The following is a 120602-nucleotide window of genomic DNA, read 5'->3' on the forward strand; positions in this document are numbered from 1 at the left end:
AGAGAGGGGTGATTATGGGCACGGAAAATGCATTCATTCCTTTTACAAGGCTGGTGGCTGACAGCCGTGGTTCTGCCGGTCGCTCCCATGGAAATGTTGTATTTTACGGGGCGAGCGCTGAGGCTGTAAGAAGGCCGCTGGGGCATGTTTGCCTAAATTTTAAGAAAAGGTGGGAAAATTGTCTCCTCTCAGATGAAAGGCCCTACTCCATGTCCGGGTGGGACGCGGCGGTCTCAACCCACCACAGCCCCCAGCTCCAGGACACGCGTGTCACTCCCCAGCTCAGCCAGGCCGCCCAGGCAGACCCAGCCCGGGGCCCAGAGCCCCCCCGGGGGTGCGTGGCTCGGAGACGAAGACAGAAGACTGGTCGGGGCTGGGGCCTTGCACTTGGCTGAGCCACAAGTGCTCCCCGAGCACAGAATCAGGAGGAAGCCCTGAGCACTGCAGGGGGAGTAGGGAGAGAACCAAAAAAATAAACCACAAGAATGTTTCGACCAACAGTTCCCAAAGTGGGTGTTATAGGGCGCCACCAACGGGGGGGGTATGGAGGGTGGGGGAGAAGGAAGGTCTTCTGGAACAATCCAGGGTGCTAGGGGACAGGGAAGGCCTTCTGGAACAATCTAAGGTGCTGGGGGAGAGGGAAGGCCTTCTGGAACAATCTAAGGGGGTGGGGGAGAGGAAAGGCCTTCTGGAACAATCTAAGGGGCTGGGGGAGAGGGAAGGCCTTCTGGAACAATCTAAGGGGCTGGGGGAGAGGGAAGGCCTTCTGGAACAATCTAAGGGGCTGGGGGAGAGGGAAGGCCTTCTGGAACAATCTAAGGGGCTGGGGGAGAGGGAAGGCCTTCTGGAACAATCTAAGGGGCTGGGGGAAAGGGAAGGCCTTCTGGAACAATCTAAGGGGCTGGGGGAGAGGGAAGGCCTTCTGGAACAATCTAAGGGGCTGGGGGAGAGGGAAGGCCTTCTGGAACAATCTAAGGGGCTGGGGGAAAGGGAAGGCCTTCTGGAACAATCCAGGGGTGGCACTAGCCTCAGGTGCAATCAGTACACCTGACTGGGGGAAGGGCACTTGCTGTTTGCTCCATCTGAAAAGGCAGATTGCTAATGGGGGGGCAGAGCACCCCCCATTCGCTTTCTGGAAAGGAGGGAGTAGGTCAAATAAATCTGGAGCCCTCCTGTATAGACCCTATGCAACGAAACATTTTCAGAACCCCGAGTGTAACCCTGTGGGCACTGCTGATGGAAGGTGAGAACACTGGCATTCCCGATCCTGCTTAACTGAGGCTGGGACTTAAAGGAAGCGAATTACAGGAGGCTGGAGAACTCGGCCCTCATGCAGGGGGAGCACCCCCGTCTCTCCTGCTGCTCGGGAGGGGACGGGAGCCAGGGGACTCCCACAAGCGGTCAGGGTGGGACAGGAGCCAGGGGACTCCCACAAGCGGTCAGGGTGGGACAGGAGCCAGGGGACACTCACAAGCGGTCAGGGTGGGGCGGGACCAGGGGACTCCCACAAGGGGTCAGGGTGGGGCGGGATCAGGGGACACCCACAAGGGGTCAGGGTGGGGCGGGAGCCAGGGGACACTCTCAAGCAGTCAGGGTGGGGCTGGACCAGGGGACACGCGCGAGGCTCTCGCCACGGACCCACCCTGTCGGCCCTTCTGGTGTTGGTTGTTCCAAACTCGTGGAAATTGCCTTTGCGAGAGTGAATCTAAAGTCTCCCACAGCGAGGGGGAGCCCCCAGGCCGCCTTCTCACACGGCTCCTCACCCCAGTGGCCCGGGTTCGAATCCCAGCTCTGCCCCTTCCCGGCTGTGAGACTCTACGCAAGTCCCTTTTCCTCTCTGCGCCTTCTCCTCATCTGTCCTGTGGAAGCGACGATCGAGAAGATTTAGTCACCAAAACATGTACGATCAGGAGCCGCATCTCCGACGCCGTGAGGGCCAGCGGAGTCTGACCAGCAGAGTTTTCCATTCCCAGCCGCGCCTGAAGACGGTCTCCCCCCCCTACTGAGCTCACGGCTCGCCGGCTGGCTGCGCTCCTTCCACTCCACACACACCCGGGGACCCTGACGCTGTCCCACCACCTCGGATGGACCCGTCTGTCCCCTTGACTTCTCCATGGAGACTATTTCCGACCTGCCTCTCCGCCAAGCCTCTGACTCATCCTCAGCCACTTTGCATCACTAGGAAAAGAACCAGCACCCCCTCACCCTCCTCTGTCTACGTCCAGACACACACACACACACACACACACACACACACACACACACACACACACACACACACACGTCTCCCCCTCCTCCCTGCCCTGGTGGGAAAGGTCCCACTGTTTCGCTCTCTAAGACTCGTTCCTGGTGGGGGCTCCCAGTACGGTTTGGCAGGTTGTGCACTGAACAAGGGCGCCTCACCGAGGTGCCGGTAGGAACAGAAATGAACCTATCTTTGCCTATAAGTCCATGAGATGCCAGGACACGGACGCCTCTTCTAAATCATCCACCCCAGGGGCCACTTTTTTTTTCAAATTGGGACAAAAAGTGTCGTCTAGGCAAGTAGGAAGCCGATGAGGAGAAGGACTCTGGGCTCAGAGCCTCGGCAGCCCTGAGCATTCAGCTCCTCTCTCACCTCCTCTACCCTCCTCCCCTTCTGTCCCAGGTGCCAATGGAGGATGGCGTTAAGAAAAACTGCACACCTGAGTCAAGAAGGGGGGCGGGAGGGCTGGAGCGATAGCACAGCGGGGAGGGCGTTTGCCTTGCAGACGGTCGATCTGGGTTCGATTCCCAGCATCCCATATGGTCCCCTGAGCACCTCGAGGAGTAATTCCTGAGTACAGAGCCAGGAGTGGCAACCCCTGTGCATCGCCAGGTGTGACCCAAAAAACAAAAAAAAAAAAAAAAAAAGAGAAGAAGGGGGGCGGGGAGGGGAGGTGCAGTGGGCAGAGTTCAGGTCTTGTCTGCCATCTCTTCCAAGTGGGTGGAAGATTCATTCCTGGACTCTGTAGGACCGGGGTCCTGGGGCCGAAGAGACAGTACAGTGGAACGGGAGGGCTTCTGCCTCACACTCGGCGACCCAGGTTCAATCCCCAGCCCCGAGGGTGGTCTCCGGATCCCTCAGGAGTGGTCCCTGAGGCGGAGTCAGGAGTAAGCCCGGAGCACTGCTGGGTGTGGCCCCCCAAACAAAACCGAACAAGGCTAAATCCTTGTTGGAGCTAGAGACAGCCTCGGGCTTTGCACGGCAGCTTGCAGGGATGAAGGCACCTGCTCTGCATGCAGCCAGCCAGGGCTGGACCTCAGGTGCCATCTCTGGCTCCCCGAGCACTGCCAGGAGTGACCCTGAGTGCAGAGTCAGCAGGAAGCCCTGAGGGCAGCCGGTAAAGACCTAGTATCTAGAATAAGCTTTTAAAAATAAACTCACCTCGGTCTTTAGGCACAGGAGCAGAAAAGGATTGTGTTGTTGTTTGGAGTGGCCATGTATGGCAGTGCTCAGAGCTGACTCCTGGCTCTGGGCTCAGGGACCAGGCAGGGGACCTCATGCAATGCCAAGGACCAACCCGGGTCAGCCTCATAAGGCAAAGAGCCTTACCTCCTGGATTCTCTCTCTAGCCCCAAAAAAGAAACTTTTTTACTCCATCTCACGCATTTTCGTCAGAAGGACATGACTACAGGATGCCAGGGATGGGACCCGGGTTGGCCAGGTGCCGGGCAAGTGCCCATCCACTGTTTCCCCTGAAGCTGCTTCTGGTTCTTGGTCTCTAAACTCTTGAGTCATCCTCCTGCCTTCGTCTCCTCAGAATATCAGCACTCCCCGTGCCCATGCTAGCCAGCTGACCGTTTCCAAATGTGTTTACGAAAAGGCAGAACTCCCTGTTTTAACATCTATTCATGGGACTTCAAAATCAAGTCACACTAAATATGAGCTGGAGCAATAGCGCAGTGGGTAGGACATTTGCCTTGCACATGGCCGACCCCGGTTCAATTCCTCCACCCCTCTCAGAGAACCCCACAAGCTACCAAGAGTATCTTGCCCGCACGGCAGAGCCTGGCAAGCTACCCGTGGTGTATTCGATATGCCAAAGACAGAAACAACAAGTCACAATGGAGATGTTACTGGTGCCCGCTTGAGCAAATCAATGAGCAATGGGATGACAGTAACGGTGATTTTTTTAAATGAACTTAGGGCCAGAGACATAGCACAGCAGGTAAGACTCTGCCCCTGCAGGTGGCTGACCTGGGGTTCGATCTCTGGCACAGCACACAGTCCCCTGAGACTGCCAGGAGTAATCCCTGAGCACAGAACCAGGAGTATGCCCGGAGCATAGGTAGGTGTGGCCCCAAAACAAAATAAATCATTTTTCTTCACTTTTTTAATTAGAAATAAATATAGGGCAGGGAAGAGAGTAAAGAAGACTCGGTGCTTGCTTTGCATGTGGCTGATCCCAGATCAATCCCGAGCCTGGTATAGGGCATATGGTCCCCTGAGCACTGCTGGGTATGCCCCCAAATAAATTAATTAAAATAAACTTAAGGGGCTGAAGCAATAGCACAGCAGGGAGGGCGTTTGCCTTGCACGCGGCTGACCCGGGTTCGAATCCCAGCATCCCATATGGTCCCCTGAGCACCACCGGGAGTAATTCCTGAGTGCAGAGCCAGGAGTAACCCCTGTGCATTGCCGGGTGTGACCCAAAAAGCAAATAAATAAATAAGTAAATAAATAAAATAATAATAATAAACTTAATCTTCTGTTCTTATAGAAAAGAATATAAAATGTAACTGAAGTAATAGAGTGCAGTTTCTGATCATAATGAAATGAAATTAAAAATCATTACAATTATAGATACTGAAGTTTTTTGTACATTTAGAAACAAAAATAAGTAATTTTTTTTTTTTTGCTGAGTGAACAGGAATCACCCCTGGCCAAGTTCCAGGGACCATATGGGGTGACAGGGATTGAACCCAGGTCTGCTGTGTGCAAGGCAAAAGCCCTACCCACTGCACAACCACCAGGGCCTCCAGAGGAATGATTTCAAAATATTTTCATGTGGGGACTGGAGAACTGGCTGCACATACAGGAGCCCCGGATTCCAGCCCCACGGTCACTTGGTCCCCCAAGCACTGCTAGCAGTGACCCCCAAACATAAGGCCAAAAGTAGCTCCTGAGCACTGCCAGGTAGAGGCCCCACAAAGCAAGAACAGAATTTCATATAATTACTGAAAACACACAACATCACATTTTGTGGGCTTCCGCTAAGGCAGTGCTCAGGGGAAACTCTGCTAGTTAAATATGCATATGTCATCAAATAAAACAGCTGTAAGACAAAAAACTCAAGAAACTGAAAATAGAAGAATAGACCAACCCAGAAGATCTCAGAAATGGGCTGGGATGTTGGTAGTGGCGGTGTGTTCTGGTAGAGGTTTTTTTTGCTTGTTTTGGTCTCGGGAACACTTCTACCCGTGCTTGGGGGCGACTCTCTGCTCTGTGCTCTGGGACAGCTCCCTAACAGTGCTCAGGGGAGCGTGTGGTACTGGGGATGAAACTCAGGCCTCTAACATACAAAACATGCATGCAGGCCCTTGTACTATCTCCCCAGTTGGGTTTTTTTTTTTTTGAAAGCAGAAACTATAAAAATAAGAAAAAAATAAGTAACAGAAGAAAATTCACAGTTAAAATCTGATTTTTAGTAAAAATCAAATTAAATACCTAGCTGGACCATGAAAATAAGAGAAATAACACATTTTTTTTTCAAGTGTAGAAGCTCCACTTTATTCTCCCTTGGACGATCCAGAACTAGGTACATCCCTGCCTGCACCCCAGTGCCTGCAGGGAGGAGGTGACAGGGTCCTTTCACAGGCTGGTGTCGGGGGTCACCAGACACCCGTCATGCTCAGCCTCAGGGACCCCCCCCCAACTGCCCGGTCATCTCCCTGGTAGTTGGCAGGAGTTGGCTCTGTTAATTAATAAATAAATGAGAGAAATAATACAAATGACCATTGTCAGGAATAAAAGAGAAGACAGCTTTCCAAATCCTGCAGGTATTAAAATAATAATAAGGTAATATAATAGATACATTCCTGGTAAAAATTATTTAGATAACCCAGATAAACTAGACAAATTCCTTGTAAAATGCAACTCATAAAAATGATATAAAATGAAATTAAAAATCTAAATAACCAAATCTAATAAGAAACTGAATCCATTATATAAAAATCTTTGCAAACAACCATACCAGAAAAACCTACACACACACACACACACACACACACACAATTTTCACATGGTTTCACACATTTTTATTGAGGAATTAACTCTTATCTAACAAAAACCCAGAGACCAACGCAAATCCTAAAGACAACAAAAAATAAATAAAACAAATAAAAACCAAATATTTTCATAGCACTACCTTTCTTTCATGATATTTCACTTTTGTTCCGCTTTGGGAGGGGCCCTTCCTGGGCAGCCTGGCTGGTAGTGAGGTCATGCAGCGTCCGGGATCGAACCCCGAGCCCTCTGCATGTCTTCCAGCACTTGGAACTATTTCCGAGCCCTCTTTCATACATCACATACACGCAAACCTTCACAAAAAAATTAGTCAACAGAAACCAATGAATATAAACAGCAAAATGCTTCATAACCAAATCTGGTCTATGCCAAGAATTTTGCTTTAACTTATAAAAAGTTAGTGTAATAAACTATATTAAGAGACCATAAAAATATAATGAGGGGCTGGAGAGATAGCACAGCAGGTAGGGCGTTTGCCTTGCATGTGGCCTACCCGGGTTTGATTCCCAGCATCCTATATGGTCCCCCGAGCACCGTCAGGAGTAATTCCTGAGTGCATGAGAGGGAAGTAACCCCTGTGCATCGCCGGGTGTGACCCAAAAAGGAAAAAAAGAAATACGCATAGTTTAGAGATGTCCAAAGCAACCTTGAACCAGGATCTCACCATTCTACAAGGAAGTGATCATTGATGTAAAGAGAGGGTTCGGCAGGGTGATAACATTTCACCGAAACTCTTCAGTGCCGCCCTTGAGAACATCATGCGATGACTGGAATGGGAAAGAATGGGAGTGAAGATAGATGGTCGGCAATTACACCACCTCCGCTTTGCTGATGACATCGTTCTCATAACACCAAACATTAACCAAGTGGCACAAATGCTGGCCGACTTCGACCACAAGTGTGGAAAGGTCGGATTGCAGCTGAATCTCAACAAGACGATGTTCATGAAAACCGAACTGGTCCCTGAAGCTCCATTTGCTCTCAATGGAATAAACATCTCCGAATGCAGCAGCTATGTGTACCTGGGTCGGGAAATCAACATGAGGAACGACTTGGGCCAGAACTGCGCAGGAGGAAGAGAGCAGCATGGAATGCATTCAAGAGCGTCGAAGAAGTGGTTAAGAGAACGAAGAACCTCAGACTCCGGGCACATCTTTTAGATTCCACCGTTCTTCCTGTACTAACATATGCCTCAGAGACCTGGGCCCTACGCAAGCAGGATGAGAATGCTATTAGGGTATCCCAAAGAGGAAACGAAAGAGCTATGCTGGGAATATAATGTCTCACTTAAGTGAGAGAAGGAATCCGGAGTGCTGACCTCCGTCCACGGTCAAAAATCAGGGATGCTGTCTCATTTGCCAAGGCATCAAAAATCAGATGGGCCGGTCATGTAATGTGATTCAGAGACGACCGCTGGACTAGAGCTATTACCGACTAGATTCCACGGGACGTCAGAAGACCTCGTGGCCGCCCACCAACTAGATGGTCAGATTTCTTCATCAAATCCCTGAATGAACGACTTGAGGCTCTTCCTGTTCCTGGAGCAAGCAGATATCATTGGGCTGCACTAGCTCGGAACAGGGACAAATGGAGACATTACTGGCGCCCGCTCGAGCAAATCGAAGATCAACGGGACTACAAGTGATACAAGTGAACCTTGAATGGGGACTAGTTTGGACGCAATGGACCCAGGGACTGGGCCAGATGGTCCCGGGTCCGGCGCGGTCCCCCTGGCCGCGACCCGGTGATTAATACACGCGTGCGCACATACACACACGAGGGTTAGCGCGGCCGGACCTCAGGACCAGGACTCGGGGCATCCCGGCCCAGCGGATGGGACGCCCGTAGAGCACATCACGGCACTCTGGGGACACCTGGGTTTGGATGAAGATGAAACGGAAGACCTTGGTTCACCCAGCCAGAGGTCCAAACCCAGGATGGAAAATGGGCCGCCAGACCCTCCTCACCGCCCCCCCCTTGGCACAGGTGCCGCAGCCAAGCGCCCTAGCTGGCCTCACCGTGCAGAGGGCGGCGCAGTGCCTCCGCCGTGCCCACGCGGCCTGGCCTGGGCACCTTCCTGCCACCCTGCACCTAAGCCCAGGGGCAGGTGCAGGTCAGGCCGCGTCCCACCCTCCACGTGCACCTCCGGGCCACAAGCCCCCCTGCTCGCTCCTCAGCCCCGGGCTGCCCAGCCCACCGGTCCCGCCCCAGGTGCGCCCACTCAGCCTCCGGCAGCTGCCAGGGCACCTACCACCTCTCTCCTGCCACCGCACAGGGCGCCTGCCCGCCCGTGTGCCGGACCACCTGGGCCCGGTGCCACCAGAACCCAGCCCGCAGACCCCGAGGGAGAGCTGAGGGGAAGGGAGGAGCTAGCTGATGGAAGGGAGGAGCCAGATGATGGAGGGAGGAGCCACCTGATGGGAGGGAGGAGCCTGCTAATAGGGAGGGAGGAGCCTGCTGATGGAGGGAGGAGCCTGCTGATGGGAGGGAGGAGCCAGATGATGGAGGGAGGAGCCAGCTGATGGGAGGGAGGAGTCAGGTGATGGAAGGGAGGAGCCAGCTGATAGAAGGGAGGAGCCTGCTAATAGGGAGGAGCCTGCTGATGGAGAGGGAGAAGCTAGCTGATGGGAGGGAGGAGCCTACTGATAGGGAGGAACTTGCGGTGGGGAGGGAGGAGCCTGCTGATGGGAAGGAGGAGCCTGCTGATCGGGAGGGAGGAACCTGCTGATGGGGAGGGAGGAACTTGCTGATGGGGAGGGAGGAGTCAGCTGATGGGAGGGAAGAGGAGCAGCAGGGTGGAGTAGGGCTAGTTGGGAGGACTTCTCTAGGGAAGAGCGGGTGAGGGGGAGCTGGTTACGGAGAGTCAGGCCGAGAAGGGGCAGCTGGGGAGGGCCACAGCGGGGCGGGTCTAGTAGGGAGCAAGCGCGCACATCTGGACACGGTGCCCCGGACCTGCCTGGTGGCCACACGCGGGGCTAGGACCTGGTAGCCGGGCAAAGGCACTGCGGTCGGGAGGAGACCCCGAACCCGGCTCTGCGGGCTGGGCCTGCCGGGTTCTGCCGAGCGGACCCTGCCCCCTGGCTTCCTGGGCGCCCGGAGGGGCCTCCCCGAGTCCCCTTGGCTGATGGCAGCCCCCAAGCGGGGTCCCCTCGAGGCCAGGGGAATCCCAGCAGCCGTGACACGGATTCCCGGTGGCAGGACTCCTGTTCCACCACCACCGCTGCCTGCCCCAAGCCACCGGAAGGGCTTAATTATTTCCCTTTGGAATTTGAAATTTTCTCTCTACACAGAAAGACATTAATTTTTTAAAATGAAGAGGAAGAGCAAGTATGAAAATCTCAGAATTGGAAAAATACAGTAATATAGTACATATGTATGACAAATGGCCATTATTTAGGCTGTGTTGTTGAAAATTCCTAAGACTCACGTCATCTTTTTACTTTGAGGGAGAAGGGGGCCCCCCCAGCTGTGCCCCGGGCTTTCTCCTGGCAGGGCTCCGGGCACCGCACCCGGCTCCGGGAACCCAGCCCGGTCAAGCACCCGCAAAGCCAGCGCCCTTGCCCGCTGCACTCTCGCTCCAGCCCCTCGGTAATTGGTTTTTAATGGAGAAAGATCTTAATAAGCAGTTGACAGCAGAGAAATATGAATGGCCCACCTGCCCACGAAGAAATGGTGGCCATCCTTCATCCTCGGAGAAAGCGAATGAAAATCACAGGGAGCTTCCTCCACACATTTCCCCGGATGCGAATGCCACCTGCCAAGACGGACACTGGACGGTTGTCAAGAAGGTGAAAGACAGGGGCTGGAGTGATAGCCCAGCGGGTAGGGCGTTTGCCTTGCATGCGGCCAACCTGGGTTCGATTCCCAGCATCCCATATGGTCCCCTGAGCACCGCCAGGGGTGATTCCTGAGTGCAGAGCCAGGAGTGACCCCTGTGCATAGCCAGGTATGACGCAAAAAGCAAAAAAAAAAAAAAAAAAGGGGTCGCTCCTGGCGTTGCATTCAGGAATTACCCCTGGCGGTGCTCAGGGGACCCTATGGGATGCTGGGAATCAAACCCGAACCCAGGTTCGCCTCAAGCAAGGCAAACGCCCTACCCACTGTGCTATTGTTCCAGCCCCACCTCTTCTTTGATTTTGATCCCCTGGAAGCACAAGGCTCTCCTGCCCTGCACACACCCGGACCAGGGAGGAAGCTGCTGTCTTCAGTTGGAGGGTGAGGGCAGGTTCCTCACGGCGTTCAGGCCTGTGGGGCTACCTTCTCAGCGCCAGCTTTCTGGCCAGAAGACGAGCCCGAGAGGCTGAGAGACAGAAGAGAGACAAAAGAACGTGCGGCCCGGGGCTGGAGCCACAGCACAGCGGGTCGGGGGCTTGCCTTGCATGCGGCCGACCTGGGTTCGATCCCTGCCATCCCATAGGGTCCCCTGAGCACTGCCAGGAGTCCTTCCTGAGTGCAGAGCCAGGAGTAAACCCCTGAGCACCGCCAGGTGTGACCCAAAAATAAACCCCAAAAAAGGGGGGTGGGGAAAGAAAGGCCAGAGGGACCAAGTCTGTTGGGTTGTTGTTGGGTTTTGGGGGTTTTGTTTTTGTTTTTGTTTGCTTTTTGGGTCACACCCAGGACCCAGGAATGCACAGGGGTTACTCCTGGCTCTGCACTCAGGAATGACTCCTGGCGGTGCTCGGGGGACCCTATGGGATGCTGGGAATCGAACCCGACTCAGCTGCGTGCAAGGCAAACGCCCTCCCCGCTGTGCTATCGCTCCAGCCCTCCCAGAGGGACCAAGTCTGGACAATGGTTCCCATTGTCCTGCGTGGCTGGCCCTGTCCGCCTCTCACTGTGTGGCCTGGGCCTCACAGGACACAGGCCCTCGGCCTTGCAGAGAGACCTGGGGGTTCTAGAGCTTGTGTACATACCCAGGGCCCTGGCCACCCAGGCGCTGGCTTTCCAGAAAGTTCCCAGCTTCTGAAGACACTTGCCTTGTTATGCTGCTGTGGCTGCAAATCCCCAGCACCACACGCCCGCCTGAGCACAGAGCCAGGTGTGGCCTCCCCTCTCCTCCCCTCACCCCTCCACCCAAAGGCAAAAGAAACTTCGGGAAGATCCCAACCTGGAAGTTGCCTACAGAACCCCGGCCTACTCTTTCTTCGATAACTTCCACATTTACATATAAATTGCTACCTATTAGCTCTGCCCTCCTTTATCTTAACTCCAAGTCCTAATGAGCTGGAAAAAACGGTCTTGTGCTGAGAAATAATGAAACTTCCAGGCGGAGGGAGGGGGGAGGCTATGCGGCTCTTTTCCTCCCTGTGGCGTGAGGGGGAGCAGAAGAGGGAAGTGAGGGGGGGACGATGCGGGTGCCCCTTGCCATGGGACTCACGCCGAGGGCGTCTCAAAGGAAGGAGGGGGACGCTCTGGCGGCTGCAGGAAACAGGGTGGAAAATCAAGCATGAAAGGATGTGAAATCCACGACTCACTTTGCGGAGAGCGAGGCATAATTCCATTTGTCCTGCTGGGGGTCCACGTCGCAAATTTCTCATCCAGAAGCTAAAGAATAAAGATGAGCCAGGAGCGCCATCTGGGGTGACATCTGTCACCTCTGCTGCACGGAGGCAGAGATCTCTGCAGAGCTGGAGAGGAGGAGAGACATTGTAATGTCTTCTCCTGGGGTTGGAGCGAGAGCACTGTGGGTGGGGCACTTGCCTTGCAGGGAGATGACCCGGGTTCGATCCCGGGCAGCCCACATGGTCCTCCGAACCCACCGACTGATCTCTGAGTGAAGAGACAGGAGGAGCCCTGAACATCATCAGGTGTGGCCCAAAACTCAAAAAAAAAAAAAGAAAAAAAGGAAAGGAAAGAAGGAATTAATAGGGCTGGAGCAATAGCACAGCGGGTAGGGCGCTTGCCTTGCACGCGGCCGACCCAGGCTGACCCAGGCTGACCCAGGCTGACCCAGGTTCGAATCCCAGCATCCCATATGGTCCCCTGAGCACCGCCAGGGGTAATTCCTGAGTGTAGAACCAGGAGTAACCCCTGTGCATTGCTGGGTGTGACCCAAAAAGCAAAAAAAAAAAAAAGAAGGAATTAATAAAAGTAAAGTTCCTCCACTATCTCACACACACACACACACACACACACACCTCAAATTGATATTCTCTTTTACTTTTTTTTTTTTTTTTTGCGTCACACCCGGTGATGCACAGGGGTTACTCCTGGCTCTGCACTCAGGAATTACCCCTGGCGGTGCTTGGGGGACCATATGGGATGCTGGGAATCAAACCCGGGTCGGCCGAATGCAAAGCAAACGCCCTCCCGGCTGTGCTATCGCTCCAGACCCTCAAATTGATATTCTCTTTTAAAGATTTAACTGTGGAGCCCTGGAGATAGGACACTCACTTGCCTTGCATGTGGCCGACCTGGGTTCAATTCCCGGCATCACATAGGCTACCTGGAGTATTGCCAGGAGTGATCCCTGAGCAGAGAGCTAGAAACCTCGAGCACTGTCAGGAGTGGCCCCCAAACCAAAAAGAAAACAGAACTAAGATTAAAGAAACTAAACCCTGCCTACCTAACTGGCAGACTTCAAATTCAACCCAGTCCTGTTGAATTTGGGTTCATTTACTCTGTCCTTACAAATGTGCCCGTAGTTAAAAAGCAGAGGTTCTTAAATGAGATCTGTGAACATTTAGGGGGGACGTGGGTGGAAAAAGAAAAGAATAAATCTGTATTTCTTTCTACTGTAACCGAAACCTACCTCAGATCCTGAGCTGGGTAAGTAATGAGTCAGAGCCTCTGACGTTGTCACAGTAGGAATCACACATATTGGGGCTGGAGCGATAGCACAGCGGGGAGGGCGTTTACCTTGCCCGCAGCCGACCCAGGTTCCATTCCCAGCGTCCCATATGGTCCCCTGAGCACTGCCAGGAGTAATTCCTGAGCGCAAAACCAGGAGTAACCCCTGAGCATCGCCAGGTGTGACCCAAAAAGAAAAAAATAAAAAAATAAAACAACAGAAATCACACATATTTTCTGGGCCCAGGAGATAGTATGTTTTTTCATGTCATGTTCGAATCTTTGCTGGTATCTCCAAATATCATTTATGCTCACCACTACCTGCCACATCATTTTGCATTTAATGTGTTTTAAAGAAACACTGTGGTAGCTGGGGGGGCCCTGGATTGGGGGCCGGGGGAAGGGGTCTCTACTATACAGCCTTTGTGATTTCTCCTGTGTAAATACCTTTGCCATTGCCAATTTCAAAGACAGTGTATTTAACAATGGATGTGCAAATTTCCTGAAATTTTAGTATTCCAGTCTTGGAAGCTGGGACAAGATGACTGGATACAACACTGGCACAAGATGAGAGTTGGGGGGTTGGAGGGATAGCACAGTGGGTAGGGCATTTGCCTTGCATGTGGTCAACCCAGGTTCGATTCCCAGCATCCCATAGGGTCCCCTGAGCACCGCCAGGAGTAATTCCTGAGTGCAGAGCCAGGAGTAACCCCTGTGCATCGCCGGGTGTGACCCAAAAAGCAAAAAAAAAAAAAAAAAAAATGGGAGTTGGGTTGGGTTGGGCTTTGGGGGCAGAGGAGTTGGGTCACCGCAACAGTGGTCAGGGATTACTGCTGGCTCTGTGCTCAGGGATCACCCTTGGCCGTGTTGAGAAGACACATGTAGTCCCAGCTGCACATAAGGCAAGTGCCCTAACCACTCTACTATCCATCAGACTCAGGAGGGAGAAGCCTGCTGGGAGTAGGAACCCAGGAGCTAGTTAGGGTTAGGGTAGGGCTGGGGTTAGCATTCAAGTAAGGGGGCTGGAGCGATAGCACAGCGGGGAGGGCGTTTGCCTTGCAAGTGGCCAACCCGGGTTCGAGCCAGGAGTAAGCCCTGTGCATCGCCGGGTGTGACCCAAAAAGAAAAAAAAAAAGCATTCAAGTAAGGGTCAGGTTTTGAGATAGGTTTAGGTTTTAGACTTGGCTATATTCAAAGTTTAAAAATCAGTGTTATGTGTAGGGTGATTTAGGCTAATTTTAGGCTAATTGGTAGGCGTTTAGGTTAGGGTAAGGTTAGGGCAAGGTTCTACGGGAGGGTCAGGGTTAGTGCTGGGTTTGAGGTTAGGGTTAGGCACTCCGGGGAATATACCCCCGAGATGCAAAGACATACAGTAGGAATTCTGTCTGCACGTGTACGCTCACTGCAGCACCGTTTATAACAACCAGGTTATGTGGAAAACTGGAAAACACGGAGTGCCCGAGAGCAGACGACCAGCTGAGGAAACTCCGGTACAGCTACACCAAAGAACCTCCACAGGTTCCCGTCCTTGTCTCGGCACCTGAAGGTCAGGTCTGTCCTGCCTCCCCTTCGCCTCTTCTCAGTGGAAATAGGGGCCAGAGGACACACCAAGTGCTTTCCCTCCTGAGAAGGGGCGCGGTTATCGGGGGGCTGGGGGCCCGCATCTCCGGCCAGGCCTCCCCGCACTCCTGCAATCGCTGCACCCTGGGTGGAACCAGAGTTGGCAGGCAGCTCTCCTGGCCACTAATTCTCTACCTGAAACCTGGGGGCAAACAATGGTGGTCCGGACTCACTGCCAGCCAGGCCCTGAATGCCAAACAGGAAGCAAGCCTCCCTCAGCCCCTTTACGGAGCAGGGGTGAGGGGTGGGGGGGGGAGCTGCTGCCACCCCTCCCCCACCCCCCCACTCCCGGGTCCAGGAGCATCCAGAGAAGCATGGAGAGAGTAGAGAACAAGGAAGAGATCCCTCAAATAGTCGCCAGGGAGGCAGGGGAGGGTGGGAAAGGGGGGGTATACAGGGGACATTGATGGTGGGGAATGTGCACAGGTGGAGGGATGGGTGTTTGATCATCGTGTGACTGAAACTGAAACATGAAAGCTTGTAACTGCATCTCACGGGGAATTCAATAAAAGAAAAGCAAAAAGAGAGAAAGAAAGAAAGAAAGAAAGAAAGAAAGAAAGAAAGAAAGAAAGAAAGAAAGAAAGAAAGAAAGAAAGAAAGAAAGAAAGAAAGAAAGAAAGAAAGAAAGAAAAAGTTAAAAAAAAAAAAAAAAAAGGAAGAGCTCCCTCAGTTCAGAGGGACGGGGGTCCTGGCTAAACTCAACTGACCTTAGAAATGTGAAATTGGGGCTGGTGCGATACCACAGCAGGTAAGGTGTTTGCCTTGCATGCGGCCGACCTGGGTTCGATTCCCAGCATCCCATATGGTCCCCTGAGCATCGCCAAGAGTAATTCCTGAGGGCAGAGCCAGGAGTAACCCCTGTGCATTGCCAGGTGTGACCCAAAAAGCAAAAAAAATAGAATAAAGAAAAAAATAGAAACGTAAAACCTTGATTTCAACCCCCAGTGCCCTAGCATGGCCCTGGGAGTTCTGTCTGAGGCACTGGGCAGGGGTGTGGCTCAGCAGGGAGCCCGGGCTGTGTGCATGTGAGGCTCTGGGCTCGGTCCCTGTACCACACAAATATGCAAGTCATAAAGTAGTAAGTTGCCGGGGCAGGGGTGTAGGGAAACTGGGGTCATTGGTGGTGGGAGATGGACACTGGTGGAGGGATGGATGTTGGGTCATTGTATGACCGAAACCTGACGGTGAAAAGCTTTGTAACTGTGTGTCCCACGGTGACTCAATTGAAAAAAAAAAAATAAAATTAGCAGATCGCAAGTCCTGCTCTCCTGGAAGGGAACATAACATGACCATAACCATGCCACCAGGTTGTTTCCCTCAGGGCGCCCCAGAGTGGGGGTGGGTGAGAGCCCTCCCTGCCCCAAGGGACCCAGCCCCGGCAGACAAAAACCCCCAGAACTCAACTGTCCCCACGCTCACGGCCGCTCTCTGCACGCTCGGGCTGAGCTCACCCACGAATGAACCGATTCCTGGACTGCGACACTTCATACCACTTATCCGACCCGTACTGCGAGTACCGTACCACGTTTGATGGGGTTGAAAGTAGTAGGCAACCAATCTTAGGCAGAGGGTCGCTGTCACTGTCATCCCGTTGCTCATCGATTTGTTCAAGTGGGTACCAATAACGTCTCTCATTGTGAGACTTACTGTTACTGTTTTTAGCATATCCAATATGCCACGGGTAGCTTGCCAGGCTCTGCTGTGCGGGCGGGATACTCTCTGTGGGCGGGATACTCTCGGTAGCTTGCCGGGCTCTCCAAGAGGGTTGGAGGAACCGAACCAGGGTTGGCCCCGTGCAAGGCAAACGCCCTACCCGCTAGGTTATCACTCCAGTCCTGGTCCCTATTACTCTGGATGGCCTGGACCTTACAAAATAAATAAATTAATTTGTGGAAGTCGATGTGGAGGTCTCATTCTGTTCAGCAGGGAGAACCCTTCGTGGGGCTGAGAAGGGGACGCAGCCGAATGAACAGACGCAGAGCCCGGAGGAGGGAGAAAAGGCGTTTATTCTATGGCAGTTACAGTATTTATACCTCCCTGCTGGGAGGAGGTGGTATAGTATGCACGCCGGGACCCCCAATAGAAATGCAGGGTGTGGCATGGGCGTTAGCTAGTGATAAACAAATGCTGATAGGATAAAATCAGTAAGATTAGGAGTGGCAACTTTTGCTAGGTGTGGCATGGGCATTAGCTAGTGATAAACAAATAGTGACAGGATAAGATCAGTAAGGTAAAATGGCTCCCTACATTAATTAAAATTTTTAAATTTTATTATTTTTATTTTTTTTAATTTAATAGTTTATTTTTAATTAGTGAGTCAACGTGAGGGTACAGTTACAGATTTATACATTTTTGTGCTCATGTTTCTCCCTTACAAAGTTTGATAACCCATCCATTCACCAGTGCCCATTCTCTACCAAAAGTAAACCCAACATCCCTCCCCCCCCTCCCCAGTCCTAATTTTTGTTTTTAAATAGAGTAGTGATCACCTGGTTGAACAGACTCACCACCCGCATCACCGCCCTCTGCCTGTGGCAGAAAGCGCACTCCTCTCCAAGGACCCTTCGACGGTCCTGTGGGAGACAGCGCCCCCTTCAGGACTAAGGTTTCAGCTGCCGTGGTTGGGCAGATGAGGAAGAAGGCCAGGGAGAGGGCAGGTTGACCCCGTCTCTAGGAACACATCGATGGTCCTGCTTTCGTTGTGTTTTGAGAAGTATTTTTATTGGTGTATAATTTACATAAAGCAAAAAAAAACATTCTCCCGTTTTTCAGTGCTGCGTTCTGTTCCGATCACTGTGTACATTTCTGTGGATGCCACCATAGTCAGGACACAGTGCGTGTCCATCGCTCTGCAAAGACTGTCCCTGCCGTCATTTCTCGTTTCCAATCACCAGCCATGACAACCAAATCTTCCTGTTCCTGGAGCTCTGCAGTTCTGGAGCATCCGATGAATGGGCCCCTGCGAGGTATCTCCCCAGGGCCAGGCTCCTTCCGCTGCTGCCTCCTTTGTCGCACGCTGCTCCTTTGGGCTGCTGGCAACCCTCCCTTGGAGGATACACCACCTGTGGCTGCCCCGGGGCACAGGACTGTGGGGCTATTTCCGGTGTGTGGCTCTCGGCTGCAGCCGCGGTCAATATTCATGTGCAACTGTTTCCTGGTTCGTGCAAAGTTTTTCCTTTTTTTTTTTTTTTTTTGCTTTTTGGGTCACACCCAGCGATGCTCAGGGGTTACTCCTGGCTCTGCACTCAGGAATTACTCCTGGCAGTGCTTGGGGGACCATATGGGATGCCGGGGATCGAACCCAGGTCGGCCGCGTGCAAGGCAAACGCCCTACCCGCTGTGCTATCGCTCCGGCCCCCCTTCCAACTTTTAATGACTGGCCAGTACCTGAACACAGGCTTCCTCCCAGCAAAACAACCCACCGGGAGCAGAAACGTTAAGACCGTCTTGCTCAGGCACGTTCGTAAGCCTTAAGCCTTACTGCTGGGTTTGTCCCCCCCCCCCAATTTTTTTTTCAGTTTAAAAAAAAATACCAGTATAGGGCTGGATCGATAACACAGCAGGTAGGGTGTTTGCCTTGCACATGGCTGACCTAGGTTCGATCCCTGGCATCCCATAGAGTCCCCCAGGCAGCCCCAGGAGTAATTCCTGAGTGCAGAGCCAGGAGTAACCCCTGATCATCGCCGGGTGTGACCCAAAAAGCAACATATACCATTATAGACCAGAGAGTTATGAGTCAGGGGTCAGGGCACTTGCCTTGACTGCAGTCAACCCCAGCTCTAGCCCGGACACCACATGGTCCCCTGGGCATCAGCCTAGTGACTGCTGGGTGTGGCCCAACTCGCCCCACCCCTACCCCACCCCATATACTATGAGTTAATGAGTCTGAGGTGGAACCTGTGATTCTATATTTCAAATAAACTCCCAGAGAGACCATGGCAGAACCAGCACATTAAAAATGCTCCAGGCCGGGGCTGGAGTGATAGCACGGAGGATAGGGCATTTGCCTTGTACGCAGCCAACCCGGGTTCAATTCCCAGGATCCCATATGGTCCCCTGAGCACCAGCAGTAATTCCTGAGTGCATGAGCCAGGAGTGACCCCTTTGCAACGTTGGGTGTGACCCAAAAAGAAGAAAAAAAAGAAACTCTTCATGAGAAACAGATGGGGCAGGGGTGGGGGTGACAGGGCCTTGAGCAGCCTCAGGACCAAACCAGGACCAGTAAGGAGGTAATAAGCCATGGAAGGTGGCCAGACTTCACTTTCCACAGGAATTTCTCACGGTCTGTGAAGGGTCTTTGCTGCCTGGCCAGGCAGTGGCCTCTCCATCAAGGGAGGTGTTCAGGGAAGGGCAGGGAAACCTCTGCAGGGGCGCGTTGTGAGTGCTTGATAATGAGGAGGTTTAAATTCAGGGACTCAGGAGGATTCTCTCCCTGAGCTGGGGCTGCAAGGAGGCTTTGGGTGCCAATTTCTCTACCCCTGTAGCCTCACAAAGGACCACTAGAGGGCGGCAGAGTCACACTTTACATGCCAGGAGCTCCCAGAAAACCCAACAAATGCAAAAAAAGAGAAAAAATATGGAAGTGCTGATTCAGACAAACTGACACTGATGGGGAAATCAAGTCGTCACCCAGAGGGCCCCAAGTCAAGATAGATAGAAATATTGATGACACAGATTCTTCCCTGGAGCGGGGGAGGGGGCCATGGATAACAGGGGAAATCTGGAAATAAGGCGGAAGGGAATGAGGTGGGATCTCTGCCTCTATAGAATAAACACTGCAATACTATTCTAGATTGTGACACTCAAATTTTAAAATTGTGTTTTTTATTATGCATTATTTTTATATTTGTATTATATTTTATAAAAAAGTGTTATTTATTATTTTTTAAATTACATTTCTAAATTTTAATTAGAAAATTTAAATTCCACTGTAGTACAGCATATAAGACAGCACACCAAAAAAAAATCATACAGGGGGCTGGAGTGATAGCACAGTGGGGAGGGCGTTTGCCTTGCACGCGGCGGACCCGGGTTCAATTCCCAGCATCCCATATGGTCCCCTGCGCACCGCCAGGAGTAATTCCTGAGTGCAGAGCCAGGAGTAACCCCTGTGCATCGCCAGGTGTGACCCAAAAAGCAAAAAAAAAAAAAAAAAAATCATACAGATCGGGGGCCAGGGAGGGAGTCCACTGGGAAAGGCACTGGCCTTGCACGTGGCCATCCGTGTCCAGTCCCCCGTGTCTCAGCACCACCAGCAGTGGTCCCTGAGTTCAGAGGAAGCTCTGAGCCCCACCGGTGTGCCCCAAAGCAAAACAAAGAAATCGTAACTAACAAATATGGACTCGAGGGACAGTACTGGGGTCTGGGAGCTGGCCTTGCATGCAGCCAAATCCTGATCCTCAGCACTGCCTATGGTTCCCAGGGTACAGGCAGGAGTAACCCTCAAGCACGGAATCAGGAGGAAGCCCTGAGCACAGTCAGGAGTAGCCTCCCCCCCAAAAAAAAATAAATAAATAAAAGCATAGGAGCTGGAGAAATAGTACATCGGGTATCGGGTAGGACATTTGGATCCCCGGCATCCCATATGGTCCCCCCAGCACCGCCAGGAGTAATTCCTGAGCACAGAACCAGAAGTAACCCCTGAACATCATTGAGTGTGGCCCAAAAAGAAAAAAAAAGACAAAAACAAAGCATATTGTAGCTTGTCAGGGGCGAGAGCACAGGGATTAAAATAGCCGGCACTAAGTGAAATGAGTCAGAAAGAGAGGGACAGACGCAGAATGGCTGCACTCATTTGTGGAATATAAAAATATCATAATATGGGACTAGCACCCAAGGACCATAGAGACAGGGCCAAAAATATTGCTCCATAACTGGAAGCCTGCCTCATGAGCTGGGGGAGAAGGCAGTTGAGAAGGGATCACTAAGTCAATGATGGTTGGAGGGATCGCTCGGGATGGGAGATATGTGCTGAAAGTAGACAAAGGGCCAAACACGATGGCCTCTCAGTATCTGTGTTGCAAACCATGATGCCCAAAAGTAGAGAGAAAGTGGGAAATTGTCTGCCATAAAGCAGGGAGAGGGGTAGGATGGGGAGGGGAGATACTGGGGATATTGGTGGTGAAAAATGTACACTAGTGGAGGGACAGGGTGTTTGATCATTGTATGGCTGAAACTCAAACATGAAAGCAGCTTTGTAACTGTATCTAATGGTGATTCAATAAAAATAAATAAATAAAAATAAATACATATAAAATACCCAGCACTATCTATGGGTCGTTTCTGAGCCCAAATATAGCCCCTGAGCTCTGTTGGGTGTGATTCAATGACCCACCCCACCAAAAAGTAACTGAACTAAAATAAAAATACAGTGGAGAGACGCTCAACAGCAAAAGGGAAGAAACTTGAAAAATCCAATCAGAGAGCCTGGAAGTAAGTGGTGGAAACCATTCTAAGACCAAGAGTTAAAGACTTGGCGCTGTATCAGACAGTGTCAAAACACACAGCAATTTCAAATTCCAAGAAAAGGAGGGGCTGGAGCAATAGCACACCGGGTAGGGCATTTGCCTTGCACGTGGCCCACCCGGGTTCGATTCCCAGCATCCCATATGGTCCCCTGAGCACTGCCAGGAGTAATTCCTGAGTGCATGAGCCAGGAGTAACCCCTGAGCATCGCCGAGTGTGACCCCAAAAAAAAAAGAAAAGGAGAGAACGGAGTGGAACCTTCTTCTTTCCATCCTTCCCTCCTTCCTTTTTCTTTTCTGGTGCCAGGGACTGAACCCACGGCATCACGTCTGAAAAGCATAACTCAGCTCTCCTGCTGAGCTACATCCACTAAAAACAAAAATCTGCTCTTGTCTTGTGGCCACACCTGGCAGTGGTTAGGGCATACGCCTGGCTGTGCATGCGGGGGTCACTCCTGGCAGTGCTGGGGGGACCATCTGGGAACCCAGGTCAGTCTCCTACAAGGGAAGCACCCTAACCGCTGTGTCACCTCTCCCGCCCCAGGGAATAGAACTCCCATTCGAAGAAAGAATAACCAAGAAGTTCCACAAAGTGAAAAAGGACTTAGACAGCCCAGTCCAGGAAGCTCAAAGAGAGGTCAAGGGGCTGGAGCAATAGTACAGCAGGTAGGGTGTTGGCCTTGCACGCGGCCGACCCGGGTTCAATTCCCAGCATCCCATATGGTCCTCTGAGCACCGCCAGAGGTGATTCCTGAGTGCAGAGCCAGAAGTAACCCCTGTGCATCACCAGGTGTGACCCATAAAGAAAAAAAGAGAGAGAGAGAGAGAGAGAGAGAGACGCCAAGCTAAAGTATAATAAACCTGAACAGACGAATCCCAAGACACATTATAATGAAGACACCAAAACCCACAGCTGGAGCAGGGCTCCTCACCACCCAGCCACGGACTGAGGCTTATCCGAGGTGTGGAGAGGCTGAAAACCAGTGTTTGTTTTTGTTTTTCTCTTTTTGGGTCACACCCAGCAATGCACAGGGGTTACTCCTGGCTCTGCACTCAGGAATCACCCCTGGCGGTGCTCAGGGGACCATATGGGATGCTGGGATTTGAACCCAGGTCGGCTGCATGCAAGGCAAATGCCCTACCCGCTGTGCTATCGCTCCAGCCCCTGAAAACCAGTGTTTGACCCTTGGTTTGAACTGAGGTTTGTGGGCTGCTGTGCACGACCAGAGCCCACAAGAATGCTTGGCATTCTCCAATCGTCAAAGCGGCAAGAGAAAAGCAAATTGATTTGTCTAAGAGAAGAGTGTTGGCAGACACTCTATGGACCAAAAGGAGGTGGCAAATGCATACAAAACACTGAGTGGAAAAAAATGCTCCAAGAATCCTCTCCCCAGCTAGATTTGAAGGAGGAGTAAAGGAATTTTTATACAAACAGCCAAAGAAATTTTTTGGCACTAAACTTATCCTTCCAAGATTTTTTTTTAATTTTTGGGTCACACCTGGCAGAGCTCAGGGGTTACTCCTGGCTCTGTACTCAGGAATCACTCGTGGCAGTGCTCGGGGCACCATATGGGATGCTGGGAATCGAACCTGGGTCACCCATGTGCAAGGCAAACACCCTGCCCACTGTACCATCTCTCTGGCCCCCTCAATATTTTTTTTTTTTTTGCTTTTTGGGTCACACCCAGCGATGCTCAGGGGTTACTCCTTGCTCTGCACTCAGGAATTACGCCTGACAGTGCTTGGGGGACCATATGGGATGCCGGGGATCGAACCCGGGTCAGCCGCGTGCAAGGCAAACACCCTACCCGCTGTGCTATCACTCTGGCCCCCCTCAAGATTTTCTTAAGGCGCTGGAGAAACTGCCACAGGTAGGATGCTTGCCTTTCAGACGGCTAACCCGGGTTCAATCCCTGGCATTCCATTTGGTCCCAAGCCACACCAGGATCAATACCTGGTGCACAGAAGCAGGGTGAAGCCCTGAGCACCACTGGGTGTGGTCCGAAAAAATACAAGAGTGGGAACTCTCCCCGCTTGGTTCTGTGCCCAGGATCTTTCCTGGCAGGCTCGGGGAAGCTTTGCGGTGCCCAGGATCAAACTCGAGTCAGCCACATGCAAGACCAGTGCCCTACCTGCTGCACCACGGCTCCGCCCTGCCAAGAGCTTTTGATGTGTGAGTTGTGAGAGTGTTTGGGTGGCCACCACACCTGATGGTGCCGGCTGGGGGACGGAACCTTCTAGCAGCGCAGGAGTCAAATCTAGGGCAAAGACTTGTCTCCAGACCTTTGTTTTGTTGGCAGGGAGAATTGATTGGAGAGATGGCGTGGGCTGGGGGCGGGGGAGCTGCGGGGAGTTGGGGTGCCATGGAGCACGGGGCAGCTTAGCCGTCAGCACAGGTGCCACTGCAGGGACAGCAGCACCTGGCAGGGGGGCGGGGGGTGCCATGCGTACACACCCCTCCACTTGCTTGTCAAATCCATCTCTTCGCTGTGCAGGCTGGGACAAAGGCTCATTCGCTTATTTTATTTTATTTTATTTTATTTTATTTTTTGGCTTTTTTTTTAATTTTTTTGGCTTTTTGGGTCACACCCGGCGATGCACAGGGGTTACTCCTGGCTCTGCACTCAGGAGTCACCCCTGGCGGTGCTCAGGGGACCATATGGGATGCTGGGAATTAAACCCGGGTCAGCCGCGTGCAAGGCAAACGCCCTACCCACTGTGCTATTGCTCCAGCCCCTATTTTTTGGCTTTTTGTGTCACACCCGGCGATGCTCAGTTATTCCTGGCTCTGGCTCGGAGCTCTGGAATCACTCCTGGCGGTGCTCGGGGGACCCTATGGGATGCTGGGGATCGAACCTGGATTGGCTGCATGTCAGGCAAATGCCCTGCCAGCTGTACAACCGCTCCAGCCCCAGTTTTTGTTTTCTGGTATTTTTTTTATTTTTTTATTGTTTGGGGGCCACACCCAGTAATGCTCAGGGATCACTCCTGGCTCTTACCCAGGAATCACTCCTGGCGGTGCTCAGGAAACCGTGTGGGATGCTGGAGATCAAGCCCACATCAGCTATCCTGCTGGGCTGTCCCCAGACCCTGCTCCTTGGGCCTCGGTCCTTGGCCCCAGCACTGTCTCTCTCTGGGGGCTCTTTCCTCTTCCTCTTCAACACTCCTGGGTTTGAATTTCTGACTCCTGGGGTGGGGGGCGTCATAGAGTCTTCCCCCCAAAGATGCCACAGCTTAATCCTCAGAACCTGGGAAGGTTTTTAATTTATCTGGCAAAAAAAAAAAAAAAAACACCTAACTTTGCACACGTGATAGGGAAATAATCCTGGATTACCCAGCAGGAATCTAGAATTACAAGGGTGCTTAGGTGAGGGGCAGGAGACAGCCTCAGAGACGAGGGAGGAGCGGGTCAGAGTGAGGCGGTGGCCTGGCCAATGTCCCCAGGGCAGCCAGAGAAGCCAGCCCTTCCCCCACACACCCCGACAGTCTACCGCAGGAGGCCCCTGGGCGCGCGCTGGCTTTGAACCTGGCGAGCGAGAAGCAACGAAACGGGGGTGGTTTTTCACCGCCCGTGCAGAGTAACAATCAGAGTCCCACGGCAGGTCCCTCCAGAGTTTCTCTGGATCCCTTTCTACATCGACTTTTTTTTTTCCTTTTTGGGTCACACCCGGCGATGCACAAGGGTCACTCCTGGCTCATGCACTCAGGAATTATTCCTGGTGGTGCTCAGGGGACCATATGGGATGCTGGAATTGAACCCGGGTCAGCCGCAGAAAAAGCAAACGCCCTACCCGCTGTGCTATCACTCCAATCCCTACATCGACTTTTGAAGGTCTCACCTACTGTACAGCAAACTTACAAACTTAAGGGGCATTTTTTTTTCCACCCTTGACACTAACGTTTTTATTTGGGAGCCGAAGTCAGCAGGGAGGGCATTTGCCCTGCACATGACTGACCTGGGTTCAAGCCCTGGCATCCCATAGGGTTCCCTGAGCACCACCACAACTAATTCCTGAGTGCAGAGCCAGGAGTAATCCCTGAGCATTGCCGGGTGTGACCCCTCCAAAAGAATTATTTTTCTTTGTTCATAGTGCTCTTTATTTATGGGTGGTTTGTTTTTGCAGTGTCAAGGATGGAATTGAGGTCACATGCATGAAAAACGTGCTTTGCCACTGAGCTTATATCCCTGGCCCTATTTCCAAGGTTCTTCAAGCAAGCATTTCCCCCCGGCATGCTCTTGGACAATGGCGGGCCAAACTGCTGGACTTAGAAGAAAACAAATTGTAGGTTTATAATTAGTCACAAGCTAATCACAGGCTCATATTCACGTGCTCTCGGCACTTTGCTCTGATAATACCGACTATTTACTTATTTATTTATTAGTGAATCTGCGCAGTAACAGCAAGTCTCATAATGGAGATGTTACTGGTGCCCGCTCGAGCAAATTGATGAGCAACGGGACAAAAGTGCTATCAGTGAATCACCGTGAGGTGCAGTTACAGACTTACAAACTTTCATGCTTGCGTTTCAGTCATATGCTGATCGAGTGTCCATCCCTCCACCAGTGCCCATTTTCCACCACCAATGGTCCCCGCATCCCTCCCACTGCCCCCACCCCGCCTCTGTGCGGGGCATTCCCTTTTGCTCCCTCTCTCCTCTCCTTTTGGGTGTTGTGGTTTGCAATAGAGGCACTGAGTGGCCACTGTGTTTGATGTCTAGTCTCCATTGGCACGTGTCTCCCAACCCAAACGGGTCCTCCAGACACCCTGTACTTGAATACCGACACCCCTCTCTTCAGGGGCCTGAGAGCTCACCCCCGCCTCTCTGGCTGAGAGCTCTGGTTAGTCCTCAGAACACTGACCCCCGCGCCCCCCATGCTAATTCTTTTTTTTTTCTTTTTGGGTCACACCCCGCGATGCTCAGGGCTTACTCCTGGCTCTGCACTCAGGATTTACTCCTGGCGGTGCTGGGGGACTGGATGGGATCCTGGGAACTGAACCTGGGTCGGCCGCGTGCAAGGCAAACGCCCTCCCCGCTGTGCTATCGCTCCAGCCCAGACGCTAATTCTGAGCATCACCCGTCTCCTTGTGTCTGAAGCAACACGTAGGGGCCACCCTCCCTTGGGAGATTTGTCAACACAGGAAGATGCTTTTGGTCACAAGTAGAGGGGGAGGGGGAAGTGCTCCTGGCACCTGCAGGTAGATGCCAGCTGCCAACCCTCCCTCAGCACAGGAGACCACAAAGAATAATCTCCCCCCCCCAAACATCAGTAGCAGTGCTGAGGCTCAGGGACCCTGTGAAGATGGATTTTGTGCCGATCTTTTCATTTTTTTTCTTTATTGTATTGAATCACTGTGAGATACACACTTACAAACTGTTCCTGATTGGGTTTCAGTTATACAATGTTCAAAACACCCATCCTTTCACCAGTGCGCATTTCCCAACACCCATGTCCCCAGTGTCCTGATGAGGCCAGCCCACGCGCCTCTGCGTGCCTCTATGGCAGGCACTTTCCCTCCCTCCCTCCCTCCTTCCCTCCCTCCCTCTCTGCCTCCTTCCCTCCCTCTCTCTCCCTCCCTCTCGCCCTCTCCCTCCCTCTCTCCCTCCTTCCCTCCCTCCCTCTCTGCCTCCCTCCCTCCCTCCCTCTCTCTCCCTCCCTCTCTCACTCTCCCTCCCTCTCTCCCTCCTTCCCTCCTCCCTCTCCCTCACTCTCTCCCTCTCTCCGTCCTTCCTCCCCTCCCTTTCTCACTCCTTCTCTCCCTCCCTCCCTCCCTCCCTCCCTCCTTTCCCCCTCTCTCCTTTTGGGCACCACGGTTACAGTACAGATACTGAAAGGCTATCATAGCCCTGCCTTTGCCTACTTTAAGCACTCAGTTCCCGTCCAGAGTGATCTTTCTAACTACTAAGGGTGGCCTGAATACAGAGGGCCCGGAATGACAATAATAGCTTTAATCTTTTTTTTCCTGTTGGTTTTTGTTTGGGCTTGGGGGGCCCACACGGGCAGTGCTTGGGTTCTCGTGGCTCTGTGCTCAGGGATCACTGCTGGTGGTGCCTGGAGGCCCGTAAGATGTGCCAGGGACCAAACTTGGTCCAGCCGCCTGCAAGGCAAGTGCCCTGCCCGTTGTACTGTCCCTCCGGCCACTGTGGGGAGGCTTTTAAGTGAGGCTCTGGAACGTGGCACCATGTCAGCAAGATCGCAGTTGGGAGGGATTTTTAAATTTTGAATTCTCTCTGTCTCGGTCATCTGATTCAAGTTTCTTTTAAACTCTACCCTTGACTCTGTTCCATTTTTTTTGTTTGTTTGTTTGGTTGGTTGGTTGTTGGTTTTGGTGCTACACCCAGCGATGCTCACTGCTCGCTCTGCACTCAGGAATTACTCCTGGCAGTGCTCGGGGACAAACAGGATGCCGGGGAACCAAATCCAGGTGTGCCTCGTGCGAGGCAAACTCCTTCCCCTCTCCGGCCCTGACAGTTCCATTTCTGGTTTCACCATTATCTTAGGTCTTGAGGTCACACCCAGGGTCAGCTGGCGGTTCCTTGGTGGAGCCTGGGCAGGTGTCAGGACTGGAACCCGGGGCCTCCCTGGGCAAGCACAAGCTCCAGCCATGCCAGCCATGTCCTCGTTCCCCTGACCACGTCTGGATCCCGTTCCTAGCATGGCCCTTGCCACATGGACTCCACATTCGCCCAACAACACTCGTGGGTCATCCCGTGGTCTCCAGACCGACCCAGGATGACAGCTCAGGGCTGGAGAGACGGTCCAGAGGCGAATGCCCACCTTGCACACAGCCAGCCCTGGTTTAGTTCCTGCAGCACAGGGTCCCTGAAGCACCTCCAGGAGTGACCTCTGAGCATCACAGGGTGTGACCTTAATCTCACCATCCCCGTCCCCCCCACTCCCCCCCGCCGCTGGCAACCATGAAAACCAACAAAATGACAGCAGTTAAAAATAATAAATCCGGGGGCTGGAGCGATAGCACAGCGGGTAGGGCATTTGCCTTGCACGCAGCCAACCCGGGTTCGATTCCCAGCATTCCATATAGTCCCCGGGGCACTTGGGGGAGCAGGTGGGCAGGCCCAGTAACATCTCATTTTGTCCTTTCCCTGAGGTCTTAGAAGTCCATCTGGACTTGGCCCTCCCAACGATGTCGCACTGGGGGCTCTTCAGGGTCAGGGGAATGAGATCCAGCTTGTTACTGGATTTTGCATATGAATATACCATGGGAAGCTTGCAGGACTGTCCCATGTGGGCAGGAAACTCTCAGAAGCTTGCCAGTTTCTCTCAAAGGGAGAAACTCCCAAAGGGAGAAACTCCCAAAGTGGCCGCGCGCTTCTGAGAGCTTGCTTTTAAGTCTCTCTCTGGATGTTGGCCGTTGATGGGATTACACACACCTGGGTTCCTCTGCTGGTACCTTCATGCATGAGGCCTGTCCGAACGTGTAGAGAGGAGTCTCCAGCATGGCTGTAGCTAGGTTCCGGTGGTCTTCGGCCGTCGGGAGCTCTGCTTGGGTTGGGGAGGGAAGCTGGAGCCCATCCCCTCTGAGGGGCCCCAGGGAAGACAGCCAGGCGTGCGGGCAAGAGACTCTCTGCCAAGGAGTAATTCCTGAGTGCAGAGCCAGGAGTAACCCCTGAGCATCGCCGGGTGTGACCCAAAAAGCAATAATAATAATAATAATAATAATAATAATAATAATAATAATAAAATTCGTCAGAATCCAGTTTACAAATCCATTTCCCATCATGTGTGCTTGGGAAATTCTCTCAGTTTCCAGCTGACTGAACAACTACGAGACTGAACGTGCTGCAAACTCTCCTTGACAGTCCGGGTGATTCTAGCAGCAAAGTTACTAACTCAGTTCCACCCCGGTGTCCACCAGCGGAGGCATGGGGAGTGATCCGGGCCCACAGCAGAAGAGACCGTTCCTCTAAGGGATCGAGCGCCAGAGGATGGGGCAGGAGCGACAGGACATCGGGGAGGGTGTTTGCCTCCCATCACCCCAGGCTCCCTGAGTGTAAAGCCAGGTGTGACCCCTGACTGGCACACAGTGTGTGGCCCCCATGAAAAAAGCAAAAAATCTTCACCCAGATGCCCAGTGCTCACGTCACTGGTGCCATTGGAGATGGTGCCTACCCTCTTTCGGAGCCGGTGGTATTTTTCTTTTTTTTTTTTTTTTTGCTTTTTGGGTCACACCTGGCGATGCACAGGGGTCACTCCTGGCTCTTCACTCAGGAATTACCCCTGGCAGTGCTCAGGGGACCATATGGGATGCTGGGATTAGAACCCGGGTCGGCCGCGTGCAAGGCAAATGCCCTACCCGCTGTGCTATCACTCCAGCCCCGCCGGTGGTATTTTTTGTTCTCGGTGTCATTCGGAGGGGCCCGGGGAGAGAGCGCAACGGGGAGAGCGTGCTTTCCAGGCAGGAGGTTCGGGTTCGACCCTGGCACTGCATGGTCCCAAGCACTGAGCCCGGGGTAAGCCCTGAGCGCTGCTGTGTGTAGCCCCCCGAAACCAAACCTTCGGGCTCAGGGGAAAGAGATGAGAGGGGGCAGGGACTGTGCCAGCCCATTTTTCTTTGGGGGCAAAGTATGAGGCAAAAAGCAGCAACACCGGGGCTGGAGCCATAGCACAGCGGGTAGGGCATTTGCCTTGCATGCAGCCGACCTAGGTTCGATCCCCGGCATCCCATATGGTCCCCTGAGCACCACCAGGGGTAATTCCTGAGTGCAGAGCCAGGAGGAACCCCTGAGCATCGCCGGGTGTGGCCCCAAAAGGAAAAAAAAAAAGCAGTAGCACCTCCCTGCCGTGTCACCTGCACTGAGGACCCAGCAGCCCCTTCAGGTAACGCCGCGTAGGTGTCTCCCGGGTTCTTCTCTCGACAAGAGTGAACTGGGGGCGACTCTAGAACACTGATAGAGTCCATGGTGGAAGCGTTACTGAGTTCTCCTTTCCCCAACTACTGCACTCAGCAAGGCTTTCTGCTCCCAGGGTGGGGGGCGAGTCTCACACGGGGGAGATCTCACTCCCGGGATTGAGCCTCACACCCGGACGCCGAGCCATGCCCCTGGCCCCCCAACAAGTATTGTGTGGTTCGCTTTCAGGTTTGGGGTCACACCTAACCGTGCTCGGGGCTGAGTCCTGGCTCGGCATTCAGGGACCACCACTCCTGGCAGGGTTTGGGGGGCCATCGGCGGTACTGGGGATCAAACAGGGGTTGGCTACAGGCAGGGCCAGAGCCCCGCGGGCTGTATGATTGCCTCTGATGCCCCACAAATTACTCTGTCGTGGGTCTACTGAGGAGGGTGAGGGATACTAGGGCAGTCAGGGACCGTGCCGGGCATACAGGCCCGGCTCTATCCCACAGGGCTCCGGAAGCGTCTCTGAGCATGGCTCTGGAGGGCCCCCTGCCCCCAGCGCTGCCAAGGTGGCCGGCAGACGACGCCCAGTGTCCCAGGGCAACCTCGGGCCCTTGCACTGAGACACCAGCTCCGTTCCAGCTCCAGTGTCCCACACGCGCCACAAGCCACCTGGCACCCCTGCGGTCTGGTTCCTGGCACCGCAACTAAAGGGGTGTGACAGCTGGTGAGATGTGCGAAACTATGGCCAGGAAGTGTGACCGGGCAAGCACGCAGGTGAGTCCGCCAGCCTGCTCATCCGCCCGCCGGGCCAGGAGGACAACGAGGAAGCTTCCCCGGGAGCTGGGACGTCTGAGCCCCCCATTCAGGCCTCCCAGGCGGGAGAGACAGGACAGTGGGTGGGGCGCCTGCTTGGCGTGTGGCCTGATCTGGTTTGATTCTGGCACCTGTGGCCCCCAGGAGTGACCCCTGAGCACCGCCAGGTGTGGCCCAAAACAAAAGTGAAAAAAAAAAACCACAATAGATATTTATTTTTAACATGCACAGAGTACCACAGTGGAGTGTGGGGGAGGGCTGCCACCTAGGCGAGGGGAGGGAGGGGGAATTTGTTAAAAGTAAATAAATGAGGGGCTGGAGCAATAGTACAACGGATATTTGCCTTGCACGCGGCCGACCCGGGTTCGATTCCCAGCATCCCAAATGGTCCCCTGAGCACCGCCAGGGGTAATTCCTGAGTGCAGAGCCAGGAGTCAGCCCTGAGCATAGTCGGGTGTGACCCAAAAAGCAAAAAAAAAAAAAAAAAAGTAAATAAATGAAAATAAGTAAGGCCTCTGCCATCAGATGCCAGTAGGAACACACACACACACACACACACACACACACACACACACACACACACACACACACACACACACACACACACACACACACACACACACACACACACACACACACACACACACACACACACACACACACACACACACACACACACACACACACACACACACACACCCCTCTCACACTAACAGGCATCCAGACTTAGCTGCCCTCCTCCGGAAGGCCACACTCTCTCTCAACCAGAAACTGAAAATGATCAAAGTCACCAGCTGAAGACCAGGAATAGACTAAACTACCTGCACAGCCAGTACTAACTGGGGCACCCCAGCCCTCCGGGCCAGCTGCCCCGCTCTCACAACCCACACCTGGCCAGGCTCCTCTCCTGCACAGGGGTACTAAGTTCAATCATCATGCCGTGGGGCCACAGGCCGTGGCCCTCTCGCCTTCTGCTTTCCACGGAAATTTCTCTCCACATGCATTATTCGGTTCCCCAACTTTATTTTTATTTATTTATTTATTTATTTTGCTTTTTGGGTCACACCCGGCTCTGCACTCAGGAATTACACCTGGCGGTGCTCGGTCGGTTCCCCAGCTTTAGATGGCATCTCCAGTAGTACACCCTAAAGATGTTTATTTGGGGGAGGGGGGCAGATAGTACAAAGAGTGTTCGTTGCCTACATTGCACCGGGTAGGTCCGGGTCCGATCGCTGGCACCCCCATATGGTCCCCTAAGTCCTGGCAGGAGAGATCCCTGGCCTCAGAGCCAGGAGTAAACCCCTGCGCATGGCAGCGAGTGGTTTCCCATCCCGAGGGGGGAAAAAAAAAAAGAGAAATATGGGTGCGAGTGTGAGAGTGTGTGTGGCGGTGGGGGACGAAGGGGTATACTGTGTATACTGTTACGGGGTGCCTTCCAAGCAAACGGAGTGCGTGGGGGGGAGCCGGGAGAGAAGTGTAAGGCACTGGGGCCGCCCCGTGCCAGTGGAGAACTCCCCACGTGGCGGGAGCAGAAGCCCTGTTTCAGAGCAAGGCGGCCGGGTTTCCCAACTTCCCGGGGCCAGAGGCGTCGGCCGGGTGAGCCCCGCCCTGAGCGTGGGATGTCACGCAGCGGATGTCCCCAAGCCACAGGTGCCTCCGGCTGCCAGGCTCGGACCCGAGGAGGGAGCCGGGACCCTGCAGAGAGCTGCTAGGAGCTGAGGGCTGGGAGGGAGAGGAAGAGACAGACCACGTGGGCCAGGACAAACCAGCCAGGCAGCAGGGTTGGCAACACCGTCCCAGCCGCGTCGCTCCAACCAGGGATTCCGCTCCCCGGGAAAAGAAAAAAAAAAGAAAAAGAAGAAGAAAAATCGCTCAAGCCTGCCCGCGTGCACCTCCGCACCAAACTGAGAGGCTTTCGGCGGGGGTTGGCCGGCTCCCTCCGGGCGGCCAATCAGACGCCAGCAAGTCCTAGCATGGCAGCCCGAAGCACCAATGAGAGGCAGGAATGAGTCTTGCCCGCCTCCTCCTCCTCCTCCTCCTCCCCCCACCCCCGCCGCAGGCCGCCTTCGGCGCGGGCTGCGAGTGTCACGCCGCGGCGCCGCGTCCCCCCGCGGACCCTGAGGGGAACGCCGGTCGGCGCGGCCACGTTTCCCGGGGTGGGCGGGGCGAGCCGGCGGCCTCGCGGGCGGCGGGCGCGGCGACGCGCTGACGTCACGCGCCGACGTCACGCGCCGGCCCCGCCCCGCGCCGCCCGCCCTTATAGCGCGGCTCTGGCGCGCGCGCACCATTGTGTGGCTGGACTCGGCCGCCGCGGCGCAGAGAGGCGCGCGTCCGGGCTCTCTCGGTCCCCGCACCCGCGCCGCCGCCCCTGCCTTGCGGTCCGCCGTCCGCCCCGCCGCCTCGGGGCCCGCCGCCCGCCACGGCCATGCCGCGCGTCTACATCGGGCGCCTCAGCTACAACGTCCGGGAGAAGGACATCCAGCGGTTTTTCAGCGGCTACGGCCGCCTCCTCGAGATAGACCTGAAAAACGGGTGAGTGGGGCTCGGGCGCCCGCGGCCCGGCCGCCGGCCGCGCCCGCGCCCGCGCCGAGGCCCCGGGAACCGCCAAGGCCGCGGCGCCGCGTGGCAGGGCCTCAAGATGGCGGCGGCGCGGGCGCGCGGGGGCGCGCGCGGGGGGAGAGGCGGCGGCGGGGCCGCGCGCGCGCGGCCGCGGCCTAACGACGCCCCGCCCGGGCCCGGGCCTCGCGCCGCCCCGCCCCGCCTCCCCCTCCCCCCCCTCCCCGACCCCCAGGTACGGCTTCGTGGAGTTCGAGGACTCCCGCGACGCCGACGACGCCGTTTACGAGCTGAACGGCAAGGAGCTGTGCGGCGAGCGCGTGATCGTGGAGCACGCCCGGGGCCCGCGCCGCGACCGCGACGGCTACAGCTACGGAAGCCGCAGTGAGTCGCACCGCCCCGCGCGCGCGCTCCGCGGGCCTGGGCACCTGGCGGGGGCGGGCGCAGGCCTAGGCGGGCGGCGGGCCGGGGGTGGGGCGGGCGCGCCTCCCGGCCCCGGCGGGCGCGGCGGGCCGGGGGCTCGCTTGCACCCGGGCTCCGGCCCGGGCCCCGCCCGCCGCGCGCCCGTCCGGGGCCGCCGGGGCGCGGGGCAGCGGGTCGCGGGGTGGAGACTGGGGGGAGCGGGCGGGGGGCTTTTGTGCTGAGCCGGGAGGGGGGTGGCTGTCTGCAGGGCCCCTGTCAGCACTGCCGCGGCCTCTGCCCGCGGAGGGAGGCAGGGGCGGCTCGACCCCCCTCGCCGACCTGTCAGTGCGCTAGCCGGGACGGGGGAGTCGAGCGTAGGGGGCGGGGGCGGCGGCGGGGAGAGGGGCGCGGGGGAGGCGGGCTTTAGCGTGCGTCCTACTGGCAGGGGCCGCAGGGGGCTAGGTCGGGGGAGCGGTCGCAACGCGGTGCCGCACGCGGCCGTAGGTCAGCTTCATGCTGCAGTTTGGGCTTAGCCGGGGGCATGTTCGGGGGCGGGGGGGGGGGGGGATTGGCTGATGTTTAATGTTTGATGTTGAAATTGTTGCATGTTGAATTCAAACTTTTTAACAAGTCCTTGATGTTTCAATTTGAAAGTGACCAATGGGGCTGAGGCTGTGTCCACTGAGGCTAAGATGACTGCCTTTCCTGATTGGCCTTGGCTTTTCCATACATTGTGTGACCCTTGCCCTATGACCCTTTGGCTGACCTTACCGGAAGCCATGACGACAGCAGCCTTTTGCCATTAGACGCAGGGTGATGGTGAGGATTCCAAGGGTTAGACAAAACTGGTTAATCTGAACTAGGTGACTGTTACCTTGCGTGTTTTGTGGCCAAACCACCACCAAAAACCTCACACTGTGATGTAAGTACTTAGTGTAACTAGTAACCATTTTTGTAAAAATGTAGAAATGCATGTAATCAGTTAAGTTTTATATTTTACAATGTTCTGTAAAATAAAACTTAGCGAGGTAAATTGAATAAAGGAGCAGTCACTCTCTCTAACAGATTGTAGGAGGAGTTTAGTTGGATTTAGTGTGTTTGACTTGCCCTTAATTTAATTTATGGCAAATCACAACTACTGTATCGGAGGTTTAGTGATATAATAGCAAAGTCCTACTCCAGTATATGAAAGTTGATATGTTTGTACTAACTTTCAAGAACATTTTGCAGCCGCATCAGTACAAGGCATCTGATTGTGTCCTTCGTGTGATAAAGGTGGTGGAGGTGGATACAGCAGTCGGAGAACCTCTGGCAGAGACAAATATGGACCACCTGTTCGTACAGAATTCAGGCTTATTGTTGAAAATCTTTCTAGTCGCTGCAGTTGGCAGGATTTAAAGGTGGGTGCCTCGAGTCAAGACTAATGTTAAAGTAGGATCTTGTCTAACTTGTTTATTTCTGAGGATTGCTGTAAGGCGTGTAGGTCTTTTTCTCCAGCCTGTGGGTCTTATATGCGGCTTTCATTCTTTCAGGATTTCATGAGACAAGCAGGTGAAGTAACTTATGCGGATGCTCATAAAGAGCGCACAAATGAAGGTGTGATTGAGTTTCGCTCCTACTCTGACATGAAACGTGCTTTGGATAAACTGGATGGTACAGAAATAAATGGGAGAAATATAAGGCTCATTGAAGATAAACCACGAACGAGCCATAGGCGGTCTTACTCTGGCAGCAGATCAAGGTAACTTGAGATAGGCCCAAGAACAAAGGAAAGTAAAAGCATATTTAAAATTTATAGAATTGTCACTTCATGCTTGGTTGTGCATCATGGGATTCTTTTATAAATATTTTGGTGGATTTTTTTTATGAACAGTTAACTTTCATTTTCTGTAAATGGCACCAATGTGATACATCGAGATTAAGATTTTGTTGTGTTTTCTTGTTGAAGGTCACGTTCTAGGAGAAGGTCACGAAGTAGGAGTCGTAGGAGCAGCCGCAGTAGATCTCGAAGTATCTCAAAAAGTCGCTCCAGGTAAAGACAGTACTGTTGGTTTTTGTTTTGTTTTCACTTTGTCTTATGACAGGGTTTGGGAGGGGGAATGAAACAACAACTGGCTTTTCTTGTCCAGATCCAGGTCTCGGAGCAAAGGTCGATCTCGTTCTCGATCAAAAGGCAGGAAATCTAGATCAAAGAGCAAATCTAAGCCCAAGTCTGATCGGGGCTCCCGCTCGCGCTCTCGAAGCAGATCTAAGGAATATGAGAAATCTCGGAGCAGGTCTCGTTCCCGATCTCGTTCCCCCAAAGAAAATGGTAAAGGTGATATAAAATCAAAATCTAGATCGAGGAGCCATTCAAATTCACCCATACCTGTTCCTCCCTCAAAAGCTCGTTCTGTGTCCCCTCCACCAAAAAGAGCTTCAAGATCCCGTTCTAGGTCTCGTTCAAAGTCAAGGTCACGGTCCAGATCGAGTTCCAGAGATTAATCCAGAACTATTACGTTCTTTGCACACTATTATGGAACACTTTCCTATTTGCTTAGGCAGTTACTCTTCCATATTTCTACTTGGCCTCCTCTTTAGGAGGAATCTCCTAAACGGAGGCACACAGAAATTTGATTTGTGGCCAAATTTGATGAAAAAGATGAGGTTCTAAAGAAATGGTGGCATGAAGTCAAAGACCCTCTCCCTTCTTTGTAGAATTAAGATAACTTTGATTTTATAGCTTTTGAGCTGAAATAACTTTTGTAAAGATTAAGCTCATTTAGATTTTTTTTAAGTATTTCAGCAGGATCTGCTGCAGGGGTTTTGTTGTTGTTTTATTTGTTTGCTTACTTTAAATTAACCGTTCCAAGCTTTGAATACTTAAGGCTTTAGAGGGAGAACCCAATTTTCAATTATGTTAGCTTTTTGTAAAGCTTGAGTTATGTAATATTTCAATAAAAGTTTGCTACCAAGATGATTGCCTTACTGAATAGGTCACTATTAAATTTCTTTATTGATAACCCGCTATGGGGGGAGGATGTAAACTCTACCTAAGTGTAAAGGCAAGCCTCAGACCAGCAATAAATTATTCAATTTGGATAACATTTTATGCTGTTAATCAAATTTGCCAAAGTCATTATATACCCCCTTTTAAGAGTTAAAAAATAAAAGTTTTTTTGTAGTTGGTCTCTCATATAAGTTTGTGTAAGACAACAAAACATTGAAATCAAGAAATGGCTAATACTTGGAATACTCATTTAGTCTGGTGATTTGACTTCCCGGGAGTAGTTGCTGATAGTTTGTTAGTGTCTTGTCAAAAGGAAAGCAGCCTCTTGACCAAAACCTAGCATATTCCTGTTTACAGTGGAAAACAGTTGCATTTTCTCTAAGAAATGCATTTATTTCCACAGACACTTAAACAATAAATTGTTGGTTAAATTCCACCCAGCAATTAGTCCCCTTTGCTTTTAATGGGATTATGTGGAATTGGTGAGCTGTTCCCTTCTAAACAGTGTGCGGTTGATCTGATAAATCTAAATGATAGGCCAGGCCCTAAAACGTCTGTACTTTGGTGAATGAAGATAACTACCATGAGACAACACTGCAAATTTGTTGGGGTTAAGGGTACCCAGTTTGTCCATACACAGACATAATTGAAATTCCACCTTTAGATCGCTTTGGCTCCACTACTACAGTTTTGTGTAGAAGCACTCTTTAAACATGCGTAGTGAAGGTATGGGTGATTCGGTTCAGTTTTAACATGTGAGATAACAGGCAGCTCGGTTGTGCTCAGGCAGGTGGTGACACCACCCGTGAGCATAATGTAGAGTTGGTGTGTAGGCTTGGACCATTCTGAAGGCACACGTGGTAAATCTAGGCTAAGGGATGTAACCCAAAGGTAAATATGTATTTCGTGCGTGGAATGTCCTGTGTTTCCTTCCTGGCACAAAAATAAGGCTATGTGAGGGGTGGGGGAGACATCTAGGTGTCAAAAGTCAGTAGTTGAGAGTATTTGATAAGTAAAACAATTCTTGGACTTTTATATAATCTGTTAAGACAACACTGGCCGGAAAGATTGCTGCTTCTCCCCTACCCCGCTGTTTGAGGAGGGGGTAAGGGGTGGCAGCACACCGTGTCTGCACGGAGGGCCCTGCTGTTCCAGGCCTTGAGTCTGGGCCTACTGAGCTGATCTTCCTAGCTTGATAAGTTGTTTTTAGTTACATGTTGGTATGATTTTTTTTTTTCCCCACTAAGAGATAGGCATGTGAACTCCAGCACACTGTTTGCCTATTTGAAAGAATTGAAGCTTATATGAGGCCAAACTTGCTGCCTTTCAGAATTTGATGTTTAAGGGCAAGTTAAAGAATTGGCACTGACCCAAGACTTTTCAAAAGAGAAAAGGGAAGTACTAAAATTTGGCTTTCTAAAAGTATGTATAGTTGTCCAAAGGGACCCGGGACCCTCAGCACCTGGAAATGCTCAGGTTCATCCACTTGGTGTGGCTGCCTCATAGTGGGTAAATGCCTGCCCCAACTTAGATCCAACTTAATAAAGCCTGTCTGTTCATCTCTGTGTGCCCCGCACTGTATATAGACCAGTAGACTTTGGCCTTGAGAACCATGAGTGGTAGTTCTCACTGACCTGCTAGTCAAGTACAGACATTCCAGCATACCACACGCTCATCTTTGACAGGATGGAATATTAAGCACATTGACATGGTGTGTGAGTGGAGTCACATCCAAGTTTGAACCACCAGTCATACATGCTAGCATCAAGTAAGCAGAGTAAAAGTGCTCACATCCTCCCTTTCTTTGGTGGTGTTTCTGACAATGCCATTGTGCCTTTATGGCCAGTTTGAATCCTAACTGCTCCTGTGACTTCCCGTTGCAAATCTTTCCTTTTACCACCTTTGAAATTTTTCCTCAATACACTCTGTTAACCTCACTTTATGCTTTATCTCAATAAAATGCTTACTGAGGGAAAGATCTGTCTTGAATTTATTGTGTATTCCCTTAGTGGCAAATTATTGGCAAGTATTTAAGTTTTTGGGCCACGCACTAATGGGCTCGGGATCAAGTTTGGATGGACTGCTTGTGAGACTGCCTGCTGGGCTATCTGGTCCTCAGCAAGCAAGTCCTGATGAGAGTATGAGAACAGGTCTGGTTTTGTTCTCTGACATCAGAGTAATAGATGGTTAATCTTTCGTGTCCTTCATGTTCCTTAAAATGGGAAGGGAAACTCACTGGGAGACCAGGAGACTGTACAGGGATTAGGGTACGTACCTGGCATGTGTTTGAACCACCATGCTTAATTGGCCAGTCACTCATGGAAACACCCCCCCCCCAAAAAAAAAAATCCTCATGGGTTGTGAAGATTCAAGTCACATGAACATATAATCTAGTATGAAGGGTAAATACCAAAAGTTGTATCAAAGTTTGCCCTTTGTAACTTTGTGATTTGGGCATTTTTTGCAATTTCCCACATAATCTACAGAGCTTTACCAAAAGCTTATCATAGTTTACTAAGTTTGGATTTGGAACACTTAGCTCCCAAGTAATTTTTGGGAGTTTGGGCCACACCAGCTGTGCTTAGGGCTTGCTCTTGGTTCTGCATTCAGGGACCAAACATCAATTGTATGCAAGCCCTCCCCCACTACCCAGTTTCTAGTCCTACAAGATTTGGGGTGAACCAGTAACACTGGGTAGGGTTCTTGGTTTGCCCACAACTGGCATCCCACGTGGTCCCTGGGCACCACTAGGTGTGACCCAAAAAAGATTGGGGGGTAAGTAAAGCAAGTGTATTTGAGAAATAAAGGGAGGGAAAGAGTGAGATAGTCGTCCAAGATCATTTTTATGGATGTGTGTTAATAAACGGGGCCAGGAAGAACAGGAAGGTGCTCGCCTTGCGTTTTGCCATTGCACATGAGTGATTCCTGAGAACACAACTAAAATAAACAAGCTACTACTTCACGTTCTGTAGTGAAAAGGAAGAAAATCGGTTGACAAAGTCTGAAAGAACGAGTAAACACTAGTTCAGTTGTTACTTGAACTTCTTTTGGGGCCATAACTAGTGGTGTTCAGGGGCCCGTATAGGACTGCACAAATATTCACGCAACAGGATGCCAGGATCAAATCCAGTTCGTGGGGAAAAGCGAGTGCTCTATCTGCTCTGCTCGCTCTACAGCCCCTCCCAGTAGAACTCAAGGAAAAGCGCAGAAACAACTCAAAAAGCAGAGTACATCCTGCCATGTGTGGAGTCCCAAGTTAGATTCCTGGTACCATATGACCTTGACAGCACCAGTGGGTACAGCCCTGGTGGCCCTTGGTTATTTTTAAAGTCCATTTCCCGGGTACAAGATCTTATTAAGAGAATTAAGGTGCTGCAGTACAATTACTAGAACCTAGAAGTTAGCATTGGTAGCATACTGTTCTGTTGATATTAAAGCCTACATACATATGTGGGGTGTTTGTGTATTCATGGCTGGGTTGCTGGGTGGTTTTCCTCTCAGTATATTTGTTGAAAGTCTTCAGAGTTCCTCAGTCAATTTTTCTGATTTTTCTGATTGCATTCTTGGGATACTGTGTCCCGTCAGTCCTTTGCTTTGTCAATAGAAAGGTCTAGAGAGCCAGAGAGATACAGTACAGATGCTTAACCTTGCATGCCGCCGGGTCCCTGAGCACTGTCAGGTATGGCCCACACTCCTGCCCTACCCCAGTGACTCCAAATAAGTCACTAGACCTGGAGCAGTAGCCGCCATTGTGACCCTGATACCATTAACATTATCTAGGAACCCGAATGCAGTCCCCTCAGTGCCTCACCCCAGACTCCTGAAACAAGGCCGAGCTCAGCCGCAGTTTGATAAGCCCTGATGATTCCAGTGTGTGATAAAAGGAGAGCTTGGAGCCATAGGTAAGGTGCTTCCCTTGCAGAAGGCTGACCTGCATTTGTATAGGACATCCCATATGGTCCCCTGAACTCCCTCCCCCCAGGAGTGAGTCCCAAGTACAGAGCCAGGAGTAACCCCTTCGCATCATTGGGTGTGGCCCCAAGACCAAAACAACCCCCAAGACCCATTCTAGGAATTGTTTTGATTATTTTCTTCTCAGCCAAGACTACTTGAGTGTATTATGTTTGCTTGTTTTGGCAGGCATATTGTCATGAACCCTGATTTTATACATTTAATCCTAGGATTTATTGATATGAGCTTAATGTCTTGGGGAAGTTGCCCCCTGAGTTCTCCAAACGAAGCTTCCCTGCAACCCTATCTCCATTCAGCAGTTTTGAATTCTTCACCATCTAGTTGTCTTCCTGTATCAAGTCTCATGAGTGTCCCTCTTACAGTGGGGTCCACTAATAGACACACCCCGGGGCTGCGCTCCTGTTCAGAGCACAGCAGTAGGATGTGGGCTCCCCGCGGTGAGCCGTGCTTCCATTGAATTTTGGGCTACTTCTACAAAACAGTGAAGGAGGTGCTATTTCAGTACCCCTACAGAATATCTTGTGCACCCGTGGGGGGTGTCAGTTGGTGGGTCCTCATGCCCTGGGTCAGAGCTGACAGGAGTCAAGGAGTCCTACCCTCCGTGGGATTCTAAAGTGCACCACTATAAAGTGGACCGGAGCTATAGTATAGTGGGCAGGGCATTTGCCTTGCACACACCAACCCGGATTCGATTTCCGGCATCCCATATGGTCCCCCAAGCACTGCCAGGAGTAATTCCTGAGTGTGAAGCTAGGAGTAAGCAGCCTCTGAGCATTGCCGGGTGTGACCCAGAATGCAAAAAATAAAATGGAGTGCACCTCAGCATTAAAATTGGAATGAGCAAATACAGTCCTGGATTACGTCTTTGATGCCATTGCTATAGCTGACATTGCATACAGGCGCAGTGGAACTGAAGCCCAATATGACTGCGGCTGTGATCGTAGTAGGATGCTCTGCGTTTATAGTTTGCAGGGTTTCCTCAAGAGTGCGACACTAGGGGGCTGGAGTGATAGCACAGTGGGTAGGGCGTTTGCCTTGCATGCAGCCGACCCGGGTTTGAATCCCAGCATCCCATATGGTCCCCTGAGCACCGCCAGGAGTAATTCCTGAGTGCAGAGCCAGGAGTAACCCCTGTGCATCGCCGGGTGTGACCCAAAAAGCAAAAAGAAGAAAAAAAAATGTGACAATTGTCATTTGTAGCGTTTAAATAAACATGTACTTGACTACTTGACTTCACAGGAATGGGTCAAATCTACCTGTAGTTGCCATTCCCATTGCCATTCCCATTCCACCTCAAGCACAGAGGACTCCCTGTCCCTTGCTTTTAAGCAGAGGAATTTTATCAACTGTTAACCAAGCTTGGTAGGTTAGATACTGCCCCTCTAGCCCCAGTGATTTCCACTGGAATTCCTGTGGCTTACACTGCGGCTCTGTAGTTTATGTGGTAAAGTGACTCTGTAGATGTCATTAAACTCAGGTCTGAAAATAGAGGATTTTACTGGATGTCTGTCTCGTGTCATCACAAAGGTCCGGAAAGAGGGGCTTGGGGGCCCAAGCAGTAAGACAGCCAGTAACATGCTTGTCTTGCATGTGGCTGACCCAAGTTCGACATCCCATATAGTCCCCCAAGCCCACCAGGAGTGATCCCTGAACACAGCCAAGAGTAAGCCCTGAGAGGCTGGAGCAATAGCACAGTGAGTGGGGTGTTTGCCTTGCACACAGCCAACCCGGGTTCGAGTCCCAGTATCCCATATTGTCCCCTGAGCACCACCAGTGGTGATTCCTGAGTGCAGAGGCAGGAGTAACCTCTGTGCATCGTCGAGTGTTACCCAAAAAGAAAAAAAAAAAAAGCCCTGAGCATAGTCAGGCGTGGCCACAAAACAAAAAATCCTGTGGGCCAGATAGCATAGCAGACTGAAGCGCTGGCTTTGCATGCTGGAGGCCCGGGTTCAGTCTCCAGCGAGCTAGGAGAAGCCCCTGAGCTCTTCCGAGGTGTGATCAAAACAAGAACCAAGAGAAAATCAAGGTGAAAATGGAAGCAGAGTCAGACCAGAAGTTGTCACCCTGTAGATGAACAGGGTCACACTGCCAGGGAACGATTTTCTTCTAGAACCTCTGAAGGGATTCAGTCTCACTCACACCGTTATTTAGTCCAGTGTAACCCGTTTTGGACTTCTTGTCTCCAGAAATGTAAGAAAATAAACTTCTGTTTTAAGCCACCACATTCATAGTCGTTTATTGCTTTATGGGAAACTGATGTAGCATGCCTGGGACTGAAGTGCAGGTGCATGCTTGGCAGGCCAGAGCCCTGAGTTTGATCACTACCACCACCACCAGAAGCAGCTCCTGTGTACCACTGGTGTGGCCCAATAAAGCAAAAAAAGTACCTGCACCTTTGGGGTTTGTCTTGTGCATCTTTTGTATCGCAGTATCTCTGTATTCCATTGCTCATCGATTTGCTCAGGCAGGCACCAGTAACGTCTCCATCATGAGACTTGTTGTTACTGTTTTTGGCATATTGAATACGCCACAGGTAGCTTGCCAGGCTCTGCTATGCGGGCAGGATACTCTCGGTAGATTGCTGGGCTCTCCGAGAGGGGCAGAGGAATCGAACCCGGGTTGGCCAAATGCCAGGCAAACGCCCTACCCGCTGTGCTATCGCTCCAGCCCATCTCTTGTATATCATGGCCAATTTGCCAGCCACGGGGTGAAAGAGCCTGTTGAGTCCTCCAGCTTGAAGCAGCCCAGTCGAAACCAACCGACCAGCAGCTGTCTGAAGAAAACGAGGTGTGCAGCCCAGCGTTGGGGTTGGCTGTGACAGCCCCTTGATACGGGCTCCCAGGCCACCCGCAACCATCTGTGGTGAAGGTTATGCAGCAGTGAACATCATGAAACAGGTGGGATTACAATGTCACCCTCGGGCCAGCGAGTACCGCAGACAGGGTTCTTACCTTGCATGCTGCCGACCCGGTTCAGTTCTCAGCACCCCGTATGGTCCCCCCCCCACCGAGCCTGCCAGGAGTGATCCCTGAGCACTGCCCGGGTATGGCCCCGAACCGAAACACACTCACCAATGTCACAGTATTGGTTTGTGGTTCCGAGATCAAACCCAGCAGCTCTCATGTGAGGCATAGCCTTGGTTCTGAACCAAGTCCCCGACCAGGGTCTGGGACTCTGCAGCCCAGGTGTTGCACTTACTGAGACAATGGAGTGGATACTCCGGACCTCTGAGCTGAGCCCCAGGAAGCTGACTCACTTTGCGTTCCCCGGAACAACCACAGACTTCTTGGTTTCCCATTGGGTCTGGCCCTTAGGAGCTCCAGTATGTGGGAGGGAGGAGGGAGGATCGGGGCTTCCCCTCCCGGCTGTCACGGCTCACCGTGGCGGTGGTGGCACTCAGCCTACTTTCTGTGCCACACGGCTCTCTTCAGCATCTGGCCACCACTGCCTCCTCCCCGTGGCTCAGCCTCTTGGTCTCTTGCTGCCAGACTTTTTCTCTGCCCTGTCATACGCTTTGTTAAATTCTCTTGAGACTTGGCTAAATTGGAGTGTGGCCTTTGCTTCCTTGTCCTGACCCAGTGGATGGCAGCATTTCAGCAGTATTTCATGTGTTAATGCAGTGAAGAACACTTACCCTAACACACGTTCGGTTTTTTTCCATTAGAGCCAAGAATTTCCTCAATTAACAAGTGGACCAAGGAACTTTATTCCCACCCACTGAAAAAATTAGCTTTTTTTGGGGGGCGGAGGGTGTCATACCTGGCGATGCACAGGGGTTACTCCTGGCTCTGCACTCAGGAATTACTCCTATCGGTGCTCAGGGGACCATGTGGAATGCTGGGAATCAAACCTGGGTCAGCTGCGTGCAAGGCAAATGCCCTACCCGCTGTTCCATGCTCCAGCCCCAGCTTTTTTTGTTTTATGTTTAGGTTTTGGCGCCACATGCAATCATGCTCAGGGATCACTTCTGGCTCTGCACACAGGAATCACTCCTGGTGGTGCTCAGGGAACTGTAAATGATGCCAGGGATCGAACCTGGGTCGGCTGCATGCAAGACCAGCGCCTTACCCACTGTACTATTCTCTGGCCCAGAGATTAGCTTTTCTAAGAGGTGCCCAGTCTCTGACCCCTTACTTGACCCCTTATTACTGGCTTGGCTTGTACCTGAAAGGCTGTGTCCCTTTGAGGGAGGAGAAAGGGAGATTGGAAGGTAACGCCCCAGCAACTGTCATTCTAAATAGTCGATTAAGAAAAGTACTACCGGGGCTGGAGCCATAGCACAGCGGGTAGGGCATTTGCCTTGCATGCGGCCAACCCAGGTTCAGTTCCCAGCACCCTGAGCACCGCCACTCAAAAAGCAAAAAAAAAAAAAAGTACTATAGACCATTTCTGCTTCCTTGAAATCCGTGTGTGGAAGCTTAATCCCCAGTGGGAGGGGGCCTACACAGATGGACTTGGCGTCTTTATCTGATAGAGACCCCAGAGAACTCGCTTGTCTGCCCTGTGAGGACAATGAGAATGAGAAGATGAACAAGAACCAGGCCTCAGACCCAGCACTGAGCAACCAATCTCCTGTGACAAATCACCTACTCAGCCATACTGTCACAACAGACCAAGCCCACTGTGCCGTCAACGTGCCTGAGGAAACCAGAACGTTGCCCTGGGCAGACAGCCTGAGCAAAGCAAGATCATGACTCTGACAGAAACGTGGTTCCTAGCGCCACCTTCCTCAGGAACATCTCCGTTAGCCGCCATTCCTGAGAAAAACCTTGATATTGGGATATGCAAGATGCTATGTCACGCCTTGGGGACAGGAGATACACCTGTGCAGAGTTTGTGTTTGTCTATCATAGCCCAATAGCAAAAGTAAAAATACTCCCCTACTTCCTCTTAGGCACTAGCCTGAGCACTGGAGCTAGAGTGCCGAGCACTGCTCAGGGTCCTGTTGGAGCTGATATTCCAGGGGAGATGAGCCAACAGTGGCTAGCAGGTGTCCTAAGGGGAGTAAAAGCCGTGGCGTGGGTCCCAGGGGAGATGCACTTGATGCCCTTGGCCTAAAGTTATTGGTCCTGAGTCTGCTCGGGGAGGGTGTTAGGGTTCAGGTTTTCCAAGATTCAGGTAGGGGAGTGGGCTGGAGCTGGAGTCACAGGACTCCTCGAGCACCCGAGTGACTGGGCTGTTGAGGTAGGTTTGCACCCCGCTGGAGACTCAGGACCTCAAGACTGCTGAGAGCTCAGGGCGAAGGTCTTAAGCTCCCCCATCTTTGCGTTCCCTGCGGCCCCGCACATCGAAGCGGCATCACTTAGCTATTTTATAAAGTTATTGGTGATTTCTTACCCTCCATATTCCAACACCAGTTCCCATCACCATTACACCTTCCCACCACCGTTATTTCCAGTTTCCCCAGGAATTCTAAAAATTTTGAATGGGGTGACACAGCTGGAGTTAAATTTTTAACTGGATGGTGACTTTGTGGGGGCTGGAGCGATAGCACAGCCGGGAGGGCGTTTGCCTTGCATGCGGCTGACCCGGGTTTGATTCCCAGCATCCCATATGGTCCACCGAGCACCACCAGGAGTAATTCCTGAGTGCATGAGCCAGGAGTAACCCCTGTGCATTGCACAGTGTGACCCGAAAAGCCAAAAAAAAAAAAAAAAGTATCAGTTTATTTGAGAAACAGCAGCTTGAATCCGAGAACTCCAAACATGGGGAGGATCGGAGCTCCTCTCCCACACGGGCGGGGGTCAGGCTCTTCCAGACCAGCGGGGAAGTATTTGACTGGCAATAGCTTAAGCAAATGCCTTATTTGAGAGACTCTTGTTGGCTGCGGGGTAGCAGGAGTGGGGGGGGGGGGTTGCTTTGTTTTGTTTGGAGGGGCTTTGGGAGCACAGCTGTGATGCTTGGGAGCTACTCCTGGCTCTGCTCAGAGGTCATTCGGATGGAACGCAGGGCTCCTGCGCGCTAAGCCTGTGCTCAGCCTGTGGAGCTATCTCTGTGCCCCCAAACTGGGAACTATGAACTGATAAAAGAGAAGGAACCACAAGACTTATCTGAGGGAACCACAAGATTTATTCACCTCCTGGGGGCAAACTGGGCCAGATGAGCAAACCAGTCAGACAAAAGGCAGCAATTTCTTTTCTTTTTCTTTTGTTTTTTCCCTTTTGGGTCACACCCGGTCTTGCACAGGGGTTACTCCTGGCTCTACACTCAGGAATTACCCCTGGCGGTGCTCAGGGGACCATATGGGATGCTGGGAATCGAACCCGGGTCAGCCGCGTGCAAGGCAAACACCCGCTGTGCTATCGCTCCAGCCCCCCCTTTTTTTCCTATTTTTAAAAAATTTATTGAATCACTGAGAGCTAGTCCCTTACAAAGCTGTTCATGATTAGGTTTCAGCCATACGGTATTCTAACACCCATCCCCCCACCAGAAGGAAGCAACTTCCTTAATCACATCAGCTTGAAAATAGGTGCCCAGTTCCCTAAGCGTGCCCAAGCTAGCCACCAAACACATAGACAAAGCACAATTTCATTTTATATGTTTGGTTTGGAGGCCACAGCTGTGTGCACTCAGAGTCTGCTCCTGGCTCTGTGCTCAGCGATCAGTCCTGGCGCACTTGGGGGATCACATGCAGGGCTGGGGATCAAACCCGAGTACGCTGCATGCAAGGCAAGGACTCTACTCGCAGTGCTATGGCTCTGGCTCTCTCTGCACTATTAACACAGAGTAACAGGGACCAGGGCTGGAGCGATAGCACAACGGGTCGGGCGTTTGCCTTGCACGCGGCCGACCCGGGTTCGATTCCTCCGTCCCTCTCGGAGAGCCCAGCAAGCTACCAAGAGTAACTCGCCCGCACGGCAGAGCCTGGCAAGCTACCCATATGCCAAAAACAGCAACGACAAGTCTCACAATGGAGACGTTACTGGTGCCCGCTCAAGCAAATCCATGAACAACGGGAAGACAGTGCTACAGTGCAATAGGGACGAGATCAATAATACAGCATGCAGTACAACTTGCAATAATACGAGATCAATAATACAGCATGCAGTACAACTTGCCTTGCACATGACTGACCTGAGACAGATTTGATCCCTGGCAGCTCATTTGGTGTCCTGAGCAGGGCCAGGTGTGTCCCCAAAACTAAGAACCAAATGAAAATAGTAAAAATGTCTCAGCAACTCACATTGGGGTTGATCGTTTATTCCAGGACCCCTTTTAGTTCAGTTCCACTCCTCCGTCTGAACCACCGTTTAAAAGAGGCCCCGAGAAGCCACGTGTTTGTGTCACTTCACCACTTTTCATCTTTTCTCTACAGTAAGTCACGTTAGAAACCCAAACAAGCACAGTGTGGGTAGGGATGAGAGAAAACGGGAGTGGATGGTTGTGCGTGTATTGATGTGTAAAAATGAAAATTGTTATGGTAACAGACATCCTCCACTGAAGCAGTCCTGTGATTAAAAATGGGCGTTGCCGTGAGGAAGGATACATGTAAGGTGTTGGCGTGGCAACCGGAATCATTAAGGACTGCCTGAATTTAAACTCAGTGATCACAGCAACTTGGACGATTTGCCCACAATTAATTAGCAACCCATTTCTCCGGGAGTCTGGAATTCAGGAACCCGGAGGTCTGACCTACAATTATGACCTTTAGCCAAATGAACGTCAATTTTGTGTGTGTGTGTGTGTGTGTGTGTGTTGGGAGTTAAAAGAAAATCTTTGGCGTGTGGGAGAGCGCAGAGCTCTGGGCTGCGCAGTTGCTGCCTTTCACCTCCATGCAGTCCATCACTTACTTAGTGGATTGTCCCTACACGCCTATCCTGAGCCCAGCTCTGTGCCTTGTGCCAGGGACACAAAAACCAAATGTTTCCTTCCCTCTCCGAAGTCTCTTAACGTCTTACATCACACAGATCCAGGTAAAGCTACATCTGTGATAAGGGCTGGTGAGGGGTGGGGGGGGCCGGGGTGGGGGGGTATGGAACCATTTAAAGGAGACTGAGTAGTTGGGTCCCGTGGAAGCCAAGACGCCCGCGAAGGAAACTGACGCGCAGGAAACAGCCACTTGCCCAAGGCCACACCGCGAGAAGGCAGGCGTGCAACCTCCGTACCCGGAAGCGGGGGGGGGGGGGGTGCTGCCCAAATGAGGTGCCCAGGGCACGCCCACCGGTCAGCCGCCAGTGGCGCAGCCAACGCTCCCCTTCTGCCCGGCTGGGCCAGATTCAGACCCCCCACCGGGCGCGGGCCACTTTCCGCAGGGACAGAGCCTGGCACCCTCCCGAGGCCGATCTCTGACCTTCCTGGGCCCCCCACCGCATGCAGGCGCGGGGAGAGGGGTGGTCAGGCGCCTCGGGAAGGCGTCGGACCACACATCCCAACAGTGGTGCGCGCGGGAGCACCCAGCTCAGCCCCAGGGCTCCCCCCGCCCCCCACGGTGGCCTCCGCTGCGCCAGCCAGGCGCCGGGAGCACCAAGGTTAGGGGACTCTGAGCTCCCGCGCACCGGGCCTTGCGGTAGGCAAGACAAGGCAAGAGCAGCCGCCGAGCGCCCCCCGGCCCGCTGCCCGCTCCCCCCGGCTCTCGGGGTGCGCCCCGCGCTCTGCGGGGAGGCGGGCCCGGCCCTCGTGCGCGCAGGCGCGTGCGGCGGGGCTGGGCGCGCGGCGGGCGCGGGGCAGCTCCGGGCCGGCCTGGCAGGTAGGGGCGGCGCGTGCGGGCGCGCGGACTCGGGCCGGGGTGCGGGGCGCGGGCGCGGGGGGCCGGGCCGGGCCGGGCCGTGCGCGCGGCGGGGCGGGGCGGGGCGGGCCCGGGGGTCTGCGCGCGGCGGGCGCGGGGGATGCCACCCCCGTTGCAGAGTTTCTCCCTGCGGGGCGCGGAGGGCGCGGTGCCGGGGCGCCGGGAAGGGGGGGGGGTTGGCAAACTTTCTCCTGGCGGCCGTTGAGCGGCCGGGGCGGGGGAGTGCGGGGTGCGGGGCGGGGGGGGGGTGGGCAGGAATTTTGCCACCCGGGGCACGAATAAAAAGAATTCCGCCATTTTGGCATGTTTTAAAGTCACCCTTCGGCGGGGCTGGCGGCGGGATCGAGTCCCGGGAGGAGCCGGCGGGGCGACCCCCTCCTGGCACGCGCGCGCGCGCGCGCCCGCCCCTCCCCGCGCGTCCCGCCCGGGCGGCCGGGCCCACCCACCCTCCGCGCGCCCGGGCCAGGGCCGTCCCGGAGCTGCTGCTGTCCCGGAGACCCCGTGCACCCAGGGCAAGGGGCCACATCGGCCGCCAACACGAACACGGCCGCATCCGTTCCAGCACCACCGCCTGTTCACTGAGCACCTACTCGGTGCCGGACGCCGCCCTGGGCCGGCGGAGCCAACGGTGGTTCGGGGGTAGCGGAGTGAGGTCGGAAACCCTCGAAAGGGACAGGTGTGTGACGCCGGGGATGGGGGGAGCCCGAGTCAGCAAGTGGGCCGGGCAGGACAGACGCTGGCCCGGCTCCGGCTCCCGAGAACCCCCCCCTCCACAGGAAAGTCGCGGAGCTGAGCTGGACCTGGCGGGCGGGGAGGGAGACAGGTGGGCAGGGCCTGCATGCCCGGTTTCAGTAGGCATGGGGCTGGCAGCTTCCAGGAGAGGGCACTTGGGCGAGGCACCTCCCCTGGTCCCGCTGCTTTGTCTGGGTCCAGGCAGAGGGCCAGGGGCGGGGGGCGGGGAGGCCCCAGATGGGGCAGCTTGTGCAGTTCCCGTCCAAGTGGCGTGGGAAGGTGCGAGCAGGCCGCAGGGGCCTTGGGGATGGGTTCCTCACACCTGGCCCGGGGCCCGGGGCCCTACCATGGTGGTGATGCCGCGTGCACCCAGAGGAGCAAATACTTCCTTGAGAGTCCCATGCGGGAGCCCGGGAGGTGGCTCAAGAGGCTGGGGCGCATGCTTTGTCCAATTTCAGTTCTGGCCCACATGTGCCATCCCTCTGCCCAGCACAGCCGACAGCCAAGAGCTGGATCCAAGCACCAAACCAGGGATAGCCCCGGGTGACCGCTGGGTGTGCCCCGCCCCTACACACACACACACACACACACACACACACACACACACGGAAACGATTGTGAGCTGCAAGCATGGGGTTTGCTAGTGGTAGAGGAGGGGTGAACTCCAGTCATAGGGAGAGCAGTTTCTGGTCTCAGGAAAGAGAATGGCTTCACAGGGGAAGAGCACCGGAGGTGGGGCTGGAGCGATAGCACAGTGGGGAGGGTGCTTGCCTTGCACTCGGCCAACGTGGGTTCAATCCCCGGCATCCCGTGTGGTCCCCTGAGCACCGCCAGGAGTAATTCCTGAGTGCAGAGCCAGGAGTAACCCCTGAGCAATGCCAGGTGTGACCCCAAAAGCAAAAAAAAAAGAAAAGAAACCCCACAGGAGGTGCCACCCTCCAGGGCCTACAGCTCCGTGCCTCAGCAGGTGTGGGGCGCTCTTCCCTCCTGCAGGCTCAAGGACCTGTGTCTCCTTCCATCCACTCTCTCCCCTTTGCACTGTGAAGGTCTCTCTACCGCCCAGTTCTCACTGCCACAAGCGTGCTGCGTCAGCTCCTATTTATTTATTTTTTTAATTTTTTTTTTGTTTTTTGGGTCACACCCAGCGATGCTCAGGGGTTACTCCTGGCTCTGCACTCAGGAATTACTCCTGGCAGTGCTTGGGGGACCATATGGGATGCCGGGGATCGAACCCGGGTCGGCCACGTGCAAGGCAAACGCCCTACCCGCTGTGCTATCGCTCCGGCCCCGTCAGCTCCTATTTATTTATCCAGGTTTGGGGGCCACACCTGGGGGTGCTCGGACTCAGTGTGTCGAGAACCACTCCCCGGGAGGCGCCAGGGCTGGGAGCTGGGCTTCCTGCGGTGCAGAGCATTGAGCGAGCTCTCCGGCCCCTCAGCTGCTCCTCGAGCAAGCATCTTCCTCGAGGGCACAGTCCGTCTCTCAAGGCCATCCCGCTTTCCCTGCTCCCCCTCCCCTCCCTGCTCTGAAGGGGCGCCTCATCCCCCTGTTTCCATTCCCTTTTCCGTCTCCCCGACTAGAAGACCTTGGCAGAATTCTGGTTTTGTTTATTGGAGATCACACCCCGCAGATCTGGGAAACCACATGACACCAGGGCTTGAACCCAAGCCTCCTGCATGCAGAGCCCGTGCTCAGCCCATTGGACTATCTCTCCCGTCTGTGGCAGAGGCTTCTATCTGTTCTGTTCACTGACAAATTCTTGCCTACAAGCAGTGCCCGGCATGCGTCTCAATATATAATATGGGGGGGGGGGCAAAGTGATATAGTACAGTGGGAAGGGCTTTTGCCTTGCACATGGCTTGCCTTGCACCCGGGTTGGATCCTCGGCGTCCCATATGGCTCCTGAGCACCGCCAGGAGTGATTCTTGAGTACAGAGCCAGGAGTAACCCCTGAGTGTCACTAGGTATGACCCAAAAAGCCAGTGTATATATAGGGGTCAGAGCAATAGTGTAGCAGGGAGGGCTTTTGCCTTGCATGCGGCTGACCTGGGTTCGAACCCTGGCATCCCATGGGGTCCCCTGAGCATCATCAGAGTAAGTCCTGAGTGCAGACCCAGGAATAATCCCTGAGCATCACTGGGTGTGGTCCCAAAAGCTAATACATATAATTAATAGCACTATCATCCCGTTGTTCATTGGTTTGCTCGAGCAGGCACCAGTAACATCTCCATTGTGAGACTTGTTACTGTTTTTGGCATATATAATATATATGTAACTAATGTATATATTACAGTGGTTTTCTCAAATCCTCTCCACTTAAGTTTCTGGTTTGGGGGGTCATACCTTGATTATGTTTGGGGGCTACTCCTGACTTAAGACTTAATGCCCGCAGGCTGGAGTGATAGCACAGCGGGTAGGGCGTTTGCCTTGCACGCGGCTGACCTGGGTCTATTCCCAGCATCCCATATGGTCCCCTGAGCACCACGAGGAGTAATTCCTGAGTGCAGAGCCAGGAGTAACCCCTGTGCATCTCCGGGTGTCCGGGTGTGACCCAAAAAGGTGAAAAACAAACAAACAAACAAAGACTTAATGCCCGGGGCTGGAGCAATAGCACAGCGGGGAGGGCGTTTGCCTTGCACGAGGCCCACCCGGGTTTGATTCCCAACATCCCCTATGGTCCCATGAGCACTGCCAGGGGTAATTCCTGAGTGCAGAGCCAAGAGGAACCCCTGAGCATCACCAGGTGTGACCCAAAAAAGCAAAATAAAAAAAAAAATTAAAGGGTGGAGCGATAGCACAGTGGGTAGGGCATTTGCCTTGCACATGGCCAACCGGGTTCAATTTCCAGCATCCCATATGGTCCCCCGAGCACCGCCAAGAGTAATTCCTGAGTGCATGAACCAGGAGTAACCCCTGTGCATAGCCGGGTGTGACCCAAAAAGTAAAAAAAAAAATTTTTTTTTAAATAAAAAAATAGGGATAGAGTATATGCATGGGACCCTGGCTCACTTCTGACACTGCGAGAATAGCCAGTGCAGCCCTGGAGCCCCCACGCCTGGCCTGGTGGGTGCCTGCAGCTCCCAGCCCCACAAGGCCAAAGCAGCACCACATCCCGGCCCCTCACATTGAACTGTTGGGTCCAGGTAACAGAATTTCCCAGTGTTCCCCAGTCCCCTGAGTACCACTTGGGAGGTCCCCTATTCCACAGGAAAGCAAATCTTGGTTGAAATGTTGTCATAATTAGTGATAAAATTAGCTTTTCTGAGGCTGAAGCAATAGCACAGTGGGTAGGGCATTTACCTTGCACGCAGCCAACCCCAGCTTGATTCTCAGCATCCCATACAGTCCCCCAGCACCGCCAGGAGTAATTCCTGAGTGCAGAGCCAGGAGTAACCCCTGAGCATCACCAGGTGTGACCCCTCCCAACAAATTAGCTTTCTCCTTGATTATAACTCTCTGCCAGGTATCGCTGATGGACTCTGTCCTTTCCCTTTTAGGAGGAAAAGGTAGAAAGCAAGTGAATATTCATGAATAGCAGAAGGAAGACGCTGGAGTGATAGGACAGTGGACAGGTGCTTGCCTTTGCCCTTGGCTGGCCTAGGCGCCATCCCCAGCAAGCACCCTACCCGCTGAACTAATAGTCTGGCCCCCATACATGCTTTTTAAAATATAAAAATGTATATTTTTAATATAAATTTAATAGTTTAATATAAAATGTGATCCCTGAGTGTAGAGCCAGGAATGAGCCCTAAGCAGTGCCATTTGTGGCCCAAGAACCAAAAGAGAAAAAAAAAATTGCAGAAGGATGGAAGAAACAACAACCATTATGAGTAAGAAGCTTTCATGGCCCAGAGCGATAGGACAACGGGTAGGGCACTTAGCTTGCACACGGCCGACCCAGGTTCAATCCCCGGCCAATATATTCCTTGAGCACCACCAGGAATGATTCCTGAGTGCAGAGTCAGAAGTAACCCCTGAGCACAGCTGGGTGTGGCCCCCAAACCAAAATAATATGGAAAGCAATTTATTTTTATTTATTTATTTTGCTTTTTGGGTCACACCTGGCGATGCACAGGGGTTACTCCTGGCTCTGCACTCAGGAATTACTCCTGGCGGTGCTCAGGGGACCATTTGGGATGCTGGGATTTGAACCCGGGTCGGCCGCGTGCAAGGCAGACACCCTACCCGCTGTGCTATCGCTCCAGCCCCAAGAAATTTTTTTTTTAAAGCAACCAGATATCAATCCCTTATACAGTGCCTTTTGTTGGTGCTGCTGGGGGAATCAAACCCAGGATTCTCAAACATGCAAAGGCAAGTGCTCTGATCCACATCCTTCACCCCATACAGTGCTTTTCCCCCCCCCCCCCCCGCTTTTTGGGTCACACCCGGCAATGCACAGGGGTTACTCCTGGCTCTTCACTCAGGAATTACCCCTAGCGGTGCTCAGGGAACCATATGGGATGCTGGGATTCGAACCCAGGTTGGCCGCGTGCAAGGCAGACGCCCTCCCCGCTGTGCTATCGCTCCAGCCCTACAGTGCTTTTTTTGTTTGTTTGGGGGCCATACTCAGTATTACTCAGGAGTCACTCCTGGCAGGGTTTAGGGAACCATATGGGTTGTTGGGGATCGAACCCAGATGAGCACGTACAAGCAAACACCGTACCCGCTGGACTAAGACTCCAGCCCCCACACAGTGCTTTTTTCTAAAAAGAAAAACCATATATATAAATCAAATTCAGGTCACTGAACTCCAGTACAAAGACTTACTGAACACCTCCTGTGTTTCAGGCACTAGTCTAAGTGCTGTGAATATGACAGTCATTGTCCTAGTGGAACTTACATGACTCATCAATAACGAACAATAACAGTCAATACTAACATGATGAAGGATTTGAAGGCCACATATAGTAGGAGAAAATAGAAGATAAATAGAAGTGGGGTGGTATGAGAGGTATACTGTGTCCATTTCTTTTTATTTATTTATTTATTTATTTATTTTTTGCCTTTCGGGTCACACCCGGAGATGTACAGGGGTTACTCCTGGCTCATGCACTCAGGAATTACTCCTGGCAATGCTCAGGGACCCTATGGGATGCTGGGAATCGAACCTGGGTCGGCCGCGTGCAAGGCGAACGCCCTACCCGCTGTGCTATCACTCCAGCCCCTCTTTTTATTATTCTTGGTTTGGGAGCCACACCTGGCATTGCTCAGGGGGCTACTCATGGCTCCGAGTTTGGAAGTTGTTTTCAGAGGTGCTCAAAGGACCAGGCAGTGCCAGGATCAAACCTGGGCCTCCTGGTTCAGCCTGTGGAGCAAACGCTCTGCCCTGTGCAGCGTAAACTAATTGATCATTACATAGTCAACAAAGATCTCATGATCTCAGGAGAGAAATCACTGAGCTGAGACCTGGAGGAGGAAGTGGAGGCAGCCAAGCAGACAGCTTGAGGCAAAGCATTTCTGATGGAAGAAGGAAGGGCACAATCTCGGGGCTTGGATGTGGGACAAGAGACGTTCGCCCGAATCTGGCAGAGAAGGAGGGTAGCGTGGTGGAGGAGGAGGAGAGGGAGACTGGGTTTAGATTCTGCAGGGCAACGCTCTTTGATTTTACTCTTGATTTTACTCTAAGGGCAATGGAGAGCCACTGAAGAATTTTCGACAGGGAAATTGAGCGATTTGGCTCCCCTCGCTGGTAAGTAGAATGGTGTGGGCAGGAAAGGAAGAAGCAGGAGGCAGGTTAGGGGCTGTTTCAGCAGTACTGGGAGGGGCTGGGGGCTGGAGTGAGGACTGAGGGCAAGACCTTTACCTTGCATATGGTCACTGTGGATTCAATCCCTGGCACCTCAGATGGTCTGCCCAGCTTACCAGGAGTAATCCTTGAGCACAGATCTAGGAGTAAGCCCTGAGCACTGCCAGTGTGGCCCCAAAATCAAACAAACAATAGAAAGAGAAGTACTGGGAGAGTTGATGGTGATGGGGACTAGGGTAGAGGTGGAGAGAAGTGTGCTGACTTGGAGATGTTTCTGAATTAGTGCCGATTGGTCAATTACAAGACATTATCAAGTTGTTGGGGTTGGAGTGATAGCACAGCTAGCACAGGTAGGGCATTTGCCTTGCATGAGGCCAACCCAGGTTCGATTCCTCCACCCCTCTTGGAGAGCCCAGCAAGCGACTGAGAGTATCCTGCCCGCACAGCAGAGCCTGGCAAGCTACCCGTGGCGTATTTGATATGCCAAAAACAGTAACAGCAAGTCTCACAATGGAGACGTTACAGGTGCCCGCTCGAGCAAATCGATGAGCAATGGGATAACAGTGATAACAGTGATCAAGTTGTTGGGTTTGTTTTTTTTTTCTTTTTTGGGTCACACTGGGCATTGTTCAGGGGCTACTCCTGGTGGTGCTCTGGGGACCACATGGGATGCTGGGGATCGAACCTGGGTAGACCGCTGGCAAGGCAAACGCCCTCTGTACGATCGCTCTGGCCCCAAGATGTATGAAATTGTGCATCCCCCAAACAAGAGTTATGAGTTCTGTGGCTACTGAGATGGAATTAAAAATTTAAATTCAGTTCCTTAGTGACACCAGCTACGTTTCAAGTGTTTTAAAAGTCACATGCGGCCTTATGACCACAGGCTAGTGGGCAGTGTCCGTATAGGACATTTCCATCATCACAGAAAATGCTGATGGATCGTGCTGGACACACACCCACTGGGAAACATATTTAGGAAGTGGCTGACACGTTGTAAGAGTTTGGTAAGCGACCGGCATTAACCGTAACATCATGTTCCTAGGTCTTTTGCAGGGAGGGATCGGGAGTAAAATCTGGCATTGCTCATGGCTTACTCCTGACTCAGTGCTCAGTGTTCGCCCCTGGTGATGTTCAGAGGACCGTGTGATGCTAGAGACACTCCCAGCCCTTTGGACACTCTCTCCAGCCTTCCCCCCCACCCCATATATTTCTGTTCATCAAGTCTTTATTAAATGTCTGTACCACCCTTGATTTATTAAAGCAAAACCAGACGCTTCTTTGGCATCTCAGACACTCTTTGCTCCTCCCATGCGTACTTGGATCAACAGATGTTTCGAGGGCTGAGTCTGAGCTTGAGGCTGGAGGGAGTGCGGAAGAGGGAGGCAAGAATGTGATCAGGAAAGAGCACCTCCAAGAAAATAGTGTATCTGCGTGGGAGGCCACTGGCGGGCCCTGAGTCCTCAGAGGGAGAAGAGGGTGGTACTCAGAGAGAGCCTGAGGGTGGGGCGGGGGTCTGCAGGTGGCTACGCTAAGTCCTCAGGGCAGTGAGCCTCGTCCTGAGATCGGATCCCCTTAGTCCGGTGTCAGAGTTTACCCAGCAGCGCCCTGGGAGAGGTGCGTGGCCTGATGGGGGTCCTCCCCTGGGTGACCTGGCCAACCCGGAGGCGGCTTGATCCTGCTCTCCTGAGACTTCTGACTCCTTTTAGGACCGAGGCTCTTCTCTGCTGGCCACTGCCCAGCGCTGATCCGCTTCTCCCAAAGGCAGCCCCCTCCCTCCCTGATCGCCCCTGGGGGGGGCTTCTGCAGGTTGTAGGAGAACCAAGATGGAGGGGCATGCTGAAATGGAGATGCTGAGGACCCTGCAGGGCCCCTCCACAGGGGAGGTCAGCGTGCACTTGGTGACCAGGGACGGCCCGGGATCCGCTCCCCACCTGCCTGCTACCGCCTTCATCATCCCAGGTGGGCCACGCCGGGATCCGGAGAGGAGCATCCCCACCCATGGCAATGATTGGTTTTCTCCCAGCAGCACCGACCCAGGTCCACCAGGCTCACGGCGGTCACGTCTGCCTGTGTATCTCTTGGCAGCCAGCTCGGCCACCCTCGGCCTGCCCGGCAATACTCTGGATGTGTCCTGCTTTCCACGGGAGCCGATCCACGTGGGGGCCCCGGAGCGAGTCGTGGGCGTCCCGGTTACGGCCACCGTCCTGCCGCAGCTAAGCGCGGTGCCGGCGGCCAGCCCCAGCTGCGGCACCGTGCGCCTGCTGGAGTGGACCGAGGCCCCGGCCCCGCCTCCTGGGAGCGGCCTGCGGGTCAGTGTCTGCGGGGGGCGGGGCCTGCGGGCCTGTGGGCGGGGCCTGCGGCGAAAAGTGGAGGAAGCCGGCCGGGCTGGGGTTGGGGCTTTGAGCGAGGCACCTTGGGGGCGTGGCTTTGATTCCCATAGCGCTCGGGATTGGTGAGGATTTACGGCACTAAACTGGGGGCGTGGCTTCAGCTTCCTTAGCGCTCGAGATTGGTGGGAACTTAAGTAGGGGTGGGACCAAACTGAGGCACGGCTTTGACTCCCTCAGCGCTCAGGATAGGCGGAAACTTGGAGGTGGGGCTAAAGTGGGGGGCGTGGCTGGCTTTGGCTTCTTTACCTCTAGGGATTGGTGGGGACAAGGGTGGGGCTAAACTAGGGGCGTGGCTTTGGGTGGCGCGCTCCGGGCCAGCGCTTTGGGGGCGTGGCTGGGGGCGGAGCATCCGTGGCTTGGTTCTAGCGGGGGCTGCCCGGGGGGCGTGGCCTAGCGCGAAGGGGGGCGACTGGAAGAGGGTCTGGCGGCGGGGACCCGAGTCGTGTCCTCAGACCCTCCCGCGCTCCAGTTCCGGCTAAGCGAGTTGGCGCCGCTGAGCATGGTGGGCGCCGAGCATCCCCCGAGCCCCGAGCTGCGGCGGGAAGGCGCGGCGGAGTGCGAGGCTGGCGAGGCCCCGGCGGGAGGCGGCGGTGCTGTCGCCCAGCAGCCGGGTGAGCGCCCCAGGCCCGTGGGCAGCGCGCGGCGGGGGGCGCGGCGGGGCGCGGGCGGGGGGGCTGAGGCGCCTTTGCCCCCGCGCCAGGCCTCCCCCAGGACCCTCCGGCAGATCCCCGGCAGGACCCCCCAGAGGACGATGGCTCCTGCCAGTGCGGGGCGTGGGGGCCGCAGCAAGGCGCGGAGCCCGGCGCGGGCCACGACGGCTGCGCCCCGCTGTTCCAGGAGCGGTAAGGAGTTGGGGGCCCAGGAGCGGGGGGTAAGCATCGGGGGCTGCCAGCTTGCCCTCGGGTCTTTCGCTCAGGCCACCCACCCCCACCTTGCAGGTCCGTCATCGTGGAGAACTCGGGCCCCGCTTCCGAGCTGCTGAAACCCGTGAAGAAGAGGAGGCGCCGGGACTACCAGAGCCCGTCGGACGAGTCGGAGCCTGAGCCCACGGTAAGCGGGGTGGGGGGCGGCAGGGGCGGGGTCTCAGCTCCATCAGCGCCCCCCCCCCGCTGTGCACCCCATCAATCTCCTGGATGCTACACAGTCGCAGAGGCTGGCGGTGACTCACTCGTTTCCGCTGGAGGTGCCCATCGGGAGTGAATCCTGGAGCGGGTTGGGGGAAGGAGGATAAACCCCGCTCCCGCTTTTGCAGAGCCCCCAGCCCCGCTTTCCAGTCTGCAGTCAGCACCCACACAGGTGTGCCTGCACTCTGACGAACTCCGTCCCAGGACCAAACACCAGCGGGCCTGGTGCGCAGACGCGGGAAGAGCATTTGAGAGCTCCCGGGACAGAGCAGCCCAGGGCATGCAGGAGGCATCGCAGTCAGGCCTCGGAGCTAGGGACCCTGCGCCCCTGTGAGTCTGGGCCCATTGCTGGGGCCCGGTGCCCGCGAGTGGCCTAAAAGAAATGCCATCCGTTTGGAGCGAGATACCGTGCACCAGAGAGCCAGGCAGGGACACTCACAGCTATCCCTGAGGCCAGGAAGCTGGCATTAGGTTTGTTTTTCGCAGGAGAAGCATGAAGAAGGAAAGGATTCAGAGGGACAACCGTCCACTAGCACCCCAGACAGTGAGGACTGGAGCAGCAGCCAGCCTGGTATGGTGGCCTCTGCCTGTTGATTTGTAGGATGTGTGTGTGTGCGCACGCACATGTGCCAGGGAGTATGGGTAGGAGGAGAGTATTGCTCCTCTCCAGGTGGGGGTTCTCTCCGTGTGTGTGTGTGTGTGTGTGTGTGTGTGTGTGTTTTGTTTATTCTCTTTTTTTTTTTTTTTTTTTGCTTTTTGGTTCACACCCGGCGATGCACAGGAGTTACTCCTGGCTCTGCACTCAGGAATTACTCCTGGCGGTGCTCAGGGGACCATATGAGATGCTGGGATTCGAACCCGGGTCGGCCGCGTGCAAGGCAAACGCCCTACCCGCTGTGCTATCACTCCAGCCCCCTGTTTATTCTCTTTTATCGAGTTGTGAATTGATCCCCCATGAAAGGCTGGTAGCCAAAGAATTGAGCAACTTTGTTTTTCTTTTTGGGTCACACCTGGCGATGCACAGGGGTTACTCCTGGCTCTACACTCAGGAACCACTCCTGGCGGTGCTCAGGGGACCCAATGGGATGCTGGGAATCGAACCCGGGTCGGCCGTGTGCAAGACAAATGCCCTACCCGCTGTGCTATCACTCCAGCCCCGAATTGAGTAACCTTTTACGGCACGACGTGGCATTACGTTCCTTTGGTGATAGGAGTGAGCCTCTGATGGTAACCCCTCTGACCTTCCTTCTGGGGCTCCAGTCCCACCCTTTGTTCTAAGAAACATGGAACAGATGTCTTTTCTATTTTGCTCTGTTTGGGGGCCACACCCAGCGGTGCTCAGGGATCACTCCTGATGGACTCTGAGAGACGGAGGATCAAACCTGGGTGGGCCGCATGCAAGGCAAGAACCTCGCCCACCGCCGTCTAATCACTCTGGCCCCGCAATAGGTCTCTTATAGTCGCTCTGGCCCCAGGTTTCCTCCACTGCCGTCTTCACATCCCCAAGTGGCAGCTGTCATCTGGAGCTCAGATGCGTTTGTCAGACTTGTCATCTCTAGTTTGGAGGAATTTGTTTAATGTCTTTCTCCCTCAAAACTGGATCGCTTTATTGTTGTAGGCTCGGTGCTTATTCCAGAGACTTCAGTATGAGGGAGCCTCAGTAAATGTTTCTCTTGAGTCCCCTTGTACCAGGACTCGGTTGCATTATCCACTGTCTTTCCTATCCCAGAGAAAGGCAATGAGACCATTATTCTGCACTGGTGGATTTGTTTATTGATTTGTTTGTTTTGGTTTTGGGGGGACCACAGCTGGGGTGCTCAGGGCTAACTTCTGGCTCTGCTCTCAGGAATCACTCACTCCTGGCCTGTTCAGGGGACCACCTGGGGTGCCATGCATTAAACCTGGGTTAGCCACATGCAAGACCCTACCCACTGTACTGTCCTTCCAACCCCACATTTGTCCATTTCAGTTGGGTTGTTCATCTTTTTTACTATTACTTTTTTGTGTATTCTAGATGTAAGTCCTTTGTCAGAAATATATAACAATTTTTCCCCCACTCTGTATCTTGGTAGTTTGTTTTTTTTTTCTTTTTTGCTTTTTGGGTCACACCTGGCAATGCACAGGGGTTGCTGCTGGCTCTGCACTCAGGAATCACTCCTGGCAGTGCTCAGGGGACCATATGGGATGCTGGGAATCGAACCCAGGTTGGCCGCATGCAAGGCAAACATCCTACCCGCAGTGCTATTGCTCCAACCCCCAGCCCTGGTAGTTTTTGTTTTTATTTTGTTTGTTTGCTTGTTTGTTTGTTTTAAATTTTATTGAATCACCGTGAGAACAGTTACAAAGCTTTCAGGATTGAGTCTCAGTCATACAATGATTCAACACCCATATCTTCACCAGTGCACATGTTCCACCACCAAGAACCCCAGTATACCCCCCTCCCACCTCCACCCTTCCTGTGTGGCAGATTGTTTCCACTTTGCTCTCTCTTCACTTTGATTACATTCCATTTTCGACAGAAAACCCACTATTATTATTTGGAATTTTCCCCCCAACAATCAGACCTGCCGAAAAGTCATCATTAGATCATTTTTCTATTGCTGATAATGAAGAGCATATGATGTTGCACGGCCACGAAAACGGCTGCGCGGTTTTGGAATTCTGGTATTTTAGTAATTAAGTCCAGAGGTATTTCTGCCAGCAGCCTCTGTGTTCCGAGATTGGTTAGTGTGCCTCTGGGATCATGGCTGTTAGGAGCGAAGGAGCTGTTCGCAGGTGGCCGCTCAGGATCTCATTTGGGCAGGGGGGCAGGGCTGGTTCCGCACCCCACCCCCCCCATCGCAAGATTTCCTGCACGCCCCATCACTGCAAACTCCTACCTTTCTGTCCGCTTGGCTCTGAAAGGTGGCGGTCACCATGCTGCCTCAAAGTGGAAAGGCCTAGGGACAGAAACCCTTCCCCTCCCGGGGCTGCACGGGGCCGTAGCTTAGTTCACAGTCCAGGAGTATATCTGCCAGCAGCCGCTGCGTTCCGAGATTGGTTTCTGTGCCTCTGGGATCATTTTTTGTTTATCAGGAAAGGTTCGGAGAAATAGTCCTGGCCTCCACATACCGGAGCCGTGTTAGTAGAAGCTCGGTGTCGCCGGGACTCCATCTGGAGAAGCCGGGGACTCTGCACCTTCTCCGTCTGGGGCACCACGGTGTTGGTGGCCCAGTCTGGGGTCCGGAGCATTCTCTGGCTTGCAGTGCCCACCGGCCCAGGTTCTTCACTGCCCAGGGGGCAAGCTGGTGCCGGGGGTGGGCTGAGGGCATGATTTCCGGCTTTGGGGGCGAGCTGGAGCCTCCCGGTTCCAGTGCCCGCATGTGATTTGGAGAAACAGTCTGTGTCCCCACATACCGGAGCTGTGTTAGTAGAAGCTCAGTGTCACTGGGATTCCATCTGGTGAAGGCGGGGACTCTGCACCTTCTCTGTCGGGGGCACCTGCTTGGGTTTTTTTTTCTTGTTTGTTTGCCATTTTGGGAACCACACTCAGGGACTCAGGTTTGCAAGGCACGTGTTCTGTAGCTGAGCCACATCCTTACCTGCATTTTGCCTAGCAGTGCTCAGGGTTACTCCTAACTCTGTGCTCAGGGGTCACTCCTCTCAGGGTTCAATGACCATCATGTGGTGCCAGGGATTGAACTGGGGTCAGCTGCATTCAAGGTAAATGCCCTACTGCTCTTAATCCCTATCCTACACAATCCTACACAATCTCTATCCTTTAATCCCTACTCTGTCTCTTCAGCTTTTTTTTTTTTTTTTTGGGTCACTCCTGGCTCATGCACTCAGGAATCACCCCTGGCGGTGCTCAGGGGACCATATGGGATGCTGGGATTCGAACCCGGGTCGGCCGCGTGCAAGGCAAACGCCCTACCCGCTGTGCTATCACTCCAGCCCCTCTTCAGCTTTTCTTTTTTTTTGCTTTTTGGATCACACCCTGGATGCTCAGGGGTTATTACTGGCTCTGCACTCAGGAATCACTCCTGGCGGTGCTTGGGGGACCATATGGGATGCTGGGAATCGAATCCAGGTTGGCCACATGCAAGGCAAATGCCCTACCCACTGTGCTATCGCTCCAGCCCCTCTCCTCAGCTTTTATTTTTATTTATTTGTTTTTATTTTTGGTTTCTGGGTCCCGCAGTGCTCAGGGCTTATTCCTGGTTCTGTGCTCAGAGGTCACTCGTGGAGGGGGTGGGAGTTGGGGGATCACTTGGGGTGCTGGGGATTGAACCTGGGTCAGCTGCATACAAGACAAACATCCCTCCCTCCGTACTAATGCTCTGGCTCTCTCTCTCTCTCTCTCTTTCTCTCTCTCTCTCTCTCTCTCTCTCTTTCTTTCTTTCTTTCTTCCTCTCTTCCTCTTTCTCTCTCTTTCTTTCTCTCTTTCTTTCTCTCTCTTTTATTTCTTCTTTCTTTCTTTCTTTCTTTCTTTCTTTCTTTCTTTCTTTCTTTCTTTCTTTCTTTCTTTCTTTCTTTCTTTCTTTCTCTGTAGAACTTATGTTTAGGCTTTTGCAGACGAAGCCATGTACCTCCACTGCCACTGGTGTGTGCCAGCATCTGGCACCATCCTTAGGTCGCTTCTATTCTGCCCTTCCTCTCCAAGCTCCTGCTTTCCGCCACCTCCCCACCCCACCCCACCCCCGCCAACCCCCATTCTTCATTCTTGTATCAAAGTTCAGGACTTGTTTTTGTTCACCGTTATTCATTACCTTTCTTTTCTGTGCCACGTGTGAATGATACCTTTCAATCCACTCAGTGGGGCCTGCTCGTCTAGCTTGTCTCTCCCTTGAACGCGAGTCTCGCTTGCTTGTCTCTCTGTTTCTTTGCTTGTTTTCGTCCTGGAGAATCCTGTGTTCACTCTCTTTATTTGTTTGGTCCGGTTTTGGTGTGGGGCCACACCGGCGATGTTCAGAGCTTCCTCCTAGCTTTGCACTCAGGAATCGCTCCTGATGGCGGTTGGGTGGGGGGGCGAGGAGGATGGGAGTCGGGGGATCAGATGGAATGCCAGGGATCGAACCCAGGTTGTCCACATGTGAGGCGAGTGGCCTCCTCTCTGTACTCTCGTTTCAGCCCCAATGGGTGACGTGTCCTAAGGCACAATCCAGGTCTCACTCGGGACAAAAGCAGGAAAAAGTGTGCTCTGAGGTGCTGGTGCAGAGTTGATGGCTCAGTGATGAACACAGTCCTTGCTCTGACCTGACTGCATCAGGTGGTTGGCCTCTCTCGGTCAGTCGAGTGAGGGGAGGATTTATTTTTATTTTTGTTTTTTTTTCTTTTTGGGTCACACCCGGCAATGCACAGGGGTTACCTCCTGGCTTTGCACTCAGGAGTTATTCCTGGTGGTGCTCATGGGACCATGTGGGATGCTGGGAATCGAACCCGGGTCGGCCGCGTGCAAGGCAAACGCCCTCCCTGCTGTGCTATTGCTCCAGCCCCGAGGGGAGGATTTAGACAACTGCCAGACAGCACCTCTTGCCACTTATGTTCCAAGCTGTGGCAAAACACCTCTTCCTGAGTGACCGGCCACTGCAGTCCTGAGTACCGCAGCCGGGTGAGCAAAGCGGTGCTTGAGTCCGGCTCAGACAGACTGCACGAGCCTGTGAGGCACCAGGGACCCACCCAGCCCAGGACTTTGTGTTTCAGAAAGGTTTTTTTAGGGGGCTTTTTGGTCACACCTAGCAATGCTCAGGGGTTCCTCCTGGCTCTGCACTCAGGACTCACTTCTGGCGATGCTCAGGGGACCGTATGGGATGCCGGCAATTGAACCCGGGTCGGCCGCATGCAAGTCTCGCCGCTGTGCTGTCGCTCCAGCCCTCAGATCTCTAACTCACCATTCTCCACTTCTCCCGCCACTGCCCTCTGTGATCTTGTCGTTTCCTGCTTTTTATACAGGTGACAAAACCGAGGTCAGCAGACGCTGGAGCTCTTTATCCAGGGCGTGTGAGTAGCTTCTTCTGAGTTGTTGCCTTTTTCGTTGTCTGTGGCCTTCGGTTGAGGGTAGCTCAGGCCAGCCTTGCTAATCTACCTCCCACGTCTCCATCTGCTGTAGTCTCTCCGCTGTTTTGTTTCATTCTGGTTTGGTTTTGGGGGTCACACCTGGCAGTGCTCAGGGGTTAGTCCTGGGCCCTGCACTCAGGAATCACTCCTGGCAGTGCTGAGAGGACCCTATGAGATGCCAGGGATCGAACCCTGGTCAGCCCTGTGCAAGGCAAACACCCTGGCCGCTGGACTATCTCTCCAGCCCCATCTGCTTCAGTCTTTTGAAGAAAGGCTGTTCCCCTCTGTGCTGGAGGCCGGGATTGTATTTCGGGTCAAAAGGGAAGGTCTGTAGTGAGATTCATCCCCCCTGCCTGGCGCCTGGGCACGCCCTATTCACAGTGTGTACTCGTGTGTCTGTCTGGGAGCATGCATGGTCAGCGGGAGTCCAGTCCTCCAGACACACACACACACACACACACACACACACACACACACACACACACACACACCCCGGAGTCCAGTCCTCCAGACACACACACACACACACACACACACACACACACACTACAGTCCCTGTGTGCCTGTCAGTGTCCAGAGAAAGAATTGCAAGGGGGGAAAAGCATTTTTTTTTAAATTTTTAAAATTTTATTGAATCTTGGGGCCGGAGCGATAGCACAGCGGGTAGGGTGTTTGCCTTGCACGCGGCCGACCTGGGTTCGATCCCCGGCATCCCATATGGTCCCCTGAGCACTGCCAGGAGCAATTCCTGAATGCAAAGCCAGGAGTAACCCCTGAGCATCGCTGGGTGTGACCCAAAAAGCAAAAATAAATAAATAAATAAATAAAAATTAAAAAAAATAAATTTTATTGAATCACCGTGAGATAGTTACAAGCTTTCATGGTTGGGTTGCAATCTCACCATGATCAAACACCCATCCCTCCACCAGTGCACATTCCCCACCACCGATATCCCGGGTACACCCCCCCTTTCCCACCCTCCCCCTGCCTCTGTGGCAGACAATATTGCCCACACTCTCTCTCTAGGAAAAGGTATTAGTTATTTGTTTTTCTTCACCGTGTTTCTTTCTTCTCCTTTCCAAGTCCTTCCCTGGGAGCTTAGGCGGCTCTGTGAATAAACTTTCTCCCTCGGGACTTGTCATTCAACATTCCTTTATTTATTTGCTTTTTGGTTTGGGGGTCATACTTGGCTGTGCCTGGGGCTTCCTCCTGGTTCTGTGCTTGGGGGTCGCTTCTGACTCTTTTTCGGGAACCATGCAGTACCAGGGGCCGAACCTGGGAAGATTTAAAACCAAATTTTCCTTTCACTTTTGAGCCATCCCCAGCTGTGCTCAGGGCTTGCTCGGGGCTCTGTGCTCAGGGCTTACTTGGGGCTCTGTGCTCGGGGCTTGCTCGGGGCTCTGTGCTCAGCTCTCACTCCCGGCAGGGCTCAGGGGAACACACGCAGTTCTGGAGGGAGCCTGAGGCAGCCCCAGGCAGGGCAGCTGCTGTCCTGTCCCTCAGGCCTGGGTTTTTCTTTTTTTTTTTTTCTTTTCTTTTTTTTGGGGGGGTCACACCCAGCGATGCTCAGGGGTTACTCCTGGCTCTGCACTCAGGAATTACTCCTGGCGGTGCTTGGGGGACCATATGGGATGCCGGGGATCGAACCCGGGTCGGCCGAGTGCAAGGCAAACGCCCTACTCGCTGTGCTATCGCTTCGGCCCCAGGCCTGGGTTTTTCATCTTTCCCGGTGCCATGTATGGGGGAGGTCACCAAGGTCCTCCCCAGATGCCAGGCGGTGCCCTCATTGGGGACCTCACGCACGCTGGGCCTGTGCTCGGCCACCTGAGCCCTGTCCCTCGGCTCTGCCTGAAGCCTGGTTCCTCCGGGCTGGGACTTGGCAATGCCAGTTAGATGTTCGGATGTTCGAGTACGATGGACGGGGAGCGGGAGCGGGCTCGGGCAGGCAGTGTGGTGGCGCCCGAGGTCTGCCCCCTCTGCACCCCCGTACTTGGCCCCGTTGGCACCGGAGGGCAGCATGTAACTTCGGACCAAGATTGACTTTCAGTGAGAGTAGGGGTGGGTCGGGGGACACCGAGGAGAGCAGCCCCCCATCAGGAGACCCTCGGGCTCAGCCCCACCGTCTCCTCTCCGCAGCGCTGGGTGACAAGAAGGAAGGCTGGTCGTGGGAGTCGTACCTCGAGGAGCAGAAGGCCGTCACTGCCCCCGTCAGCCTCTTCCAGGATGTGAGTGCGCGCAGACCACCTTGTGTTCCCAGTCAAAGCCTCCTGGGGTCTTTTTTTTTTTCTTTTGGGTCACATGGGGAATGCTCAGGGGTTCCTCCTGGCTCTGCACTCAGGAATTACTCCTGGCGGTGCTCAGGGTACCATACGGGATGCTGGGAATCGAACCCGAGTCGGCCACGTGCAAAGCGAACACCCTCCCTGCTGTGCTATCGCTCCAGCCCCCTTCTGGGGTCTTCTGCATCTGACACTGTCCTCATTGAACTGGCGGGATGGGAGGGGGAGGCCTGGGGGCTGGAGAAGGACGAGCTGAGAGTAAGAACTAGGGAGGCGGAAGGCTCGCCCATTGCTCGCCCTGCAAGCTTGTCTCCTGGTAGCTTCCAGTCGGTTCTTTCCCCACCTCTGGCCCTGACTCCGTCCACATTTTACTTTGTATTGTTGTTGCTGTGCAATTTTTAAAAATTAATACTTTTTTGGGGTGAGAAGGGTTTGTGAGTATAAACGTTTGTGCTTTAGGGGTGCAGAGTTACACCAGGCTCACTGCCAAAGCACCCAGCCCCACCCCAGCCCCCCACACGGACACACACAGTCCTTTGCCCCTTTCGTTTTAAAAAAATTTTCTTTTAATTTTTTCCCCCACTTCGTTTAAACGCTGTGGTTCACAAAGTTGTTCATGACGGTTTGTTCCAGGCATTCGATATTCCAACCCCGATTCACGGCCACTGTCACTTTCCTGCTCCCATCCTTCCTATGCTCCCAGCCGCCCCTCCAGCCTGGGCCCACAGGGATTTATTTTATATTGCTCATTACCACTGAATGGCGAATGGAATGATTAAAAAAAAAATAGCTCCGTAAAAGAAAATTTGCGAACATGCATTGGACCCTCTTGGCTCCCTCGGTTCCCCGGTCTGGCTTCCTCGATCCAATTTCCCGCCACTTAGCTGACGGCCTCTGGCTCCGTCCCCCTTGGCACCAGAGACAAGCTCTCCCCTTTCCCTCCAGCCGCGTGGCCTGCGACTGTGTCCTTACCCACGGGCGGCTCCCGGTAGGCCGCAGCACACACGGCCGTGGGTCTGATCGTTCCCCAGGCGGGCTCTGGGCGCTTTGCACAGTGGTTTGCAGCCCACTTCTTGGTGGTTGTTGTTGGTGGTTGGTTGGTTTAATTTTAATTGTTTAAATTGAGTTTTCCTGAGATAAGTTGCAACACTGCTCATGATTGGGTTTCAGTCACACAATGATCCAACACTCGTCCCTCCACCAGTGTTCGTTGTTTGTTTCCTACCAGCAATGACCCCAGTTTCCCTCCCGCACCCACCCACCCCCACACAGGCCTGGGTCTATGGCAGGCACTTTCCTTCTCTCTGTCTCTGTCTCTCTCTGTCTCTCTGTCTCTCTCTCTCTCTCTCTCTCTCTCTCTCTCTCTCTGTCTCTCTGTCTGTCTTTCCTTCTCGGCACTATAGTCTGCAACACAGATACCGAGCAGTGGTCATGTTTGCGCATTTTTTGCGCATTTACCTCCTCTCAGCACGCAGTTCTTCCCCAGAGTGATCATTTCCAACTGTCTGTATCACACAGGCCCCTTCTCCGTTCCCACCGCCCTCTCCCCCAGCCCCTGAGGCCAGCTTCCAACCGTGGGCCGTTCCTCCTGGCCCTTGTCCCTGCTGTCCCGGGGTGTTAGTCTCGGATCGGCGCACGCTGTGAAGGGACTCCGAGCTACTCTAACCCTCTCGGTCCCTGCCCTCAGTAGCCGCGAGTAAGTGACCGCATGGGCAGTTAGCAGGCAGGCGAGGTCGAGAGGCCGCTCCGTCACCCCCTGTCCACTCGATGGAAGCTGGGTCCTCTCCGATCTGCGTTGACAGTGCCAGGTGGCCCCCGAGAACAAGAATGGCTTCAGACAGGGCATGAAGCTGGAAGGCATCGACCCCCAGCACCCGTCTATGTACTTCATCCTCACGGTGGCCGAGGTGAGCCCGGGCACCACTGCAGCCTGGCGGCGACTCTCGGGGGCAGCTGATGAGCCCGCCTCTTGCATTGAGGGGGCTGGACGGGACCCAGAGGAAGGACCCGCTCCCCTGCCCCCAGGAAGTGGGTGTGGACCTCACTGCAGGGGTCTCCTGAGGCGAGGTCGCCGGGGCAGGGGCGCTGGCAGGGGATGTCCCGGCAGTTGTGTGCGAACCAGGTAGACACGTCTGTGACATAGCCCCACGGTGACCGAGGCGAGATGGGAGGCCCCCGGGGGACAGGCGGGGCTCCCCAGAGGAGCGGCCCTTCACCTTTGCCGCTCCCTGAGAGTCCTGGGCAGAGACAGCACGGCGACCTCGCTCCCAGATATGCAGTTGCCTTGTGAGGTGGGCGCAGCCACGGCCGAGAGAGAGGGGGAGCGGGAGTGAAGGTTATCAGGGCCCCGAGCAGCAGGGGTGGCTCTGGCCGGGGAGGGCACCGTCTTACACCCCGGACTCAGGGAGAAAGAGCGCAGGGCGGGGGCGTCCCGTCGTGGGATGGGGGGGAGAGGGGAGGAGGTCAGGGTTGGGGCAACCACAGAGTGAAGAGCAGAGGGGCCCCCGCGGTGTGAGAGCCTCCGAGACCCAACCCCCCCAGGCTGGGCCAGGAGAAGGAGGGGCGCGTGGGGGGGAGGGTGCCATGGCCGCAGGCCCTGTGGTCCCCGCCTCGGCCAGGTGTGTGGGTACCGCCTCCGTCTGCATCTGGACGGTCACTCGGAGTGCCACGACTTCTGGGTCAACGCCAACTCCCCCGACATCCACCCTGCCGGCTGGTTCGAGAAGACGGGGCACACGCTGCAGCCCCCCAAAGGTAAGGGCGAGGTGGGTTTGTGGTCTGAGGCCGGGCCCCGAGAAACCCCCACTCACTCACAGTCCTTCTTCCCCCGGGCCCCCTCCCCCCTTCTCTCTGCCTCGGTTTCTCTTCATTGCCTTCTGCCCTGACTCGCTTTCCCCTCCCCGCGCCTAGGGGCCACCCTGCGCACGGCCTGCTTGGTCAGGGAGGGCCTGGGCAGGGGCCTGGTGGTTCGAGGGGTCCTCAGGCCTGCCCGCTGCAGCCCCACCAGTGGGGGGGCGCCCTCCCCCCAGCCCAGTCTCTGCACGGCGTCTGTTCGTCCCCCCGAGGGGCCCAGGTTACAAGGAGGACGAGTTCAGCTGGAGCCTGTATCTGCGCAGCACCAGAGCTCAGGCCGCCCCCAAGCACCTGTTTGCGAGCCCGAGCCACGTGAGTGCCCCTGAGTGCCGGGGGACTGGGGAAGGGGGGGCTGCCGAACCTGGACAGGCTGCTGCCGCCAGCGCATGTGGACTCATCTGAAGAGTGCTCGCTTGCTTGGTTCTGGCCCTCTCACCAAAGGGGCAGAGCTGAGCAGGCCCAGGGCTGGAGGAAAACTGGTTAGAGCCCCCCCCAACTCCGGTTCCTGAGGAGGTCCCCCACAGGACCCCCAACTACCCCAGCCCCTGGCCCGCCGCCGCCTGCGCGGGCATTGTGCGCTTCTTGCTTTGGTCTGCCCCGCAGCTCTGGGGCGCAGGCCCAAGGCTCTGTCCTGGCTGCAACTTCTTCCTCTGGCCTGGCTTCGAGGCTGTGCGGGCAGCGCACCCTTGGTCTTTTTCTCTGTTCAGGGCAGTTGGCCGTTATATTCCTCCGTTAAGGCATCTCCTAATCCCAGGCGGAAGGTTGGGGAGCTGTAGAGACTCCCCTGCAAAACCCCCACCACCCGGGAACCAGAGACCCTGTCGAGGCAAGGGCAGTTCCTCCGCACCCCAGTCTGTCCCCCAAGGTCATACTTACAGGTCTCCAGGGCCCGGGCGGGGTACTGCCCACTCCTGTGACAGGAAGGCAGGCTTCTGGGGGATTTTTTGTTTTGTTTTGTTTCGAGGTGCCGGGGATTGGGGATTGGATACCTGCAAGGCAGACAGTCTGCCTTTCTGCTCCATCCCCAGCACAGAAAACCAGATTTTTAAGTTAATTCATGATTCCCCACACACACACCGCCCCCCCTCCACCCCGCAATCCACGAGCACTGTGGTCTCCATTGTAAAATGGGATGGTTGCCGAAGAGATGGCACAGCGGGGAGGGCGTTTGCCTTGCATGTGGCCAACCCGGATTCAATCCCCATATCCCATATGGTCCCCTGAGCACCGCCAGGGGTAATTCCTGAGTGCAGAGCCAGGACTAACCCCCTGAGCTTTGCCAGGTGTGACCCCCAAAGCCGAACAAATATAAATAAAATAAAATGGGATGGGAGCCCGGAGAGATAATGCCAGGGCTGAGGGAGGGGCCTGCCGTGCTTGTAGCCAGCCTGGGCTCATGTCCTGGCACTGCGTATGGCCCCTTGAGTACCACCAGGAGAGATCCCGCGCACAGAACCAGGAGGAAGCTCTGAGCACGGCCGGTGTGTCCCCTTCCCTGCCCCCCCCAAAAAAATAAAACCAAAAGCAGGGCTGGAGCACAGCACAACAGATGGGGGTGCTGGCTTGCACACAGCTGGCCTGGATTCAATCCCCAGCGTCTCCTCTGGTCCCCGAGCACAGAGCCAGGAGTCAGCCCTGAGCACAGCCAGGCGTGGCCCCCAGACAAGCCCAAACACCAACGAGCCAGGACCCCCGTTCCCTGCTTGTTTCTCCCGCCCACCCGAGGGCGTGGGCCCCCGGGGAGCCTCATCCTCCTCGGGCGAGGGCTCTGGGCCCGCTGTCGGCAGCCCGGGCCCGGCCACGCAGCCCATCTTCTCGCCCTCCAGAACCCCCCGCCCCTGGGCTTCCAGGTGGGCATGAAGCTGGAGGCAGTCGACCGCATGAACCCGTCCCTCGTCTGCGTGGCCAGTGTCACCGATGTGGTGGACAGCCGCTTTCTGGTGCACTTTGACAACTGGGACGACACTTACGACTACTGGTAGTGGGGGGGTGCCCAGCCAGGCCTGGCCGGACTTTCCCCTCTGCTGGCGGGGGGGGGGGGGCGTGGGGGGGTGGCAGGGTGGGGGATGGGGCTTGCTGTCCCCGCACCGACCTGACCTGCCTCTTAAGAAACACAGCATGACCTTTGATCCCAGATTCCAGGCGGGCACAGGGTTAAGCTGGTCACGCTCTGGGCAGGAGGCTAACTCGGGTCAGCCCTGAGCCTGAGCCGCCACGCTGCCATCTGTCGGCCGGCGCGGGGCCTCAGCGCGTCCCTTGTGACAAGCGAGGTGTTCTTGGGTTTCAGGTGTGACCCCAGCAGCCCCTACATCCACCCGGTGGGCTGGTGCCAGAAGCAGGGAAAGCCCCTCACCCCTCCCCAAGGTGAGACGACCACAGCGTCACCCCAGATCCCCGCCCCGACCCTGAGCTGGACCCCTAGGGGTCAGGGAGAGAGGGCAGGGCCCCGCAGCGGGAAGGAGAGGAGGTTAGAGGGGCGCGCGCCCAGCCAGCGAGCAAGAGCCCAGCGAAGAAGGTGCGCCCTGCCCTTCCAGAATGTTCTGCCGGCTCTGGTGCAGTAGCTGTTTCCTGGGGCTGGAGCGGGGTCAGGTGGGCCCGGGAGGGGGGAGAGCCGGGCTTCCCAGATGGGCCTGGGAACCGTGAGGGAGTGTCACGCTCGCTGCTTTGGGTGGGGCGGCAGGTGGGGGCACGAGCAGGCGACTCCCAGCTCTGTGCTCAGGGGTCGCTCCCGACAGTGCGTGAGGGACCCTCAGCACTCCACGTCCCCCTCGAGGAGCTGGCTGTGTGTATGGGGGCGTGTGGGGGCCGCAGGGGGGCGGGGGTGTCGTCCTCCAGGGACCCCAGCCCCTCCCGCAGACCTGGTGCTCCCCCGCGTGCCTGCTGGGGAGCTACTCCTCGCCCTCATCTCTCCCCCAGACTACCCAGACCCTGACAGCTTCTGCTGGGAGAAATATCTGGAGGAAACCGGGGCCTCTGCCGTGCCCACGTGGGCCTTCAAGGTGGTGAGTCTCTGCCAGGCAGCACGGCGCCGGGGAGGGGGAGGAGGAGCCGCCTCCCGACGCCGTTCCGGGACGTGCTGCCGCTGGGGCTCCCTTCCGGGGGCTCGGCCCGCTGAGCGGGGCTGCCGTTCCCCGCAGCGCCCCCCACACAGCTTCCTGGTCAACATGAAGCTGGAGGCCGTGGACTGCAGGAACCCGGCCCTGATTCGCGTGGCCAGCGTGGAGGACGTGGAGGACCATCGGATCAAGGTGGCTCTGGGCCCCTCGGGCCGGGGGAGTGGACAGGCCCAGGGGGCAGGCGCCCTGTAGCTGGAGGGAAGGGTTTGGGGGGCTGGAGCCATAGGACGGTGGGTGGAGCGTTTGCCCAGCACGCAACTGAGCCAGGGTCCGTCCCTGGCACCCTGTTTGGGCCCCGAGCTCAGCAGGAGTGATCCCGGAGCACAGAGCCAGGGCTGGGTCCCGAGCACAGCCCAGTGTAGCGACCCCCCCCCCCAACACACACACACACACACACACACACACACACACACACACGACGGCCAGGGTCTGGCTTGATTCAGACTGTGGACACACACACACACACACACACACACACACACACACGATGGTCAGGGTCTGGCTTGATTCAGACTGTGGACACACACACACACACACACACACGACAGCCAGGGTCTGGCTTGATTCAGACTGTGGACACACACACACACACACACACACACACGATGGTCAGGGTCTGGCTTGATTCAGACTGTGGACACACACACACACACACACACACACACACGACAGCCAGGGTCTGGCTTGATTCAGACTGTGGGGACACACACACACACACACACACACACACACACACACACACGACCGGCCAGTGTCTGGCTTGACTCAGACTGTGGAGAGCTCCAAGCTCAAGGCCAGTGGGACAGTGGGAACCAGCCCTGACAAGTCTTTCCTCTCCCTGGGCCCTAAGCTCCTCCCTGGGCAAACAGGCCTCCGTGAGTTCGTCGTCGTCCAGGACAGGCGGGCAGTGCCTTCACGCTGAGCCCGGGGAAGACGCAGCAGCCCGGATGGGTCCTTGTGCGAATGGCCCTCTGGGAGCCCCGAGGAGGCCTGACCGCCAGCCCTCTCCTCCCCAGCTCCACTTCGATGGCTGGAGTCACGCCTACGACTTCTGGATCGACGCCGACCACCCCGACATCCACCCGGCGGGCTGGTGCTCTAAGACGGGGCATCCCCTGCAGCCCCCTCTCCGTGGGTACCCCCGCCCCCTGACCTTTGCCTCGGGGGTCATCACCCCAACATCACCCCCAGGGCCTTCGAGGGGTGGGGGGCTGGCCCCCATGTCTAGGTCTGACCCTGACCCCCCAGCCTCCCCACCCCGAGGGGGCGCTGTTGTACTTGGTGGTCTTCCGGCCTTCCCACATGAGGGGTTGGGGTCCTGGGCCAGCCCACCCGGGAACATGTGCTTCAAGGCTTGTCACACCGTGGGAGGTTTCTGGGCTGCTCACGGAGCCTCTCAGCAGGTTCCCTCTGTGGCATCCTCTTCCTCTCTGGAGACCAGGATTAAAAGCCAGGCTGTGGGGCCGGAGCCATAGTACAAGCTGGGAGGGTGTTTTACCTTGCACGCGACCGACCTGGGTTCGATCCCCGGCATCCCTTATAGTCCCCCAAGCAGCACTAGGAGTGTTGGTGGATGTGCCCCTCCCCCCCAAACAAAAGGTTAGCCCATTGGTCTGCTAAGCCCCGGTTCTCACTGTTGGGCTTCCTGCCTTTGTTTCCCTGCTGGAACCACTTCTGTCTCCTGTGAGATCTCCATCACTCTACAAGCATAGGTAGAGCATGAAAAAAGGCGGCCGAGGGGGTTGGAGCAGTAGTGCAAGGGGTACGGTGTTTGCCTTGCATGCACCTGGCCCGGGTTCCATTCCCAGCATCCCATAGGGTCCCCCGAGCACCCCCAGGCGTAACTCCTGAGCGCAGAGCCAGAAGTGACTCCTAAGCATCACCGGGTGTGACCCAAAAACTGGGGGGAAAAAAGGTTCCAGGATGAACGTAGGGAAACACTTGAGAATCCCACAGACTTGCCCCCGGTGGCTCCTCGGGCAAGAGTCCCCAGGGGGTCCGGCCTGCTTATCTCAGGAGGGCCCGGCTTCCGTCCCTCGAGGGGGACAGATCGCCACCAGACATGGTGTCCCCAACATTTTTGGACCCCTGGACCAGGCAGCTCCTTCCTGGTGCTGAGCTTCCCTTGGGACACTGTTCCCCCCTCCCGGCCCCTCCCCAGCCTCCAACACCCACCACTGACCCCTTTCTCCTGGCTCCAGGGCCCCGAGAACCCAGCCCCGCTGCCCCCGGGGGCTGCCCCCCTCTCGCCTGCCGGAGCCTGCCCCACGCTAGGACGTCCAAGTACAGCTTTCACCACCGGTGAGCCCGCGGCGCCTGTCCGGCAGGGCATTTCTTGGCTACCGTCTGTGACCCTCTGAGGGGTCCCCTGGGCGCTCTGAGCGGGGTCGGGAAGGGTCGTGCATCACCCTTCCCGGGTGAATCTGAAGGGTGAATCCCACCCACCCGCTGCCGTCTCCTTCCCAGGAAGTGCCCCACTCCTGGTTGTGACGGCTCGGGCCATGTCACGGGCAAATTCACGGCTCACCACTGCCTCTCGGGCTGCCCGCTGGCCGAGAGGAACCAGGGCCGGCTGAAGACGGAGCTGTCGGACACCGAAGCCACAGCCCGGAAGAGGCACCTCGCGGGCTTCTCCCTCAGGAAGAAGCCTCGCCACCACGGCCGGTGCGGAGGGCGAGGGGGCAGGGCCTCGTGTCCCCCGGGGCCCAGCCGGGCCCTGATTGCCTGCCACCGACCCGCTCCCTCTCGCCCTAGGATCGGACGTCCGCCGAAGTATCGGAAGATGCCCCAGGAAGATTTCCCGAGTAAGTCCCTTGTCACCGACTCCCTCGTCCTCCAACAAGTGTCCATAGTGAGTGCCCCGTGATGGGTCAGAGGAGTCCGCTGGGGTGTTGGGGGCGAGGGGAGGCGGGCAGAGGTCAGCGGCAGGAGCATCTCTTGGAGCCTGGAGTGACCTCAGGTCCCAGCCCCGGTTCCCGCAGGCCTGGCTGTGAGTCTGCAAGGGACGCTCAGCCTCTCTGTTCTCTGCGCTCTCCAGGGCGGGCAGGAGGCTGCCCCGGGTCCTGCTCCCTCCGTTCTTGGTCTCCTGGGAGGGAGGCCCGGGCTGGTCCTCTCCAACCGGCTCACCTGGAGCAAATCACACAGCATCTCTCTGCGCCCGTTTCCTCCAGGGAACTCGGGACCCCCCCACTGGGAATCCTAGTGGGCGCCACCTCTCACCCCGGCCAGCGCCCCGGCTGTCTCTGCCGGCACAGACTTGCCTTCGGCAGCGCCGATGTTCTCCTCTCGTGAGAGAGGGAGGCTGAGGGAAGCCCAGCTGCCCTGTGCTGCTGGCATGCGTCTGTCACGCCGATGCCAAGCTGAGCCCAGTGTCACAGCACCGCTCCGTGCCCCATGGCCCAGAGGCCTCTCCCCGGGCCAGTGGGCAGCTGCCGTCCTGCTGTGTCCTCACTTGTGTTTAGCCACAGCTGTTTTCTCTCTGCCCAAAGCTTCACTTCTTTTCTTTTCTTCTTTTTTTTTTTTTATGCTTTTTGGGTCACACCTGGCGATGCACAGGGGTTACTCCTGGCTCTGCACTCAGGAATCACCCCTGGCGGTGCTCAGGGGACCATATGGGATGCTGGGAATCGAACCCGGGTTGGCCGAGTGCAAGGCAAACAGCCTCCCCGCTGTGCTATCACTCCAGCCTCCAAAGCTTCCTTTCTTACCAGGCCACCAGTCAGATTGTGTTAGGGCTTCATGCTAGTTGGGTTGTCTCTTCCAAGCCCATGGACCGGGGATTTCACTCAGCGGTGGAGCAATTGTCCTTTTAAAACAAATTTTTTTTTTTTTTCAAATTTTGGGGCTACACCTGGCGGTACTTAGGGTTTACTCCTGGCTCTATGCTTAGAGCCACTTTTGGTGGTTCTTTTTGCATTTTGGGCCACACCCAGGAGTGCTCAGGGGTTACTTGTGACTCTGGAATTACTCCTGGCAATGCTCAGGGCACCCTATGGGATGCCTGGAATCGAACTCGGGTCAGCCACATGCAAGGCAAGCACCCTACCCGCTGTACTATCGCTTCAACCCCTTTTGGGTTTTGTTTTGTTTTGTTTTGTTTTGCTTTTTGGGTCACACCGGGGATGCTCAGGTGTCACTCCTGGCTCATGCACTCAGGAACTACTCCTCGCAGTGCTCGGGGGGACCATATGGGATGCTGAGAATCGAACCCAGGTCGGCTGCGTGCAAGATAAACTCCCTACCCGCTGTGCTATTGCTCCAGCCCCCCCTTTTGTTTGTTTTTATTTGGGGGCCACACCTGGCAGTGCTTAGGGGTTACTTCTGGCTCTGAACTCAGGAATTATTCCTGGCAGGGCTCAGGGGCCTGACAGTATGGGATGCCGGGAATCAAAGCCATGTCAGCCGCGTGCAAGGCACACGCCCTACTTGCTGGTACTGTTTCTCGGGCCCTTCTGATGGCTCCTCAGGGACTCTCTGGGGTGCTGGGGATCAAACCCAGGTTGGCCACATGCAAGGCGGGCATCCGGCCTGATGTACTGTCTCTGCAGCCCTCGAGCACTAGTCTTGCATGCAGGAGGACCTGAATTCAACCCTGAGCAACACACACACACACACACGCACACGCACACGCACACGCACACGCACACACAGAGTTGTCAACATGGCAATCTCCGAAGATAGTCACCTATTCTGAGGTACTGGGGGTTAGGAATTTGAGGGGGAGGGTCAAAGTTTAACCCAAAGTATGGTCCCAAGGGTGGCTGAACTGTCCACCAGGAAATGGGTCCATTTCACTTCTGTCACTGACACAGTTCCTGATGCCCGGCAAGGATCGTCCCTCACCGAGTACAGAGCCAGGGGTCACCCCTGGTATTGCCAGGTTTGACAACCCCCCCTTTTTTTTTTTTTGCCTTTTGGGTGAAAAGGAAGCAGAGCCATAGGCTTGTGCTGTTGGCCAGTGGGCCCAGGGTTCCGCTCTTGGGCCTGCGTGGGCTGGGGCATGCAGAGAGCCCCGACAGGTTGGCAGGGTGTGGGGGGATCTGCACAGAGCAATGGGCAGGGGACCTGGGGGGCTGCACAGAGCAGTGGGCAGGGGGCGAGCCAGCAGCTACTGATTCTCCCTGTCGACGTGGGCGTCACCGTGACGAGACGCCAACACAGACAGGACTTTGCGGGTCTGGGCTGTGTTGGCTCTGGGGGCCGCCCCGCTGCAGGGGGGCTCGAGCATGGCGCTCGGGGGTTGCGCCTGCGCCCAGGAGGCCGTTCCTACAGGGCCCCACGGAGCCCCTCAGCCAACCAGAGCGTCTGGAAATGGGGCGGGGGGGTGGGGAGGGCCCCTTTGGTTGGGGTCGGGCGCCTGGGGCCTTCCTGCACCCCCACCAGACAGACCCCCAGGAGGGCACTGCGGCCCAGTCTCTCCGCCAGCTCCCCCGAGGGGCGCGGGTCCCGGGGCTCTGGGGACAAGCCCAGAACTCTGCCTCCCCTTCCCAGCTCTGAGCGCCGACACCCTGCACCCGTCCCTCTTCCTGTCGGCCCTGTCCACGCACCCCGACCGCTCGCTCTCGCTGGGCTGGGAACAGCACTGCAAGCTCCTGCCGGGCGTGGCGGGCATCTCGGCCTCCACCGTGGCCAAGTGGACCATCGACGAGGTGAGGCGCTGGGGCTGCTGCTCCTCCACCTCCTCCCTCCTCTCCCTTCCTCCCTCCTCCGCCTCCTCCCTCCACTCCCTTCTTCCTCCCTCCTCCCTCCTCCGCCTCCTCCCTCCACTCCCTTCTTCCTCCCTCCTCCCTCCTCTCCCCTCCTCCCTCCTCTCCCTTCTTCCTCCCTCCCTCCTCTCCCCTCCTCCCTCCTCTCCCTTCCTCCTCCCTCCTCCCTCTTCCCTCCTCCTTCCTCCCTCCTCCCTCCTCCCTCCTCCCTCCTCCCTCCTCCCCGCTCTGTGCCCTGGCAGGAGGGCCAGATCCTGGCTCCCGCGTGCCGAGCCCTGGTGGGCGCCGACCCAGACACCCCAACTGGCCCATCCAGCGGGTGGGGAGAGACAGACCACAGCCCTGGGACAGCCAGGGGTCTCTGATGAAGAGAAGAACGTGCTCTCAGCCCAGAGGGCACCCAGACTGGGACACCCCCGGCCCTCTGCCCTCTTGGCAACACGGCTCCTTTGGTTTCCAAGGTCTTTGGCTTCGTTCAGACCCTGACGGGTTGCGAGGACCAAGCGCGACTCTTCAGAGATGAGGTAAGGATGCGTGCAGGGTGGGACGGCAGGGGGTGGCAGGGACCCTGCCCCCAGGAGTCAGAGCTCAGGCGCCCTCTCTGCTGTGAACCCCCTCCCCCGGCCAGGGAGGCCCCCACCTATTCCCACGTCTCGGGAAACGTGGTACGGGACAGTACAGTGATTAAGTGGCCTGCCTTGCGTGCAGCTGGCTCGGGTCCAATCCCTGGCAGCCCGTAGGGTCCCCTGAGCCCTGCCAGGAGTGCTCCCTGAGCACTTCCAGGTGTGGCTGCTCTGCTCCTCCCCCCCCTCAAAGCCCTCCCCCACAAAATAAAAAAGGACAGTTTTGTGTGCAGCCTGGGAACCGTCCGCCTCAGACCGTCCCCGGGAGGGAGCTGGACCCCCCTCCCCCTCCCGCCACTCTCTGCCGGCCTTCATTCTCCGGCCAGCCAGGAGGCTCCCATGGGACGCGCATGGCACATCTCACCGTGTGCATCTCTCCGGAAGCTTCCCCCGCAAGCCAGCCACAGGGAGGGCCGCAGGGAGGGCCGGATCCCAGGGCCGCGGCTCTGCTGGCCGCGTGGCTTGGGAACCAGCGAGGCAGCGAGTGGGGCAGCGCCAGGAGCGCCAGGAGGTCTGACGCATCCCACTGTGTGTGCAGTTTCCTCGCAGTGCCATCTCGGGCCACAGAAACGCCCAGTGTTGGCCCAGAGCCATAGCACAGTGGGGAGGGCGTTTGCCTTGCACGCGGCTGACCCGGGTTCGATCCCTGGCATCCCATATGCCCCCTGAGCACTGCCAGGAGTAATTCCTGAGTGCAGAGCCAGGAGTAACCCCTGAGCATCGCCAGGTGTGACCCAAAAAGATAAAAAAAAGAAACGCCCAGTGTGGTGGAGGCTCAGCCAGGGGTAAGGGGGTGCTGGCGTTTAGTGCGAAGCTGCCCTGAATAAAGAACTTTGCTCAGGGGCTCAGGAGAGGTCAGGGGTGAAGGTGCTGACCTTGCTTTGGCACCGGGCACTGCAGACGCTCCGTCCTGAATAGCCCCGGAGCACAGGGTAAGCCGGCCACCCACCCCCCACCAGTTAAAAGCCAGGGACACCTCCTGGGACACACCCAGTGGTGGAGCACGTCATCTGCATGTGTGAGGCCCTGGGTTCATCTCCAGCGCCTCAGGCTCCCCTGAGCACAAAGGTGAGAGTAGCTCCCGGATATTGCTTGAGTGCAGCCCAAACACCAGGGTCCAAATGTTTGGCAGTTTTGGGGCTGGAGTGATAGCACAGTGGGGAGGGCATTTGCCTTGCACATGGCCGACCAGGGTTGATTCCCAGCATCCCATATGGTTCCCCCTAGCACTGCCAGGAGTAATTCCTGAGTGCAGAGCCAGGAGTGACCCCTGAGCATCGCTGGGTGTGACCCAAAAAGCTAAAAGCAACAACAACAACAACAACAACAAAACAAATGTTTGGCAGTTTTCTGAGGAATTGATGCCTCAAAGGCTTTGTGTGTTGGGCCACTTCGGTGCCAGGACTTGAACCCAGAGCCTTAGACGCCTGTTTTATCAACTGAGCACATCCCCCACCTAGATGGTCTTTTTCTGGGGGAGGGGTTTGGGGGCCACACCTGGTGATGCTCAAGGCTTGCTCAAGGCTGGCTCCTGGCTCCGTACTCAGGAATCACTCCTGGCGGGGCTCAGGGGACCCCAGGGGATGCCCGGGATTGAGCTGAGTTGGCTGAGTGCAAGGCAGGAACCCTACCCGCTCTGCTGTCGCTCTGGCCCCGGAATCCTGTATTTTTAAAATTTATTTTGTTTGTTTTGGGGCCAGACCTGGCGGTGCTCAGGGCTCGCTCCTGGCTGTCCGCTCAGGGATCACTCTGGTCGGCTCGGGGATCATATGGGGTGCTGGGGATCGAACCCAGGTCGGGCTAGTACAAGGCAAGTCCCTACTCACTGAACGATCTGGCCCCCTGAACCCGGCATTTTTTGTTAGGAAACTTCGAGATTGCTGTAGTTTATTACAGCCACATCACAACAGGCTACCCCCAAAGTGTCTTTGATATTAAGTATCAATGATTCGCTTTATCAAACCAAATTTTCCAGTGCATTCATTATTTGGTTTTTTGTTTTTTGTTTTTTGGGTTTTTTTGCTTTTTGGGTCACACCCGGTGATGCACAGGGGTCACTCCTGGCTCTGCACTCAAAATTACCCCTGGCGGTGCTCAGGGGACCATGTGGGAAGCTGAGAATCAAACCCGGGTCGGCTGCGTGCAAGGCAAACGCCCTCCCCGCTGTGCTATCGCTCCAGCCCTCCAGTGCATTATTTTGTACACCCCCCATCTTTTTCTTAGTTACCCTAATGTAAATCCCTGTGTCAATCCTTATTAAATGTTAACTTGTTGGTCTTGTAGTCTGATTATATTGTTTTATTTATTTGGTATTTCTTTTTCCCGGGAGGTGGGTGAGCCACACCTGGCTGTGCTGAGGGCTTACCCCTAGGTCTGTGCTCGTGGATCGCTCATGCCTGTGCTTGAGGGGCCGTATGGGGTGCAGGGGGCCAAACTCGGGCCTGGCGCGTGCAAGGCGAGAGCCCTGCCTGCCGTACCGTCTCTCTGGCCCTTGCACTGTGCTCAGTCTTGCTTCTCTGACGCCCGCAGACCTTGTCCACAGGGTCCCCGAACCACCTGTGCTGTCACCCCCACCCCCATGTCTAACCCCGTGGTCCCCACCAGAGAATCGACTGTCACAATCAGTGGTCTGGGGGTGAGCGTGTCAGCCAGCAGCAGAGCCCCCCAGACGTTGCCCCTCCAGCCTCGTGGGGAGAGAGGCCACTCCCAGAGTCTGTCTCTGTCCAGCTGGGTTCGTGATTCAGGAAAGAGCAGAGGCCAGCCCAGGGGCCGGCCTGATGCCAGTGCGGTCACCAGCGTCCCCAAGAGTCCAGGAATGGGCCCTTTGCAGGCGCCCAACGCTGACCTCAGGGCAGCGCCCACTTCCCCAGGCAGGACTGGGCAGACAGTGCTTCTCTGTGGCTGGACCCATCCGTTCAGGACACTCGGGGACACTGGTCCAGGTGCTCTCGGCCCAGGGACACAGGCCGGTCATTAGAGGGACCGTTCGGAGGAGAAGTTGGAACTCTGAGGCCTGCAGGTCCTAGAGAGAGTCGGCTGAGAGTCTATCTGTTGGAGCAAATAACCGTGGAGGTTGGCCCTGGCAAGGTGATGGGGACCCAGGGGGCACTGGGAAGAGAGCCAGCTGGTAGCTCTGCCTCTGTGAGCTCCAGAGACGGGGGTGCCAGCCAGAGTGGGGGTGCCAGCCAGAAGGGGCGATGCTAGTGCCAGCCAGAGGGGGGTGCCAGCCAGAGAGTGGGGGGGTGCCAGCCAGAGAGTGGGGGGGTGCCAGCCAGAGGGGTTGCCAGCCAGAGAGTGGGGGGTGCCAGCCAGAGGGGGTGCCAGCCAGAGAATGGGGGGTGCCAGCCAGAGGGTGGGGGTGCCAGCCAGAGAGTGGGGGGTGCCGGCCAGACGGTGGGGGGTGCCAGCCAGAGAGTGGGGGGTGCCAGCCAGAGGGGTGTGCCGGCCAGAGAGTGGGGGTGCCAGCCAGAGGGGTTGCCGGCCAGAGAGTGGGGGTGCCAGCCAGAGGGGTTGCCGGCCAGAGAGTGGGGGGTGCCGGCCAGACGGTGGGGGGTGCCAGCCAGAGGTGGGTGCCAGCCAGAGAGTGGGGGGTGCCGCCCAGAGTGGGTGTGTTTGCAGACAGTAGCTCAAGGCATCAGCAGCCTCTAGACCAGCCCCAGCAAGCGGTCTCCTAGCTCAGGGCTTGCTCCCAGCAGTGCCTGGGGACCATATGGCATGAAGATCATGATATCTGGGGATTGAGCCCAGATATCCTGCCTGCAAAGCACACACTGAACCACTGAACTCTGTCCCCCGACCTGCCTGATCTGTTTTTTTTGTTTTGTTTTGTTTTGTTTTTGGGTCACACCCGGCAATGCACAGGGGTTACTCCTGGCTCTTCACTCAGGAATTACCCCGGGCGGTGCTCAGGGGACCATATGGGATGCTGGGAATCGAACCCGGGTCGGCCTCGTGCAAGGCAAACGCCCTACCCGCTGTGCTATCGCTCCAGCCCCCCGCTGCCTGATCATCTGTTTTTAACTTTTTTTTTTTTTTTTTTTTTTTTTTGCTTTTTGGGTCACACCTGGCGATGCACAGGGGTTACTCATGGCTCTGCACTCAGGAATTATTCCTGGCAGTGCTCGGGGGACCATATGGGATGCTGGGAATTGAACCCGGGTCAGCCGAGTGCAAGCCAAACACCTTCCCCGCTGTGCTATCACTCCAGCCCCTGTTTTTACTTTTTACTCTCCCTCTCTCCCCCTCTCTCTCTCCCTCTCTCTCCTCTCCCCTTCTCTCCCCCCAGGTAATTCTGTGCTCCTCTCACCGCCTCCCATCAGCCTTTCTGCAGTTACTGCTGCTCTCCTGGCAGTGCTCGGGCTGACCAGTGGGCCCCGGGGGCAGGCGCAGCCCCAGGCTGGCAGGTTTGGAAGCCGCTGTCCCAGCTCGGACTCAGCCGGGCGCCCTGAGCCGCAGAGAAGCCGGCAGAGAGAGGGACCCGCCCGCGAGACGGTGGGAGGCCCGAGGACCGCGTCCTTCCCTGTCCCACGGCCGTCTTCCTTCTCTCCTCTCTCCCTCCCTTCCCCTCTCTCCTCCTCCTCCTCCCGCCCCCCGCCTGCCTGTCTCCCCGTGTGCCTTCACACCCACCCCTCTTCTCTCTCTCTCTCTCTCTCTCTCTCTGTGCCCCCCACCTCCCCTGAACACCCCCCTCCCCTCACCCCTGCCCCTGGACTCTCTCCCCCTCTCCGCTTCCCTCCGCCCTGCCCGCCCCCAGATGATTGACGGCGAGGCCTTCCTTTTGCTGACACAGGCGGACATCGTGAAGATCATGAGCGTCAAGCTGGGTCCTGCCCTGAAGATCTACAACGCCATTCTCATGTTCAAAAACGCCGATGACTCCCTAAAGTGACCGGTGGGGGCTGGGCCCCCTCCCGGCCTGCGGTGCCCGGCCTCTGCAGGGAGCCCCCGCCCCCAGGCCCCCTGTGACCCCCCCCCCACCGTATCCCTCTTACCGATGTGGTCTTCCCAGGAGGCCCGGAAGGATGGAGTTCGCAGGCGAGGGTGGAGGGACCCCGATGGCAGCCCCACGACACCCCCCCCCCCCGCCACCCCCAGCAGACTTGGCTTCTCCCCGGAAGGGGGTCTCTGTGCTGAGGAACAGCCCGTAGGGCCTCTCCTGGGCTCCGTGGGGGGCCGAGGCCTTGCTCAGGAGAGCCCCTGGGTGCCTCCGGAGCCCCCCACCCCGTGCTCCCCCAAGTCTCTGCTTCTCTCTCCCAGGGGCCCGCCTGCAGTCCCCCCCGTCCTGTCCTGTCCCTGGGTCTGCCCTGCTTCCCTGCGCAGGGCCCCCCGCCTCGGGCTCCCCAGCTGCCCGCCTCCCTTTTTTTTTTTTTTTGCTTTTTGGGTCACACCCGGCAATGCACAGGGGTCATTCCTGGCTCTGCACTCAGGAATTACCCCTGGCGGTGCTTAGGGGACCATATGGGATGCTGGGAATCGAACCCGGGTCGGCCGCGTGCAAGGCAAACGCCCTACCCGCTGTGCTATCTCTCCAGCCCTGCCCGCCTCCCTTTTGCCCACACGTGGGGATCGGGCACTTGGCTCGTGGGTCGCGCCCCATTCTGGGGGCGCTGGGCACTGCCAGTGAGGACCCACAGCGAGTCCCCGTCCAGCGAGTGAGGGACAGCGGCGGGCTCCCCCGGTACCGTCTACCCCACGGAACTGTTTCCTGCGCTGGGCAGGGCAGGGCGGCCCAGCAGGGGGGTGGCGGGCACCAGCCCAGGGCAGTGGGCGTGGCGGGCCGGTGGCCATGCAGGGTGTCACCCGCAGTGTGGGGAGGAGCCTGGCCACAGGCCTCGGCCCTGGGAGCACAGCACCTGCCGCCCTCACCCTGAAGGCTGGGAGGGGGGACCCTGGATCTTGTCACTTCCTGAAGCCCCTCCCCCTCTGCTCCCCCACCCGCCCCCTGGGGTAGCTGCTGGGGATCCGACCTTCCTGTCCACATGGGGGGCACTGGCACCCCATGTCACTGCCAGACCCGTCCCCCAGCCTGTCCAGGGAGGGTCCGGGAGAGGCCCCCCGCCCCCCCGCTCCCCGCAGGAACTGGGCCCCAGCGGCAAGGGGGGGAGGGTGAGGGACACTTGCAAGGCCCCGACCCCAGGGCCCGAGCTGGGCCTGCCGAGTGTGGGGGACCCAGTGCCCATCCACATGGGGGTCCCCGCTCGGTGCTTTGCAGGGTGGCCGGAGGCCAGGTGTTGGGGAAATGGGGCAGGTGAAGCTTTATGCCTGCCTGAGACAGGAGGAGGCCCGGGGGCTCCCCACGCAGCCTGGGGGGGCGCCCCTCTCCACGGGGACCCCCTTCCGGCCGGTAGGTGCTGTTCTAAGCACAGCCTTGGGGAAGGGGCTGGCCCGGCCAGCTGGGCTCCAGGGCAGGAGAGCCCTGACCCTGGTGGGGAGGGGCTCCCGTGGGCCCTGCGCTCTCCGCACCCACATCCACGGCTCCGAGAAAGCAGAGGGGAGGGGAGGAGGGCGCTGCCTTCTGCTACCCCACTGCCCTTCCAGAGGCCCTGCCCCGCCCCCAGGAGACGGTGGCACCTGGGCCTGGGAGCCCAGAGGGAGCCGGGCTGGGGTCTGGGCCAGTGCCCGGCACTGCCTGTGCTTCGGCCGGACGCTGGGTCCTGCCCAGGCCAAGGCCAAGGCCAAGGGCTGAGTGTCTGAAGCAGAGCAGACGCTCCCAGGGTCTGAGAAGGGGCCCTCGCACCTTCATTCACATGCACTTTCCGTGGGGTTGTCTTTCGTACTTGCGTGTGTGTGTGTGTGTGTGTGTGTGTGTGTGTGTGTATCGATGCCTGTGTGCGTGTTTAAGAGAATCCTGTGATTTAAACTGACTCAAGTGGGGGGAAAAAATTACAAACCATGATGTGTTTTGTCAGTGAACCCACGTAAATAAACTTGAACAATTGAGTGACACCTAGTCAGAGTCTGTTTCTATTTTCATGGAGATATCCAGAAATAAAACTGATTATCTGTAACACTTTTTTTTTTTTTTTGCTTTTTGGGTCACACCCAGCGATGCTCAGGAGTTACTCCTGGCTCTGCACTCAGGAATTACTTTTGGCGGTGCTTTGAGGATCATATGGGATGCCAGGGATGGACTCAGGTCGGCCGTATGCAAGGCAAACGCCCTAGCTGCTGTACTAATCACTCCAGTCCCTATAACACCCTTTTTGAAGAGAAATATGTTCTGCTGTTAGGGCTCTTTAAAAAATCTGCATTTTGTTTGTTTTAATGAAGTAAAGTTGTTTGGGTTTTCTTTGTTTTTCCTTTATTAGGCTTTTGGGGTCACACCCATCGATGTACAGGGGTCACTCCTGGCTCTGCACTCAGGAATTATTCCTGGCAGTGCTTGGAGGACCCTATGGGATGCTGGAGATCGAACCCAGGTCCACCACGTGCAAGGAAAGTGCCCTACCCACTATGCTATCACCCCAGCCCCAAGTAAAATTGTTTTATTGAAAGAAATTTACTTAGAGAAATGTGAGAGGCAAGTTCGAGGGTAATGTCATGTTTCCAGAGCGTAGAGAATGGCTTCGGGGGGTTAAATAGTTTCTCCCAACTGGCCTGGCCTGCAGTTCCCTGGGTGTTGTCACAGCCTTGGACTCTTGATGGTTGCTTTATTCTATTTATCTCTTTTTTACATTTAAAAAAATGTCTTTTTTAAGTTTTTGTTTCCCTTCAGCCCACTTTTTTTTAAAAAAATAATTTCCATTATTATTATTTTTTTGGTTTTTGGGTCACACCCAATGTTGCTCTGCCCTTCAGGGATGACTCCTGCTGGACTCGGGACCAGATGGGGTGCCAGGGATCACACTCTGGTCGGCTGTGTGCAAGGCAAATGCCCTACCTATTGCACTATCACAAGGGCCTTTTTTATTCTATTTTAAAGACAAGCAACAGAAAAACCATCTGTACTTCTATGTTCATTGCAGCACTACTCACAATATCTAGAATCTGGAAACAACCTGAATGCCCAAGAACAGATAACTAGATAACGAAACTATAGTATGTCTACACAATGGAATACTATGCAGCCATTAGGGAAAATTCACGATCACGATCACGATATCCCGTTAATCTTTGATTTCTCGAGCAGGCTCAGTAACCTCTCCATTCGTCCTTTCCCTGAGATCTTAGAAGTCTCTCTCGACTTGGCCCTCCCGAGGCTCTTTCAGGATCAGGGGAATGTGAATACACCATGGGAAGCTTGCAAGGCTGTCCCATGTGGGCAGGAAACTCTCAGAAAACTGCCAGTTTCTCCCAAAGGGAGAAGCAGGCTAAAGATACCACTTCTGAGAGCTTGCTTTTAAGTCTCTCTCTGGATATTGGCCGTTGATGGGATTACACACACCTGGGTTCCTCTGCCGATACCTTCATGCATGAAGCCTGTCCGAACGTGTGGAGAGGGGCCTCGAGCATGGCTGTAGCTAGGTTCCCATGGTCTTCAGCCGCCGGGAGCTCTGCTCGGGGTGGGGAGGGAAGCTGGAGTCCATCCCCTCCGAGGAGCCCCGGGGAAGACAGCTAGGCATGCAGGCAAGAGACTCTCTGCATTCTCTTAATTTTCTAGGGAAAATTAAGTCATGAAATTTGCTTATACAGGGATGGGCATGGAGAATATCATGCTAAGTGAAATGAGTCAGAGGGAGGGTGGACCTTGAATGATTGCACTCATTTGCAGGATCACTGTCACTGTCATCCCGTTGCTCATCGATTTGTTCGAGCGGGCACCAGTAACGTCTCTCATTGAGAGACTTTTTTTTTTTTGCTTTTTGGGTCACACCTGGCGATGCACAAGGGTCACTCCTGGCTCTGCACTCAGGAATTACCCCTGGCGGTGCTCAGGGGACCATATGGGATGCTGGGAATCGAACCCGGGTCGGCCGCGTGCAAGGCAAACGCCCTACCCGCTGTGCTATCACTCCAGCCCCCTCATTGAGAGACTTATTGTTACTGTTTTTGGCATATCCAATACGCACCAGTAGCTTGCCAGGCTCTGCCGCGTGGGTTCGATACTCTCGGTAGCTTGCCGGGCTGTCCGAGAGGGGTGAAGGAATCGAACTTGGGTCTGCCACGTGAAAGGCGAACGCTCAACCGCTGTGCTATCACTCCAGCCCACTTGCAGGATATATATATAAAAAAAAAATAGTATCAGACTAAGATTTAAGAACAGTAGAAATGAGAGCCAGGAGAACTGGTTCAAGGCTGGAAGCTTGCCACAAATGGCGAGGGGAGGCAGTTAGGACAGAGAAGGGACCCCTGTGACAATGGTAGTTGGAAGTGATCACCCTGGACAAGAACTGAGTGCTGAAAGGAGGAAAAGTGCTATACACGATAACCTTTCAGTAACAGTATTGCAAACCATAAAGCCCAAAAGGCGCGCGCGTGAGAGAGAGAGAGAGAGACAGACAGAGTGAGAGAGAGAGTGAGTGAGAGAGAGAGGAGAGAGAGAGAGAGAAAGAGAGAGAGAGAGAGAGAGAGAGAGAGAGAGAGAGAGTCTGCCACAGAGCGGGGGGGCGGGTTGGGAAGGAAACTGGGGACGTTGGTGGTGGGAAATGTGCGACCAGGATATACTAATCACTCAGGTACACTCGCCCACGCAGAGTCAGAGCCCAGAGAAAGGCCCTGACAGTGACCACTGGACATGGGCGGAACGTTCAAGGAAGTGTCCAAGTTAGAAACAATCTTAGACTTACATAGGTGGGGAACTGGTTTTGTTTTTTGTTTGTATTTGGGCCACATCTGGTATTGATTAACACACTCCTGGTTCTGCACTCGGGAATCCCTCCTGGCAAGCTTGGGACCGTATGGGATGCTGAGGATCGAACCCGAGACGGCTGCGTGCAAGGCAAGTGCCCTCCCCGCTGTAGTATCTCTCCAAGGGTGGCCCATTCCCTCTGTACTATCTCTGAGAAATGTAGCCCTCTCCGCGCGCGCGCGCGCGCGCGCGCGCGCGTGTGTGTGTGTGTGTGTGTGTGTGTGTGTGTGTGTGTGTGTGTGTGTGTGTTCAGTGCAAAAGTACTCAGGAACTATTTATTCCTGGTGATGCTTGGGGGACTGTATGGGACGCCAAGGATCTAACACCACATGCAAGGAAACGCCATACCATCTGTATTATCACTCTGACCCCTGGACAGATTTTTATTTTATTTTATTTTATTTTAAACTTTTTATTAAATCACCATGTGGAAAGTTACAAAGTTCTCAGGTTTATATGTCAGTTATACAATATTCAAACACCCATCCCTTCACCAGTGCCCATATTCCACCACCAGAAACCCCAGTATACCCCCCATCCCCACCCCCTACCCCCTACTGTATAACTAATGAATTTCACTTCATTTTTTCTTTACCTTGATTACATTCCATAATTCAACACAAAACTCACTATTTTATTTTGTTTTTATAAAGTCGGACTGTAGCACTGTCCTCCTGTTGTTCATCGATTTGCTCGAGCGGGCACCAGTAATGTCTCCATGGTGAGACTTGTTGTTACTGTTTTTGGCATATCGAATATGCCTCTGGTAGCTTGCCAGGCTCTGCCGTGAGGGCGGGATACTCTCGATAGCTTGCTGGGCTCTCTGAGAGGGACAGAGAAATCGAACCTGGGTCAGTCGCGGGCAAGGCAAACACCCTACCTGCTGTCATGGATGAGTGTGGTAAACTGAAGAAATGAAGATACCTTAGAAAAACTTGCAAAACAGGTGCTGGTCAGGGGCTGGAGAGAGCACAGTGAGGAGAGTGTTGGCTTTGCACGTGGCCAACCCAAGTTCGATAGTTAGCAACCAAAATAGTCCCCTGAGCATGGCAGGAATGATCCCTGAGCACTGAGACAGGAGTAGCACTGAGCACCACAGGGAGAAGCCCCCAAACCATAGCACTGTAGCACACTGTCATCCCATTGGTCATCGATTTGCTCGAGCGGGCACCAGTAACGTCCCCATTGTGAGACTTGTTACTGTTTTTGGCATATCGAATACGCCACAGGTGGCTTGCCAGGTTCTGCCGTGCAGGTGGCATACTCTCGGTATCTTGCTGGTCTCTCCGATGGGGACGGAGCCCCCAAACCATACTGACCAATTATTTAAAAATGTGGCTTGAAGATACAAAAAGTACTTGGGGACTGGGGATAAGGCTCAAGTAGCAGGTCACGTGCTCTGGATGTGTAGAATAGTAGGTGTGTAGGTTCGAGACCTGGAAATTTAACACCACCACCATCCCCAACCTCAGCACCATAGAAATAGCCCTGGTAGCAAAGGGTCTTTATTGGTTAGCTCGAGCTAGGGCCCTCGTCTGGCTCACCGACACAGGGGCACCCGTCTCAGAACGTGCAGCCCCGAGTCCCAAAAGTGAGGAGTTTTAGGGGGCTGGAGAGATAGTACAGTGGGTAGGACGTTTGCCTTGCACGTGGCCGACCCGGATTCGATTCCCAGCATCCCATATGATCCCCTGAGCACCGCCAGGGGTAATTCCTTTTCTTTTTTTTTTTTTCCTTTTTAGGTCACACCCGGCGACGCACAGGGGTTACTCCTGGTTCTGCACTCAGGAATTACCCCGGCGGTGTTCAGGTTACCATATGGGATGATGGGAATTGAACCCGTGTCAGCCGCGTGCAAGGCAAACACCCTACCCGCTGTGCTATCACTCCAGTCCCCAGGGGTAATTCCTGAGTGCAGAGCCAGGAGTGGCCCCTGTGCATTGCTAGGTGTGACCCAAAAATAAAAAGCAAAAAAAAAAAAATGAGGGGGTTTGGGGGCTGGAGTGATGGTACAGCAGGTAAGGCCTTGCACGCGACCAACCCGAGTTCGATTCCCAACATCGCCAGGTGTGACGAAACAACACAAACAAACAAAGTGAAGGTTTTTTAATTCCATCGCATTATATAACAGGGATGGTCCTCAGACCACCCTTTTGGCTGCTGTCTGAGGGGCTTTTCACTGCTTGCACTTAGCTGATTTGGTATAAGTTGGAGTTACGTAAGAGTTATATAGGAGGGGCTTCCCTACGTGCATCTGACTGGTCACCCGTAGCTGACCTCGCCGTGGCTATCTCACTTCGGGAAGTCATGACTCAATCCCAGGTATCTGTGTTCCATTCCAGGCGTTCTGGAACCCAAACCTAGCCCTCGCTTCTTCCGGCTGCTTTATGAGCCTGCCCTGGCTTTGCTTCTCTATCTCTCAGTAACAAACTCAAACTCCCTTTACAATGACACGGGAGAAGGGAACTTCCCGAAGGGGAATCACCCCGCAACTCATCTCTTACCCAGTGTGGGAGAGTGAAAACTCCTTCCGACAGGAGCAGGAGAGGGAAGCCAGCTCGGGGAGCTGCTACCCAGAACGGACCCGAAAGTTCTTTAGACGGAGCAAGCAGATGAGAAAAAGGACAAGGCACCCCGAAAGGAAAGAAGAAACAAAACGGCTGTTTACAGGCCACATGGCGTTAATCTATGAAAGAGTCCCCGGGAAACCTGCTAAGGTTCAGTAAGCCGGGCCGCAGGGCAGCAGATGACTACAGATAGCATCTGTGTCCTTTTAGGCTGGCAACGAAAGAACTGCCTGTGATCGGGAGATAGACAGTGCAGCGGGGAAGGCACTTGCCTCCCATGTGACCAACTCGGGTTCAATCCCTGGCATCCCCGATGGCCCCTGAGCACCAACAGGAGTGACCCCTGAATGCAGAACCAAGAGTGAGCTCTGAACAACTGCAGGTGCCTCCCCGCCCCTGCAAAAAAAAGTCAAGAAAATTTAATAGAGCAATTCCATTTGTAATATCATCTAAAGAATAAAATACCAACCAGCAAGAAGCAGCAGCTCCCACATGGCCACGACCCAGAGACACACACAGGAATCTCGGACCCGAGCAACCTGCGGCAGCGATTTCTTCAGACCCTAATTATTAAAATCTTAGGATTCCTAAGGCGCCGCGCAACATTATATGATAGCCATAACAAGCAATACAAAACACATTGTCTAGCAATTGTATTTTCGGCAGATATGAGGGGAGGTAGGACAGGTCTCGAAATAGCGAAGGTAACTAAAGTAGAGAAAGAATAGCACTGTAGCACGATTGTCCCATTTTTCATCGATTTGCTCGAGCGGGCACCAGTAACGTCTCCATTGTGAGACTGTAGCTACAGAGAGTATCCTGCCCACACGGCAGAGCCTGGCAAGCAACCCGTGGCATATTCAATATGCAAAAACAGTGACGAGAGAGAATACCTTGCAAATTGTCTGCCACACAGGCAGGGGGTGGTATGGAATGGGGGGTGGGTGGGGGAATCCTGGGGATTTTGATGAAAAATGTGCACTGGTGAAGGGATGGGTGTTGGATGACCATATGATTGAAGTTCAAACATGAAATTTTTGTTACTGTATCTCACAGTGAATTAATAAAAAATAAAAATTATAAAGAATAAAATACCTAAGAATGCATCTAAAGAGGTGAAAGGCTTCTATACTGAAAACTAAACATTACTGAATTCGAGAAGACCTAAATCAATGGGGATCTATCTCTGTCCCTAGGTGGGGGGTCAGTATTCTAAGATGTTAATGCTATACCACAGTGATCTATCCAGAGATTCAGTGCAAATCCTATCGAAACACTAATGACATTTTTGGGTTCATCTTGGGGCTTCAGCCAGCGGTGCTCAGGGCTACTCCTGGCTCTGCACTCAGGAATCACTCCTGGTGGGGTTTCGGGGACCATACGAAGAGCCAAGATCAAACCCAGGTCAGTCACACGCAAGGCAAATGCCCTGCTTTATTATTTTTATGGCCCCACTAATGACATTTTTGCCAGGATGTAAAAGCTGATCTTCACATTCAAATGAAGTTGCACTGGATTCCCCAAGCCCAAAATGATCCTGAAAAAAAAAGAAAGTTGGAGTAATCTCAAAATTGTTCTTGATGCAATCAAAACTGTGATGCCGGCACCATGACAAACCTTGAGAAACAACAGTACAGCAAGTAGGGTGCTTGCCTTGCACGCGGCCGACCGGGGTTCGATTCCCAGCATCCCATAGGGTCCCCCAAACAGCGCCAGGAGTGATTCCTGAGTGCAGAGCCAGGAGTAACCTCTGAACATCACCTGTGTGATGCCCTAAAACAAAAGCCAAAAGAATTGATAGAGGGCTGGAGCGATAGCACAGCGGGTAGGGCGTTTGCCTTGCATGCGGCTGACCCAGGTTCAAATCCCAGCATTCCCATATGGTCCCCTGAGCACCGCCAGGAGTAATTCCTGAGTACAGAACCAGGAGTAACCCCTGAGCATTGCCGGGTGTGACCAAAAAACCAAAAAAAAAATTGATAGAGCCTCAGAAAGAAAGAAAGAAAGAAAGAAAGAAAGAAAGAGAGAGAGAGAGAGAAAGAAAGAAAGAAAGAAAGAAAGAAAGAAAGAAAGAAAGAAAGAAAGAAAGAAAGAAAGAAAGAAAGAAAGAAAGAAAGAAAGAAAGAAAGAAAGAAAGAAAGAAAGAAAGAAAGAAAGAAGGAAAGAAAGAAAGAAAGGGGCTGGAACAATAGCACAGCGGGTAGGGCATTTGCCTTGCACGCGGCCAACCCCGGTTCAATTCCCAGCATCCCATAGGGTCCCCTGAGCACCACCAGGGGTAATTCCTGAGTGCAGAGCCAGGAGTGACCCCTGTGCATCGCCAGGTGTGACCCAAAAAGCAAAAAAAAAAAAAAAAAAAAAAAATTGATAGAGCCTGGCGTCTGGAAATAGATTTATATCTCTCCAGCTAATTGATTTTTGACAAGAATGTTGAGAGTAGGGGCCAGTGAGAAAGAGCATTGACAGGAAAAGGTGAGTGAGAAACTGAGTAGCAAAAAGATATGCCTCCGTGGCTCATTTCTGATACCTAACCCATACGAACTATCTACTGGGGCACACATACGGCTGAAGGAACCATTCTTTGTTATCTTTTTTTCCTTTTTAAATTTTTTGAAATTAAATTATTGTTTAATTAAATTAAACAGTTACAAAGTTCGTGACTAGGTTTCAGTCATACAATATTCCAACACCTGTCCCTTCACCAGAGTACATTTCCCACCACCAATGTCCGCAGTTTCCCTCTTTCTACCCCCCCACCCCAGCCTGCCTCCATGGCAGACACTTTCTTCTCTCTTCTCTCTCTCTCTCTCTCTCTCTCCCTCTCTCTCTCTCTCTCTCTCTCTCTCTCTCTCTCTCTCTCTCTCTCTCTCTCTCTCTCTCTCTCTCTCTCTCTCTCTCCCCCTCTCCCCCGCACCCCCTCCTTTTGGGCATTAGTTTTGCACAGCGGGTAGGGCATTTGCCTTGCACGCGGCCAACCCAGGTTCCATTCCTCCACCCCTCTCGGAGAGCCCGGCAAGCTACCAAGAGTTTCTCGCCCGCACGGCAGAGCCTGGCAAGCTCCCCGTGTTCGTATTCGATATGCCAAAGACAGTAACAAGCCTCACAGTGGAGACGTTACTGGGGCCCGCTCGAGCAAACGGATGAACAACGGGAAGACAGGTACTACTACCTAAGGTCATCACGTATTTCCAGGTAGCTACTTTTCACAACTCAGTTCTTACCCCCCCCCCCCCCCCCCCGTGATCACTTCCCACCGCGGTGGGCCTGGAAGGAACCGTTCTGTTCTCGCAGGTTCCCCCTGCATCTGAGGCTGGAGCCCAGCCGGGCAGAGGTTTCCTATTTCACTATTTATTTCCCAATTCGTTGCTTCTGATTCTTCGACGGAACCGTGCAGCCCTGCGAGCTGGCTCCGGGCGCGGGAGGAGGAGCCGGGCCCTGCCGAGGGGGCGGGATGCCAGGCGCGGCCCTGATTGGCTCTGTGCCCTCTTCGGGCAGGGGGCCAGACACAGGCTGCTGTGGGGGGGGGGGAGGGGCTAACACTGGGTTTCCCAGGACTGGGGGGGGCCGACAGTTCCGTGGCGCGGTTCTGGGCAGCTGTTCGCGCCCAGCCTCGATCCCAGGCTCAGTCCCTCCTTCTGGGAGCTTCTGTGCGCCTGGAGGCACCTTCCCTCCCCGCCAGCTCGGGGGAGAGAGCCCGGGCCTGAGCTCAGGCTGCTGAAGGGCAGGACCAGCCCCGGACTCCTTTCAGCCCGGGCGCTGCTCCCGGAGGGGCCGGGCAGTGCCCAGGCAAAGGTTTCTGGGCATGGTTGGGCCGGAGGCGTGAGAGCTGGAGGTGGCTGGCTGGGAGGTGGCCGGCTGGAGCCACCAGGTCAGGGAAGTTCAGGGACTCACAGGGGCTGGACCGATAGCGCAGTGGGAGGGCCCTTGCTCTGCGTGTGGTGCCCCTGGGTTCAAACCCCCAGCACCACAGGTGAAACCCTGAGCACAGTCAAAAAACAACCCCTGGGCACAGCGGGTGTGTGGCCCACCAAAAAAGAGGCAAAAGGAGGGGAAGGAAGGAAGGAAGGAAGGAAGGAAGGAAGGAAGGAAGGAAGGAAGGAAGGAAAGGAAGGAAGGAAGGAAGGAAGGAAGGAAGGAGGGAGGAGGGAGGGAGGGAGGGAGGGAGGGGAGGGAGGGAGGGAGGGAGGGAGGGAGGGAGGGAGGGAGGAAGGAAGGAAAGGGAAGGAAGGAAAGAAGGAAAGGGAAGGAAGGAAAGAGGGAGGGAGGGAGGGAAGAAGGAGGGAGGGAGAGGAAGGAGGAGAAGGGAGGCAGGCAGGCAGCTCCTTCAGGATTGGATGCGGGGTTGTCTCAAGGGTGGGCCCTGGGGAGAGACGGGCTTGGAGCTGGGCCTGAGGCTGAGGCCTCAGAGGACAGGGAGAGGAGAGGGCCCCCCCACACAGTCCCCTGCACCTAAGTCACCTAAGGCTGGGTTTGCAAAAGTCACTTGCCCAAGGTCGCGCGCGCGGCAGGAGCTCGAGGGTACCCAGGGCAGGGCCCATCCCGGACCCGGTGGGCGCTGCCGGCATCCTGATTCTAGTCCAGGGGTTAATGAGTAACCAGCTCCCAGCGGGCCGGGCTGGACGGGGCACAGCTGCTTCCAGCGGGCAGGCGGGGCCAGTGGGTGACAGGTCGCTTGCCCGCGGAGCTGTCCCGAAGCCGGCACTGGGCGTCAGGTCAGACGCCCCAGGCAGAGAACCACGGGCAGAGCTGGGCGGGCACCGTTCGCGGGACCCGAGTGGGAGCCCGGAGTCTGCAGGTGAGCAGTGAGCCCCGGGGACACCTGCCCCCTGCCCGCGACGGAGCAAAGCCCCTGACCCGCCCGCTCACTCTCACCCACCTGGCACCCGCCCCCCCATTCCCTTCCCTCCTCCCTTCCCTTCCACCCTCCCCCACGCTCCTTCTTTCCTTCCCCAGCTCCCTCCCCGCCTTCCTTCATTCCTTCCCCCTCCCTCATCACTGTCCTGCCCCCCCTGCTGTCCCCCTCCTGGCCTGCTGGCAGGGCCCTAGCTGTGCTGAAGGCCCCCGGGCTCAGACCCAGGAGCCCCAGTGAGGACGTCAGGGTGGGGCTGAGAGCTGCTCAGCGTGGGTCAGGGCCCCCGGCTTTGTGGCCCCCACAGGACTCCCGCACAGGTGCTCGCGCCGTGCGAGGGGAGCCCGCAGCTGGACTCCTGCTGCCGCTTCTTTGTTTTTGTTGTTGAGTTGCGGGGGACCCCGCTGGTCGCACTGGGAGGCGGGCACCAGGGTCACCCCGAGGGGCACAGGAGGGACATCAAAGACGGCCAGGGACGTACCTGGGATAGCCAGGGACACAGCTGGCAACAGATTGTGTGCTCAGAGTGTCAGGGGCTCGAACCCGGGGCCTCAGACATGCAAGGCCTGAGCTCTGCCCCTTGGGCTACTTCCTGGCCCCTCAACTGCTTTGTTTGGTTTTGGGGCCCCACTTGGTGGTGCTCAGGGCTTACCCCTGGCTCTGTGCTCAGGGATCATTCCTGGCAGTGCTCACGGGGCCATATGGGCCGCCGGGGATCAAACCTGGGCTGGCACCTTCCAGGCCTGCCCCCCGCCCACGGTGCTCTCCCTCCAGCCCCTCGCAGCCTCGTTTAACATCTATCACCTCTCTACTCCTGTTTCATTTCATTTCGTTTTTGTTTGGGGGCCACACCTGGCCCTGTGCAGGGGGGACCCCAGCTCTGTGCTCAGGAATCATTCCCGGTGGGACCATATGGGATGTCGGGGACCAAGCCCGGGTCAGCTGCATGCAGGTCAAGTGCCCTCTGTACTATCGCTCCTGCTTTACTTGAGAAGGGAAAATCGTCCGTTTCTCTGTGTGCTCTAGCTGGCCTATCAGTGTGCTCCTTGACCTGTCTGCCAGGCCCCCTTATGATACAAGACTGATGTGATATGATATGAGACTGATATGATATGATGTGATATAAGACCGATATGATAGAAGACTGATATGAGGGGCTGGAGTGATAGCACAGTGGGTAGGGCATTTGCCTTGCACGCGGCCAACCCGGGTTCGATTCCCAGCATCCCATATGGTCCCCTGAGCACCGCCAGGAGTAATTCCTGAGTGCATGAGCCAGGAGTAGCCCTGTGCATTGCCGGGTGTGACCCAAAAAGGAAAAAAAGAAAAAGAAAAAGGCGCATATGCTGCCTGAGCCCATGTGCTGCTTGTGCCATGTGGCCGAGCACATGTGTCGCCCGCATCTCCCCCCTTGAGATGTGTACTTTCATGCTTTCGTGTCCAGTGCTAGGATGTGTGTAGAGCTCTCTCCACCCTTGGAGAAGCCCGCGTTCTCTCTTGAGCGCGTTATTCTTACTATTCTCTCTCCCACTTATCCCTTCCTCCCTCCCTCAGCAACTTCTGAATAAAATCTATTTACTTCAAAAAAAAAAAAGAAAAAGAAAAAAAAGACTGATATGATATGATATGAGACTTACATGATATGATATAAGACTGATATGATATAAGACCAATATGATATGATATGATATGATGTGATATAAGACCAATATGATATAAGACTGATATGATATACGACTGATATGATATGATATAAGACTGATATGATATGACTGACATGACTCTAACCCAGGTCCTTTTCCCGGTCATTCCACCATGACCCAGAAAAGCCATGGGTGCATGGGTGTCCCTTTAGCCAGGCGTTAGGAGCAGTGCAGAGGGATGAAAAGGCTGAGCAGAGCTATCGAGTCACACACACACACACACACACACACACACACACACACACACACACACACACACACACACACACACACACACACACACACACACACCATCCTGGCTGCCCTGGAGCCTCCTGCACTTAGCGCTGGAAGCCCCACGTCCCGGGAAGGCCCCACATCCCGGGCAAACTGGACAACCACACAGCGGTGGTCAGGAAGGCGGCCCGGAGCGGCCTTGTCGGACACAGGCCCCAGTGCCCCAGCGGCAGCCAGCTGTGCAGAGGTGGGGGAAGAACATTCTAGACAGCGAGAGTGCGGGCTGCAGAGGAGGTGAGAGGATCTGCCGGAAGCTGGAGGGTGGGAGGCCGTGCAGGGGTGAGCGCGGAGCACACGGAGGAGGGGGGGACGGGAGCGGGTCACGGGCGCTCGGTGTCCATTCTGAGCTGCGCTGACCCTTGGAGACAATGCACAGGGGTGCAAAGGTCCCAAGGGATGGCACGGCAGGAAGGGGCTTGTGGCCTTGCCTGCGTCTAACCCGAGTCTGGACTCCAACATCGCACGTGGGTCCCCCCCCAGCCTGGCCAGGAGTGACCCCTGAGCACAGAGTCGGGAGTAAACCCTGAGCACCACTGGGTGTGGCCTCCCCAAAATAAATGAATTAATGAGGGGACTGCAGCAATAGCACAGCGGGTAGGGCATTGGCCTTACATGTGGCCGACCCGAGTTCGATTCCTCCATCCCTCTCGGAGAGCCCGACAAGCTACCGAGAGTATCCTGCCCGCAAGGCAGAGCCTGGCAAGCTCCCCATGGCGTATTCGATATGCCAAAAACAGTAACGACAAGTCTCACCATGGAGACATTACTGGTGCCCGCTCGAACAAATCAATGAACGACGGGACGACAGAGCTACAGGGCGATGAGGGGACTTAGGAAGCACAACTGCAGTAACGCAGGGGTACTGATGGGGATCCAGGCGGTGCATCGGGGGCGCTGGGCAGATCCAGTTCCTGAACCTTCTAAAGCCGGAGGGTGAGGGGATATCCTGACCCAGTGGACGGACGGGAGGGAGGGAGCACTGTTTGAGGTTGGCTCCCCACTTGCTGGCATGAGCTCCGTGTCGGGCTGTGCGGTAGGGCCCAGAGTGGAACAGGGCACTTGCCTTGCACTCAGTTGACCGGGGTTCAGTCTCCCGCACCCCCTGGGGCCCCCCGAGCCGGGCCAGGGGTGATCTCTAGTGCAGAGCCAGGAGGAAGTCCTGGCCGCGATGTATTTTTGGAGTGACCCACACAACAAGACAAGACAGCAAGCAGGGGCTGGAGGATAAGGCAGTGGATAAGGCGTGTTCCTTGCATGCGGCCGACCCGGTTTCATCTGAGGAATCCCATATGGTTCTCTGAGCACTTCGAAGAGGGATTTCTGAGTCCAGAGCCAGGAGTGATCCTGGGTGTGGCCCAAAGACCAAGAAATAAATAAACTCTAAAGAGTGAGTTGTGGGTTGGCCCGAGAGCAGGAGGAGACAGCAGGACAGAGAGGAGAGAGGTGGGGAGAGCCCGGGGTCCTACGTGCGTCCAGCCGGTCAGAGCAGGGGTGGGGGGCCTGAGCCTGGAGCTCCGGGTGGGCCCGAGTCCAGAGACAGACCAGCACCGTGCACAGGAGACAGAGCAGGCGGTGGGTGTGCGGGAAGGCCAGGGGCTGTGGAGGGCAGGTGGGGACAGACGGTGTGGGCAGCACTGAGGGAAGCCGAGTGAGAGGGCCCCAGCACCCAGCACCTGCCCCCAGCACCCAGCACCTGCCCCAGCACCCAGCACCCACACCTGCACCCAGCACCTGCCCCAGCACCCAGCATCTTCCCCCAGCATCCAGCACCCACACCTGCACCCAGCACCTGCACCCAGCACAAGCACCCAGCACCTGCACCCAACACCCAGCAGCGATTCCACACCCACTGCCCACAGTCTACCCTGGTGGCGAGTGTGGCGCAGTCTTTGGAATTCCAGAGAGCAGAGGTGGGGATAAGGGGGTCCTGGTCTCACTCTCAGGGGGTCTCCCTGACGGGGACAGAGAGCAGACAGTGGCCAAGAGAGTGCCACCCGGCCAGCAGCAGCCAGCTGGGGACACCCAGGGTCTCCGCCGGAGCACGCCTTCCCTGGTCGGCACAGCACAGGGCAGAGCGGGCCAAGGGGCCGCAGAGACCAGCCCCTGCTTGGCCCTCGGGTCGGCGACAGGCGGCCACCCGCTGTGGGCTGCGCGGCACATCCGTGTTGTAGAAGATGAGACTCTGATGTCACCTCCCTTGGGTCCCCCGGCCCTCCAGTGCCCTTCCTGACCAGTGCTCAGCATGACCTTCCTGGGCAGTGTGGCTCAGTCACACGCACGGTCACAGACCCCGACAGGCGCTATCACGGCACCTGACGTGCACAGACGCCTTGACACGCACATGGAGCCACGGTATCAGCCACACACACAGACGACAGAACGCTCATGCTCCCACACACGGACCCACACACACGGACCCACAGACACGGACCTGCATACAACCCACACATATGGACCCACACACACGGACCCACACACGAACTCACACACAGACCTGCATACAACCCACACAAATGGACCCACACACGGACCCACACACACGGACCAACCCACACACATGGACCCACACACACAGACCTGCATACAACCCACACCACATGGACCCACACACAGACCCACACACACGGACCTGCATACAACCCACACACATGGACCCACACACACGGACCCACATATGAACTCACACACAAACCTACACATACAGATACACACAGATTCACACACATGCAGACACACACAGACTTACACACATGAACTCACACATGGACCCACATACAGACTCACACCCGGACACACACACAGATGCACACATACAGACTCATACACACAGAAGCACACACAGACCCACAAACAGATATACACGCACAGACACAGATGCACAGACACACACACACACACAGACCCATACCACAGACCCATACCACAGACCCACACACAGAGACACAGACACACACAGACTCACACACAGATGCACACATAGACCCACACACAGACTCACACACAGAGACACAGACAGACACACACAGACTCACACACAGATGCACACACAGACCCCCACACACAGACTCACACACAGATGCACACACAGACCCCCCCACACACAGACAGACACACAGAGACCCATACAAATATACAGATGCTGGGACTTGCAGGGACCCGGTGCCCGGACAGACATGAAAGTCATCTCTGTCCTCCCCCCCTCCACGCCCCAGGCTCTCCCGCAGCTGTCGCCCACCCCCCCTCCCCCACTCTGGGAGGTGCTGTCCCCACGGAGGAGCGGCCTGGTCCCCGCAGTCGCCAGCGGCTGACATCAGCAGCCCCGTCACCGCGGGCTGAGCTGAGGCCGGGCCGGGCCGCGCCAGGCGCAGCCACGCAGCCCTTGTCGGCAGACAGAGAGAGACTCTTGTCCGCTGGGTGCAGGAGCCGCTGCCCTGGGTGCTTCTCCCTGCCAGGCAGGTACGTGGGTGCGGGGCTGGGGCTGGTGGGCTCAGCCGGGGCCCAGGGCAGCCGGTGGGCAGGACGCTCTCTCATAGACACTCAGGACCCAGGGAGGCAGTGTGCGGGCAGCTGCCTCCGGGGTGCAGGGGGCTCCCCAGAACGCTCACGGAGCCAGGCCGGATGGCTCAGTGTTTGCGCTGTGACCCAAGCTGCCAGGGGCCAGTGCCAGGGGCCACGGGCGCCCCACCTGGCGGTGCTCAGGGGATCCGGAGGTGCCGGGCCTGAACCCAGATCCTCACACGGAAAGGCGTGTCCGCCCTTGACCTTCCCTCGCTGTCTGAGATCTCAGCTCTGGCCTTAAACCTCCGTCCGGGAGTAGGGAGGCCCGTGTGAGGCCTGGACACGCCGGCCTCTCCGCCTGGTCGTGAGGGACAGAGCAGGCCACTCCTGGGGGCCGGCAGTAGCTGGAGGGGTCTCAGATCTCCCCGGCCCGTCTAGGCTCTGCCAGGATTCAGAGCGGCAGCTCCCCTGGACGGGGGACCCAGGCTGGCCCCCAAGCCCTGTCACCAAGGGAAGTCCCCTCCTAAGGCTCCACCTGAGAAAGGGAGGAGGGTCGCAAGTTTAAGTTCTGCAGGGCTCTCTCCGCCCTGGCGGTCCTGGGTCCAGCAGACAGGCCAGGAGGGAGGGGTGACCACTGACCATGTGACCCCCCCCCCACATGCAGGGGTCCCTACTTCTCAGCCCACACAGGTCTGTGATAGGTGCTCAGGAGTGGGGAGGGGGAGGCACCCGATAGGCAGGAAAGCAAGTCCCAGCCTGCTCCTCCTCCGTGCCCCCCAGAACTCCCCGGGACCCCCCTGCAGAATGGACACGCCTCCTGCTGGGACCGCCAGCCCCCAGGTGAGTAGGGTGTCGTTCCCCCACCCACCACCAGAGGGCGCGGAGGAACTCCGTGGAGACCCCAGTTCCCCCCACCCGGCCCTTGGCTGGGTGCAAAGAGAAGAAACTTGGGCAAAGGCTCAAGAGGCAGCTGGGTGGGAAACAGTGGGGCTGTTCCTGATGGAAACCCAGCTCTGACCCCCCCAAGGGGGCTGCTCCCTGACTCCATCCCCCATGCCAAAGCGGTGAGATGTGGACGAAAGGGAGGGAAAGAAGGGAGGAGGAAGAGAAGGGAGGGAGGAAGGAAGGAAGGAAGGAAGGAAGGAAGGAAGGAAGGAAGGAAGGAAGGAAGGAAGGAAGGAAGGAAGGAAGGAAGGAAGGAAGGAAGGAAGGGAGGGAGGGAGGAAGGGAGGAAGGGAGGGAGGAAGGGAGGGAGGAGGAAGGGGAGGAGAAAGGAAGAGCGACGGAAGGGAGGAAGGAGGGAAGGAAGGAAGGAAGGAAGGGAGGGAGGGAGGGAGGGAGGGAGGAGGAAGGGGAGGAGAAAGGAAGAGCGAAGGAAGGGAGGAGGGAGGGAGAAAGGGAGGGAGGGAAGGAAGGAAGGGAGGAAGGGAGGGAGAGAGGAAGGGAGGGAGGAGGAAGGGGAGGAGAAAGGAAGAGCGACGGAAGGGAGGAAGGAGGGAGGAAAGGAGAAAAGGAGGGAAGGAGGAAGGAAGGAAGGGAGGGAGGGAGGGAGGGAGGGAGGGAGGGAGGGAGGGAGGGAGGAGGAAGGGGAGGAGAAAGGAAGAGCGAAGGAAGGGAGGAGGGAGGGAGAAAGGGAGGGAGGGAAGGAAGGAAGGAAGGAAGGAAGGAAGGAAGGAAGGGGAGGGAGGGAGGGAAAGAGGGAGGGAGGGGAAGAGGTCAGCAGGGAGGAGGAGGGAGGCCCGCAGGGACACTGGTGCAGGGCTGAGGCCTGGGGGATGCTCTCAGCCAGAGAGAATCTGGCCCCGCTGACCTCACCTTCTCTCTCTCTCTCTCTCTCTCTCTCTCTCTCCTCTCTCTCTCTCTCTCTCTCTCTCTCTGCTCTCTCTCTGCATTCAGCCCTCAAGGGCCCATGGGAACATTCAACCTGGGGCCTTCGGCCAATCCAAAGTAAGTCGTGCCCCCCGCCCAGCCCAGCCCTGAGTCCCCTCGCTCTGGGAATAAAACCCAGGTCTCCGGTCCCGGGTCCGGACCATCCACCGTGTGCACCCAGGACCGCCCCCATGAATTCTCCCATGAATTCCCATGCCACCCCTCCTCATCCTGAGCCTGAGTGCATTTTGCCACTGGTGCGCTCAGCACGGGGGGCTGTGGGGACCCCGGGGTGGGGCGAAGGGCCCTGTGTTCTCCTGTCTGCTTCGAGGGTTTCAGAAGCAGGGGAGGAGCTGGAGCGAGTGTACAGCGGGTAGAGCACTTGCCTGGCACGCAGCCAGCCCTGGTCCAATCCCTGGCACCCGCTGTGGTCCTCCGGAAACCCTGCCAGGAGGTCATTCCTGAGCACAGAGTGAGGAGTAAGCCCGGAGCACAAAATAAATAAATAAAGGAATACCAAGAGCCGAGGCAGGAAGGCGGGTGTGGCCTGGCCCCGCTGGACACGCCTGCCCTGTGCCCCCAGCGCCCGGCCTACGGACTTCGACTTCCTCAAGGTCATTTGGCAAAGGGAACTATGGGAAGGTGAGTGGGGGGGGAGGGGGGCGCTGTGTCTCCCCTTGCCCGGTCTCCTGCACGGGCAATGGCAGGGCGGGAGCGGCGGTCACCGGCCGGCCTCTCGCTGCCCAGGTCCTGCTGGCCAAGCGCAAGTCCGACGGGGTGTTCTACGCCGTGAAGGTGCTGCAGAAAAAGTCCGTGTTGAAGAAGAAAGAGGTACCGGGCTCAGACGCCCCCTCCCCTGCTTCTCCATCCCCCACCTCCCGCCTCACGGGCAGGGCGCTCCCCTGGACGGGTCCGGCTCCATGGGGTGCACGTCCCCATCCCATTCTAGATGCTTTCCGCAGGCTTGACCCCCAGCCACGGCAGGCCAGGAGAGAGCGTAGGCAAGGAGATGAGAGGGCTGCATCCCCCTGGAGCCCGGCAGGGCAGTGGCCGGGAAGGCGGGGGTGGTCTGGACCAGTCCTAGGTGCGGGAGTTCTGGCCTTGGCCTGAGCGGATGTGGGCCGGGGGCTGGGCGGGGTCTTGGCGGGGCGGGGCCTTGGTTGGGCGGAGCTTTTGGCGGGGCGGGGCCTTGGCGGGCGAGGCCTTGGCTGGGCGGGGCCTGGGTGGGGCGGGGCCGGGGCAGGGTGGGGGCGGGGCCGGGGCAGGGCGGGGCGGGGCGGGGCCTTGGTGGGGCAGGGCCCTTGGCGGGGCGGGGCCGGGGCAGGGCGGGGCCTGGGTGGGGCGGAGCTTTGGTGGGGCGGGGCCTTGGCGGGGCGAGGCCTTGGCTGGGCGGGGCCTGGGTGGGGCCGGGGCCGGGCCGGGGCGGGGCGGGGCGGGGCCTTAGTGGGGCGGGGACCTGGGATGGGCGGGGCCTGGGAGGGGCGTGGGCCAGGGGGGCCTTGGCCTAGCCCCTGTGGACCCCCAGCAGGGCCACATCATGGCGGAGCGCAGTGTCCTCCTGAAGACCGTGCGACACCCCTTCCTCGTGGGCCTGCGCTACTCCTTCCAGACGCCCGAGAAGCTCTACTTCGTGCTGGACTACGTCAACGGCGGCGAGGTGGGCTTCCCGCGCCCGCGACCCCCTCGCGATGCTCCCCACAGGCTCGCTCTGCAGAGGGAGGGACCAAGGCTGGGGGGAGGTGACACCCCCCCCCTTCCAGGCTGCCGGAAGGCCTGACTCGCACCGCGCCGTGTCCCCACTTTACCCAGAGGTCACAGGAAAGGGGACCGAGGTGGGCCCCCGGGACCCCTGGAAGCAGCTCTGGGACCCGGCTCCTTCCTGGACCTCTCTATCCCCGGGGTACCCTCGCATTAGTCGTGGGACCCCCATCAGACGCTCTGTCCTGCTGCCTAGGTCCCCCGAAGGCCGGCCGGGCTGGGCTCTCCTTGCCCGGTCAACAGCCCAGTGCGCCTGGCCCCGGGCATCCATCCCGCCCCCGTCCCTCCAGAGCGCTCCTCCCTCCTGGGGCCACAACCCAGGCCCCAGCGCGCAGGTGACCCTGGCCCTGTCCCCCGACATGGCCCCTCCCTGGCCCTCTTGGGTGCTTTGAAGGTTGAGAATTAAATTAAAGGAAAGTGGGGGGGGCGGGGGGGCGGGGGCCTGGGAGGTCACTCCTAGGCTGAGCACAGGCTTTGCCTCCCCCCGCGACCCCGCATCCTCCCCTGGACCCCACCAGGAGTAACCCCCAAACACAGAGGTGCTCCCAGCTTCCCTCCAGTTGTGCGGGTGTGGCCCCCAGATGGAAACAGAAAGAGGGAGAGAGAGAGATAGGGAAAGAGAGAAAGGGGGAGGGAGAGGGAAGGAGAGGGAGGGAGAGGGAGAGAAGGAGAGAGGGAGGGAGAGGGAGAGAAGGAGAGAGGGAGGGAGAGGGAGAGGGAGGAAGAGGGAGAGGGAAGAAGAGGGGAGAGGGAGAGAGGGAGAGAAGGAAAGAGGGAGGGAGAGAAGGAAAGAGGAGGGAGAGGGAGAGAGAGAGGGAGGGAGAGGGAGAGGGGGAGAGGGAGGGAGAGGGAGGGAGGGAGAGGGGGAGGGAGAGGGAGTGAGTGGGTACCACTCAGAGCCTGGGACACAGTGGTCCCACTCTGATAAGAACCCGCCTGGGGGTGCTATGGTGGGTGGATGGGTGGGTGGGCCTGTGCTTTTCCCTCTGAGTACATTGCAGCTATGGGGGAGATAGAAGCTGCCCCTTCTGCCCTACAGGAGCCCCTCTCCCCCAAAATAAAAACCCTTTTCATTTGCCTCACTTCACAAAACCTCCTCCCTTCCAGCTTTCTCTTCTATTCCTTTGTTTGGGGGCCACCCCCAATGGTGCTCAGGGCTCACTCCTGACCCTGCAGGGCCCTATGGGATGCCGGGCGTCGAACCGAGGGATCGAACCCGGGTCGGCCGCATGCAAGGTGAACGCCCTACCCACTGCACCATCTCTCCGGCCCCTTGCAGCTCTTCTTCCACCTGCAGCGCGAGCGCCGCTTCCTGGAGCCCCGGGCCCGGTTCTACGCTGCCGAGGTGGCCAGCGCCATCGGCTACCTGCACTCGCTCAACATCATCTACCGGTGAGGCCGCCCTGGATGCCCTGGACGCCCTGGGGTCCCAGGGGCTGCTGGGGGGTGCTCTGATCTGGGTTCACACGCACTGCACTTGGTTTTTCTTTTTTGGCTTTTTGGGTCACCCCCGGTGAAGCTCAGGGCTTACTCCTGGCTCTGCACTCAGGAATCACTCCTGGCGGTGCTCAGTCACCCTGGGGGATGCCGGGATTGAACCCAGGTCGGTGGCGTGCAAGGCAGGTGCGCTCCCTGCTGTGCTGTGGCTCCAGCCCACGCCCTGCGCACTTCACTGAGGGGTTTGCTCCGGAAGGGGCAGGCTCTGACACAGACGGCAGAGGCCCAGGGCTGCACTAGGCACATGGGGTGGCCCTGGGGATGGGGCTCTTGACCACATGCTTCATGTACCTCCCCCGCCCGGGCCCCTGGGCTCAGCCCCTTCTTCCCCACCAACACATCTGGGAGCCAGTTGACCCTGAAGCCTGAAGTCATCCCCGTGAGCTGGGACGTTTGTGTGAGGCTCAGGGCCACGGGAAGGGGTTGTGGGGGTGCTGCCCCCTCGGTCAGATCCGGGGCCGGGCTCCTGGTGCTCAGTCATCCCCGAGGCCAGCAGCACCTCACACCCGCTTTCCTCTGGTCTTCTGCAGGGACCTGAAGCCCGAGAACATTCTCCTGGACAGCCAGGTGTGCACATGTGTGCCCAGCGACATCTGGGTGTGCCTGTGACCCCCTTGCACTTGTGCACACGTGTGTGGGCACATGTGGCTGCGGGTACACATGCCCAGGCCGCCCTCGAACTTAGACGGGACACCCTGCAGACACTCTCGGGAGGGGTCCTGGAGGGGGCGGAGAGGTTGGGCAGAGAGAGGCGGACGGTCCTGTACTGCAACGTCGTCCAGGAGACCTGTGCGGGCAGGGGCTGGTCATCTCCCCACCTGTCCCCCGGGCAGCCCCTGCCATCCAGCCAGGAGCCCAGAAGCCCTGGGTGTGCGTGAAGCCCCCTTGCTGAGAGGCTGGGGCGGCCTTTGGGCCTTGGGGTCATCTGGCCAGAGCTTTAGCTTTGCCCACCTGCCCACCCTCCAGCCCCGCCCTCACTCCCCAGGGCCACGTGGTGCTGACGGATTTTGGCCTCTGCAAGGAAGGTGTGGAGCCCGAGGAGACCACATCCACCTTCTGTGGCACCCCCGAGGTAAACTGAGCCCCCCGGAGAGGCAGAGGCAGGGCAGGACAGCCAATCAAAAGCATGAAAAGGAACAATGATTTCATTGGAAGTAGGTTATTCTGTTTTGATGCTGTTGGGAGGACCACACCCAGCGATGCCCAGGGCTTACTCCAGGCTCTGTGCTCAGGAGTCACTCCTGGCAGTGCTCCAGGGGAGGACCCTGTCGGATGCCGGGCGTGAAACCCATCTCAGCCCTTCCCGATGCACTATCTCTCCAGCCGCTAGATTATTCTTTTTATTTCCCTAGTTAAGTCTTTCACGTCCAGCAAGTTCTTGGCCCTCAGGGACACCGCAGCTCAGCTCAGCTCCGTTGCCAGCGATCACGTTTCACTGCAGAGCCCTTGCGGGTTTGTTTTGTTTGTTTAGCTTTGGGGTCACACCAGGCAGCACTCAGGGCTTGCTCCTGGCCCTGTGGTTAGAGATCACCCCTGGCAGGTGACCCATGGTGTGGGGTGCCGGGAACCACACCCTCAAGTCGGCCACATGCAAGGCAAGTGTCTTATCCACTGTACCGTCTCTCTGGCCCCCCAAAGGTGTTTTTTTGGGTTTTTTTTTTTGTTGGATTTTCTTTGTTTTTGATTTTTGGGTCACACCCAGCAATGCTCAGGGATTATTCCTGACTCTGCACTCAGGAATTACTCTGGCAGTGCTTGGGGGACCGTACGGGATGCTGGGAATGGAACCCAGGTCGGCCACGTGCAAGGCAAATGCCCTACACGCTGTACTGTCACTCCGGCTCCAGAAGATGAGCTTTTTAAGCAAAAAAAAAAACAAAAACAAAAAAAAAAAACACCAAGTTGCCAAGAATAGTTCTGTACCACGGCAGGGCTTGGTAAAAGGTCACAGGCAGACTTGGAGACTCCATCTCTGGCCAGTACTTCTTTGTTTCTGTTTTGGTGGACCTGGAGCTAGAACCCAGAACCTCACATGTGCAGAGTAAGTGCTCTACCACCAAGCTTTCCCGGCCAGTACTTTTGTGTGGTGCACAACACGTGCCACTGTACAGAACAGTCCTGCCTGATCTCTGTGTCCCCGGCTCACTGCCAAAGGCTTGGCACGAAGTGGCCCCGGAGACTGGGCGCTGCGCGTGCCCGAGCACGGCCAAGCAGATATTCCAGCAGGGGCGGCTGGCGCAGCTCTTTCCCGCCAGGGGCTTTCTTTACCAAGGGGGAAACTGAGGCAGGCGTCTTTCAGATCAGTGTTCTCCCTCGGCAGTACTTGGCTCCGGAAGTGCTTCGGAAGGAACCTTATGACAGGGCAGTGGACTGGTGGTGCCTCGGGGCGGTTCTCTACGAGATGCTGCACGGGCTGGTAAGTGTTGGCCATCAGTGCATGTCGACAGGGGGCTCTGGGCTCTGGGGAGGGGTCGTGCCGGGTCCTCCCCCCTGGGTGGCCCCTCAGGGACTTACCAAGTCATCTCTTTCATCATCATCATCATCATCGTCATCATCATCATCATCATCATCATCATCCCGTTGATTGTCAATTTCTCGAGCGGGCTCAGTAACGTCTCCATTTGTCCTAGCCCTGAGATTTTAGAAGCCTCTCTCCACTCATCCTTCCCAACTTTCCCCATCTCTTTATTCATTTATTTGTTTTGTGTTATTTGGGGCCACAGCTGGCAGTCCTCAGGGCTCACTCCTGCTCTGCCCTCAGGGATCCCTCCTGGCGGAGCCGGGGGATCATAGGGGATCACAGGGGGTGCTGGGGATTGAACCCAGGTAGAGGACATGCAAGGCAAGCGCCCTGTCCACTGTATTACCTCGAGCCCTCGATTCTAAGCTTAATTCATTGTTTATTTGGGGCCTACGCCCAACAATGCTCAGGGGGTTACTCCTGGCTCTGCACTCAGAAATCACTCCTGGCGGTGCTCAGGGAACCATTTGGGATGCCGGGGATTGAACTCAGGTCAGCTGCATGCAAGGCAAACTCCCTCCCCGCCATATTATTGCTCTAGCCCCAGCCTACTCTAAATTTTTAATAGAGGATGTTTTTTTGTTTTGTTTTGTTGCTTTTTGGGTCACACCCGGCGATGCACAGGGGTTACTCCTGGCTCTGCACTCAGGAATCACTCCTGGTGGTGCTCAGGGGACCATATGGGATGCTGGGAATTGAACCCGGGTCGGCCGCATGCAAGGCAAATACCCTACCCACTGTGCTGTCGCTCCAGCCCCTACTCTTAAGTTTTTAATAGAAGATGGAGTCATAGGACTGGAGTCATAGTATACAGATAGGGCATTTGCCTTACATGTGGCCCACCTGGGTTTGAGCCCCAGAACCCCACATGGTCCCCCCAAGCCCTGCCAGGAGTGACCCCTGAGCACAGAGCCAAGAATAAGCCCTGAACATCATCGCCAGGTGAGGCCACAAAACAACAATAAAAAGGTCAGTTGGGGATGTGACTTAGTGGGAAAATGCACACGACTGGCAACATGAGACCTGTGTTATGGACACAGATACCGGACACCCCACACACACACTCCAACACACACACATACACACACACACACACACAGAGTGCTACCAGGGCCCGGGAATGTGGCTCAGTGGTAGAGCACTTGCACTGTATGTGTGAAGCTCTTGCTGCTTGGGTTCCCGGAGCTGACTCTTCCCCTGAGCACCACGGGGACTCAGCACCCCGGGGGACTCCCAAACATGGCCAGACGTGGTCCCAAACAAAAGCAAAAGGATGCAGCCAAAATGAGCATGAAGATTGTGCATAATTCTTTCCCAACAACGTTAGGTTTGCACTTTCTGGTTTATAATGCTCTCTCTAATCGGTTTATAATGTGCTCTCTCTCTCTCTATATATATACATATATATGTATATGTTCTTTTTATCTTATATATTTGTTTTTATTTATTTGTTTATTTTTATAGTTACAAAGCTTTCATATTTGAGTTTCAGTCATGCAATGATCAATCACCTGTCCCTTCACCAGTGCACATTTTCCACCACCCAAATCCCCAGTATCCCCCCTTCCACCCCCACCCTGCCTGTGTGGCAGACAATTTCCCCCACACTCTCTCTCTACTATGATTACATTCAATCTTCCGACACCAGTCCCACCGCCACTCAAACCTGCCAAAAAGTCACTGCTGGACGATTTGTTTCGTGCTGCTTGTTATGGATAGCACAGGATGCTGCGCGGCCGCTCTTGCACTCTCGGAATTCTGAAATTTTAATAATTAGGGTCTGGAGAGATCTCTGCAGCGAGCTGCTTGGTTCTGAGATTTGCGTGTGTGTGTGTCTCTGGATAGTGGCCATGTCGGAACTTAATAAGTACCGGGGGCAGTTTGTGGGCATCATCTGAGTCCCATCGGGGCGGGGTGGGTGGGGGAAGGAGAAGGGTCGGCTCCTCCCCTGTCCCGTGAGGCCTGGTGTTTGCCGCTTCTGCTCCTGCATACCTGGACTGTGTGTTTTGGCTTCTCAAAGAAGCTTTTGCAGGGGCTGGAGCGATAGCACAGCGGGGAGGGCGTTTGCCTTGCATGCGGCTGACCTGGGTTTGATCCCCGGCATCCCATAGGGTCCCCCGAGCACTGCCAGGAGTAATTCCCGAGTGCAGAGCCAGGAGTCACCCCTGAGAGGATGTTCTTGGGCGGGTGGGGAGGTCCCCAAGCCCCCCTGGGCTGGGGGAGAAGTTTGGGCAGAAGGCTGCCAGTGTACCAACTCTGCCCCACACTCTCGGCCGCTCCCCAGTGTGAGCCCTCACACCAAGCGGGGGTCTGGGAGGACTGCCCAGCCCCCCAGCCCGCGTGGCTCCCCGTCTCCCTCTCCCACTCTCTCCCCAGCCCCCCTTCTACAACCAGGACGTGTCCCAGATGTACGAGGCCATTCTGCACCAGCCGCTTCAGATCCCCGGGGGCCGCACGGTGGCTGCCTGTGACCTCCTGCAGGGCCTGCTCCACAAGGACCCCCGGCAGCGGCTGGGCTCGGGGGCTGATTTCGTAAGTGATCTTCCAGGGGATGGGTTGGCGGGGGGCCTCCGACACCCCCAACTTCCCACCATGCCAGCGCCCTCCCTTGGAAACGTGCTCCCTCCGGCTTGACACCACGGTCTTCACCAAAGCCCCTGGTCCCCATTGAGAGGAGCAAGGGGTGCGCGACCCGCCCGGCCCGACTGAGTTTCCTGGGGGTAGGACGCAGTCAGTGTCCAAACTTACTGTGGAGAGAGTGGGAGAGAAATGAACTTGGGGCTCTGAGTGACCGTGGTGGGAGACGCAAGTCCACGCATGAGATGGGGGTGGTCCCTGCTGGGAGGGGACAAGGAAGCCTCCTGCAGAGAGCTGGGGGGAGGCACCCCAGATCCGGCGTTCGCAAGTTTGCAAGGCGGAGGTGCCGAGCTCCGGGATGTTCTGAGCAGGGCACTGGCAAGGCTTGGTTTAAATTTCCGGAACTTCCTGGCCCCGGGCAGAGGGCTCTGTCTCCACGGGTGGGACTCGGGCTCTGCACGTGAGGCCCAGCTCTCTGCCCCGCCTGGCCTGTTCCCACAGGCAGCCTTGGGAGCCACTCTGAGCACAGAATCGGGAGTCATCCTTGAGCACCGGGAGATGCTCACAGAAACAAAACCAGAGGCAGAAATTCCCAATGCTCCTGTGCAGACCTGCCGGGACGCACTTTCCTCGGCTGTCTGAGCACGACCTCCTTGCCAGTGTCCAAGTAGCATCTGTTTACGGAGAGGGGGTTTGCAGTCAGCTCCCTCAGCAACCTTAGGATGGTCTTAACTTTTTTTTTTTTTCTTTTTGGGTCACACCTGGCAATGCACAGGGGTTACTCCTGGCTCTGCACTCAGAAATTACTCCTGGCGGTGCTCAGGGGACCATATGGGATGCTGGGATTTGAACCCGGGTCGGCCGCGTGCAAGGCAAACGCCCTACCCGCTGTGCTATCGCTCCAGCCCCAAGGATGGTCTTAACTTTTTCTGTCACGGTCACTGTCATCCTGTGGCGCATCGATTTGCTCGAGCGGGCACCAGTCACGTCTCCATTGTGAGACTTGTTGCTACTGTTTTTGGCATATCAAATATGCCATGGGGAGCTTGCCAGGCTCTGCCTTGCGGCAAGAGCTTGCCGGGCTCTCCAAGAGGGGCGGAAGAATCGAACCCGGGTTGGCCGAGTGCAAGGCGAATGTCCTACCCTCTGCGCCATCACTCCGGACCTTTAACTTTTTTTTTCTTTTTGGGTCACACCCGGCAATGCACAGGAGTTACTCCTGGCTCTGCACTCAGTAAACACTCCTGGTGGTGCTCAGAGGACTGTATGGGATGCTGGGAATCGAACCCGGGTCGGCCACGTGCAAGGCAAACACCCTACCCACTATACTATTGTTCCAGCCCCCAGCCCTTTAACTTTTTTTTTTTTGGGTCACACCCGGCAATGCACAGGGGTTACTCCTGGCTTTGCACTCAGGAGTTACTCCTGGCAGTGCTCAGGGGACCATATGGGATGCTGGGAATCGAACCCGGGTCGGCCGCATGCAAGGCAAACACCCTACCCGCTATACTATTGCTCCAGCCCTCAGCCCTTTAACTTTTTAATTATTTTATTTATTTATTTATTTTGGGGCCACACCCGGCGATGCTCAGGGCTTAGCCCTGGCTCTGCACTCCCGGTGGTGCTCGAGGGACCATAAGGGATGCCAGGGATGCAACCCAGGTAGGCTGCATGCATGGCAAGTGCCCTCCCTGCTGGTCTATCCTTCTGGCCTTGGAATATTTTATTATAGACTTGGTTTCCTGGGGGTCAGGATGGGGCTCTAGATAAAGGCAGCGGGGAGATGTCCAGATGACTTTCAGTCCCAGGAAACCAAATGGAGCAGCAGGTCAGTTTCCTGGTAAAGGTTTTAGCTCGTGGTTGGTAGTTGGGCTGCTGGGGTCCTGGGCTGGGGTGCGAGCACCTAGGGGAGGGGGAGGGCTTCTTCTCACCTGTGCCCTCTTCCTGCAGCTGGACATACAGAACCACGTGTTCTTCAGCCCCATAAACTGGGATGATTTGTACCACAAGAGGGTGACTCCACCCTTCAACCCAAATGTGGTGAGTCACGTTGGACCTCGGCCCAGATTCTTGGGGCAAGGGGAAGCGTGGAGAGTATCTGGGCCATCTCTCTCTCTCTCTCTCTCTCTCTCTCTCTCTCTCTCTCCCTCCTTTCTCTCTCTCCTTTCCCTCCCTCTCTCTCTCTCCCTCTCTCTCTCTCCCCTTCTCTTTCCCCCCTCTCTCCCTCCTTTTCTTCCTGCCTCTCTCCCTACCTCTCTCTCTCCCTCTCCCTCCCTATCTCTCTCCCTTCCTCCTTCTCTCCCTCTTTCTCCCTTTCTCTCTCTTTCTCTCTCTCCCTCTCTCTGTCCTCTTTCCCTCTCTCTCCCTTCCTCCCTCTCTCCCTCCTTCTCTCTCTCCCTTCCTCCCTGTCTTTCTCTCCCTCTCTCCCTCCCTCTCTCCCTCCCTCTCTTTCTCTTTCCCTCTCTCCCTCTCCCTCCCTCTCTCCTTTCCTCCTTCTCTCCCTTTCTCTTTCTCTTTCCCTCTTTTTCTCCCTCTCTCTCTCCCTCTCACTCCCTCTCTCCCTCTCCCCCTCCCTCCCTTTCTCCCTCTCTCTATCCCTCAGTCTCCCTCTATCCCTCTCTCTCTACCTCTCTCTCTTCTGTTTTTCCTCTTTCCATCTCTCTCTTTCTCTCTCCTCTCTCTTTCTTTCTCTCTCATTTCTCTCTCTTTCTCTGTCACTCTGTCTCTGTCTCTCTCTGTGTCCTCTCTCTCTCTCTCTCTCTTTTTGGGGGGTCACAACCAGCAATGCTCAGGGTTCCTCCTGGCTCTGCACTCAGGAATTACTCCTGGCGGTGCTTGGGGGACCATACGGGATACTGGGATTGAACCTGGGTCGGCCGCATGCAAGGCAAACGCCCTCCCCACTGTGCTATCACTCCAGCCCCTGTCCTTTCTCTTCTCATTTGGATCACACTAGGTGGTGTTCAGATATTATTTCTGGTGGGTCTCAGGAGTGCTGGGGATCAAACCAGGGTTGTCAGCATGCAAGGCAAGAGTCTTACCCACTATCCTATTTTGCATATTTGTTAAGTAAAACATATAGAAAGTTTATTATACACATTCCTTTGATTTGTTTCTGGTTCGGGGGTCGATACTCCAGACAACTGGCCTGGGCTTTCTCACACTGGCTCCTGTCCCATTGGCCCGAGTCACATCCACAGGATGGGACCAGGTTCCACTTCGGGATGGGAGGTGGGCCCTTGGGGGCGTCTCTGCCAGCTCCCCGCAGTCTCTCCCAAACTAACGAAGTGGCTCCGTCTTCAGGTCTCATAGAACCTGCCTTATCTTCTTTATCAAACCTATCAGCCCCCCAGAGGCCTATTACGCATTGTCGGTTATGCGTTACCTGTCATCCTGGCCCCTCTGACACAAGCCCCCGAGAGGAGGGGCGTGCTCTCGGCTCTCTGGCGTTTCCAGGGCTGTGAGCCGTGCCTGACGGACATTTGTGTGCCCATGTGGATTCAGTTTGAGGATTGCTGTGACGGGAGTTATGGGGCTTGGTAGGTGCTCCCTGGACCTCGTGGGAGAAAATGACCAATGTGAGGCTGCAGCGACAGACAGCACAGCGGGGAGTGCGTTTACCTTGCATGCGGCCGACCCGGGTTTGATCCCCAACATCCCATAGGGTCCCCTGAGCACCGCCAGGAGTCATTCCTGAGTGCAAAGCCAGGAGTGACCCCTGTGCATCGCCAGGTGTGACCCAAAAAACAGAAAGAAAGAAAGAAAGAAAGAAAGAAAGAAAGAAAGAAAGAAAGAAAGAAAGAAAGAAAGAAAGAAAGAAAGAGAGAAAGAGAGAAAGAGAGAAAGAGAGAAAGAGAGAAAGAAAGAAAAGGAAAGAAAGAAAGAAAGAAAGAAAGAAAGAAAGAAAGAAAGAAAGAAAGAAAGAAAGAAAGAAAGAAAGAAAAGAAAGAAAGTGAGAGAGAGAAAGAAAGGAAAGAAAGAAAGAAAGAAAGGAAGGAAGGAAGGAAGGAAGGAAGGAAGGAAGGAAGGAAGGAAGGAAGAAAGAAAGAAAGAGAAAGAAAGAAAAGAAAGAGAGAAAGAAAGAAAAGAAAGGAAAGAGAGAAAGAGAGAGAAAAAGAAAGGAAAGAAAGAAAGAGAAAGAAAGAAAGAAAGGAAGGAAGAAAGAGAGAAAGAAAGAAAGAAAGAAAGAAAGAAAGAAAGAAAGAAAGAAAGAAAGAAAGAAAGAAAGAAAGAAAGAGAGAAAGAGAGAAAGAGAGAAAGAGAGAGAGAGAGAGAGACTAATGAGACATGTAGGCAAGTGCCAGGGAGTCGGGGCGTCCGTTGGCGCTGAGAGGAGCTGGATGTCCCTCTCTGGGCCGCAGCTTTCCCTTCTCGCTGTTGACTTCCCTCCTCAGGCTGGCCCCGCCGACTTGAGGCACTTTGACCCGGAGTTCACGCGGGAAGCTGTGTCCCAGTCCATCGGCTGCACCCCCGACGCCGTGGCCGGCAGCTCCGGGGCCTCCAGCGCGTTCCTGGGCTTTTCCTACGCACCCGACGAGGACGAGGCCGTCTTGGACAGCTAGAAGAGCAGCCCCCGGGAGAACGCGTCTGCGGGCCCCCCACAGCCCTCCGCGTCACCGTCACCGGAGATGGAGATGTCTCGTGTTCCTGCTCTGCCACCTCAGGCCCGGACTTCCGCGGCTGTGACCTGGGCTGAGCCTGAGTAAGGCACTTGCCCTGTGTGCGGCCAGCCTGGTCCTCAGAGCACTGTCGGGAGCAACTCCCCCCGCCCCCCCGCAACCACAACACCGGGAGGAGCCCCCTGAGCACTGCCAGGTGTTGCCCCCTGAAAAAGAGCCAAAAGTCGCCTTTACAGAGCTTCCAGGGAGGCACAGCCCGTGGCCCCGCACCTGCCTGGGGCTTCTTGGGCTTGTTCGTTAGGCAAGTGACTGTTGGGATCCCGAAGGGGCTGCCCTGGGCCTGTTTTTTTTCTTTCTTTTTTGGGTCACACCCGGCAATGCACAGGGGTTACTCCTGGCTCTGCACTCAGGAATTACTCCTGGCGGTGCTCAGGGGACCCTATGGGATGCCGGGGATCGAACCTAGGTCGGCCGCGTGCAAGGCAAACGCCCTCCCCGCTGTGCTGTCGCCCCAGCCCCCTACCCTGGGCCTTGGGGAAGGCCGAGACGCTGGACGGACCGAGCACATTGCAGCAGTGGCCTTTGAGGCCTGGGTTCTGGTCTCAGGGTGTGGGGTAACAGAGCTGTCACGAGCCCGGAGCGTCTCAGCCACATGTTCCGATCTTGGACGCTCCCTGTGTCATGCATGGTCTGGACTTTTGTTAAGGGGTCTGTCTGCCTGGCTTCCAGACCCTTCCTAGATCCAGGGACTTTCTTCCTGGATGGTTGTTGTTAAGGGGCGGGGAGAGAGGTGAGCGCTACCTCCTCCCGGTAGCTGAAAGCACCAGACCCCAGCGCTTCCCTTCTACTGCAGCCGGGCTTCACCTGGGCCAAATTCTGACTCAAGGAAAACACTGGAGGTGTCCTGAGGCTTGAAGCCAGGGTCTCACATATTTTTTTTTTTTGCTTTTTTTTGGGGGGGTCACACCCAGCGATGCTCAGGGGTTACTCCTGGATTTGCACTCAGGAATTACTCCTGGCGTGCTTGGGGGACCATATGGGATGCCGGGGATCGAACCCGGGTCAGCCGAGTGCAAGGCAAATGCCCTACCCGCTGTGCTATCGCTCTGGCCCCGGGTCTCACATATTTGAAGTGTGCCCTATTCATTGCTGAGCCACATTGCCGGCTCCAAGGAAGAAACGTTTCTTTTTTTTTTTTTTTTTTTTTTGCTTTTTGGGTCACACCTGGCGATGCACAGGGGTTACTCCTGGCTCTGCACTCAGGAATTACCCCTGGCCGTGCTCAGGGGACCATATGGGATGCTGGGATTTGAACCTGGGTCGGCCACGTGCAAGGCAAGCGCCCTACCCGCTGTGCTATCTCTCCAGCCCCAAGAAACGTTTCTTGTTTGTTTGCTTAGGGCCCAACCTGGTGATGCTCAGGAATTACTCCTGGTAGTGCTTGAAGGACCATATGGGATATCAGGGATAGGACCCAGGTTGCCACAGGCAAGGCAAGCGCCCCACCCACTGTCCTAGCTCTCCAGTCCAAGAAGAAACTTCTCAACGTGTGTGTGTGTGTGTGTGTGTGTGTGTGTCCTCTTAACTCCACTTCCGATTTTGTTTAGCCAATCCCCTGCCCAGGCATTATGAGCCTGAGGCTGGAAGATGGAAAACACACCCGTAACTCAGACACTGACTGACCCGTAAGAGAGAAAGCAGGGCCAGAGGGCCAAGAGGGCGTCCTGTGATCCACTGACAGTGCTGAGAACTCTGCGACACTATTTTGATTTTTGATTTTCATCTTCACAGTGGACTGGAGTGATAGCACAGCGGGTAGGGCAGTTGCCTTGCACGCAGCCAACCCGGGTTCGATTCCTCCGTCCCTCTCGGAGAGCCCGGCAAGCTACCGAGAGTATCCCGCCCACACGGCAGAGCCTGGCAAGCTCCCCGTGGCATATTCGATACGCCAAAAACAGTAACGACAAGTCTCACAATGGAGACGTTACTGGTGCCCGCTCAAGCAAATCGAAGAACAATGGGACGACAGTACTACAACAACAGTCCTACCTTCAGTGTCTGTTCAAGGGGGAAATGTGGACTATGGGAGGGAGGGACCAAAATGTCTCCAGTTTCCCGAAGTGAAAAAGCAAGAGTGGGGAGGGGAAGAGAACAGCGGGCAAGGTGCTTGTTTGCACCTGGTCCACCCCAGTCCGATCCCCGACACCACACAGGAGACTCACCAGGAGTGATCCCTGAGCCCAGAGCTGGGAGGAAGCCCTGAGCACCACCGCACGTGTCCCCAAACAGAACCAAAACAGAAAACAGCAAGAGCGCCCGAAATGTTTGTGACAGTACTGCCAGAGCCCACAGTCCAGGTGGGGCTGTGAGACGCCTAGTCATTCTTTTCTTTTTTTTTTTAATTCAATTTTATCTTTATAAAGTTGTTCACAATAGTTCATTACAGATAATGTTCAAACACCACTCCCACCACCGTGCACCTTCTCATAAGAAGAAAGTGTGTGAAGATTGTTGTATTTCATCCCGGAACTATGTAAGCCCCTGTATAAGAGATCACAAACGTATATGTTAAACCCAAGCAAATGTGTGCTACTTTTGGTACATCAGCGGGCTAGGGTATTAGAGGCTGCCCAGCACGTTCTGTGTTTCTCTCTTCCAGGAGCTTTATTTTATAGTCTCTGGATCTCGGCAGTTGATGAGATTACATGGCACCGGAGGCAGTTTGTGGGTGTGACTGCCAAGCTACTGGAAAACTGGGGAGCTGTTAAAAAGCAAAAAAAAAAAGATTTTTTTTAAAAAGCTGGAGAGAGAGCACAGCCAGTAGGGCATTTGCCTTGCACGCGGCTGACCCGCGTTCGATTCCCAGCATCCCACATGGTCCCCTGAGCACTGCCAAGGTTAATTCCTGAGTGCAGAGCCAAGAGTAAGCCCTGTGCATCGCTGGGTGTGACTCAAAAAGAAAAAAAAAAAGAAAAAACTGGGGAACTGGGGGAGGAAGCCCAGTCCTATTCCAAATGAGCTTG

General features: G+C 55.6%; 3 protein-coding genes across 6 annotated transcripts; all 3 read left to right on the forward strand.

Annotated features, from left to right (window-relative positions):
* The first annotated feature begins 33088 nt into the window (after window positions 1-33088).
* On the forward strand, window positions 33089-36724 carry SRSF6 (serine and arginine rich splicing factor 6). Its single transcript, XM_055139243.1, has 6 exons — window positions 33089-33342; window positions 33602-33750; window positions 35044-35168; window positions 35301-35509; window positions 35717-35800; window positions 35898-36724. The coding sequence occupies exons 1-6, from the start codon at window positions 33236-33238 to the stop codon at window positions 36250-36252; spliced, it is 1029 nt and encodes a 342-aa protein (XP_054995218.1). The 5' UTR covers window positions 33089-33235; the 3' UTR covers window positions 36253-36724.
* Window positions 36725-48963: 12239 nt separating this feature from the next.
* On the forward strand, window positions 48964-86997 carry L3MBTL1 (L3MBTL histone methyl-lysine binding protein 1). Of its 4 annotated transcripts, XM_055139600.1 has the most exons (25): window positions 48964-49415; window positions 55813-55875; window positions 57739-57891; window positions 58018-58241; window positions 58792-58933; window positions 59023-59164; window positions 59261-59372; window positions 59933-60017; window positions 65378-65425; window positions 67619-67707; window positions 69564-69668; window positions 70380-70515; window positions 70835-70926; window positions 72441-72592; window positions 72902-72978; window positions 73531-73616; window positions 73752-73862; window positions 74747-74861; window positions 75932-76031; window positions 76197-76394; window positions 76485-76534; window positions 79221-79378; window positions 79897-79959; window positions 84442-84549; window positions 84848-86997. In XM_055139600.1, the coding sequence occupies exons 1-25, from the start codon at window positions 49040-49042 to the stop codon at window positions 84944-84946; spliced, it is 3084 nt and encodes a 1027-aa protein (XP_054995575.1). In that variant the 5' UTR covers window positions 48964-49039; the 3' UTR covers window positions 84947-86997. The 4 variants fall into 4 exon arrangements, with proteins under 4 accessions (XP_054995575.1, XP_054995577.1, XP_054995578.1 ...); XM_055139602.1 differs by lacking the exon at window positions 84442-84549; XM_055139603.1 differs by lacking the exon at window positions 84848-86997 and having other exon boundaries at window positions 84344-84481.
* Window positions 86998-102558: 15561 nt separating this feature from the next.
* On the forward strand, window positions 102559-117540 carry SGK2 (serum/glucocorticoid regulated kinase 2). Its single transcript, XM_055140221.1, is given in 15 exon segments — window positions 102559-102696; window positions 103519-103578; window positions 104635-104658; window positions 104660-104685; window positions 105191-105227; window positions 105229-105249; window positions 105355-105438; window positions 106133-106264; window positions 107645-107757; window positions 108393-108429; window positions 108848-108934; window positions 110183-110278; window positions 112760-112915; window positions 114911-115000; window positions 117355-117540. Coding segments are annotated over 14 exon segments (1107 nt in total). The 5' UTR covers window positions 102559-102696; window positions 103519-103542; the 3' UTR covers window positions 117523-117540.
* Window positions 117541-120602: the final 3062 nt, after the last annotated feature.

The sequence above is a fragment of the Sorex araneus genome, chromosome 5 (assembly GCF_027595985.1).
Source record: "Sorex araneus isolate mSorAra2 chromosome 5, mSorAra2.pri, whole genome shotgun sequence".
NCBI classification, from domain to species: Eukaryota; Metazoa; Chordata; class Mammalia; order Eulipotyphla; family Soricidae; genus Sorex; species Sorex araneus.

Bases quoted from the DNA above. Each gene is read 5' to 3' on its own strand.
- SRSF6 (XM_055139243.1), top strand. From the start codon at position 33,236: ATGCCGCGCGTCTACATCGGGCGCCTCAGCTACAACGTCCGGGAGAAG. The intron at 33,751-35,043 runs GTGAGTCGCACC...CGTGTGATAAAG, and splicing joins CTACAGCTACGGAAGCCGCA to GTGGTGGAGGTGGATACAGC. The intron at 35,801-35,897 runs GTAAAGACAGTA...TTTCTTGTCCAG, and splicing joins ATCTCAAAAAGTCGCTCCAG to ATCCAGGTCTCGGAGCAAAG.
- L3MBTL1 (XM_055139600.1), top strand. From the start codon at position 49,040: ATGCAGGCGCGGGGAGAGGGGTGGTCAGGCGCCTCGGGAAGGCGTCGG. The intron at 59,373-59,932 runs GTAAGCGGGGTG...TGTTTTTCGCAG, and splicing joins AGTCGGAGCCTGAGCCCACG to GAGAAGCATGAAGAAGGAAA. The intron at 69,669-70,379 runs GTGAGCCCGGGC...CGCCTCGGCCAG, and splicing joins TCATCCTCACGGTGGCCGAG to GTGTGTGGGTACCGCCTCCG.